At 45.3% G+C, this 142,213-nt stretch overlaps 4 protein-coding genes across 15 annotated transcripts; 3 read left to right on the top strand and 1 right to left on the bottom strand.

Annotated features, from left to right (window-relative positions):
• Positions 1–25,473: 25,473 nt before the first annotated feature.
• Positions 25,474–26,880, top strand: LOC129323620 (MAGUK p55 subfamily member 4-like). Its single transcript, XM_054970142.1, has 2 exons — positions 25,474–25,593; positions 26,568–26,880. Exons 1-2 carry the CDS (start codon positions 25,531–25,533, stop codon positions 26,757–26,759), a joined length of 255 nt encoding a protein of 84 aa, XP_054826117.1. The 5' UTR covers positions 25,474–25,530; the 3' UTR covers positions 26,760–26,880.
• A 1,627-nt stretch (positions 26,881–28,507) lies between these two features.
• On the top strand, positions 28,508–66,776 carry C2CD6 (C2 calcium dependent domain containing 6). Its single transcript, XM_054970145.1, has 16 exons — positions 28,508–28,798; positions 30,944–31,030; positions 32,274–32,325; positions 33,838–33,989; positions 34,873–34,995; positions 36,138–36,182; positions 38,097–38,165; positions 40,531–40,622; positions 41,951–42,103; positions 44,398–44,512; positions 46,909–46,984; positions 52,838–52,875; positions 54,865–55,281; positions 57,059–57,125; positions 58,775–58,821; positions 61,682–66,776. Exons 1-16 carry the CDS (start codon positions 28,508–28,510, stop codon positions 64,664–64,666), a joined length of 4,809 nt encoding a protein of 1,602 aa, XP_054826120.1. The 3' UTR covers positions 64,667–66,776.
• Positions 66,777–69,842: 3,066 nt separating this feature from the next.
• Positions 69,843–87,374, bottom strand: STRADB (STE20 related adaptor beta). Of its 5 annotated transcripts, none has more exons than XM_054970640.1 (12): positions 87,063–87,374; positions 85,035–85,091; positions 83,901–83,981; positions 78,985–79,087; positions 78,022–78,143; positions 77,059–77,167; positions 76,400–76,523; positions 75,118–75,289; positions 74,613–74,717; positions 73,482–73,708; positions 72,531–72,573; positions 69,843–72,026 (listed from the first exon to the last, which is right to left on the bottom strand). In XM_054970640.1, exons 2-12 carry the CDS (start codon positions 85,074–85,076, stop codon positions 71,874–71,876), a joined length of 1,281 nt encoding a protein of 426 aa, XP_054826615.1. In that variant the 5' UTR covers positions 85,077–85,091; positions 87,063–87,374; the 3' UTR covers positions 69,843–71,873. The 5 variants fall into 5 exon arrangements, with proteins under 5 accessions (XP_054826615.1, XP_054826616.1, XP_054826617.1 ...); XM_054970641.1 differs by having other exon boundaries at positions 87,094–87,374; XM_054970642.1 differs by having other exon boundaries at positions 87,243–87,374.
• Positions 87,375–87,509: 135 nt separating this feature from the next.
• TRAK2 (trafficking kinesin protein 2) lies at positions 87,510–139,365 on the top strand. Of its 8 annotated transcripts, none has more exons than XR_008596498.1 (20): positions 87,510–87,641; positions 89,437–89,525; positions 103,803–103,858; positions 104,249–104,372; positions 105,186–105,371; positions 113,843–113,896; positions 114,275–114,351; positions 116,167–116,283; positions 117,430–117,639; positions 120,742–120,820; positions 122,340–122,470; positions 122,606–122,680; positions 123,730–123,867; positions 128,111–128,187; positions 130,023–130,214; positions 131,343–131,644; positions 132,577–132,852; positions 135,137–135,236; positions 136,435–137,417; positions 139,028–139,365. XR_008596498.1 is itself a non-coding variant. In XM_054970712.1 (20 exons), exons 5-20 carry the CDS (start codon positions 104,336–104,338, stop codon positions 137,105–137,107), a joined length of 2,724 nt encoding a protein of 907 aa, XP_054826687.1. In that variant the 5' UTR covers positions 87,510–87,641; positions 89,437–89,525; positions 103,803–103,858; positions 104,113–104,160; positions 104,249–104,335; the 3' UTR covers positions 137,108–139,365. The 8 variants fall into 8 exon arrangements, 7 of the variants coding, with proteins under 7 accessions (XP_054826687.1, XP_054826686.1, XP_054826688.1 ...); XM_054970712.1 differs by adding an exon at positions 104,113–104,160 and having other exon boundaries at positions 136,435–139,365; XM_054970711.1 differs by having other exon boundaries at positions 136,435–139,365.
• Positions 139,366–142,213: the final 2,848 nt, after the last annotated feature.

The following is a 142,213-nucleotide window of genomic DNA, read 5'->3' as shown; positions in this document are numbered from 1 at the left end:
TGCACTGCCAAGTTTGCAGTTTATATGACATCGTGATGTCTTTTTGGGGTCGCTGTTGCTTTTGCTGAGAACGAGACCTCCCCACCCAATAGAAAAGGTGGAGATCAAAGGATTAGCCACATCAGTATGGAAACCAAGGCGTACTCTGCTTATTTCCACCCTCTGCATCCACAGTGTACCTTAAGCTTCAAAGCCCTCTCTCACTGGGGGCAGCCAGGGCAGCAGGGATGGATTCTGGTGCCTCCTCCTAAGCAATGACACATCGTGTGTTTTTGCACTATAATGTGGCAGAAAGTTTTCTGGTGCACCATCAAATGTAAGCTACCGCCCTATGACTCCCTTTGCTTATAGAAAGCCCCAGCCTCCCCCCCTTTCATCTCCAGTTAAAAGGTCTCAGGCAGCCGGTATGGAGAACTGAGCCAGGGCTGCCAGCTCTGGGCTGGGAAATTCCTGGAGAAGCCTGGGGAGGGTGGGGTATGGGGAGGGGAGAGATGTCAGTGAGGTATAAGGTCATAGAGCCCACCTTCCAAAGCAGCCATTTTCTCCAGGGTGGAAAAAAGGGGGGCAGAACCCTACAGGATACAAAAATTGATTCTTTATATAATATTTTCAAAATTTCAAAAGTGCAATGTGCTCATAACGCTTCATACAGTGTCTTCAAAGTTTCAAAAATGCAACGTGCTCATAACACTCCATACAAGATTCAGTACATATTACATAAGCAATCTTACAAGGTACGATGAATAAGAGATGATACCATTTGAAAAACCAATTCATGAAATATTTTCCGGGAGATAATAGCCCGCATAGGCTTAAGTCTTTGTTTGAAGTCAGTTTATCCTTCTATGTTATTATGACTTAAGGTGGAAATATCTTAGTTGTTATTTCATTCCAGCACGGTGCAGAGGTAATTGCTAGTGAGGAAACAAACGCTGGGGAGTGCTTCCTCCTGGGATAATACACCATAGAACGCTCTCCCCTGGAATGCTCTCAATCACTCAATCTGAGGCCGGCTGCGAACAGATTTCACGCCTGCTTCTTCAGGAGCTTCTGTTTCTAAACCAAACATAGGGCTTATCAGCTATGCAGCGAGCAACATTCTTCAAGTTTGTTAAACAGAGGAAGTTATACTCACTTAACCACCAAGTAAAAGTAAGCATCAGCCATACATTCATTCATCCCGGTGTGGGCGGCAGTGTCCTTTACACGCACGTCCTTTCCTTCAAACCATCCTCTTAAAAAACCAGCAGTCCCCTCCTTTTCTTTGTGTCTTAAAGTTACAGCACAGTCCAAAAATCCATTACATATATCTCATAGATAACAATTCATCAACAATTCATTGTTAAGGCTATAAGGTTTGATGGAATTGAGCCTGAATATCCAAAACGCTTCTCTTTGTAACAGCCGAGTTTGTGTTAAATCCTGGTTACGTTCCCTACAGACTTCCAAGATAGAGACCTTAATGTCATTTTCTGAATGTCCCATTTCATTGAAATGGGAAGTAAGAGGAGCCTCCACTACATTGTTCCGAACACGTGAGACGTGTTCCAGAATGCGTACCTTAGTAGGTCTCAATGTACACCCTATGTACAATAATCCACAGGGGCATTCTATGGCATAGATTGTCCCTTTAGTGTTACAATTAGCAAAATGTCGAATGGTATGTTTTATGTCTTTGTAGGTGAAGACCTTCTCTTCTTGAAAAAACTTACAGATTTGGCAATGACCACACTTAAAATTACCCATCGGTAGTTGTTGTGTCATTTTTTCCTGGTGGATATCTGCCCTGATCAGGCTGCCGCCCACACCGGGATGAATGAATGTATGGCTGATGCTTACTTTTACTTGGTGGTTAAGTGAGTATAACTTCCTCTGTTTAAGAAACTTGAAGAATGTTGCTCGCTGCATAGCTGATAAGCCCTATGTTTGGTTTAGAAACAGAAGCTCCTGAAGAAGCAGGCGTGAAATCTGTTCGCAGCCAGCCTCAGATTGAGTGATTGAGAGCATTCCAGGGGAGAGCGTTCTATGGTGTATTATCCCAGGAGGAAGCACTCCCCAGCGTTTGTTTCCTCACTAGCAATTACCTCTGCACCGTGCTGGAATGAAATAACAACTAAGATATTTCCACCTTAAGTCATAATAACATAGAAGGATAAACTGACTTCAAACAAAGACTTAAGCCTATGCGGGCTATTATCTCCCGGAAAATATTTCATGAATTGGTTTTTCAAATGGTATCATCTCTTATTCATCGTACCTTGTAAGATTGCTTATGTAATATGTACTGAATCTTGTATGGAGTGTTATGAGCACGTTGCATTTTTGAAACTTTGAAGACACTGTATGAAGCGTTATGAGCACATTGCACTTTTGAAATTTTGAAAATATTATATAAAGAATCAATTTTTGTATCCTGTAGGGTTCTGCCCCCCTTTTTTCCTTCCAGTTTATTACAGGTACAGCCACCTATTTTGTAATTTTCTCCAGGGGAACTGATCTCTATGGCCTGGAGATCAGCTGTACTTTTGAGAGATCCCCAGACCCCACCTGGAGATTGGCAACCTTAAAGTGAGCTGCTGTCCGTCAGCACACACAATACGAGCCAGGGGGATCTGAGGGCTGGGGTTTACTGTGGCCGGCAGAGAGGAGGGCCGGCCAGCCTCACTAGGGGGCCCTTGAGTGCTGCAGCCAGGCGGCTTTCCTCCCCAAACTGGACAGGGCCTTTCCCCCCTTTAGGCACACGCTCCAGGCCCAGTGTGCGGATGTCACTTCTGCGACATCCTCACTGGAGTGCCATGTCTAACTGCTGATCCAAGAGCAAAAAAAGAAACTCAGCGACTCCGTTCTTGTCCCATATCAGCCAGCAACAGGGTCGGACTATAAGAGCCTCTCAGGGCCTGTGAGCATGATCCTTTGCAGCTGAACCACACACACAAGTCAGAGCGATTAGCCACAACCTGTGCTCTGGTAGCTTCTCACAACAGAAGGCACGGGACGTCCCTCTCTCTGGCCACTGGGTCTTGGCACTCCCACGACCTCCCTTGTTCCTGGGTTCTGCAAAACATGTCCAGGCTTCTCTCTCGGGGAACCACTTTCTCTCAGTTTCCCAGACTAGTCCTTTGAGGCCTAACTAGACAAGTTTGCCTTAACATAAAGCTGACCAAGAAACAGGTAAAGATTGGGTCACCGGTTGCCTGCCACTAGAAGGCAATCTCTTGGGGATCTGCTAGGTTAACTGCTGATTGCCTCCAATCAGGGCGAGGTGGCAAACCCTCTGGGGATCACCCACCATCAGGGCCGGCGCCACCATTGAGGCCGTGAGGTGGGGGCCACAGGCGACCTGGGGCCGGAGGGGGCTCTGGAGGGGGTGCTGGGGGTGGAACTGTGGTTCTCGAAAGTTTATGCTACAATAGTTGGTTAGTCTTAAAGGTGCGACTGGACTCTTTACTATTTTGCGACTGCAGACTAACTCCTCTGGATCCCTATCCATAAAGAACAGTGCCAAGAGATTTGAAACATAAAGGGAGCTTTACTTGACACGTCATAAGAGCAGCAGTGGAGAAAACTATTTTGGGATGATGTAGGGAGCCAGTTTGGTGTAGTGGTTAAGAGCAGCGGGACTCTAATCTGCAGAACCGGGTTTGATTCCCCACTCCTCTGTCTGAAACCAGCTGGGTGACCTTGGGTCAGTCACAGCTCTTCCAGAGCTCTCTCAGCCCCACCCACCTCACTGAGGATAATACTAACACACTTTGTAAACCGCTTTGAGTGGGCATTACGTTGTCTTTTTTTTTAAATTTTTATTGGAATTAGAAATATTTTGTCATTTATAACAATCAAATTACTTTAATATTCCAGTTCTAACCCCCTCCCTTTCCCCTCCCCGTTTGTTGACTTCCAACAGTTTTCCAACCCTTTGTCTATTCTTCCCCTACTCATTTCAACTTATTTTGTCAATTAAACGTATACTTTCACACTCTTCTAAGCTAGTCTATTATAACACAGTACTAAGTCAATTTCCCTTCACTTATCAACTAACTAATACATTCCTGGCGTGTTATTCAATAGTAATAATACTGGTAATATTCTCAATATCCTGTACTCTAACTTATTCATTCTAATGTCATCAATATGGGACAAACAATTTATCCCTCCCTATACATAACTTGAGTACTCATAAGTGATGAATACATTTATAAGTCAACCAATTTAACTTATACTCTATATGTTACTCTTTACTTCCTCTTATATCTCTTATATCTCTTATCTTTATAACATAAAGTCAATCAATTTGACTCATATTCTACACATTTCTAAATATACCTATAAACACAATATACATTTGACATAAGTCAATCAATTTGACCCATGTTCTGCACGTTTCTAAATATCGCTATAACCAAAAATACCTTCAGCATAAGTCAATCAATTTAACCTATATTCTATATGCTACTTCTCATTCCCCCCCTTCTTGTATTCATGAATTTTAATTCTGTTAATTCTCAATTACACCCCTATCTGCCAGCAACATAATTAATTAATTAATTTCTATTCTTATATATCACATAATAACTATTACTTAATACTGTATAGAATAATCAAATAGAATAATTGCTTAGTAATTTTTCTTTAACTCTCCTCCCCCCGGTATAGTCACTTCTCTCTTCTTTTGTTTTTCTTCAATAATTTTCAAACTGCCACAGTTCTCCTCCCACCTCCCATTTTTTCACCAAATATTGTTTCAGCTTCTCCCAATCTGTGTTAAACTGTCCTGGATAAGGTCTCTTAGTTTTCTTGTCAGTTTATCCATCTCCGCCATGTACAGCAATTTGTGAATCCAGTCCTCGATAGTTGGCACTTCTTGTACTTTCCACTTTTGCGCATACAAAAGTCTAGCCGCTGCTGTCATGTTGTGCTGGAATATCTTCTATTCCCAAGTTCAGTAGCAGGAGTTCTGGGTTCTTATTAACTTGAAACTGTAAAATCTCACTTATTACTCTTATTATTTCCCCCCAGTACTGCCTGACTACCTCACAAGTCCACCACATATGGTACAAAGATCCTTCATGCTTTTTACATTTCCAGCATTTATTAGACGTGTTCACATTCCCTAGCGCAATTTTCTTTGGTGTCAGGTACCAACGATAGATCATTTTATAGACATTCTCTTTAATGTTAGTGCATGTCGTAATCTTCAAAGTATTTTTCCACAAATATTCCCACGCCTCCATTGTTATTTCTTTATTAAAATTTATAGCCCACTTCACCATTTGCACCTTAACTACCTCTTCTTCAGTATACCATTTTAACAACACTTTATAGACCTTTGAAATTTCCTTTTTGTCTTCTTGTAAAATTACTTCCTCCAAGTCCGAGTTCTCCATTCTTATCCCTCCCTTGGCACAATCCGATTTATAAAGGTCTCTGAGCTGTCTATATTGAAACCAGTCATAGTTTGGAGACAACTCTTCTTGCGTCTTTATTCTTAATTTAGAAAATTCTATTCGTGTTATCTCCTTATACGTTAAACACTGTTGTTCATTATCAACAGTTCTCGGATCTATCGCTTCATAAGGAACCACCCAGGAGGGAATTCCTTCTTGTAGGTAATCTCTGTACTTTTTCCATATTGTGAAGAGGCTTCTCCGAATGTAATGGTGTAAAAACATAGAGTCCGCTTTTACTTTATCATACCATAAGTATGCATGCCATCCAAATATTTTTTTGTATCCCTCTAAGGCCAGCAATTTGCGATTTTTAAGCATCATCCAGTCCTTCAGCCAAACCAAGCAGATTGCCTCATAGTAAAGTCTTAGGTTGGGCAGTTGCATTCCGCCTCTCTCTTTCGCGTCCTGTAACACTTTCATTTTCACTCGAGGCTTTTTGCCTGCCCAAACAAAGTCCGATATCTTTCTCTGCCATTTCTCAAACTGCTTGGAATCCCGAATAACTGGTATTGTCTGTAACAAAAACATCACTCTTGGCAGCACATTCATCTTGACTGCTGCAATTCTTCCCAACCATGACAAATTCAATCTATTCCATTTAATCAAGTCTCGCTCTATTTGAGTCCACAATTTCTCATAATTATTCTTGAATAGATCTATATTCTTTGCAGTCAGTTCAATTCCCAAATATTTCACCTTATTTGTTACTTCACAGTCTGTTATTTCCATAAGTTGCTGTTGTTTTTGTTTAGTCCTATTTTCACACAGTATCTTTGACTTCTTTTTGTTTACAAAAAAACCTGCCAAATCTCCAAATTCTGTGATTTTTTCTATTACCCTTGGCATGTTTTCAATTGGATCTTCCACAATTAACATTATATCGTCTGCAAATGCTCTGACCTTATAGGAAAAGTCTTTTATCTTTATTCCACGGATTGCATTATCTTCTCGGATCTGTATCATCAAAATTTCCAAAACCATTATAAGGCATTACGTTGTCTTGAAGGGCGGTATATAAATCAAATGTTGTTGTTGTTGTTGTTGTTGTTGTTGTTAGGATGTTATTTTTCAGATGCTGTCTCAAGAGATCTGTCTAGGGATCCTAGAGGACAGGGAATCCTTCTGTAGGTTTGAGTAAGTGTTGCAAAATATGCCAATCTCCTTGATCAGTTTGCCATTCCTCCAGCAGCCGTGAACGGTCTTAGCTATGAAACTATTCATGGCGAAGAAGACAAACAACATCCTTACGTTAGGGCTTGAGAAGGCCGTGGGTTTTCACGCACATTTATGATACACTCTCAGCACAAACCTCCGCTCCCACATGCCTTTGGGCACCGTCACAAACACTCCCACGCACCCACCCATGCTCACAGCCCTGCGGCCACCCACACACACATGTCATGTTTGTTCCACCTCATGTGGAAAGCAGCTCTGGCGCTGGGAAGCGGTTCATCTTGTGTGATGCAACCTGTAAACACCCTTCTGAGGCCTTTTATCTTTCTACTTCTTGCTATGAGTAATATGAGAACCAGCAGCAATGGCTTAATTTCCATTCTTTGGGATAGTCCAGAAAGAACTCAAAAGGTGGGAATGCTTCTGGCTTTTCCAACTAATTAAAACCTTTTTGCTCAAACGTATGTTATGTTATGTTAGGGTTCTGAAACGTCTATCAAGAGAAGTCTGTGTGTTTCATTTTCAAGAGACCTCCAGCGAAGACCAGGGTTGCAGAGGCAGGCAATGGCAAACCACCTCTCTTAGCCTCTTGCCATGAAAACCCCACCAGGGTTTTCCGTAAGTCAGCTAGGACTTTAGGGCACTTTCCACCACTGAATTGTGGGTTTTTTCTTCTGGTGTTTTTTCCCCCACAGGCTGCCCTTCTGCCCACCTCTTCTCTCAACCGCCTGAAGAGTTACGCTTAACAGGCACAGAGATATTTTTGGCAATTCCACCTTCTGGATGCAGCTGGTGCCTGCCACACAGCTCCTAAGAATCCCCCAAACACCAGGAGTTTTTTTTAGGGGGTGGCAAATTTGCAAAAGTCTATTTCATGGCCATGCTCCATTTGCAGTTCTTTGGGATCCAACCCACTATATATCTAATATTTATTGCATATTGCATACAAGTACGGGGGGGGGGGGGAAGTATACTTCTCTTCCGAATGCAGTACACTTGGGTGACTCGCTGATGCCCTCCAAAACCAATTCCCACTCGCTGGCGTCCACTTCCTGACCAGGGGTCTTCGGCAGTTTCACCGAAACTAACTGGTATGACCCTAGTATAAGAAAGACTTTCGTTAATAAAATGATGCTGTGTGTTTTATTTACATAATATTAGAAACACAAACACAGTAAACAGTGGTTGTATTCGAACAACAGGGAAGTGGGTTTCTAGCTTCTCCTGGAAGTACCCTAATCCTACAACATTATCATTCTGCCTGACACACTGGCTGGTTTACTGAGTGTTAAGAACTGTGACTGCTGTTATGAGATCAATGTCAGAAACCATCTTTCCCCAGTAGTGTGACACAGATGGTCCATTCCCACACCTTGTTAGTAGTGCCAAGTTTCAGATTTCTGGGTAGCGTTCAGAATGCGCATCACTCCATGAAACACTCACAGGTTCTCACAGCTGTCTTTTAAATGCAAGAGGATACAGGTCATATATCCAAACATGACCTATTAGCTGTGCTTCATCTGATATAGCATCTAATAGATGTCAATAGATGCTATATAATCTGATATGGCATCTAAATAGAATCATAAAATCATAGGGGAGGAAATTCAGGAAATTTACAACTACCTCCCCCCCCCGCACCCCAATAGTTAGATGACAGCCCTCAATGTATCCAAAGAGGCACCTCGGCATTATTTTTTACTTTTGCCTCAATCAATCAACAGGGCACAGCTAAAACTATACATTAGGGGCACTTACAGCAAAAGATCTTCCCCTACAGGAAAGTTCTCCCCCCCTTTCTCCCATCTGTTCTTGGCCTTTCCAGTATGACATACCCAGGGCACCTTCATTTTATTCTCATGAAAAGTGAGCAAGATAAGATTAATCTTGGAGACTTACCCAGGGGGCCATTCACTGTGTTAAAAAAAGGTAAGGTAAAGGTGCAAGCATTGAGCAATTACTGACCCATGGGGGGATGTCGCATCACGACATTTTCTTGGCAGACTTTTTGTTACGGGGTGGTTTGCCATGGCCTTCCCCAGTCATCTACACTTTACCCCCAGGAAACTGGGTACTCATTTTACCGACCTCGGAAGGATGGAAGGCTGAGTCATCCTCGAGCCGGGTACCTGAACTTGGCTTCCGCAAGGATCGAACTCAGATCGTGAGCAGAGCTTGGGCTGCAGTACTGCAGCTTACCACTCTGCACTACGGGGCTCTTAACATATATCATTTAGACATCGTTCACTGTGTATGATGTCTAAACAATATATGCCAATTTAAAGCACTGCGAAAATTGTAATTTCTTTAAATGCAAGTAACAGCTGCAGTACAAACTGGAAGTTATGGACAGAAGCCTGTTTATGGGCCAAACAAATGTTTCTGCTTAAGAACAACTGCCGTACCTATTGAGACTAAGTTTGCACTGTAGAGGCATTGCGTACGTTCATTTCTACAGCAGTGCTTCTTGAGTTATGGTGCCCCGACCCCCTAAAATGTCAGCTATGTTACAGTGACATATTTGAAGCAGTATCCCAAGATACGCAGAGCAGCAGAGTAAATTTGCTGGTTATGAAGAATTCATTAAGCAAGGTAGAAAAAAACTGCACGGAAGGTTTAACTCCCAAACCTTTACCATTTAATGTGGACCACTCTTTCTTTGCACAGTGGTTTCAGTGTGATTGGGCTTGGTTGGGTAAATCTAAGCTTTTGCCCTTGTGTGACATTTTGGACTGGTTTTCTAGAGTCCAAATGCTGTCACTGTACTGCTCCCTTAATACTCTTCGGTCAGGGCAGCATTTCACAGGGCAGGACTTTGGGTTTAAAACAGCAAAAAGTGACATGCCTGCCTGCACATACTATGCATTTTTCACCTGTAGAAATACTTAGCTTGACTTATTTCATTTATGACCACCTTTCTTCCTAAAGGGAACTCAAAGCAGCTTACACAATGTTCTCCTCCCTTCTGTTTTATCCTCACAACAACCTTGTGAGGTAGGTTAGGTGGAAAGTATGGGACTGGCTCAGGGTCACCCACCAAGCATCTACAGCACAGCACAGATATGAACCTGAATCTCCCATATCGTAGTCCAAAACTCTAACTGCTATATTACACTGCCTCACAAGTTTCCTATGGCAAAAGACTATCTTGTGTTAAAATATGTTACACAACGTAAATTATTTCTGCTATCACACAATCCTCTTCACCTCCCTTTTCTTGCAAGGGGAAAAGAGAGGAACTATCATCAGATCATTTTTTTTAAAGGGAAAGCGACCTTAACAGCACAAAATAGAAGAAGGCCTTATACCCAGTCTTTCATCATTATCCTTCGGAATAATAACGAATGCCGAACCCTCAAAACTTGCAACTGCATAGAACGCAAAGAGTTTGGGCCCAACCACAAATGTCTGAGAGAGAACATACACACGTAACATCTCTCAAGAGTAAACGTAAAATAAGGCTGAATGCCAGCAAGCCAACTCTGCTGGGAAAAAACCTTCAGGTTTATTTAAAAAAAAAAAAACTAACAGAGAATCAGTACCTGGGGCATTGGGATTTTATTGAGCAATCTTGCTAATTTATTTAGTTAGGGCCTGCTTTATCAGTGATCAGGGCTTTTTTTCTGGGAAAAAAGGTGGTGGAACTCAGTGGGTTGCCCTCAGAGAGAATGGTCACATGGCTGGTGGCCCCGCCCCCTGATCTCCAGACAGAGGGCAGCCTAGATTGCCCTCCACGCCGCTGAGCGGCACGGAGGGCAATCTCAACTCCCCTCCGTCTGGAGATCAGGGGGCGGGGCCACCAGCCATGTGACCATTTTCAAGAGGTTCTGGAACTCCGTTCCCCTGCATTCCCCCTAAAAAAAGCCCTGTCAGTGATTATGTAAAACGTGCAGCTAAACTCAACTATGAAACCCTGACAAGAAGTGCCAACCATTTTCAGCCTGATGCAGCATGTTACAGGCAGCTGGGAAAAGAAAAAGGGACCCAAATGAGTCTTGGCAACAAATTAAACATTTGAAGACCAAACCAAAATGTAATGACAGCATATATTAAGCATCAAAAAGGGCCAATTCAGCCTTCTGTGCCCCCGTTGAATGCTGCAGCTCACATGTGCAAGAGCTGAAGATTTACCCATAGATTTACCCACAGAAAATTAGCCTTTATTTACAGTGTCCCCCCTCCCCCGCATCTTGCCATTATTATCCTTTATTGCAAACTGAAGGTTCTGAATTATGAATTATATGGGAAGAACCTATTGCTAACTGCAAGACCACTGAGATTGCATTAACTCCGCGTAACTTTTCCAGTCGTTAACTAACCTTGATGAGAATCCTATCCAAAAAATCCCAGAGTTTAATGGCGTCATCTAGACACCAAGAATAGAGCTGAGAAGGGGAATAAAGAAAACGCGTAAAGCAAGGCAAAAACTTCTATTTTGGGATTCAGAAAGCATTTTGATTCTCAGCATCGCTTATCACTATTGCGCCTGATAAACTTAGTAACAAACACACATTATAGATCTTTAATAACAGAACTGGCTCTTTTTTGCAATGGTTTATACACAGCACTTCCTGTGCAAAATAAAAAGAGCTTAAAGCATTTAAAAAACTCATTACAACAAAAATCGGTAAAATAAAAATAAAACCCAACAAGTGGAAAAATACAACCCCAAAGATTTCAAAAGGTCTCAACTCAGAGATACCACCTCCAGCTGACAGTAAAGAGCAAGAAATACTTTCTGGAAAAGTCACATTTTTACTTAAGTGTCAAAATGGTACTGGAAGAACAGAATTCCACAACGGGATCACCATCTCAGAGAAAGTGAAACTCTGAAACTTTACAGTTTTTGTTTCTGCAGTAGAAAGACAGAGGGCAGCACTCACCAGAGAATCTGAGGATCTATTTGGAAATGATTCTCTTAAAGCTTGTATGCTTTAAAGGTTATCACCAGAACTTTGAGCTGAGCATGAAAACTCACAGTAATTCAGTGCGGCAGAGCCAAAATGGAAGCAACATTTGTGCTATGATCATACTTGGAAGAAGTCACTTAATCTAGGCTTAAAGACAGTCAATCTAGGTAGCTAATCAGTTGTCCCACAAGATGAGAACAATTACTCCTATTTCCGACTCACTCTTTCCCCACAATTAGCCCTGAACTGTGCTGACAGGTGACATTTAAAACTTCTAAATTAAAACAAAAGTAAAAATCTGATGTATAGAGGAGTATGACAACCATTATTGAATGAATGAATGTATTTGCGGTCAGAGACCATTACAATGGCAATACATCCTAACAGTCAACAGTATAATCAATTCCAGCATACAAGTGTAAAAGGACATAGAAAAATACATTTAGCATTTAAAATCTTAGAAGACACATTAAAATGTATATACTTCTCTAGCAACAGAAGTGATCCTAATATTTAAAATACTGACATTAACATAGTTAAAATCATAAAAAGAGCAGGATGACAATCATTATAGAAATTGTACATCAGTCTCCTGGAAATAGATGGTTACTATAAAAATTAGTTACTTACCTGATGGTTTTGGTGCTTCAGCTTCATCTGGGACTTTCACAAAAGCTTCAGACCTAAAATGCGATTCCTTGGACATTTCAGAGGCAATATACCAGGTAGTAAAGTACCATGGAGAAAAACAGGTAAGAGTGAGTATCTTAAAATCTTTTGAATGCACAAAAGTAATGAATTTAAACTAACAAACTGACAAACAGAAAAAAATGTGCAAAGGGAAGAACAGAACATATCATACAATCCATTTTTATGAACCTTCTATTTTTTAGTTTTAACATATAGTATTAGTTGTTTTTAATTGTTTTTAATTGTTTAACTGTTCTTAATGGTTGAAAAACATTTTGGGCACAGTTCAAGGAAGAAGCAGTATAAAAATCAAATAAATAAATAAACCCCTGGGTTACATGTTCCAAAAGCACTGTGCAAATGGTGAGCCAGGGCCACTACTAAGAATGCTTGTGTACAGGCAGCTGTTGGTTTTGCCCTTTTGCGGGATGGTATCTGCAGGACGCCCTGCAGATTTATTAAAAGAAAGCATAAAAGACTACAAGGAAGCATTAGAAGTACATCTAGTGGTGGAGAGATGAACTGCATATATTGGAGCAAAAAAAAAATAGCAACAGAAAAGCAAATGTTTATCTGCTGGCAAAGGAGCAGGGCTTTTTTTCAGGGGGAACGCAGGGGAACAGAGTTCCCGAACCTCTTGAAAATGGTCACATGGCTGGTGGCCCCGCCCCCTGATCTCCAGACGGAGGGGAGTTGAGATTGCCCTCCGCACCGCCGAGCGGCGCGCCGAGTGGCGCGGAGGGCCATCTCAACTCCCCTCTGTCTGGAGATCAGGGGGCGGGGCCACCAGCCATGTGACCATTTTCTCTGAGGGCAACCCACCATCTCCTTTCCCAGAAAAAAAGCCCTGCAAAGGAGTAAGTGTAAACGGTGGCACAGAAATGAAGTTGAATCGGATCTGAAGTCCGGCTGCTGCCTCCATAAACATTCTCCCGCCCGTTCTAATTTTATATTGCGCTGCCCATTTTTTTCTAGGCCTGTAAAGCATGGATAACTGTAGTTACCTTAAGCTTCATGCTTCCTCCCCAGGAAAGGAAAAAATTTCTCTGCAGTGATGAAATATCCTGGTGGAAGACATTTCTTGCTGATGAGCGTAGGAGCCTGAAGCCAAACAGCCATTTGGCACTAATTCAACAGCTGCAGCAGCATGAGCAACAACAACAACAATAGATTTATATACTGTCCTTCAGGACAACTTAATGCCCACTCAGAGCAGTTTACAAAGTATGCTATTATTAGCCCCACAACAATCACCCTGTGAGGTGGGTGGGGCTGAGAGAGCTCTGAGAGAGCTGTGACTAGCCTAAAGTCACCCAGCTGGCTTCAAGCAGAGGAGTGGGGAATCAAACCCGGTTCTCCAGATTAGAGTCCCGTGCTCTTAACCAGGTGATTGCTGGTGTTTCCTTCTGTTTGCATTTTTATTTTATATTGAGATTTCTGTTTTGAAACTATAATAAAAATAAATATTTATTTATTTACATGGCTCATATTCTGATTTTCTCTGCAGTGGGGACCCAAAGGGGATTACGGCACTCTTCTCTCCTCCATTCTATCCTCACAACAGCCCTGTGGGGTAGGTTAGGCTCAGAATGCAAGACTGTCCCAAAGCCACCCAGCTGTGGCAGAAGGGGGGTTTGAACCGACGTCTCCTGGATCCAAAACTGTCGTTCCGAGCACCGTACCATGCCGGGTCTCAACAAAAGCATTTTTCCATTATGAACGTAGGTGACCTTGAATACCTGATGGAAAATCAGGGTACAGTTTTCTTAAGTAAATAAAAACACAATATATTTTAATTCTCCATGAAATCTGATGGACAAAGGAAAGAGTGCGGCATATGTTTTTGGAATGGCTCCAAAACAGAAATGAAAATCCTTTGGGGTGCATTGAATATCAGCATGGAGAATTAACTGCAATATTGTACACGGCATTTTGAGACTACTCCAGCCCTAGGGGAGCAAATCTGTGTTGCTGATCGTTCATTTTTTGGTGGTACTCTGCTGCCACAAAATGGTAGAAAATAAAATTCTCCTCTGCTTCTGCTTCCATTCTTTTTCATCCACGTGTTGTATAGCGGATAAATAATATACAAGTAGGATTAACAGCTGGCGGGGGGAGCGAAGCCCAACCCGTCGCCCTCTGTTCTCAGCCAGGAGAAGGAGTTTGTTCTATCGTCTCAGTAGGCCAACACTGGACTTGGAAGGAAGACACAGACCCTTAAAGTCCAACTGAAATGAATTAAGGGATTACATCCATCCATCCATTCACTTATAGACTTTCTCTTTAGCCCTCCATTCCTACTGAGACCCAGAGATGGATTACATAAGTCAATGTGATCAACAACTGGGAAATTCAATTAATAATACAATCGGTATGCATAGCAGAAATTTGAAAAGAAGCATAAAATTCAAATGCAGCCATTATGGTGGTCAAAGGGACTCCCTGCCACCTCATCACCGGCCCCAGCAGGTTGAATCCAATCCAGTATCTTCTTGTTTGCGCTGCACTGTTTTCAAATGTGTGTAGTCCAGTTGCTGTTTAGTTTCCTTCTCTTTTATTGCATTATTGCCAGCGTTTTGTAGTACACTTTGAGAGTCAGCAAGAATGATGGGCTACAATAAATAAATAGACAGCATCCCAGGAGACCCATTTACAAGGCCCTGACCAATATCCTTATATGGATATTCCAGCTGGGGACAATATTTACGTTAATGGCATTATCTCATCTTCTTGAAAGCAAAATAATCTTCTTATTTACAGAAAATGGTGCCTAGATAGGACTGTTTCAAGTGGATAGCCATGTTGGTCTGCAGCAGAACAGCAAGATCTGGGTCCAGTAGCACCTTAAAGACCAACGAGATTTCCACGGTATACGGTCTCCAGAATCAAAGCGCGTCAGATGGGTAGGATTGGTTTCCCAATGCAATACATCTTCCTTGCCTCTCAGAAGAATTTTCACAAACCCATGTTATTCCATTGTCTAAAATCTATCTTCAAGATGGATTCCATCTAAACTTGCACACTTCAGATTTCTTGAGGAAAGGCCACTCTGTTCGCAAGGCTACATTACCAAGCAGAGCTCCCATCCCTTTATCCTGCTCACTCGCTCGCTTGCTCTTTCATTCATTCGGGGGGTGAAGGGGGGCCTTTGGGGGGGCAAAATGTCAGGTCTGTTGCCCACAGTCCCTCCATCTTTGTGAGTTTTGCAATCATCTTCTGTGTGTGTGTCTAGTTTGTCACATAAACTGTCCCACTCCTGGGAAGACTGCACTCTTATCTGAGATGGCTCACCACCGCGGCCTTGGGACAGTTCCTTCCTACTCTCCCACTGACTATACCCAGCTGGTTGGGCACCGAGGGTGAGGGGGCTTACAGAGAGGGACTGAAACTTTGTAGCAAGCATTCCATACGTCATTCTCAACAAGAGCCCTGTGTACAGCCGGAGGCTTTTAATTGCCTCTGTGTAACCTATGGACATATATATGCTGAAGCTATGATATCTCATTAAAAAACCTTGACTCAAGAGAGCTTGGATTTCTTGTTGCAAGGGGTTGGAGTCAGCTCCAACGTATCCTGTTCTCCATAGACTGACAGTTAGTCCTAAAGGTGCCACTGGACTCTTTTTGATTTTGCTACTACAGACTAACACGGCTAACTCCCCTGGATCTACAATGCAGTTGTTGCTGGTTTTAAAGTCCCTGGATATAAGCGATGCTGCATGGCTGCTGCATAGTTTTATCGTCATCACTGAATACAAAGATCTTGGATAAAGGTTTTTTAAACCCACTTTGAATCATTAGCCTGTTCTGTGGACTGCAACACTGTTAATTCTCACCTAGCTAGGATAATGTGAGGATGTTGTCAGGCCTTGCGTTCAGCAGTAGGGGTGTGCAAGGAAAAAACTTTCGGCTAAAGCCGAAAGCCGAAAGAAGAATCTCTTTCGAATAAGCCGAAAGCCGAAACAAGAATCTCTTTCGGCTTTCGGCTTTCTTTCGGCTTTTTCTATGGGAAAATGCCTCCGTCTTCCAGGACGCCTGGAGGAGGCATTTTCCCACCGAATAAGCCCAAAATTGGTGGGGATCTTCCTCTAACCCTTCTCTAACAACCACCCAAGTTTCAGACAGATTGGACTTTGGGGGGCCATGTTATGGCCCCCCAAAGCAGGTCCCCCAATCCTCCCATAAGAAAGCGAAGGAGCAGCATATTGTTAGCATGCTGCTGCTAATCTTTCTTCATTATTTCCTATGGGGAAAAAATGAAGAGGCAGGCTTCCTTTGCCAGCGGTGGCATTTTGCATGCAAAATGCCCCCCAGCCCTCAGGGGCCCTTCTCCCACCCCCCACCAAGGCTCAGCCTGCTCCCACTTGGGGGGGGGCATTTCATGGCCTCCCCAAGTAGGTGCTCTGCTCTCATCTCTACCACTGACAGCTGGGGGAGGCTTGTCTTGCCAGGGGTGGCATTTTGCATGCAAAATGCCCCCCAACCCTCTGGGGCCCTTCTCCCACCCCTCCTCCCACCCCCCACCAAGGCTCAGCCTGCTCCCACTTGGGGGGGCCATTTCATGGCCTCCCCAAGTAGGTGTTCTAATCTCTACCACTGACAGCTGGGGGAGGCTTGTCTTGCCAGGGGTGGCATTTTGCATGCAAAATGCCCCCCAGCCCTCTGGGGCCCTTCTCCCACCCCTCCTCCCACCCCCCACCAAGGCTCAGCCTGCTCCCACTTGGGGGGGGGCATTTCATGGCCTCCCCAAGTAGGTGCTCTGCTCTCATCTCTACCACTGACAGCTGGGGGAGGCTTGTCTTGCCAGGGGTGGCATTTTGCATGCAAAATGCCCCCCAGCCCTCAGGGGCCCTTCTCCCACCCCTCCTCCCACCCCCCACCAAGGCTCAGCCTGCTCCCACTTGGGGGGGCCATTTCATGGCCTCCCCAAGTAGGTGTTCTAATCTCTACCACTGACAGCTGGGGGAGGCTTGTCTTGCCAGGGGTGGCATTTTGCATGCAAAATGCCCCCCAGCCCTCTGGGGCCCTTCTCCCACCCTTCCTCCCACCCCCCACCAAGGCTCAGCCTGCTCCCACTTGGGGGGGCCATTTCATGGCCTCCCCAAGTAGGTCCCCTCAGCCCCCAAAGTCCACCCCTCACAGCCCCACACAAACCCAATTCCCCCCAGCTGCCACACACAGACCCAAATCCCCCCAGTAGCCCCTCACAGACCCAAATCAACCCCCACCTGCCCCACACCCACCATAACCCCAGGAACAGGCTGGCCTGCCCTCCCCTTTTGGGAACCCCTAAACTCTCTTTCCCAGGGCAATTCCGCACAGACCAGGGGTGCCACAATGGTGGCAGTGCCAAATCGTCCCTGGGAAAGAGCACCTGCCCTGGCACACAGACAACCACCCCCCTGACCCCCCCCACCACCTGCAGAGAAGGCTGGCCAGCCTGCCCCATTGTTCCCTATGCTGGGAACCAACCTCCCATCAAAGAAGGGAACACACACACAATGATTAAGTTTAAAAAACCTTTATTTCATCATTTTCAAATTACAAGTGGTCAACAAATCACAACATATTACACTTATTGTCCCTCACAGCACAACACAACACAACACAATTAACTACACATCAGAGAATCGTAAAAACAATTTTTCTTTTGAAATGGACAATCTGTAAAGTTTTGAACATTTCCACAGGTTACATAGTAAGCGGGCACAACAGGGCATGGAAACAGAAGCCCACACTAGACAAGATGATCATAATAACTACCAGCCTAATACAACTCTCCCTCCATAACATGACTTAATGGGGGGGAACCACTGCAACAAAATCCCCCCCCAACCCTCTGGGGCCCTTCTCCCACCCTTCCTCCCACCCCCCAACAAGGCTCAGCCTGCTCCCACTTGGGAAGCCTTGGAAGCAGGGGACCAGACACAGGAAAAAAGCCCACACCATTCCAGTTTGTGAAGCAAAACTGTGAGTGCCAGGCCAGCAACCAAAAAGGGTTACCAAAGCCAGAGCAGCAGGCCTGTGTGTGGGCCACAGGCTGGCACAGTTGTTCAGAGTCAGGAGCCTGTTGGGAAGCCTTGGAAGCAGGCAACCAGACACAGAAAAACAAGCCACACCATTCCAGATTGTGAAGCATAACTGTGAGAGCCAGCCAGAAGAAAGGCACCAAAGACACCCAGCAGAGCTTCTTGCCTGTGTAGGCCCAAAGCTGGCACACTCTTGTTTTAAACTGCAACACCTTTTTGCAGAGGCAGGCCACAGCAGCACATTGCCCAGCATCAAAAAAATTTACAAAAATTTTAAAAAGGCCTACCAGGTCTCCTCTCAGGACGTCCAGCACAGATGATCCTCCAGGCAGATGTCCTCCAGATGCAGTCTCTCTCCTCCTCTCTCAGGCAGCAGCAGCAACAGAAGTGTTCCAGACCAGTCTTGCTCCAAATTTAAATCCCCTGCTGCAGCCTCAGCCAAAGATTTAAATCTATTGGCTGGCATTAGGTGACTCCTAAAGTCCCCCCTCCCCTGCCTTTCCCCACCCACACTCCAAGAGTCACCCTCCTCCTGCTCCCCCTCCCCTACCTGTTAATTTTGGCAGGAATCTCTGCTGCTTTGCAAATGCAAAGTGCAATGCAATGCTTGCACCTTGCATTTGCAAGGCAAAGCAGGATTCCCTATCCTCCTTTGCAAGAGGGGTGGGGGGTGACAGAAGGAGTGAGTGATTCACTCCTTCTCCCCCCCTCCCCTCTTCTAAGAGCCTGCAGGAAGCCTTTGCTTCCAGCAGGATTTTGCTAGCCGCTTGCTAAGGCAAACGGCTAGCAAAAACAAAATGGCGATTCTCGAATGCCGAAAGAAGCCGAAACGTTTTGGCTTTTTTTCTTTCAGCTAAGCCGAAACGTTTCGGCTTTCCCCGAAACGTTTCGGCTTATCCGAAAGAAGCCGAAACACTTTTGTTTCGGCTTTCTTTCGGCATTCGGAATGCCGAAACGCACATCCCTATTCAGCAGTCTTTGGTGTATATCTAATCATCTGTAGGCTTCGTGGAGTGGAACGGCCCAACTTCTCCCTTCTGCTACTGACAGGTGAGCCCCTTGACATTTTGTTGCAAGTGTCGATGGACCCTCAAGAAAAACATAGGCGGTGAAGTGGGAGTCTACAGGGTAGCATCCTGAAGTTCACTCTCTGAAGCTGCCATTTCCTCCAGAGAAACTGACCAGCTTTAATCCTGGGAGGGCTCTGAGGCACCACGTCCCTGCTGAGCTCTCTCCCCAAATTCTGCCTTTCCCCCAACCTCCAGGAATTCCTCAAGCTAGAGTTGGCAACCCAACTACAGCAGGAAGAGAGGCTCACAGAAATCACTGCCCTCTGTCCCACAAAGGGAAGTCAGAAGAATGGCATGATTGGATACATGACATTATTGCTAATAGTTTAAAGTTGGCAATTACCATGTTTGGACATTGGAGAGGTATATGAGTTGAAGAAACCAATGTGTCCTGACCTGGATAGCCCAGATGAGGCCGATCTTGTCAGATCTCAGATGCTAAGCAGGGTCGGCCTTGGTGATTAATTAGATGGGAGACCTCCAACGAAGACCAGGGTTGCAGAGGCAGGCAATGGCAAACCACCTCAGTTAGTCTCTTCCCATGAAAACCCCACCAGGGGTTGCCATAAGTCAGCGATGACTTGAGGGCACTCTCCAGCACCACCATTACTAAAATAAATCTGTTCCAAACAGAATAATTGTGCGAGGCATAAGTTTTCTAAAAGCAAAAGCCAAATGCCCTAAAGACTGGGCTGTCCGTTCTCATTTTCCAACATTTAGAATTACTACAGCCTAGAATAGCAAAATAGTAAAGAGTCCAGTAGCACCTTTAAGACTAACCAACTTTATTGTAGCATAAGCTTTTGAAAATCACAGTTCTCTTCATCAGATTACAGACTAACACGGCTAACTCCTCTGGATCTACAGCCTAGAGTGTTTCCTTAGGCTAAGAAGGAATTATAACACTGTTTGTATTCAAATTTACAAATATTGAGGTACAGGTTCCTACCTTCATTTATCTAAAAGTGTTTAAACCCTTGTCACGTAGCATGCACAAGCTAAGATGCAGAATGTTATCTGAAGTTGGACCTCTTCCTTTACTCCTGTCTCTGTTGATCCTATTTGCAGAATGTTGGAGTATGGAGAGTATAAAGGAAATCTCTACGGCACGAGCATTGATGCAGTACGGGCAGTGCATGATGAAGGGAAGATCTGTATCATGGATTTGGAGCCTCAGGTGAGTGAGAAGCAGAAGGATTAGAATGGCTACAATTCAATACTTAAAACTGTTCTGCTCTTGAAGACTAGAGAAATAACAAGTAGACATGGGCACGAATTGAAATATGAATCAAATTTTGTGACGAATCAGGTCGATTTGTGTTTTGCAAAACACATTTTGTGGGGCCACGTTTTTCACGAAATTCATGACTTTTGGGGCCGATCCATTCGATTCATGAACAATTTGTGATGCCAGACTGGCTGGTGTGGATCCATTGATTCCCTAAGGTAACATAGGCCCGGAGTGTCTGCAGATCTTTTGTTGCCATTGGAAACCCCAATCTTAGCCCACATAACCTTGATAGGCAGCTCTCCTTGCCAACTGGAGAGCTTCCATTCTGTCCTATACAGCACAGAGCAGGGGGGTTAATCCCCTAGGCAATTGAGGAGATGGGCCTCCTGTTGCCATGGGAACACCAATCTCATCTGTCCAAACCCAGTTAGGCAGGTCTGTCTGCCAACCACAGACCTCCTGTTCTGCTCTATGCGAGCGTTTGTTATATGAAGCACCTCTCTCTGCCTCGTGCTTTTAGTTCCGGTAGACAGAGAGAGGGGGAGGATCTGTTGCTGGGATTTGGAGTGAGAGAGAGAGGAGTTGGGAGCTTTGGGCTGGATTTGCTGCTGCTTCAAAAGAAACTGAAAAGCCTCTTTTTTTATTTTCCTCCCTTGTCCTTGCTGGGAAGGTCTTTGGGAAGGTCTTCGGGTGAGGGTGCCTTTTTTCCTCCACCCTGCCCCACCCTAGTCTCAGGCCTTTGTCTGGCTCTGGGGCCTAGCTTGACTGAGGCCTCTCTTATTTTTTCTCTGCTCTTTTGAGGGCTCACACTCTTGTTGTGTCCTTTGATTTTATTTTGCGCACTTCTGGGCAGGTGTCTGTGTGGTGGTTTTGGGGCCCTCCCCCCAAGCCCAGTCTCAGGGCCACTGCCTGGCTCTGGGGCCCAGCTTTGTGGGTTCCAGTCAACATTTTGCAATCTTGGCCAAACTGGGAGAGTGGGTGGAAGACAGCCTGCCGAAGTCTGCTTGCAAGTTTGGCATCTCTGGATATGAAGGGGGCTGTTGACGTGTCCCAGGTTCTGACGAATCACGAAACTAACAAATCATATCACGAAATGGGACAATTTCATGGAAGTTCGTGTTTAATGATTCATGGAATGTGACAAAATACAAAACTCTCATTTCGTTTTTTTCCCATTTCACGCCCATCTCTAGTAATGAGTAGTGTTCAAGAACTGGTGGCTGTAATAAGTATGCAAATACGCCCAGGCTGGTGGTGAATAATATCTTTTTTTAAATTTTATTTTATTACCACAAATGACAAGCAAAGGAATAATTATCCTGTAAAGATTGTTGGTGTTAATAGCATAGATCTCACCAAATTTGTAATATTGTTAAATATGACACAGCAAGATTCAGGTCTAGTAGCACCTTAAAGACCAACTAGTGTAAGGATCTGCCAGGTGACCCTCAAAAAGACTTCACTGCATGAGTTAAAGAACTTTGTTGATAGGCTACTAGTTTCAGCTCTTACTCCATCTTTGACAGGAATGGCCTTTCTCTACAGGCATAAAGCGTATGTAGGATTCTCAGCGTGGGGGTCAGCTAAGTTCAAGAGGAAGCCTCTAGGCAGGAATGAGCAGAGCTGATGTAGGAGAAGCCTCAAGGTCGTGGGGGTGTGCGTGCAAGCGCCTCTTCCCAGGCTCAGGCAAGAGGCGTGTAGGAGAACAGACAGATAACAGTAGAGACGGCCCCTCCCTTGCGTACTTTCACCTCCCCGTCAAGAAATAGCTTCAGCCTTTAGTGATACCCAGAGCATCAGAGCACAAACAAACACATTTCACAGGGTTTTGTTGGGTATGACAGGTGAAACACCTGGCAACTAGATTTCCAGAAGATGAGTTTTCAAGAGTCAGAGCTCTCTCTCTTTGTCGGATATTGTTATTCTCTAGTGAAAGTATCTCCTGTCCAGGATTGTCTTCAGTCCCACTAAACTCCATGGGCTGAGAGCCCAGCTAGACAGTCAATGCCAGTGTGGTCTGATGGACAAAATGGAAGGGGGGGGTTAGCACACACCCCTTCCCAATGTCTTGGCCCCAGTCATGGTTGAGCCTCGGGACTTGCTTTTTTTTTTAAACTAAAGTAAATGCAATTATGAATTGCCTGTTTTCTCATCTACTCTGGCCCTCAAATATACACTTTTAAATATAGGATTATACCCTGTTGCCAGGACTCAAAGAACCACACAGCTGCTTTCATGTGCACTGGGGATTCTTTTGTGTGTGTTTCTTCAACATGCCACATAGCGATTTGCTTTTGGAACGAGGAGTGTTAAAGAATTTTCAGGCCCCATTTTATAAAATCTTCAATGAGTTTTACACAGTTAATACCTGAGTTGTGGTCAGTGGCCCTAAATTGGATTTTAATCAGAACACCTAGAAGGTGTTTGTGTAGATGACGTGGTTTTCATTTAAAGGGCATGCAAACTCTTCTGCCCTCTGTGTGTGTGTGTTCAATCTGGTCGATGACTCTCTCTTTGGCTTTTCGACTAACCAATTTTATTGTGTGGATCAGTTAGCTTCAAAGGAGTTTGCCCTGTTAGTTTGTAGCAGCCAAACAGCTAGACCATCCAATTCCAATGCAGTATGCGCCTTCGATAATCACAGCTCTCCTTGCCAGATGCTTGGCGTGGGCTTTCGGGGACCACAGATCTCTTTGTCAGATGCATCTGGCAAGGAGAGCTGTGGTTATCGAAGGCTCATACTGCATTGGAATTGGATGGTCTAGCTGTTTGGCTGCTACAAACGAACAGGGCAAACTCCTTTGAAGCCAAATGATCCACACACCAAAAGGAGATGTTTACATATACTAGCAAAGGAATGTTTTGGTTGCACCCTCCCCTTCCCCCCCCCAATTGCCTCTTCTCTCTCCTCCCCTTCTCCTCCCTCCTCTTCTATATTTGAGCAGTCTCTGTATCATGCATCTGACGAAGAGAACTGTGATTCTCGAAAGCTTATGCTACAATAAAATTGGTTAGTCTTAAAGGTGCTACTGGACTCTTTTTGATTTTGCTACCACAGACTAACACGGCTAACTCCTCTGCATCTTTGGCTTTTGATAGCATCAGAAAGGGATGGAGAGGGTGCATCCACTCTTGTTGATTTAACTTACCCACAAGGTGCCGTGAGTTTGCCCAAGAAAATATTGTCAGGTTTGCCTTAATTTGGAAAAAAATACATGGATGGCCCCTGGCTTGTACTCTTTGTGTCCTTTGTATTTGACGCTGCCAAAGATGCTGAGATGAGCACATTTTAGACCTTTTTAAGCCATATTTAAAGATCATCATATTAATACAGCCTTAGCTCTGACGGTTTTGTCATTTGAGCAGAGTTTTTATAATTGGACTAATGGTATTATAAAATTGGTTTGCACTGGACACTGATTACATCAGCCAGGTTGTAGTAGCACACATCAGATATATAGTTGTCATTGTACATTCAGACAACCTACATGATTGTGTACTCTATCTGGTAGAGAACTTGTGCAATTCCCTAAAAGGATCTGGGATTTAGTCCTCTCTCTTGTTTTCAGGCAGATGTCTCAGATATACTGCTTTGGATGTAGGATGAGCTACGCAACCATGTGCAATTATAGTGACAGCTTTATGGCTTGTGGAGCCCTTGCCCAAATTTTGGAAAGATATTATTACCTGGCCTGACTGTATCTACCTAGTCAGATGGTGCCTGAGTTGCCACAATTATTGCCTCAGCACTATGCGACTGCCTGGTAGGATGCAGACCTGCCTGCTTTAATATGGAACAAAAAATATATATGAATTCACTTTGGCCAATGAGTTTTTATTCCCTGTGCAGAAATAACAAAATTGTTGGTAAACAGCTATTTTAAGGCGCCAAGCTATGTTTGAAATTGTGACAAATGATACAGCTCTTGCTCTTACAGCCATATTCTCAGAACAGTCTCCCATGAGGCCAAGGGTGACGCAAAACCGTTTTGCTCTAGATTTTATTCTAGCTGAAAATTGGGGGGGGGGGTTGTGCGACTGTTAAATCTGAATGCTGTGTTTATGTTCGAGATGCTAGTGGGTTGGTGACATTTTTTACCAAATACACGGTTTCCACAGCTCATTCTGGCAGTGGAAAAAAGCCAACCTGGGATGATCTCTTTTGGTCTTGGATTCCTAATATTCCTAGATGGGCTCAGGAATGCCTTACAGGTGTTCTTTTCACAGGCAAAGGCCTGTTGGTTTTACTTATGGCATTTTGGTGTTGTATCAGTTGTACATCAGTGCTGTGTAGAGAATTCCAGAGATGTTTTCAACTGTCTCTGGAGGTTCCACAAAATAATACTAGTGACTTGTGTGCTTTTGAGCTAGAATGAGGGAATCTGTTGAAGAATTTTTAGGCCCCCGTTTATAAAATCTTGTTCTGAGCATACATTCAAAGCTAACAGCACACAAAGTATGTAAACTAGCAAGAAAGCGATATATTGTCGAAGAAAGCCTTGCTCCAAGAGTTAAAATTCCTTTTTCTGAGATACCCTGCGGGTCACATAAGTCTTCAGGCCACTGAGCAATAAACCCATTTTTCTTCTGTAATCTCTGTGTTTGGTGTCTTGAAATATACGTCGGCAAGTGGCAATAGGGGGCTTATGAATTGGCAGCAGGCTACTATTACAAAATTTCCCCTATCAAGGGGTTACTTGAAAGCTGTGGGTGAAATGACTCTGATGTTGAAAAGGAAAAAATCCTCAAAAATTCCACTGAGGAGCTTTGGATGATGTCCTAAATTTTTGTTTTTGTTGTTGTTGAATGAAAAAATGTTTGTTTTTAAAAGTAATATAACTGGGACTGGATAAGAGCGTTGTTGATTCAATATAGTAAATTTAAATTGGTTTTTTTTGTTTTGTGGTCTTGTATTCAACTGGTTCGCACTCATGAACTGAAACCCTACATTATATTTATTAAGCCATCGAGTGTGAGTTGTATGAGGCAGTCTCGGAAAAATGCCCGGATTATCACAGACTATTATGTGAACATGAAGTTTAAGGTGAGCATCGTGCCACAGCCAGCGTGTTATTTGCTTTTTGACTTCTAATGTGTTGTATCGCTTTGTATTATTCAGCCTCGGAACATCCCTGAAGAAGATCAATGCTTCAATTTCATCAACGTGTTGGTGGGTCTGAAATAGTGACTTGTGTTATCTTATCTGGCTGGGTAATATTAGTGCTAAGAGTTGAACTCAGTTTTATCAGAATTGCTGCTATGTACCCTGATCTTCTTTACAGATCTTTTTTTTTTACTTTTGATTTTTGTCCGTATAAAAACCAACAAGGGCCTCTCTACTTAATTCTGGCAACGAAAGAGCCGTATAGATCCCTAAAAATGGTCTTCTCTGAGAGTAAGAGCTTCTTTTGTTATGATTTAATGTGTAGAAAAAATGGAATCTGCAGCCCTTCTCTCCCCGTGTGACAATTTTAATTCCAGCTCCACTTGTCAAAATTCAGTTCTCTCCTTTTTATCCAATTCAAACTAGATATTGGTCCCCTTGAAAGTGCATGGATCTGCTATCGATTTCAGTGCCGTAAAACACATGAAAACACTGTTTGTGAAAACCAGCACCTCTCTAACGGGGCATGTTCACACCACTGCTGTAACTGTGGCTACAGAGTGATTGAAAAAGGCTGTTACAGGGCAGCCATGTTAGTTGTAAGTAACAGCCTCCCACTGTGAAGGCACCTGTTCTCATACACTACATCAGTGTGAGTGGGGTTGGTCATTATGCATTTTCCTAATTGTTACATAAAAATGTATTATTAACACATTTGAAAAATGGGTGAGGGGCAAAGAGCTTAAAAATGGCACCTGTTTGAACTTGCAGTTCATGAATAATACAGGAAAGCGGATGTAAAGTCAGCCCGTGACTGATATTGAATTTAAACTTGCAATATGAAGTATGATTGACATCAAACTTGTTAGGGATGCAAGTTATGACTTCATTATTGTTATACTCTCTCCAATCAGGAAGAAGATCTGCAGGAAATGGAAGAGTTGGCTAAAAAAATGGAGACTCAGTTTGGGCAGTTCTTTGACCACGTGATTGTGAATGACAACCTAGAGGAGGCCTGCATGCAGCTGCTGTCTGCCATCCGCCGAGCACAAGATGAACCTCAGTGGGTTCCTGCAACATGGATATGCTCAGACACTCAGCCATAATTCTTAAGACTAGCCATCTGCAGAAAGATGATCGTTTCTCTTTCCTTATAGCAGTAATCGTAACGCTAGGGTTGCAAGAGAAAATGTATCTTTGCGGGGAATTTGGAGAGGAAAAGGCAAAACGCTGTGACAAGATGTAATCATATTGTCTTCTGTGGCGTTCTTAAGCATTGCATGTTCAGTCGTCATGACTTTTGTACAAAATGATGGTTGCACCGTAGTGTCTCAGAACATTTAATTGTAAAAGAGAATAAAATCTATTTTGCTGAATCTGCACCTGTTGCACTAACCCAATCAAAATCTTTTCTGTGGTTTTTAATTGTATAGTTCTTTGGCTGCTGCCTCTTTTCTAAGCATAAGTAGAATCAGGAATCCTCTCAAAAAAGAGTTTCTTTCTGAAAGGAAGATCGCTAAGCATGTATAGTATTTCCTAAGGAACCTATTGTAAATATTTACAAGCTTAGAGGGGAATGTATAAAGCTTACTGCGAGTTTAAAAAGGGAAGGGCTACAAACCCGAACGAAGGTTGCAGCATCCACTCATTTTTAATGTTTTAAATACAGTACTAACCAAGAGCACGTCCTTTTAATGGCTAGTTCTTTTGCTCACAATGGGAATTAAAGTCTTCAACTAAATCTTCTCAACATGGATTGTGGCTTGCCAGAACATGCACTCAAGGAAAATGGGTTTTTTAAATCTTTTTAAATAGCAAGTCCGACACATTTTTGCTTATTTCTCACAATTACACTAGTCTTGTGAAGGAGCAAAGCATTATGCAGGGCCCTGAAACCTCAGCCTCCTTTGACTCCGGAGACTTCTCTCCAGGCTTTCAAGCCTGTCTTCCAAGTTGTAAGATCTTGAAAGCTGCTTGCCCATCTCAGTCACCAAATGAAAGCTGAGATTCTCAAGATGCTGAATTCTCTGTCTAGGCCTGAGTTCTGTGTGTTTGGGAGGGCTGTTGGAGCTATCGCAGATCAAGGTACATGCTCTAGCCAGTTTGGTGTAGTGTTTAAGAGCGCGGGACTCTAATCTGGAGAACTGGGTTTGATTCCCCAGTCCTCTGCTTGAAGCCAGCTGGGTGACCTTGGGTCGGTCACAGCTCTTTCAGAGCTCTCTCTGCACCTTCCACCTCACAGGGTGATTGTTGTGGGGATAAACATATAACCACTTTGTAAACTGCTCTGAGTGGGCATCAAGTTATCCTGAAGGGTGGTATATAATTCGGATGTTGTTGTTATGTATACACGTAGGGTCTGTTTGGAGATGTCAGTGCAGTATACCAGTTAGAGTGCTGATCTAGAATCTGGAAGAGCCAGATTCGAATCCTGTCCCTCCATGAAGCTTGCTGGGCTGCTTAAGCGGCTCCTCCTGTATCAGGCCTGTCCCTCTAGCTTAGCCTCTTGGGTCACACCATAATGTTGCCTCCTGGCACTGGTATTTGGGGGTTTACTGCCTCTGGATGTGGAGGTTCCCTTTGGCCGTGATCCCGCCTAGCAGCCACTGGGGGGGCCTATGCTCCGTTTCAAGCCGTCTCGGACTGCCTCCTGCGGCAGTGAGTTCCACAAGCGGCCTGGCTCCTTGAAGGATGAAGGCGGCCCCCTCTGGTCCGCCCGGGAGCCTCGGAGCCCCCCTCTCACGCGGCTGCCGGCGCTCTCCCTCAGAGCTCGGCCGCCGGGGCGCGGCGCATTGTGACGCCCGGGCCGGGCGAGGGGCGAGGCCGCCGCGCCGCGCCGCTCCCTCGCCGGGCCATGGCGGGCGCCGCCGCGGCCCACAAGGAGTCGCTGGAGCTGCCGGCGGGCGAGGCGCGGGGCCGGCGGAGCAGCTGGCGGGAGTCCATCTGCCGGGCCGTGGGCGGGCGCGGCGCCTCGCAGAGCCTCACGAGCCGCTCGTCGGAGCTGAGCTCCGGGCCGGAGTCGTCGGCCGCCTCGGCCTTCTCGCGCCTCTCCGTGGCGACGCTGCTGGGCCTCTCCGGCCTGGGCCCCAGCGCCAGCGGCACCACCGACCAGCCCAAGACCGAGAAGGCCCGCTCCCTCCTGCGGGTAGGCCCCGGCCGCCGCCGCCGCCTCGCCGCCCCGAGTTCCCCTCAGCCGCCGCAGCAGCCGCCGCCGCCGCCGCCGAGCGCCTGGCCTGCCCGCTAACTACGGAGGGTCCCCGGATAGGAGCATAAGCTTTCGAGAGCCACCGCTCCCTTCCGCAGATGCGTCCTTGGAGGAGAGCGGAGACTCTCGAACGCCGCCTCAGGTGCACCTGACGAAGAGAGCGGAGGCTCTCGAAAGCTTACGCTACAATAAAGTTGGTTAGTCTTAAAGGCGCTACTGGACTCTTTACTATTCCGCTACTACAGACTGACACGCTAACTCCTCTGGGCCCACATAGGAGGGAATAGGGCTGCCAACCACCAGGTGGTGGCTGGAAATCTCCCGGAATTGCCACTCATTGCCAGGCCACAGAATTCCGGTACACCAGCCATCTTCCAGGGGGACAGACGCTCAAGGGACTTCCTTCCTGGGTGGTAGCCACGAAGGGAGAACAAGTGTGAGAGCTTGCACTTGCGCATCCCCGTGTAAGATGTCCTGAGTAGAGAGACTCAGGGATCAGTGCCCCTGGATAAAATGGCTGCTTTGGCTGGTAAACCCTATGCCATTATACAGTACACCCCACTGAGGTTGCCAAGTCCAGGTTGGGAAATTCCTGGAGATTTAGGGGGTGGAGCTTGGAGAAGGCAGGGTTTGGAGAGAGGAGAGGCCTCAGTGGGGTGTAAGGCCATAGAGTCCACCCTCCGAAGCAGCCATTTGCTCCAGGGGAACTGAATGCTGTCACCTGGAGATATATTGTGACTCCAGGTGCTCTCCAACTACCCACCTGAAGGCTGGCATCCCTAGAGCTCCCCCTCCAGGTTTCATACCCCAAATCTCCCAAGAATTTCCCAACCTGGAGCTGACAGTCCTAGAGGGAGGATGCAGGGCTTCAAAAGCAGAGGATGTGTATTTCCAGATAGATGTGAACTCCTGTGTCGCTGCTCCTAAAATGTTAAGCCAAGTTAACATTTTTAAGTCAAATTTCACGGCTGTGTCACTGGGATGTCTGCAGGCCGGGGAGCAAAACGGGCCCCGTTGCAAGCCCGAACGAGGGCCCCGTTGCTGTGCAAGGCAGTGCTGCCCGTGGGCTGCTGAGGCCTCCCTGCTCACACCTGGTCCATGGTGCCAAACAACAGATGGTCTAATTAAAACTAATTCACATCCCTGTTACTAATGCATAAATGTGTTCCTACCAAACCCAAAAGAGTCAATAAGGTGAAGGGTTGACACACGGCCCTCTTCCTTGCCTGCATCTCTCCTGTCAAGGGGACGCTCCAGAGTTACTGCTGATTTTAAATGCAGTTGTGTCCTTTAAGAGGACAACAACAAGATCATCCCCTTGGCACATTTGAGGTGTATGATAGCCGGCACTGGACAAGTAAGGCTCAGATGAAGGCAATTTAAGCAGACAGGTTTAAATTGGACCAATGGAGTGACAAGGTAGAGACTGACATAATTATGCATAGCGTGGGGGGGAAATTCAAAAAGCAAAGGAAGGAATTGGAATCATCCAAGTGACAACGGATTGGCAGTAGTTGCGTGATCAGCAATAGTAGTACATAATTTATTTTGTAAAGTATTACAGTGGCCAATAGCATAGATAATTATTTAAAAGGTTAGGGCAAATAGGTGCAGGGCGTTTTTTCAGCTGGAACATGGGGGGACGGAGTTCTGGAACCTCTTGAAAATGGTCACATGGCTGGTGGCCCCGCCCCCTGATCTCCAGAAAGAGGGGAGTTGAGATGGCCCTCCACACCACGCTGCGGCACGGGGGGGGGCAATCTCAACCCCCCTCTGTCTGGAGGTCAGGGGGCGGGGCCACCAGCCATGTGACCATTTTCTCCGAGGGCAACCCACTGAGTCCCACCACCTCTTTTCCCAGAAAAAAAGCCCTGAATAGGTGAATCAGTGACTATGAGCTAAGGAGTCTCTGATTCGACATGTTCCTGACTGAGTGTTGGATGAGTTTGGTCCAATCCAGCAAGGCAATTCGTATTTTTGTATATTTTTGACCCCGTTGTACTATTCTTCAGCAACGATTAAGTTGTTACTAATTGCAGTGTAAATACTTTGTAGTTAACTGCAGAATCTCATTTTATTTTATAGCTGTTGTTGAGAAATCAGAAGAGTCCTGAAAATTCAGGATCTGAACTGAACACTGATATCCATAATTTAATTCCTTGTGGTGATGTGGTATGTATGTATTTAAAAAAAAAATTCTGAATGAATACTTTTATGATCAGTGGTGCTATTATCAGAGATTGTTGTGTGAAATTAATCAGTAGTCTTTAGGATCGATTCCATTTGCTACTTTACTTGTCAACCAGATACTATTGGATATACAAATAAATTTTGTTGACGAATGAAGGTGTGATTGTCCCTGAGGCATATTTATTTCTTCTGTTTGAATCGCTTCAATTTCTTAGAACTAGTTAAGTTAAATCATAGTAGGACACTGTTAAAATTCTACAGACATTCAGATATTTAAATCAGAAAGAGTCCAGTAGCACCTTTAAGACTAACCAATTTTATTGTAGCATAAGCTTTCGAGAATCAAGTTCTCTTCATGCATCTGATGAAGAGAATTTGATTCTCGAAAGCTTATGCTGCAATAAAATTGGTTAGTCTTAAAGGTGCTACTGGACTCTTTCTGATTTTGCTACAACAGACTAACACGGCTAACTCCTCTGGATCAGATATTTAAATGTACTGTGGTCACACATGTGCCCATAATAAGATAGAGAGGAAGTACAGTGTCGGAGTAGGATAGTAGTTTGGAATATTCTGGCACAGCAATCGCTGTCGCAAGTATTCATTAGCTGGTCTCCAGATTCTGCACTGTGCCAGCTTTATCTTCTTATGATGCTGTTATAACAAGCTGATGATCTCAGCATGCTGATAGTTAAATAGTTAAGAAGGCACCATTTGCTCTCTGAAATGCTGCTGCTTCCTATTTGGGGATGTGGGGGCGGGGGTGGGGGCAGGGGGCGGAAGTCACATTCCGTGGACAAAAATCCTTCCATCTGTGAAAACGTTCCGGTAGATCCATGCAAAAGAACATCCTCTTGAGTGGGTGAGCCTGGATTGTGTATGGTGGCCATATATCAATGAATATAGAGATTAATATAAATAAAAGAAGTCTGCTTGTACTGTAATAAAACATAGTAATGAGGTATGGATCATCCTAAACAAAGGTAATAATTAATAAACGTGAATTACTTCCTCATCCTTTTTTGAACATGGATTATTATGCTTGGTTTTTTAAGCAAATAGTGACCTCTATGCACAAAGTATCAAAGGATTTTCAGAAAAACTGAGAATTCAGTTTTATTGCATAACATCTCATACAGAACTACAGTGTGGTTTTAGTAAGTCATGGCTTCAACATAGTTGTAAGAAAAAGTGAGTTGTAATTTGATATTTTATGTTCGAATAGGTTGGCTTGCTGGCTGTTAGTGTGAAGCAGTTAAAAGATTTCACTCCCAAATGTATCCTTTTACCCAGTTCTTCAAGAATACTCTTCAACAGAATGCCAACAACGTATGAATAAAACCACTTTGCCTGCCTGCACGGCTGACTACAACAAGTAACTGTTCTGGAAAGCTGTAGTGAATGGAATGATTGAAGTTGTCTTGGGGTTTTTTTAGCTGCTGTAAATGATTAACCTAAATGTATCTCGGTATCCAGGGGGGGGGGGGGGGTAAAAAATTAGTAGCATCTGTGGCTTCATCTGCAGCACTGGTGTACAGAAACTGTAGATAGTGAGATATAAACATATGTGCACTTTATGCCTGGAACTTGAATGAGAATTGTGTGGTGTAAAACAGGGCTGCACCTACCTGTAACTGTTGTTCATCGAGTGTTCTTCTGTGCAGGGGCATGTGCAGTTCCCAAGTTGGACTGCACAGAAGACGTGGTGATGAACGACCTGTTCCAGATACATTTTTTAAACCACGGTTCCAATGAGAGGCTAGATCGTGGGTTATAAGTCCATTTTCCCACATACAAGCTGGAGCTGCAATTTCAAAACAAGATTTTTATGTGGGAAGCATGATAATATCTTCGAGGTTTTGGTTTCTTTATACTGGGAAAAACAAAATAGTGATACAAAGGATAAAATATTAGCACAAAACACCAAACCACTTCCCAAAGTCAAGGCATGACAGTGTCTCTGGACTCTACTCCCAGTGCTATGTGCTGTCTTGCTGGGACTACTCCAGTGCCTGGAGGAGTGGAAGCGCACCACAGGACGGAATGAACAACAGAACAACCTTATTCCAACATATGGCGTGAGGGTCACACGCTGTCAGTTGTCTGTTCTGAGCCACCTTTAACTGAGTCCTCTCTCCAGAACCCAGCCTCCAGCGTCGGAAAGGGCCCCATACTAGACAGTTGGCTAATACTACACACCGCAAGTCGAATTGCTGTTGATGCGATGTGCACATACAGGGCTGTCTCCTTTACAGCCTTTTCCAGCGATTCTGTGTTTCAGTGACATCCAAGAAAAGCCCCCCCCCCCAAAATATTGATGGCCCTCAGGTGTATTCTCAGCAATTCACATACTCCTCAGCCAGCCAGCCTTCAAGCTTGGGTAGAAAAGCACTTCCTCAGAGGAGGTTTCCTCCCCCCCTCCCAATCCTCTTACCTCTCCAGGAAAGGGAGACAGCTAGATTTGCTACACCCCTGCTCAAAGTGACACTGAGAAAGTCTTCTCCTGTTCCACCCTTTCACACAACAGTCTTCAGCTTTAATGGCTGTTGGCACAATGATCTTGACCAAACATCTGTCCCACCCAACATCTGTCCCACCCAGTTTCTAACCTCCCTCTTACTCCACTTGGTATAAATGAGGTTTGTCCCCACAGTAGGCCAATGAGATTTTATAATACGTTGCTCACAGTTTTCATGAGAAGGTTCCTCCATGTTCATCACGCCGCTTTATTTTTTTAGCCCGCTCACTTGGAAAGGCTTATGCTACCTTGACACAGAGTTCTTTTTCAGTCAATGTTAAGCGAGATACCAGCTTGCTGATTCGCATTAGTATTGACAAAATAATGAAATGCACAAATCCTCAAGTGTACAGAGCAAACCAAAAATCCAGCAAGAAGATCACTACAATTTATTTCGGAGATGTGAGATACTTTTCTGTAAAGGTATCAATAAGCTTTTCTTATATCATGATCTTAAAGAAGTCTAAAACATGTCCATTAACTATTACCTGCCTGAGAACCTTGCTGGCGGTTGGCTAAGTTGCTGTGTTTTACCAGAGGTCAGAAGGGCCTGGGAGGCAGAAAAGCTGCATAGCTCCTGGATGCTAGCACCCTATTCGCCGCTGAACTCAGTCCATGAGACGATGCAAAGATTACTGTGGAGTGAAAGGGGGTAGAGGAAATGCACACAGGGTTGGATCCAAGCAGATTTTTCTCTCAACCTGACATAATTACCATGTTCCACATGGCTGTTGTCCATGCGGGTTCCATAATCCCCAGCATAGCCCTTTTAGGTGGTCCAAGGAGACTCCCTCTTTGCTTTTTCATCCTCACAAAATCTGGCTGGATCCAACCCGTTATTTATTAACCAGTATTGGGGTGGTGTCACCACTTGATGATAGCCACATATCGATGGACGATCCGAGCCAGCAGAAGGGGCTGTGGTGCCCTAGGGGAACTATAAATTTGGTGCCCGCCCCCCCTTCAACATACATACACAAACAGCAGTTGGCTTATTCCAAGGGCTGCATTCCTGATCATGCTTACTTGGGAGTAAATTCCATTCAACATAGTGGGCGTGACAGTATGCATAGGAGCAGCATTGGTTAGGCTTCTTCCTTTGCCCCCAGGACCCCTTGGTTGCCTGAGGCCCTCAACCCCCCCCACCTCCGCCCCAGCACTCTGGTGCCCTAAGCAGTTGCCTGGGTTTGCCTCGTGGCTAGGCCAGCCCTGCATACAGTAACCTTCCCGTGATATCTGTGGGTGACTGCTGCTTGACATAATTGCTGCTCCAGCCAATGTGTTTGACTCCTGTTTCAATCTTCAGGTTCCGAACCAGAAAAGTGATTGTAGGAATAGAATCGTTCTAGAGTTGGTCGGCTTTGAAGGTCCAAAAGACTTCCCAAGGCTGTTTGGGACTGTAACTATGCACCTTTACGAAGTCATTCAGGTCAGTATAATGAAAAGATACTCCCTTGTGGGCAGATTATACTGATTGGAAATACAGAGGATCACAAATAGGGATGTAATGTTACTTTTCTCTCTAAAAAAAGTAATTCGTAGTATTTTATATTTAATAAAGGATGTTTAAAGTTACCTGTTTGGGCTTTTAGATAACTGGCAGAACCGTAATCCTAACATCTGCATTCTGGCACGTAATCAATGCACGAACAACAAAAAGGGCTAATTACGGGTAATCAGCACAACAATACAGACCAAAGTCCTCGCAATACACCAGTCGTTCTACAATACACAGGAACAAATTCCAATGTAATTTTTATACTTTTAATAATTCAATGTTAAAGTGCTCAGTGCATGAATATATAACTTAAATAACTGGCATTATATAAATTACAGCCACCGGCATCAACCAGTAATCCTATGCGCCAGAGAAGATTAGTCAAGTAACAATGAATGAACCATACAATAAATCACATTCTCAAAACCCATTGACTGTCAATATCAAGACACCGTTTACAATAAATATAAGAATAAATAGTACAATAAATACAATTCCAATATCCTAAAACAGTGTTACAAAAATAGTGTTACAAAAATAGATATCTATGGCACAAGTTAAGTTATATATTCATTGATATTCATGCACTGAGCACTTTAACATAAAATTATAAAAAGTATAAAAATTACATTGGAATTTGTTACTATGTATTATAGAACGACCGGTGTATTACATAATCAGTGTGAGCATGGTACTGGTATAGCTAGTCAGTTTCCTGTGCGCTCTCAGCAGAGCAAAGGTTTTTACAAAAAAGACCCATCTCCAGAGAGCCAAGAAGCATTCTCCGTAATGTTTTAAAGTCAAGACTAGCAATTATTCCCCACTTCTTCTGCCCAAATCCATGACAACTGCACTGGTGATTGTAACAACTCTGCCCACGCCCAGCAATTGCAAAGAACCAAGCTGACAGTGCCCTCGTGTCAGCCGTTTGTGGAAACAGAGCCCACCCATACATGGTAATGCCCGTATATCTTCATGACATCCATCATTCATTTACATGCAGAACACAACAAGGAAAGGAGCAAAGGAGCGCTTTAAATTTTTCAGCTTTTCTCTCTCTTACCCCCTTTCAGAGGCAGTCCTTTACTGAAATATGTGCGGTGAGAATTCGAAATATGGTAAGTTTTTTTTTTAAAGATGCATATTGTAGAATACACTCTAAAGGAGTCCATTGTAATTGGCATTGCATATGTAACTTGAAGTGCCATATGTCATACAAAAGGAACTGGTTTTGGTGTGGATAGGCAAGGTGGAGAGAAAACGGCATAGAAACAGTTCTAATTATGAAGCCTAAAGTGACACAGCTTTATATCAGACAAAGAAGAGAGTTGTGACTAGAGATGGGCACGATCCGCATTACGATCGGAAAAAACCCACGATAATGGTGATCGTGTGATTGTGACCCGGCGGATCGTTATTGTCCACAGCCAGCGATCCAGCGAATGGGAGGGGCCTGGATTGGGGCGATCAGGCTTGGATCGGGGATCCAGATACTCAGGCGCCAGCAATCTATTCTCCTGGCAACGGAGCCAGGGGAATGCCTGAGCTCTGTTTGCCCTCCTTCTGTCGCCCTAGAAACCCAAATGGAAGCCCAGCTTTCATTGATCAGCAGGGCTTCCTTCCAACCACAGAGCAGCAAAGCAGTCACCAGTTGGGAGAAGACACCCAGGGGAGGGAGGGGGAAGGGGGTGTTCTGTGGCCATGGGCACTCCAATCTCATCCCTGCAAACCCTGATAGGCAGCTCTGACGGCCAAACACAGACGGCCAAACAAACACAGATGCTGCCAGCATCACCCACCGTTCCTGTATCGCTGGGAACAGCGGGGCGCCCCTCCGCTTTTGCCTCCACGATTCACGGATCGGGAACTGGAGATGCTCGGTGCGGGTCGTTAGATCGGGATCGTCACCAGCGCCAATCCACGATCAGCTTGATCATTAATTTTTTTTGGATCGTGCCTACCTCTAGTTGTGACGTTCCTGCAAATTCTCTTTTAACCAGTTCCTGGGAAGCAGCCTCTGGGTCTAATCAGTTTCACTGCCTCCTTAAGGCCTGTTTTCCGCTCCAGGAGCTAGAAAGTTCCTGCTTTACAATGTATAACCTGGGACAACTGGCTGGCTGGGCGCTCACTAGTCATGAATTCTGGTTCTGATCTTTATGTGCCTGACCTGCAAATGTGTTGGAAGAAATCAGGAATGCTGCTATGAACATACCATTATTTTTATTACATCTCTTTTTAAAAAGGAGTCAAATTGCTCCATATTTTTAAAACTGCATTGCTGAAGATCTCTCCATTTTCTTCGGTTTGCAGCTAAATAGCACCAGCGTATCTAAAGTGATATGAATAATTTTTAATGAACAGAGTTTAAAGGATTAGATTAAAAGGATAAAGTAGTATGTGATGAGAAAGACCCCGCAGAGCTGATACCAGTCAGAGCAGAAAGTACTGACCTTAAGGAACCAGTGGTTTGGCTCAGTAGAAGGTATCTTCATGCGGTCAGGTGGATTTTAGTACCACACAGCCACTGTAAGAGGCATATATTTTAATGACCTTAATTCATTTAAATTATTATACCTTACTTTTCAATATTGCACCCAAGTATACAGATATAATGACAGAAGAAGCAAATATTTTTCTTCCTAAGTAAGAGTCTTCTCAGCTGATGGCCAAGTTGCATCCAGTTCATTGCCTCTGTGATAGAGAATGACTGCTTCCTGGAACACGCCGTCCACTAGACAACTGTGGCCAGCAATGTATTTTGTAAACATGCCAATTACAGTAAAGCTGGTATTATCTAGCCCTAAGGGCTCTACAGTTACAAAGTACATGTGAATCTGTGCGGGGTTTTTGAACTTGATGCTTGTAAAAACTATATTAATTAGGAGATAGGTAGATAAAACTAATTTGTCTCTAAGAATATGTTATATATGTTAACATTATTTTAATTTAACTTGTAATATAAATTATAGGTGTTTTGCATTAGAAGATGGAGGTTTTATACTTTACTTTTTATAATTTACTTATACTTTCAGGTTTTCTGCATGGCAGAGGTGGAGTTTATGTTCTGCTATGGATGTTTTGGATACGGATATTCACATCAGGTCTCTTTTATTTATTTATTTACTTTACTAAATTAGACTGTTTGAAATTGAGTCAGAGGCCTGAAGGGACAAGAATTAGCATGCAGCCAGCACCCTGGCCATGCTCTACAAACCACCACCGATCCTGTAGGTAAACTCATAATGTGGATTATAGTTCTTTATCAGCACTGTGCTAAAAATGGCTGCATATGAAACAGCTCCAGATAATGCAGGGGAGACTTTGGTTAAGAGACACTCTAGCCCAGGGGAGATTCTTTCTCAATCCTGTATCAGTGAAAGAATTAAGTGAGCGAGCATCAAATTCCCTAGTGAAAAAAAATTATTTGCCAGCCTTCACTCTCCTTGTACACTCATAAAAATGTGAAGGATAATGCTGCAGGGATCCCTTAACTGCCCTGGCTGGGGCTTCATACGTACTGATATCGCTACATGTCAGTTTTTCCTCCAGAATAAGCAGTGGCTCCCAGGGCCCTTTCAGGTCAGGAAGATGGCACAGAGCTGCACACACCATGTGCCACAGTCCTGATCTGAATTAGGCCCACGTGGGGACTACGTGACGCTGCCTCATCTCATGCCTGGAACGGCCCATAGAAGGAGTTGCCATGAGTCGTTTGTGATTCAACAGCACCTTCTTCAAGAGTTATGTCAAGACTTTTCCTGCAAGATTTTTCATCTTGATTTGGCATGTGAATTATGTCAGAACAATCCACTCTTAATTTTAAATGAATGCCATTTTTTCTGTATTAAAGGGAGTAAAGTTCCTATTCTAGCTCATTCTTCGACTGTCCTTAGCACCTCAGTTCTAGCTCTGCCTGTCTTCCTATTAAAGGAATCCATTATGAATACTTGCTTCAAGCAAACTCTCAGGGCCAGGCTACAAGTGACGAAGGACACTTGCCTGGCAAGTGAACAGACTCGCGTGTATTCCTCCCTGTTCACTTGCCATTCACTTGCTCTCCACTTGATCGAGTGGAGCGCAAGTGAACAGGGAGGAATGCACGTGCGTCTGTTCACTTGCCGGGCAAGTGTCCTTCGTCACTTGTAGCCTGGCCCTCAGTGAACCCTGGCACAGGCCAGCACGCCCCTTCCCAGGAGTATGAACCTGCTCTTCACAATGTGCTGTCTGAGCCGAGGCTTTCATTTCTTTTTCATTTCTCCACACTGAATGTGTATTGCAGTATCTTCTTCCCCATTTACCATTCATGTTTTCTCCCCTACAGTAGATGGCCAGGCTATAGCTAGTGAATACCATCTGCTGTTTAGGCACAGCTCCCAATAAACAGGGAGAACAAGAGCTAAACTACGTGTTATGTTTTTTGATTAGTTGGATCTGTGTTCCCTGAAGTCACAACTTGCTTTCCCTGAAGTCACACAGCAGCGTCAAGGAAAGGTATTTTTAAAATGCACAGGATCCCAACTGGGCGAGGGACAAGGGCACCGAGGAAGGAGGAGCTCCTGCCCCTGCGTGCCATTTCCCCAAGCTGAAATGGTGTGTGTGTGTTGGGGGAAGTAAAATGCTCATCTTTGGAGCGGCACATGGCGTGTTTTGTGCATGTACAGCTCTAATGATGGGCCAATTACTCCCCTCCCCCAGCTCAGGAAAACAGCATGAGGGGGGGGGGATTGGAGTGTCTTGCCTGCGCACTTTAAAAATCCCCACAGCTGCTGTGTGACTGTGGGGCAAGTGTGACCCTGCTTGTGAAAAAACAACATGCATTTGGACCTGTTCAGCTTCAGACCATGCCAGCTACTTTGCTTGATGGCCGTTATTCCCCCAAACCACTTGTGCAAGATATTGTGTATATGCAGCGCTTTTGAAGGGCTTGAACTCTTCCTCGGAAGCAAAGAAGATGGTTTTCCTTCTCTTGGATGCCAGCCCGTTCATATCATACAGAGGGTCATTTGCTTTGGCAACTATGAAAATACATGCAAAAGCCACATCCAGAGGGTGACATGTTTTAACATGAAAATTTTAAAAAAATTAGACTTGGTTATTTTAGGTGTTGATATCTACGATATACGCTTTCCTTTTTCTTTTTATTCACTGTGCTTGACTGAAATGGCCTTTGCCTGTACACAATAAATGTGGGATGGATCCAAGGAGGCAGTTTTTTGGAGGAACGCTCCTTATGCCCACAGAAGGCTTTGCTGTAGTGAAATAGATTCATATGGATCTATATGGCTTCTAACCCTGTCGAACTGTCTCAGCTCTGCTTCTTCTCCCACATGAACTGTGGGACAGAAAAATCAAAGGAGAAGGAGGCACATCATCAGCTGAGCGACGTGATGCCCTGTGATATAGAGTAGTGACGAGTCCTTCCTTGCTACATCCTCATTCACTTTCGTATTCTGTTTTCTGTTGCAGCTGAAACTGCCGGGTGCGGATCCTGCCAAGGCTGTGGCCTGTTCCATGTTCATGCGGGTTCCACCACCAAAAGACAGGAAAGATCAAGCAAGGCAATTGTTGATTTCAGTAGACAGTGGACTCCTGTAGTATATTGTACGAATAGTCACAAAATAATTTGGAATTAGCATACAGTTTACTGTATGGAAATTCCAGTTTCAGACAGGGAATTCCAGTGGATCCTTTTTCATCTCATTAGGTTTCCACCCACTTGGGAGGGGGCTGTTTTTGGATATCACCCTAGTTACTTCTTGATGGTCTCTGTACAGAGCCAAACTACATATTAGGCCTTTTGATGTTGCAACTCGATTTCCTGCAGCCACACAGCAGCTGTAGCGAAAGTCCCCAGGAGCGGGATTGGGCTTGGGAAAATGGGGGGAAGGCAGGAGCTACACCTCCCCCATACTGTTGTCCCAAATCCGTTGGGCCCTTGGGGACTTTAACCATGCCCTTTCCCACAGCTGCTGTATGGTTGCAGGAAAGCAACCCAGCCTGGACCCAACCCATCCAAAAAGTAACATATTTGTTGGTCCTGTGCCCCAAACAAATGGGATTTGCACCTAAACAGAACTTCAGTTTGGAAATGCATAGAGCTAGCTTTTAAGCACAAAAATCCTGTCCCCTTCACAGTATAGTAGTAATAACAATATTAAATACATTTATTAGTTGAAAAAGTACAAAATTGTCAGCCTAAAGTATTTGTCAGTCCTTGGCAGGTAGAATCCCCAAGTTCTCCACAGCAAACACGTAGGTGTATTGGTTGAAGTAACTTCATTAGAGATCCATCAAGTTCAAGGTGCTCAGACAACTGAATTGGCAGAAGTGACGTAGATGGGGTTGGTGATGTTAGTTATAGGGAAGGTTCCCGCCATCAGGATAGGGACTGTTAAAGCTTTGGGCGCGAAGAAGCTGGGGGGGGGGGGTGAAAGGGAGAAGGTAGGTTTAGGCTAGACTGAACAAAGAATGAAATCATTTCAGTTCCCAAGAAAGATACATTTTGCGCTGGCCACAGCCAGCCTTCAAGGACCCTTGCTAGAGGCAGCGGGGAAAGAGAAAGTAAATACTTGCAAGATAACCTACTACCTTAACATCAATAAGAAACTTCTCATGCCCTCAGAGGACCAGCACAGAACACAGAATACATTCATGGCAGATATGCAGGCAGGCAGATATGACAGCATTGGTTTTAAGGGTAAGGTAGGAGCTAACCCAAGAATGTCTTCTCTGAATGGCCTTGTTTTATTTTGAACATTTCTAGAAAAATTCACATGGAAACAATGCAGATGCTTTGGCCTTGAAAAACGGGGGTGTTTTTCACCCCTGTGAACAGAAGCAGGGGAAACACCTTTTTTTGAATGTCTTCATTTTTCTTGCTTTGCAGCAACGTCATCAAACCGCAGCTCATGGATTATCCTGCATTCTTGTCCCCAGACTTAAATGTCACAGTGGGGAATGTTGAGCTGGAGGCGCCGATAAAAGATTCCGAAGACTACCAAACACTTCAGAACGCTCTGAAAGAACCACCTCGAGAAAGGCAAGAAAGTCGATAATACCCAGGGCTTTTTTTCTGGGAAAAGAGGTGGTGGAACTCAGTGGTGGAACTCAGGACCGTGCAATGACGTCACTTTGGGTCAGCTGGAACAAGGGGGGAGTTTTTTAAAGTTTAAATCGCCCTCGGCAAAAATGGTCACATGGCCGGTGGCCCCGCCCCCTGATCTCCAGACAGAGGGGAGCTTAGATTGCCCTCCGTGCCAGCGGCGCAGAGGGCAATCTAAGCTCCCCTCTGTCTGGAGATCAGGGGGCGGGGCCACTGGCCATGTGACCATTTTCAAGAGGTGCCAGAACTCTGTTCCACCGAGTTCCAGCTGAAAAAAAAGCCCTGATAATACCTATTAAAGATTGTAGCAGATTTGTGAAACCTCCTGTAGATGTTTAAGAAGCTGTACACTACTTAAGTAGTGACTCTGCAGCTGAAGCAGGGACAGAGCCAACGGTCCTTGTCCCGTTTCCCAGGGACACTCTGTGCTTTGATCAGTTGGATTTCCCATTCATAAAGAACACCTGATCTGTCTCTCAGCCTCAGAACAGCGGCCCGCAGAACCCTCACCGTTAATGGTGTCACTGTGCCAAATGTAGACTTTCACGAATGGTTTCAACTGGCTCACAGTTATACGGCCCTGACCGGGATAGCCCAGGCAAGCCCGGCCTCCTTAGATCTCAGAAGCGAAGCAGGGAGCAGGGCCTGCCTTGGTTAGTAGTCGGATGGGAGACCTCCAAAGAAGACCAGGGTCGCTATGCAGAGGCAGGCAATGGCAGACCGTCTCTGCTGGTCTCTCGCCTTGAAAACCACTGCGGGAGTCACCGTAAGTTGGGTATGACTTGATGGCACTATCCACCATCACCAGTTATACTGTGCTAGGATAGTTAGCCTAAGTTATCAGCAGCTTCCAACATGGTTAAACAGAATTCGGGTCCAGTAGCGCCTTAAAGACCAACTAGATTTTCCATGTATGAACTTTTGAGAGTCGGAGCACCCTTTGTCAGATATGAGGAGTGGAAAAGGGAAGGAGTCCTTATAATCCAGGCAGAGGTTGGGAGGGGTATTGTGAAGTAGAGTAAATTAGAGTGTCAGGAAGCGAGTGACAATACATTTTGCAGTTAGCTGGACAGAGGGTAAGAGCTCAGATCCTGGAAATCTAGTTGGTCTTTAAGGTGCGACTTGCCTCGAATCTTGCTCTTCTGCTACAGACCAACACAGCTACCCAGCTGGAACTATAGTAAAACATTTGTCCCATTTACTGTAGTGGGATGAAATGAGCTCAGATCTAGATAATTTTTATAAAATGCGGGGATTGGTGTGGTAGTTCCAGGGGAAGTAGGAGAGCTAAATTCCAAGTGTTTCACTTTAACAAGCATGGTGACCCATAACAGCTAGGGGTAAAGAAAAACAGGACTTCCCCTTCCTCACATTGCCACTGGCTCTTGCTTCTGGCTCAGGCTTCCCTGCATTAGGTGTGTGCGATCCAGGATCAGCAACCAGCTAAAATAGCCACGTTTATGTGGATCCAGCAAAATCCAGTTAAGCTGGATCATGTTTAAAGGACCCCGATCAGATCCAGGCAGCCGCAAGAGAGGTGGAGCAGCAGCGAATGAGAGGGCAGCACCACAAATGGAGGCAGAGGAGAGCAGAGGAGACGGCAGCCGGCCAAGTGGAGTCCCCTCCCTCCCCTTTTAAACTCACACCCCCTCCTGTTTCAGTGAAGGGAATCTCCGTTGGGTTTCTCCGGTTGGACGCTGAGTTCCCTTTCGTTCTGTTGGGCTTTGTGGCTTCAGCTTACACTGGGAGTGGGAGTTGCATTGGGACTGGCTTTTGGCCCGGGGTTGTCTTTGCTAAAGGTCCCCCTTTGCCTGGAAAGCCTTGGAAATGTTCCTCCCATAGAAAACCACGGAGAGCGGCTGAGGGCAGCGTGTTCAGGGCCCGTAGAATTGGGCCCTGGTTTCAGTCCAGCCTCCCCTTTCCTTTGCTGCTGTCCTGCCTCTCTCCCTTGTATTTTTCTGCAGCTACCTTCCTCGTCCCGCTCCTAGCTACCACCACCGTTCATACACCATTTGGGTTTTGGGTAGTTTGCCAACATCTGCCTCATGCAGATATCACTCTTAACTTTGGAGGGGATTTTGGTTTTTTGCGAATCCATTGGTTTCTCAGATTCACAAACCCTAAAAAGAAAAAAGAAAATAAACCCAAACGGAAAATAGCCCCAATGGGGTGGTCCTGGCGGTCTGCATGGAGGCTCCCTTATTAAATGCAGTGATCCCCCTCCTTTTTAGACTGGTGAAAATGAAACAAGAATATCGGAGTCTGAAAACGTGGCGTGAAAAGGCTGAATATTTAGACCAACTTATCTTGAAAAGGGGACCAAAGACAAAGCCTGGCCTAACCAAGGTAATTAGTGTTGAAAAGCTCTAGCTGGGCCACTAGAAACAGACTACATGGGGTAGATAGGCTGTTCCATAATTATTTTACCAGTTTAAAAAAAAAATAAGAAACAGCTTGTCAAAAACAGGACCAGCTTTACCTCCCCCCCACCCCCCACCCCGCCCTCCCTTGCCCCTTCAGAACTGCCCCGTCGATGAAGGACCATCCAAGTTCTCGTTCCATTGCGTTGGGACCCCAGCTGCAGTTCAGCACCACACATAATGAACTTGTGAATGCAACTGGCACGAAATAATAGAGAGCTTTTATGGTTTGCAAGGGGGCTCTTATCCCAGGCCCCTGAGTATGTGGGCCCACTGTGGCAATGCCTTTTGTGCGTAAAAGAACTTGCACCCTCCGTGACTGGGATTCCTCAGAGGGCGGAGTTCAGTCTCGGGATGCTGTCGGAATGCAGTCCGGTCCTAGTTGCATCGATGACTTTCAGCTGGGGAGGCCTGACAAAGTGGACAAGTTGCTTAAGAGTGTGCAGCCTACCCAATTTAGACTCTCTTAGAAGGTTTACAACTGGTCCTCCATAAACTACTAGGAGGAGGGTAGCAAAATAGCATCAACTGCAGAGAACAACGTGATGGGTGTTTGGAGCCTGCTGGCTGGTGTGACTGTCAGAGAGAAACTAATAAACTTACACTTGGTTTAGATTTAGAAGAGAAATAAGAGTTCTTTATTGTAGGAACTCCATACTTGGATAGGAAAACAGAGAGATAGATTCCTATCTACTTATTTACTCTAACGATGTGCATGGATTGCAGGACAAGTCCTGCATCCATGGTGCAAGATGGAGAGAAGAGACAGTTGTGTGACAAAGGGAGGAAGAGAAGGGTGTCGGGAGGAGGAGGTCTTGGGATTAGCAGTCTACACCTCAAAGGATAGTTCAGGGCACTAAGGAGTAAACAGATGCCCTGACCTCTCTAACTTTCTGGTTTGTCCCCCTCTTGAACTTGAGGGAAAGACAGTGTCAAGTCTTCCTCGTCTAACAGACTCACAGCCAAGCTACAAGTGACGCCTGACACAGGTTGGACACTTGTCAGCTTCCCTCAAGTTTTGATGGGAAACGTAGGTATCCTGGTTTTACAGCTTGGCCTCTCCATTACAGCTGCAAGACCAGGATGCCTACGTTTCCCATCAAAACTTGAGGGAAGCTGACAAGTGTCCAACCTGTGTCAGGCGTCACTTGTAGCTTGGCTCTCAACCCTTCATTGCTGTTAGAGTCAGGCTGGTCTGGGTAGGTTGAGTTGACCTGGAAGGTAATAAATGTGGAAGAGTGTAGTTCCAATCGCCTTGAAAGAGGCAGTTGCAAAACCCCTCCTAAGAAGGCATCCCCTGGAAACGTTCCTTTTCTGGGAAAGGTGCTTGAGTGAATGGGAGCTTCACGCGTTCAGGCAGTCTTGGAGGCCCTTGTATCATTTTAAAACCACTTGAAAATGGCTGAGGCATCCCTGTGGCAGACGTGAGGGTGCTGTCATGTCTAGTTTGGCCCTAAGTAGAACCTCTATGTCCAGAGGCAGTATACCTCTGCACATCCATTGCTAGTGAGAACAACAGCGGAAGGCCGTTGCCTTGACAGCCTCCTTACAGGCTTTAAGAAGCATTCCCGGAAAACAGGATGTTTTACTAGAGGGAACTTTGGCGTAATTCAGCAGGTCTCATTTAATGTTAGAGTTTTTTGTAGTTGTTGCTCCAGACCTACAGAATAAAGTTCTCCAGGATGTGGGTCCGTGAACTTCTCTCTTTGTTTTCAGCAATATGAGGCCGGCTTTTGCCATCTGAATTCCACCACCCCCCGCCCCGCCCCCCAGCAACACATATTCTTGCCTGGATCAGTTTTGGAAGTGAATTTGCAGTTTTTCCAAAATACACAAATGTTTACTGACCTCTCTCTCCCAAGCAATTCATTATCATGTTCTCTGTTCCCCTAGGAAACAAACTAGACTAGAAGCTGCGTGCCAGCTGGAATAGCCAATTTAATCACTCCATTTAGGTTTATGGCAATTGGAGGGGAAGGGAGAGGCCGTGAGCAGCGCCAGTTGGATGGGGAGCCAGGTGCTCCTCTGCACATAACAAAGCCGCCTTCCTGCCCCCCCCCGCCCCTTACATTTGAGCGGCTGTCAGGCTGCTGGAGCACGGCAAAGAAGCTTACATTGAACTTCGGAAATCAGCACCTGACCTGCAGAGAACATGGCATTCAGAATTTTAATTCACTGTTGAGGTAGCAATCCCAGATATGATATACAAGATTGAACAAAACATCAACAGTATTTGTTACTGTACTGATGATCACAATAAGAAGGATTGTTTATACTGGCAAGCATCGTTTAATTTTTTTTTAAATTTTCCTCCTCCCCCAGGTGTCTCGATTCAAACAAATGGTTGGGAAGGTACAGCACCCTGTTATTAAAGAAAGTGCTTCAGATAGCGCACCAGGTACACAGGACATCCATGTTTTTTCAGAAATTACGTTAACAGAGGATGGGGCAGCATGTAAACGATGGTTTTCTAACTTTTGCAATGGAAGTATATACCGGCATTTGTAGTTCTCATTTTTAAGTTTACCATGTTTGCAAATAGGAAAAGAAATGGATCTGAATTAAACTAACTATAGACTTTTTTAAATTATAAGAATAATTTTAGACGGGGAATGTATAATTCAAACTATGGAGAGTTATTTGAATTTCAGGTGCCTCCTTATAAACTGCTCAAATTGGTCCGTCCACACAACAATATTCATTGTGGAACAACTTCTTTGTGACGTCACATTGCTGGGCTTTTCATCTCTACTGAACGACGATTGGGAAACCTCGAGAGCTAAGCTGGCAGGCACAAAATATTTTCCCCTCCCTCAGAAATACATCCTTTGAGCATGCCCAAAGGGGAGTCGTTGCTTTTTGCCAATCTGTTCCTTTTGCCCAGCAGAACAGCAGCATCTAAGGATTTATCTAAGAGAATATCTCAAGAGCTAGTTTTTTCTCCCTTAAAAGAATTTATATCTTTATACAGTCATTGTTCTGCCTCTCCAGCTTTGACTTCTTCATCTTCTGTCTTTAGCTCTGAGCAGGGCTTTTTCTCAGCTGGAACGCGGGGAAACGAAGTTCCGGAACCTCTTGAAAATGGTCACATGGCTGGTGGCCCCGCCCCCTGATCTCCAGACAGAGGGGAGTTGAGATTGCCCTCCGCGCCGCTGAGCGGTGCGGAGGGCAATCTCAATTCCCCTCTGTCTGGAGATCAGGGGGCGGGGCCACCAGCCATGTGACCATTTTCTCCGAGGGCAACCCACTGAGTTCCACCACCTCTTTGTCCACAAAAAAAGCCCTGGCTCTGAGAATCTCTCTACACGATGCTTCTTACACGAGGACGCCCAAGTGTAGGGAGATGCAATTTTAGTTGGGAAGCGTAGTTTAAAAAGACAGAGCCAAAGACACTGTCAATTTCACCTCTCTACACCAGGTACTTTAAAAAGATACAGCCTGTGAAGATCACTCCTCAGAGGGTTGGTTAATTCTATCTTCGCCTCTCCAAAGGGGAGGTGAAATTGACTCAGCCTTCGGGGAGGCTAACATTGCGTCTCCCTACTCTGTAAAATGTCTTGTGTAGGGAGACTCTTAGGCTGAATCCACATTCACCTCTCACCCCTTTTTTCCCGGTATTTTTGCGTTTGTCTTCAATCTGCAAATTTCTCCCCTCCGTTCACATTCCATCCTCAAATGTGTTGTTCTCGCGCGCTCCTACGGTCACACAGCGACTGGAATAGCCGCTTTTTAAAAAAAATTTTGAACTGACTTTTCCATTATTTCGATCTCGCCTTATAAGGAAACATCAATGAAGCGACAATCCTGTTCCTGATATCTGTCTCTCATGCACCACATTTCTGACCTTCTCTCTTTTTTTCCTTGCTGCAGCCCCCTCCACTGTCCATGAACTAATAACATATGCCATAATAAACCAACGGTCTAGTCATCAGTATCAGAAATGGTTTTCTCTGTGTTTTCTTAAATTCGAATGATTGATTCACCGTAATTTCGATATCACAGTAATCCAGAGAAAAATAAAAAACAGGTAAAAAGGATGTTTCGTGAGTCCGTTCTGAGGGATTCACCCCAAAATGATTTTTCAAACGACCAGATTTGATTTAGAAACAACATGATCAATAAATCCAACGCTATGAAGTCAAAAACAGTCTTTTGCAGACTACGGAGCACTTGAAAGTTGAATCAGCCAATAGGAACTCTCGGAATGGCCGGAGAGACAGGAAGGGGGGTGGTTTTTTAAAAAAAACGCGTAAATTGCGCATTTACCCGTTCATGTCCACCGTGAAACTCCTGATGAAAACCTGTTACCACATATTCGGGAGAAATGTGAATGAAATGTGTCTGTTTAATGAGGTAATGTGACCGGCACTCGGGATTGCATGGAGAATGCAGGGAACATGCGACTTAGATTGAGTAATGTGGATTTGACCTTAGTCTTACAGTACAATCCTAAGAAAAGTTACTCCAGTCGAAGCCCACAATGGGCTTCGACTGAAGTAACTCTTCATAGGATTGCACTGTTTGTGTATGTAGTTCTACATCTGTATGTGGTAGATGTAATTCTATGCCCATGAGTTGCTGGCACCTAGGGCACAGCCAACCAAGTTGAAACAGTGTAGGCTGTAGATTCTGTGGAGGGAAAATGACCTTGATGGATAATCACAACTGACTATTGCCTATTATGCCTTGATGGGCATCACGAAGTAGACACTCGCCGTACTGCCTGAAGTTCCCCAAAGGAGGAACCATGAGTCCAGAATGCAAGCTTCGTTGTGCTTTATCTTTCTTTGATCCCACAGCTCAATCTTTTAGCTCAGTTTCCTATTTTCTTGCAAAGTCTGTCTCTAGGCTGTCAGTTTCCATTCCCTCAGCCTCAGCACCAGTGTTTCACTCTTGTTCTGAAAGGGAAGGAAAGTCTAGAGCCAGTGAAGGTGAAGAAGCAGCAGATGCAGTAGAGAGAGACCATTCCTCATGAAACTTTGACTGTCCTCACTGAAGCTACCTTGGTTCCAGATTCTGAGGTCCATGAACTGATTCTAGAGCTGGAACTGATACTGGAGGTCTTGCACCGGGTGGTTCCATGATTCCAAGGATGCTGTCGCTTCGCCTTTTCTGAGTCTCATAGAACATCTGTGCACAGGTCCGATTGAGGATCTCCTGGGATGCTTCCCTGACACTCCTATCCATTAACTTTGGAACCTTCCCCTCCGCATGATCACCTCATCATGAAAGATCAATGTACCTTTTACTCCTGTAACTCTCATTTCCTGATTGAGGTACTGTGGGTCATTTGACAGGGCCTTATTGATTCTTATGAAGCATCTGTCCAAGTACCCTCTTGCCGCTCCATCTTGCCTAGCTGCTTGGCCTGCTGTTCGGAGGCTGCATCAGTCTTGGAGACATCGACCCTTGGAAGGATGCTCCTCCAAGGTCAATGTCTAGTTCTGGTAGATACAGCCTTCCTGCCTCCCTGGGAACACAGCTGGTTCTCTGTGAATCTGTGGACAAATAACACTGGAAAACTACAACATGAGAAAGCATCAGAAAACAATATGGCGTTACTGTGGATAGCAGGCCTGGCACTTGTTGCAGGGGAGGACAACACCCCTGCAAATACCCCCATCAATGTGGTTCCATCACTCATGAGTGGAAGCTCACCAGTGAATGCCTGGATCTGATTTTTCCCTCCAGTAGGAATTCCCACAGATTGAACACACATGAACACATTATGATACCGAGTAAAGCCCTTGGCCCATCAAGGTCAGTCTTATGTACTCAGACTGGCCATGGTTCTCCCAGATCTCCAGCAGAGGTCTTTCTCATCACCTGCTTCCTGATCCTTTTCACTGGAGATGCCGGGGATTGAACCTGGGACCTTCCACATGCCAAACAGATGCTCTGTCGCTGAGTCACAGTAGTGCCTCTCCTTGACCACTTCATGACTCCATGTAGCACCAAGTGTCACCAGTTCTGCTCCAGAACAGTTACAGAACTCCTGTCCCTGAAAGAGAGCTTTCTTTAGACATGGTTGGGATGCTTCTTTTGGGCTTTTTCTCAGTCCCCCTTTGTAATCATGGTCATACGGAAGATCTTAAGAGATAACACAGACTGCATATCTTGACTGCCCCATGCTGAAGACGCCAACTTTGGTTCTCCAGGGTCCTGCTGTTGTCCCCAATTCAGCATCATGGCAGGATTCTGAATTTAGACAGCTGTGCCCAGTAGCCCGGATATGTCAGCTGACCAGTTGATCCTGCAGGCATTGAGAGAAGTCCTGATCAGTGCCAGGAAACTATCCGCCAAAGGATCCTATGAGTGTAGTGGATCTCTTCACCACTTTTGCTCTCCAGCTTGGTGGGATCCATCTGCCTGTCATGGATGAGAGCAGATGGAGGTGAATTTATGGAAATTAAGTAGTGCTTGTGGCAACAAAGTCTTACTCTACTGTTTTAGGAAGAATTGTTCAGGAAGACATGACTCCTCTCCTTTTAGGAATGCACAATCCAGGGCTGCTATGACAGACTGCCCCCCCCTTCACTCTCCCCACTATGAGGCAGATTTTCCCGCCAAAATTCAGTGTCCCTGCTTTGCCCTCTTCCTTTGTACATGGAAATGGCACTAGAGACTGTATAACGTTAAAAAAGAAATAACTTTATTTAACAGGCAGGGATTGAGTAAGTGTAGTCAGGGGATGGAAGTGCTGAGGTAAAAATTTGTTGGTATTACAGAATACACCTTGAGTAACAGGCAAAATAGTATCCTTGAAGCTTATTTTCATATATTCTTGGTTCTTAACAGTGAAAGGTGTTTTACTTAGTGACTTAGTTACAGCAACATTTCTTCAGAAAGTTTCCTATGACAGTTCAGGTTTCCTGGAGTTAGTCTAAAACAGTTTTCCCTTCACAACAGACCCGGGATCCTCGTCAGAGCCAAAACCCCTTTAGAAACTAGGTAGGGATTAATCTTCTTCTCCTCAGAAGATATAACCCTTCTAATTTTGACTTGAAAGGGAGTTTCAACCCACTACTCAGTCACTCTCACCAAAACACACTCCTGGTTCTCTGGTGTCTGTGTACGGGTACTTCAGCTTATGCTGACATTTAGACTTTGCATTCTTAGGACAGTAATACTACAGTTAAGGCAAAAGAATCCTTTCTCCTCACTCCAAAGGGGAACCTGTCTGACCTCTCCTGTCAGACTCCCTCACACTAAAATCCTGTCAGAAATCAACTGACTGCCATCAGACTGGTTCTAACTCACCAATCAGAGAAGAAGGAGCAGCTTGTGACTCAAAGTCTTCATTCCTGGGAATAGTTAACCCTTCCCCTCTCACCTCTCTGATTTTGCTGCACTTGGAAACCTGCTGTAAAGTGCAGCCCATCATAGCTGTGTTTCTGAAGGTGAAGTGCTTTGCACCTAAAAGCTATCTCCAAATCACAGTTCTGTACAATAGTAAAGACCCATTACTGTGAACACATGGATGACCACTCACAGAAAAACAGTTACAGGTGAGCAACCTGTTTTTATTAGAAGATTTAAAAAGAGAGAGCCTCAAAAGTGACAAGTGCATTTTGAGAGCAAGCTTTTGAGTTTCCTTCAATATGTTGGTTATTAAGCAAACTGGGGAAAAGAGGGGGGAGGAGATGACGAACTTGGTGGAGAAGCCCTTGAAATTTCAACTGTCTCCATGTGGAAGGTGTTACCTGTCGACAGAGGGAGGTCTTCTGTCGCAATCCACATTTCTCTATCCCATCTTACCCCTTTTTTTGTTTTGCTTTGAAAATTTGCCCACCAATTTATGCAATTTTAGTTGACTGTAATAAAAAGTGTAAAGCTATTATGTATGTGTTTTTAAAATGTTTTCAACCAGCATGGAAACCTACAATTTTTACCTCTTATAGTCTCTGTTGAGGAGAAGTTGCTAGGCACTGTATTTCCTCTCTGTGTCGTGTGGGAAAGGGAACAGTTTGGTTTGCTTCCATTTTGTTGGAGTTTTATTTTATCTGGTATCAGCCTGGGAAGATCATGGAAGAATCAACTAAATAAAAAAGGTTGTTAGGACAGCACTTACAGGAAATAACACCCAGAGACTGTAAATTTTGAGAGGGACATCCTGTTGAAGGCTAAAGTAATCTCGTGAATCAAGTAGTATACCTTGTGGAACCTAAGCATGATATACAGAATAAGCTAGCATTTTCTTTTTGCTTTGTTAAATATAACCATGTCTTAACTATTTTTTCCACATCTGCAGAGACAGTATTACATGAAGAAAAACAACCTGAATTTATGGTAGGAATATGCACTATCGGTATATTGTATTGTGAAACAAAACTTCTGTGATGTCGATGTAACTAAAAAAGGTTATTTGGATCAGATTTTAAAGGGTTTTAGGAACTAGGAAGATTTCAGTAGCCATAATGGATAAAGTCATTTTAAAAAGACCCCTTTGGTCATTTTCACACTAGGATACTCCTGTATTGCTATAGTGCTGTAGAATTGTCACAAGTTTCCTACAGCACTTAATATCACCTATGATGGCCCATGCTGAGTCTCACTTGTAAGATCCCAGATCTTTTAATTCAGAAATAAGTACTATTAAGTTCCCTAGAAAAGGGGCTCAAAAGGAAGTTTAATGGCACCTGCACTCAGGGTGCATCTAAACAACAGGTACAATACAAGCCATGTTGGTGCGTTCCCTGCCCCATCTCACAATGACACAAACTGTCAGGGACTTTCCTTTAAAACATGCTTGGCCGCTTGGTGTAGCTCAGAGCACTGCTGGGGGGAGGAGGGGCTGAGGGCACAGGAGACACAGGGCGGGGGGGAGCAAGCAATCCCTCCGCAGCTCTTTCCACCAGGAAATACAGTGCAGGAGGGAAAGTGGAAACCCCTCCTTCCAGTGCTCCAAGCCATGTGACCAATCAGGCATTTAAAAAAGATGAGTCCCCCAGAGAACGTGTGGTTGTGAGATGGGGGAACCCCAAGCCAGATCGTAAGATTGTGTGTGTGTGTGTGTGTGTGTGTGTGTGGTTTAGATGCGCCTTCTGCCAGTGGCCCCACCGTTGAAACGGAGCCTTCCATCGTTTCCTGAATCAGCTTCTTCCCATTCTTCCGAACTCGTTTGCTTGCAAGAAACTTGCCCTTTAAAAGGTCTTTTTTAAAAACATCATTTTATGAGACTGAGAAAGAAAGACATTAATGGGGCTGTTGGGAGAGTAATTTGGGGTGGGTGGGTGTGTTTGATTTTTTCCTGTTGGTTTCAGCATTGTATATTGTAATTGCACATTGAGTGGATGTTATGTTTTGTTAATTTGTAAGTCATTTCATGCAGAGAAGAAGCAGGATAAAAAGACTTAACTGAAATAAGCCTTCACATAAGTAGCATGAGAATCAGAGGATCAAGCCAGCCTCCTGGGGACAGAGACCTAACGGCTGGGCCATCCGGCACAGGGAGAAGGACCAAGTAGAAATCTGGAAGGAAAGTGAAGCCACCAGGGACTTATCCTGCCATTCCAGCCACCCCATGTACTCCCATTTCCACATGGCTGCCAATAGGGCACTGGGTATGAATATGAATAGCAGAGGGAGAGAGAAACAGCAGCCAGACGCCATGCCTGATTTTTCAGGAGAGATGAAGGGGGAAAAGGAAGGGCTTGAAATGAGGGCCAGGAGCCATTGCTGCAGCAAACACTGGTTCACTCAAAAGTCATTCCCCCAGAGTCAGATTGGAGCCAGCTGGAAGCTTGCAGGGGGGAAGGTGGTTGCCACGGGCCTTACTGCTGCTGCTGGGTGGCCCTGTTGAGCCACGGGGGTGGGTTGCAGGCAGGCACCACCATCCTCTTGCCTGAGGTGCTGCGAGGACGAAGACCCCTTCTCCACGAGGGAAGTGAGTCCAACATGCCCAGTGGTTAATCCAGCCCAGAATCTCTGCTGTGAGATTTTACTCAATGTGAAGATGAGACATGAATTGTTGCAATGTTGTTTTAATTCCACCCCCCTCCTTTAGTGCACCGCAAGGGACCGCGTAACGTTCTGTCGTATTGCTTTGAAAATCTGGGAAACCTCCCAAGTTCCCTAAAAGGTGTCAAGGCCATTGACGTGATCTGGGTGTGGTTTTTCACAACAGTGAAATGCTGGACTGGCCATAAGGTTGCTTCTTGACACAGATGTATAGTTCTTGTTTGATTACTCCAAAAATGTTTATTGGGAAATGGTTTGTATTCATTCCAGGCTACCTTTTAAGCAAGGCTGGTGATTCTGTCTTTGTTATAAAAACAGGCGGATCTTCTCAGTGCAGCCAGGATTCCTGTCATGCCAAGCACCATATCCGAAATTCCTGTATCGTCGAGGCAAAGAAAAACCTATTCAGACACAGACTCAGAAAGAGAATGTGGCCTTCCGCCATCGGCTGACACCTTGCCTTCTGTGCCAGCCCTGACTGTAACGTCGAGTGGTTCTGCTGCTTCTCATGTACCTTCAGATATTATGGGGAGCTTTGAAAGTAAAATCAGAAGAACAGAAATTTCCCGCGAGTCAGAAACCTCTCTGTCCAGTTCTGGTGGAGTCCCAGCAGAATTTTCAGACGGCCCGGCTGAGGCAGGAGACTCGGAAAGCACGGCTGTGGGAAGCCTTGGGAGCAGAGCTGCGGAGGAGGAACCGCCTCCCCCGGCAAAGCAGTCCCCACGACTAATGCAGGTAACTGTAGTGCGGACAATACGCAGCACGTCGTTTCTTGTTACTTCTTCAGCAATTGATTTATTCGTACTTGTCTGGTGGAGAAGCTTGCTTGACGTTTTGAGGTTTCCATTTTCAGTCACCTCAATCACTGGCATTGGGTTAATAAGCGCAGCGCCCTCGGGTGGAGTGGGGAACGGCCTGGCGATGGTGGTGCAGATGGCTGTAGCACAGCAGACTTTAGCCGCCCTCAGGGCATATCTACACTAAAGACTCAAATGCTTCCGCGTTGGCCTTTAGCTCCCCATGCACCCACCCACAGCGGGTGTTTATTTTAGGTTCTGTACAGCATCACCATGCAATAGTTTTCCTCTAGGTTTCCCCCTGCCTCACAACATTTCCCCCAAACCTGCTTTGTTACAATCATTGCAGAAAAATAATACTTAAAGCAAGTTTGGCCACTGTGTGGGAAGGAAGGTGTAGCTTTTTGGACCTGCCACACCTACATGGTGTTCTTTGTCCCCGTCCCACACCTGGCACCAGTGGACTTTTTGATGGCTTTTTTCAGTTGTAGGTCTGCTGCTATAGCAGTATTACACATTATAGCAGTAGACCTATTACCGTTTTTTTTAAAGCTGGTAAAAAGTACTCCAGAAATGAAGGGCGTGGAAGGCAAGGACAAGGGCGCACCACAGAAAATGTCGCTGGGTGCTTCCTTCATCGCCTCTGCATTTGCGGTAGCAATAAGAGCTTAACGAGGAGGCATCGCCCCCATGCGGCAGGAGCCTTGAACTGGTTAACAGTCAGTCACCTCTGGAATGGGGGGAGGGAACTGCTTCCATGGACGTGTAATTCTCAGGGTTCTCTAGAGAAGATACAACAGCTAAAGTGATATACAGCAGATGTGTCTGTAGTATAGACGCTTTCAGCAAACATTTTCTGTACACTAAACAATCTCTCCACAGTGTATCAGAAATATTTTGCTTACATTCCTTCGTTTTGTCATCCTTTCATGATAACATTTTAAAGATGGCATTTCACCCACATATTGCCAGCCACATGATATTCCAAAATTTGTATGTAATATTCCTGTAGGGTAAGTTCATGAAATGAACAACCGACTGCATGTTTTTGTAAAATATTTGCGCTTTACCACAAAATACTGTACTGTGGTACACAGCTACCAAGAAGCCCATGTAGACTTAACGTTTGCCATTCAGTTAAGCAGAATGAATGCAGGGAACTGCAAACAGTAGTAATTCCCTGTGGCTTTCTGTCCCCCTCGTCTTAATGGCCAACTGGGTGGGACGGACCCCTTGCTAGCCAGCTGGTGCCTCCCTCCCCCTCTCAGATCCTTGGACCTCTGTAAATAATTGCATCAACTACAAACATTAAGGCCATTAGACCATATGATCAACTTAGAAATGTTTTCCTTAGGTAGGTTATAAATAAGTGTATAAATGAATAATACCAGTATGTGTGTGCAGCGTGTGCCTGGGTCTATACAGTATACAGGGCATTGGGCCACCCTTTTGTTTGTACTTTATTAATATCTTCCAGTATAAACTGGGGTGTGCATATGGTAGCCAGCTCTCAAGCCAGAATTATACAAATATAAGGTTCATAAAAATGGATTGTATATGTTCTGTTCTTCCCTTTGCACATTTTTTTCTGTTTGTCAGTTTGTTAGTTTAAATTCATTACTTTTGTGCATTCAAAAGATTTTAAGATACTCACTCTTACCTGTTTTTCTCCATGGTACTTTACTACCTGGTATATTGCCTCTGAAATGTCCAAGGAATCGCATTTTAGGTCTGAAGCTTTTGTGGAAGTCCCAGATGAAGCTGAAGCACCAAAACCACCAGGTAAGTAACTAATTTTTATAGAAACCATCTATTTCCAGGAGACTGATGTACATGTATGTCAAGGAGCAGAAAGCATGTCCTTTCATAGGTGAATGTTGGGAGCTGCATGCCGTTAGTGCCCATCCATGTATTTATTTACTTACTTACTTACTTCACTTAAGTAAAGATAAAGGTAGTCCCCTGTGCAAGCGCTGAGTCATTACTGACCCATGGGGGGACGTTGCATCACGACGTTTTCTTGGCAGACTTTTTGTCACTGGGTGGTTTGCCGTTGCCTTCCCCAGTCACCTACACTTTACCCCCAGGAAACTGAGTACTCATTTTACCGACCCCAGAAGGATGGAAAGCTGCGTCAGTGGTAATTTTGAACCGGCTACCTGAACCCGCCTTCCGCCAGGATCGAACTCAGGTCATGAGCAGAGCTTGGGCTACAGTTCTGCCGCTTACCACTCTGTGCCACGGGGCTCTTCACTTACTTCACTTATACCCCACTATTCTCCCCAGTGGGGACCCAAACATTCATTCTACGTGTTACTCCTTTTACGAGCTCTCCAGGGAGCCAACCTGTCCTCTGCACAGGCACGTGTCGCTTGGGGATTGGCTTTTATTAAAAAAAGGAGAGTGTGAACGGGCTCGGGAAGTTGCCACTGGCGGAGGGAGGGTTTCTGCCTTTCTCTCAAGCCCCCCACCCCACCCCGTGCAAAAACTGTGCAGGGAAGGAGAGGCTTTCCTCTCTCTGCTACCACATATGCACAAAATACCTCCACATGGAGCCGCAGAAATGTGAAAATATCTTCTCACCGCAGCGTTTTTGCACGTGGGAAAAGGCTTGGGGGAAAAGCAGGAGCTCCCCCTCCCCCAGCAGTAGCTTCCTGAGGCCATTTGCATGCTCATTTTGGGGGGGGGGTAGAAGCCACTCCCCAAGGTGATGGGTGCCTGTGAGGAGCACCGGTTGGCTCCCTGGAGAACTCGCAAAAGAAGTAACGTGTAGAGTGGTGGGGCTTACAACTCCTCCTCCTCACCACGATGTTTTAAAGGTAGGTAAGGCTGAGAGTATGGAACTGCCGCAAGGCTACTAGTGGCGATTCAAACCTGGGCCTCCAGACTGTAGTTTGATCGTCTAACCACCACGACACCATTCCGATTCTCTCTCAGATTGGGAAAACAGCAGGGGTGTGTGTGAGTGGTGTGTGTATGGTGTGTGTGTGTGTGTGATTCTAAGCCCTCTCTCTCCACGCGCTGTGGTCCAGATGCCGATCAGGCCCCCTGCCCTTGTGGAAACCACCAGACTTCAGAACTCCCCCCTCAACCTGACCCAGGGACATCCTAGCGATTCGAACGCGCCCGGTCACTGCGAAAGGGGTGTTGACTGAATGGCAGCTGCTGAGGGCAGTGCGTTCTGTTTAAGGACGGACTAAAAGCGTTTTATATAAGGGGCAGTACATGGTTACAAATGTCATTCTAATGTTTTGGGCTATGGTATCACAGAATATATTTTAGGTTTTATAAAAATTTAGAATAACTAATTGTAAAGAAATTAACAGATCGAAGAGCTAAAATAAAATACCTTATGAATGTCTAAATATAAGAAGTATATATTGTTTATTGTTGGATGTTTTAAAACTTCTGTTCTGGTTAATTGTTTCTAGAGTCAGCTAATGAAATTCTACCACAATGGCCTTGGAAAGAAATTGAGGTAAGTAATGACATAATAGATTCAATACTGTCCTAACCTGGATAGTCCAGAAAAGCCTGAACTTGTCTAAATCTTGGAAGCTAAGCAGGGTCAGCCTTGGTTAGAATTTGGGTGGGAGACCTCCCAAAAAAATCAGCCCCCCTATGCAGAGGCAGGCAATGGCAAACCACCTCTGTTAGCCTCTTGCCTTGAAAACTCCAGCAGGGGTCGCCATAGGTCAGCTATGACTTGAGGGCACTTCCCAGCACCTCCAAGGAAAGTACTATTAAAATTCCATAAACTGTATTTAAATAAAAGAGGGTGAGGGGATGAGGATGCTTACAGTATTTTCTATTAAAATAATTTGTGCATGAACCCTCTCTGCGATCCGTTTGGAGAAAAATGCCTTGTGACGCCCTTTATCCTTGCCACTGTCTTGCCTTCCTCCTTCTGCATCAGAGCCGGTCTGTCTAGCTGAGGGCACTGGCATTTAGCTGGTGTGGGGGTGGGGGGTGGGGATATCGGGGCTGGTTCTGATCAGGCACCGCTCCGCTTCCTTGGCAACACGGCAGACACCCTCTTATGGTCTTGCTTCCTACCCCTTTCCTGCCTTCGTCTTGCAAAGATGCCTTGGTTTAAATTTAACAGAATAGTAGAAGAAAACAACTTGGAATAATCTTTTAATAAAAACTCTTATTAAAAAAGGAAATAACCCAAGTCTACAATCTCAAGATCTCAAGAGGTGTATGCATGTGTGCAGACTAGCAATGAATGATTATTACTAGGATAAGAAGGGGTAGCTGAAATTACAGTAAATGCAACAGGGAGTATAGGAGCAGATGTACCTTCCTCTGTATTGTTCTCTGAAACTTCTCTTGTGAATGTTTGTGCTCTGTTGTAGGATAAGCATTCTTATTTCAGTGTAGAATCGTGTCACACACACACACACACAAAATAAGAACCTAGCACATGAACAACCAGGCTTTATGTACCATTTTGGTTGAGGGGGCAGCCGATCGAACATCCCCACAGTATGCAGCACAACTTTCCATCCCATTGCTGAAGTTCTTATCCACTTGTTTGCCTCTTTCCCATCCTTCTGGGTCCTCCCCCTCCCCACACCCTTCATGGGAGGTTAACCCCGTTAGGTTGGAAGGCGAGTGGACTCAGTTGGCCGGCTCTCACACTGTGATGGGAGTAGGAGTGGGGTTGAGGAGCCCCCCCCTCAAAGTTGACGTGGTCCTAGCCCTAAGAGCCCCCACCCCACCAATGGGATGATGAGCTGTCTCCACCCCAGCTGCCTAGGTTCTTCTCAGATGGGCAAGCCATCCTAAACCCATTGCTTTCCTTTCGCTGGACCCGGAGGCGCCCACCCACCACCCAAGCCAGGTAGCCCTTGGTTCAGTAACAGCGGCTGCGTGAGGAGTGTAACCACGCGCACCCCGACCTGCACTGCACACGCTCCCAAAATCAGACTGTGGAAGCACATGGAAGCAGAGGGATACAAGCTCCAGGCCATCTTTAGGCATTACAGATTTCCAGTGCTCTTTCTTAGTGCTGCTGTGTCTACCGCTTGTCTTATTTAGTGCCAGCAGTCTTCCTCCATGCTGAGAAAAGGCCCTCCACGACTGCTGCTTTGGCTGGAGGAAGGCAGTGAATGCCTGGCTCCCCTCCAGCTTCTTTAATTTCTATGCTCAGGATGGACTGGAGGGAAGAAGTCTTCCTGGTTGGCCCCATGCCCTGGGCTGTGTCAATACCAGACAGCTGGCCAACGGGGTGAGAGTGCAGGTGGCAGCACAGCCCCTCCCCTAGGCAAGAGCAAGCCTATGCTAGGATGCATCAGCCCCTCATCTATCACCCTTTCCCTGATGGCTCATGGCGGACAGCCCGATTTACAGTCTTAAGTAGCAGAGTTTTTTAAAATGGGCCATGGTCGTGGTTGGATGTCAGTTGAAAAGCAGTTCTTAAACTCCCCCTGACTCTCCAGTCATTATTCCTGCTCAGTTGACAAGAACTGAGAACTGATGATTGATTCAGGAATTCCACAAGAGGCCTGTGCAGCCGAGAGAAAACAGGACATAAACGATCATGCTGAAGACAAAGAAATAAAAGGAAATTGTAGGGAGAAGTGGAGCCTTTGCCAAATCAGAGTGATGTGCAAGTGGCCATGTAATAGTTGACGGATTTTTAGGGGGAGTCTAGTGCTACATTCAGCTCCATTTAAACTCCATTTCCCTCGATTATGGATGACTGATCTTTCCGCAGCTCAAAACCCTCACGGGGATAACCCTGCAGGGGCAGTGTAATTGTGCCCTTCCCTGCAGAAATCACTGGACTTTATTTGGGTGTATACTTATTAATAGATGGGTCTGCCAGTGGCTGTCCAGTTGAAATTGGGAAATGTACCTTTCCTTTTCGTTTTATTCCCTAACTTCCTAAATAATACCTTGGTAGAATTTATGAATTCCTTTATTATGAAGACCTTTAAGTCTTATTTGTGTGCAATGTTTCCTACTTTTCTTAGCGTCTCTCTACACAAGACATCGTACAGGGGGACACTCCTGTGTGGTCTTATATTCAAATGTACGCTGTCTCCCATCAGCGCATGTATATCCACAATGGGAGAACAAGGGCAGGATCTTTCACTTGAGCGTCCCTGTGTAGGATGTCTTGTGCAGAGACTCTTAGTCACCTTGTATTGTCTCCAAAATTGGCTAAGAAAATTATTGTAAGCCTTATGAATGTATGGGCACAACGTCTGTGTGTTCAATATGATTCCCATATTTCTTGTCTTCCATATTATTATTGAAGCCTTGAAAATATCATGGTTTTGTTCTCCCCCCCCCCCCTCTCTCTCTCTCTCTTTCCTCTCCCTTTCCAGTTCCAGGAAGCAGTTTTCAGTGGAGACAAGTTTGAACCTTTCTTGAGACATATCAGAGGAGTACAACCCCCAGTACTTCCTGAGGGCAAAGTAGATGAAACATCCATTTTCGGTCATTTAGAAAACACACGCCCGTACGTCGAAATCAAAGAACAAGAAGACCAAGACCCGCCTCGTCCGATGCCTCCAACAAAGGCTGTCAGTAGTTCAGGCCCCAAGTTAGTTCAGAGTGGTGAGCAGCTTTCTATACTAAGACTAATCGAAAAAAAGATTGAACTGGAAGAGGAAGAGCCACAGCTTGCCATACAGAAGGATGAAGAACCAAACCCTTGGACAGTCGAACCAGATCTCCCTCAAAAGCCACTTGAAAAGTTTGTTTCAGAACCAGAAGTAAAGCAAGTCCATATTTCTTTTAAGAGGTCTGTTGAAGACTTCCTTGTCAACAGACTTATAAATGTAATAGCGTTGAAATCACTTTTAAGCAAAAATGTTGAAAACCTTGTTGAAGAGAGGCTCTTGGAAGCTGAAGTATCTGAAGAACTAGAGGACAGCATGGATACTGTGGAGAGCTTGCCGGATGAGAAGAGAAAACATTTACTTGGCGGAAGACAACCCCGTTCTGGAGAGAGGCTTTCAGAAGTGGACATAAGGAATTTGAAAACGGTTGCAAGTCAAAACTTGCAAGCCAACCTCATAGGAAAACTTTCTGCACATGGGATAATCTCAGGCATGGAGCTAGCTGAGAATAACCAAAAGGTTTCTACCTCAAGTTCTCTAGAGGAAGATTTGCTCCAGAGCAAGAAACATTTGTCCAAGGAAACAATTTCACAAACGGACATCATAACCTTAAAATCACTAAGTGACCTTCTGTTAGGAGACAGTTCCAAAATGGAATCCGCCCAAAGTAGCCAAGAGGACCAGCGGGGGGTCGGAGAGCCTGGTCCGTCTGAAAGCAAAATGGACGACGGAGAATCTGCTTTAGGTGTTCAAAGCCAAAGTTGTTCAGTAGAAGGAACCAACACAGAGGCTGGCTTAGGCAAGGAATGCCTCCCCAAATCGCTGGAAATCATTAGAGTAAGATTACCAATGAGCACAGAAACAGAGTTAACTAAGAAGTCACTTTCGGAACCAGAAGTAGGTCTCAAATCTGATCCAAACAAAACTGTTAATGACACTGTTATTGAAAAACTTTTAAAAGCAGAACTAGTCAGTCTAAAGTCATTTTTAAGCAAAGGACTCCAAGATCACTTTAAAGATAAACTTTCAGAAACCGGATTGAGTACAAAAGAAGACTTTGAAAAGGTGTGCCAGAAGTTGTCCTTGAATGTGAAAGACGAACTCACAACGGCACTGGAGAAAGCTTTACCTGGAGGAGGCCAGGTTTCCTCTAAGGAGAGTCTTCCTGAACTATGTGCAGTGAAAGGGCAGCCTGTGTTCAATGAAAGTATTCGGAACTTTCTCTTAGAAACACTTTCCGAAAGTGAGATTGCCAATCTAAAGTCTGTATTAAACAAAAAGATCCAAGACCATCTTTTAGAAAGACTTTCAGAAATAGGCTTGATTACAGAAGAAGAATTAATAAAAGTACTTGAAAACTTCTTTCCAGTAGTAGCCCAAGAAGCACTGCCAGGAGGAGTTAATGAAAAAATCTCCTTCGAAAAAGAGAAAATTGCACGTTCAGTGTCCTCCTTAACGCAAAGCCTGCAAGACAGATTTTCAGAAGAAGAATTAAAAAATCTCAAGTCTCTTTTAAACAGACTTTTGAAAGAAGACCACAGAGACAGACTTTCAGAATCAGACATAAAAGGTTTAACATCTGTTTTACAGAAGAACTTCAAGGACCTTCCCATTCAAAGCAGCTCTGAAACAGGGATAAGCAGAGAGGTAGAAATAAAGGATGGCCATAGCAGATCTTTGCTAACTATTGAAGAAAGTTCACCTGAAGATACTACTGTGGGTGTAGCTGAGAAAGAAAAATGTTATTCAAAGGACAGTCTTAGCAAAATGATTTCTGATGAAAAACTTGGCTTAGGAGAAAAACCAGACCTTTCTGTCAATGGTGTTTTTGACACAGAAGCAATGAACAAAGAAACTCAAACCAACGGTTTCATTTCCCCTCCCAAAAAACTTGCCATGCAAGGAGAAAAGCCTGATCCTTCTATAGACAGTGTTTGGGGCACAGAAAAGCACAGTGAGACTCAGACCACCGATTTCATAGTCCCTCCCAAAAAAGTAAAACAAAGTTCTAAAAAAGAAAGCGACAGGTTGCAGAGTTCTGATAAACCAGACATGCCAAATCCAAAGAAAAGGTATGAAACAATATTTAAAAACAAACTATCTGATGATTCTTTAAAAAGAACACCTGAACCCTTCACCTCTTCATCTTTTTTGAGTGCCCATGATATTGGCGTCCAAACTGAAATTAAAAATTACCTCTCCAGGCCTCCAGGTTATCTCCCCAAGCCCACTTTTCCAGTCAACCCTCAGACATTTCTCTTCCTGCATTCAGAATCTGAGGAAGAAGCAAGGCCGGCAAGCAAACTTCCTCACAAATCCAGACGCAGCAAGAGGCCAGACCAGCTCTCTAAAAAAGATGCCATGCCACACTATCTGCAACAAGTAGTGGTCAATACGCCAGTTAAGAAGGAAAAGACAACGGGCAGAATTATGCCTAAGGATGTGTTGAAAGAAAAAGGCAGGAAGCATTGCGAACCACCTTTTCCAAAACTAACCGCGACAGAAAGCAAGAGGGACATGAAGACAACAGCAGCCCCTGGCGTGGCGAGAAAGGAAAGCTTGAAGCAAAAATCTGAAAAGAAACGAGATGAGATCAGGCCCAGAAAATCCTTTAGCAAGATTGCCGTCCTGTCTGACCCCCAGCCTCAGAATGTGGGAGGAACTCCTCCGGACAAACCGTCTGCAACACAATTCCCGGGTCCTTGGCGCACAAAAGGAAATGCCCCGGTAAGGACAGGGATTGTCTGAATCTTGTGCGTGAACAAGACAATGTGACACCTGGAGGCAGCATATATATATATATATATAGGACCGTGTCTGTAATGCGTTTGTGTTTCCCTAACTGGTAGCTCAGGGCCATGTAGACTCTACTGTTCAGCATAAATGTTGAAGCTGAGTATACTGAAGAAACATGACAGACTTTCAAGTAAAGGTTCCCTTCCGGCCTAAAAAGTTTAATACCAGCTGGTTAAACTGCACCCAACAAACCCAGCGCTTACAGGTTGCTTGGATTATGAACCAGCAGATTTCACTGGACAATGTTGCTTTTGAAGTGTACTGATAAGAGTTTTTCAGAGACCTGAAAGGGGTGCTGTAGAGCTCTTAATCTCGGCTATATTCATATTCCGTTTTTATGCCCTGCTGAGGACTCTAGTCAGGCTGGGTTCTGGTTGCACGGCCAGCGTGTGTGTGTAATGTTTGCTGTGTGAGGCTCTTGCCAGTGGCTTTTGCACAGCAACTCTGAATAACACCTTTCCTTCCCCATGTGTGCATGAACATACACGCTCACCTCTGTGTCCACAGCTTTTGTGGATCTGGATTATTTTCAGACTTGTGGATTGTAGCCCTTTTAAATTGGGGGGGGGGTTTCCCCCCCCATGGCTGCTCTGTCCCTCAGCAATACCACACCATTCAACATTTTGTCAGTTCAATGACTAGAACACAAGTTAGTCATCTTGTGATTTCTTCAAGCCCTGTGTTGCTTAAAATGTCTAATGTTAGAGAAGTTAAGTCTGCCCTCAAGGAAAGCTTCGGTGCTTTTAGCCCTTTCTGCCCTGACTTTGCTACTCAACTTACTACTTGACTCCGTGTTTCCCTGTTCCTTCACTATTTTGCCTATCAACAGCACACCCCATCCGTGAACCATATTTGAGAATTTTCTCTAGTGGTTCTTTATCCCTTTTTATCTAGATTTATGGCATACCTCATTTCTAAGATTCAGGGAAAGTAAGAAAAACAAATTTCTACAAATTTCCCGCTTTTCAATCCTAGCCGGGATCAAGAATTTTCTTTAATGCTTCTGAAAACTGGTAATGGGAGGAGCTCCCATGAGTGGGAGGAGCTGCTGCAGTCGTGCACCCTTGCTGCTGACACCCAACTCCAAGAAAGAACACGCGTGATCTCCTTGGCTGGCCTTTCCCTCAACCACAGGGAAACTGTAATTGCAACCTTGTATGTTATTTCTTACCCCTTACTTGCTTAAGGTTTTCCTAGGCATACTGACTGTTCCTTTCTCTCATAGACTGTGTATTATTTGCGACTGTTCATTACTCTCTGAATAGCTGGTATTTTTGTGAGCAGTCCATGACATCACAGCAGCTCAGCCAGTGGAGGAGAGCTCACAGATAACAGCTAGTGTTGTGCCTATTAGATACAAGATTTCATTCTTTTTGGAATTAGTCTAATGTATAGATGTTAGCTATTATATGAGTGGGACAAATGACATAGGTATACCAAATGATGCAACACAGTGTATATATGATTCCACAATGAGTCGACAGTTGAGATCTGAAAAAATTTGTAAGAGATTCACTGATATGAAGAAGTTTGTCATCGTCATGATTACTATTATTATACACCTGAATGCTTAAACAACTTTTATCTGGTTTTATTTCATATTTAGAACATTCCAGGCACACTTGATTTAGACATGGAAACTTTTAAGCATCTTGAGAAAGCCATAGAAAGGGCTCTTATAGATTTAGGGAATGCCCCAGAAGGCGGCCCTAGCCAGGCTCCGCATTCTGCAAGACCAGGCTCTGCTCCAGGGGTTGCTGCCACCGCTAAAGAGTTGCTCAGGTTACTTTCTGCAAATGCATCTGCCGTTGAAAGTCCAAGGATTTCTACAAGCTCGTTATCAGAGATGCTGGACAATCAAGAACACATACTAAAAGTGAGCCCGGAACAACTGGAGGTTGTACTCTGGACTCTTCGAAATGTATTACGGCAGACCACAAGACCCCCCCCCCAAATAGGAGTTAGATGGAAACCATCAGTGCCTAAACCAACTGCGTATGTGTACTTCATGTGTTACTATTTTCCACACCTGTAGTGAGAAATAAAACATACTTCGTAAGTGCTTATTGTGTACTGGGATATCTGTAAATTTTCACCAAAAGGGCTGATTTTTTAAAAATATAGCTGAGTGTTCTATGTCAAATGTGTGAAATATGCCTTGGTAACTTCTGTAGGTCAGAAAACTGGCTGACTTTACAGATATTTTAAAAAAGATTTGTCACTGATACCCAGCATGAAGTAGTGGTTAGAGTATCAGTCTAGGATCTGGGAGACCCGGGTTTGAATCCCCGATCGTGCCATGGAAGCCAGCCCTTGGGCCAATCACAGCCTCTCTTACACTGCAGAGATATCGGGGGGGGGGAGGGATAAAATGGAGGAGAACGATACAAATCGCTTCGAGTCCTCACTGGGGAGAAAAGCCCCGTATAACTCAAAGAAAAATCAGACGTCACGCAGGCCCCTGCTTGTCATACTATGAGGCTGCCCAGATCCCCCGTGCTGGCCTTCAGCCAGGGGTCAGGCAGGGCTGTTCCTGAGTGCTGTCCCTGCTGAGGGCAGGAAGAAGAGCAATGAGCACGGAGAGGTGGGGGGGTGGGGTGGGGGGCTAATGGCAGCACTTTTGTTTTTCCCCACTGCAAATGCTTCACGCCATCAAATGCCACCCCGCCCCCATCTTCCTGCATTGCAGCAGGTTGATAGGAGACATTCAGACATGGTCAATACTAGTAATCAAGTCCACCTGGCTGCTTGATAGTAATTAGATTTTGTGCTCAGGAAGACTCGTCTTTGCTGACGAGAGTGCCTTGATAGATCTAGGGCAGGCATGCAGATGTCCCATCAGTTAATTTGTCTCCAGCCCAAAGTTATGGGCACCTGTTAGCATAGCCTGAGGAAAGCTTTACCTTCTCCAAAGTAGGGCATTGCTAGCTCCTAAAATGGCTGCCAAAATGAATTTAGCCAAGATGGAGTCAGAGCAGACAACACACACCTGGGAAGGGGGTCCCACCCCAGGCAACAACACCTTGAAGGGTAGAAGTTCTTCATCTCTGTTGACACTGACAGCCCCTTCAGTATTAGCCACCATCTCACGCCTGGGACCGTTACGGATAATATCCATTGGATACTGGTATTCGAATTCTCTGAATGGAAGCTGGGATCCCTGTTCATCTACCCCGGTACCTGCCATGCTTGTTCCCAATGACGGATACAAGCTTGCCTCCTACCTCTCTGCTCAGCCAAGCTGCAAGCCTTCCTCCAGATTAAGGAGCCTCCCTCTGACGGGAGTGGTGGTTCTAGCAGAGGAAGAGCTCCTTCTGTTGGAGGAAGCGTCCTTAGCTCAGCCCTAGAAGGTCCTAAATTTTACTCTGCACCCGTGCATTGTTCCAACAGCATGGCCACAGCATTGCCATCGGGACATCAGTTACAGGTAAGCAACTGCCATGAGGAGACATACTGCCTTGCTAATTAATATAAGAATATATTTAAAAGATGTCCCAGATTCTCCTTACAGAGCAGCTGTAAATAATGAGTCGTTTCAGACTGCCATGCTGCTTTGAGACCAGGTGCCTCTAAAATGCAGCCAGAGGAGTAGTTCAGCTACACCAGTCAGTCACTCCTGGGGGTTATCACACTTGCACTACCAGGTCCATTATATGGCCGGTCGCTCCAGATGACCGGCATCTTGCTGGAGTATCTGCCAGGTGGCCTCGCCACAGTGTCTTGCTTGATTCTATCCACAGTAATACTCTGTATGCGGCAAGTGGAACAGGTCTGTCCCGCTAGTCTGTGCGCCAGTTACAGCCCAGTTACTTCACTACCTAATAACTGGGACGCAGGCTTGCACGGGAAACACAGCGGGCTCCGGGGTGGCTGAATAGCAGAGAGCCAAATACCACGTCCTGCATCTGCCTCATCACATTCGAGTATTGCTGCATTTAGGGATGGTGGCTCTTTCACAAAGATCGGCACAGGCCCACGTTGCTCCTCGCCAGCTGAGCCCTTTCTGTAACTAAGTACCAAATGTACTACTTGCATTAAAGACGGCAACTTAGAACCATTTACAGTATTTCTGCAGATTAGTTACTCGTTGCATTTAACGTTCTAGTCTCTCTCATCATTGAAAATAATCAGTCCTATTGATTTAGAATTACGAGTTTCTGTACAAAGTGTTACTTTCCCCATCATTTTGTCACGGTGCTGTAGTAAGATAAGCTGTAATTCCCATTTTCCTGACGTTGAACAGAAACTCCTAACTTGTAACAGGAACTATAATGACACGATGCAATTGCATATAATGCTATAAAGCCGTAGATGAGCGGCAGGACAGTTGCAGAGGAAGAACACGGCTAGAAGTTGCTTGACGGAAGGATCTGATGAGAGCACTAAACATTCCTCAGAGGCGGCAACAGGGCTGAATGCGGACAGCTGAAGACGGCTGCCGGGAAGGGGGGAAGGCCGGCAGGGTTCCCAGCAGGAAAAGGAACGTTGTCCTGGCTAGAGGTAGCTTCGCAGTGGGTAGGATTGTCAGAACTTGGAACTTTCTCTGAAAGACAACTGGGCTGCAGTTTGAAATTAGGTATTGGCATGTTGTGTACAAAAACAGATTGCTAAGTAGTCATGATCACAATTAGGTAAATTGTATTCTTAAATACATTTATAGAGATTCAGTGGCAAGAATTCCTTCAGGTCTAATAACAGTATTTTATTTCTGATGGATCCACTCACACACACACACACCCCCGTCCAAATCCCAGCACACAATAAGGAAGCAGCTTTGCCCAGACACTGCGTTTGGCCTTTGCCTGGGCGAGAGCACATGCTAGTTAGGAACCTTGTGTGCGTATTTAAACAGATCAATATGCACGAGCACACATGACAAATGAGAGAAGACTGCCAAGATAAAGGGACAGACAATAAGCATTTGGGAGCCCCCTGCACATTTTTAAAGATTTCATTTCACGTGGTGGTGAATTTGTCGACTCAGTTCACAAGTTCTAATGCTGGACATATGCAAAAGCCCTGAATTGCTCCGAAGGAATCAATGTAGCAACTGGGAGTGAGGCCTCGAATTGATCCTAGTCCACATTAAACAAGAATGCTATCAGAAAAGGACAAGGCAGAAAACCACTTTAAATAAGGGGTGCGTTTTATTCCAGTTACACGTGTAGGAGTGAGATTGGTAATGCACAACTTTATTTCAGTAGTTTCCTAGTCAAAATAATGCGATATTTATTGCATCACATATCTGATATAATTCGTAAGATTACACTCTGAACGGCTACACAAAATAAAATCAAGCTAACGATCTTTTCAATGATTAAATAGAATATACAATAATAAAATATAATTGTAAATACCTCGTGGTATTAAAAGCCTCTCCTCTGAATCCCTATGCCATACCGAGAGCAATAAATTTTGGTTACAGCCATTTTATTCAGTCACTCACAGTACTAAAATAAGAACAACAGAGAGCAATCCACTGCCTTGCACTGTGGCTGCTTATTTGTTCTTGAGGCTCGTCTTCTCAACAAAAGGGACATCAAAAAAGTCAGAGGCAGAAAGGCGAAGCTCCTCCTTCCGTATGGACCTCCTGCCTTCTCGGACGTGTGTGGAGCAGGGTGCGTCTAACAGCCACGTGCTGTTGCGCGTTTTAGAGGATGGCCTGTTTGTGTGGCTCAAGAGGCATTCTTGCATCTTTATTCAGTTTCCTTTCCATACACACAAGTCCTACAGACTCTGCAGTTCAACATACTCCCTACTTCAAGACCAGCTAGGTGTGAGTTTTGACCAGTAAAGTTTTAAAGAATATAATCAAGTAATTTCAGGTTCTTGTTTTTGCAACTGTGTAACAAATGAAATTATTTTGCCTTGGTTAGATTTTGTGAAGAGGGCTAATACCTTGCATTAAAACAAATCACAGCTATTTTCAGGGCACAGTGATAGCTACTTCAGCAACTGTTAGAATACAGATGGCAAAAAAGCCTTCAAAACTGACAGATGCTCTCACATTACCACTTTTTGTAAATAAGAAGAGGCATGAAAGAAAATAGTTGTGTATATGGTGACTTGACTATGGATATTACTGTATGAGAAAAAAATCTGACTAAGACTCAAAGCACGATTAAGGCCAGCAGTTTCCGAACCTACGTGAGCTCCCCACACCTCGCACAAGCTGGGCTTTTTAAAGAATAAAATTAACTTTCTGATTCTTAGCGGTGAAATTTAAGCTCTCAAAGAGCTGGGAACACACGGTTCACCCAGTGATGTCCTAGAGGACCAAGAGGTTCTAGGCACCCCTTCCATATTGTGATGGGGAATAACAGGACAGCAAGATGGAGCAGCACAGAGGACAGGAAATATTTGCAACATCTGCATCCCCCTCCCCACCCCCATCTCCAGTTTTAGGAACTGTAGTTCTGAGAATACTTGCTGTTAACAAGCAGGTATTCTAGGAACCATGTTGCCAGAGTGACTCGGAGGCACTTCCTTTGCCTCCTCCCCAAGTATGATCTGGGAACCTGGCATTAACAACCAGGCGTTCTAGGCTATCCCAGAATACATGGTGTGGGGTAGAGACAGAAGGGGGGGGGGAACATATATTGGAAGTATTTTCATTCCTTTCTGCTGGCTCTCATCATGATGGGATTGCTCTACATCAATGGGTCAGATATGGTAGCATGGGGCAGAAGAGAGAAGGGAGAATCCTTCTCCAGCTCCGATTTACCATCCAAGCCAAAGAAGAATGCAACAGCTGTGAGGCTCACCTCAACGGGCTTTTTGAGCTCCCGGAGCTTGTACTCAGAGCTTAAGGAATGAAGATTTGTCAGCATCTCTGGAAATAATGCAGACATGTTCTCAGTACTATAGTAAGCTAAGGTCCAGCATGAAGGATGCGTCATTGCGCTGGAGTCCACAAGAGGGAAAAGGCAACGGTTGGGAGCGCAGGCACTTCTGCCCACTAAACAATGAAAGAAATTGCACTCTCACAGTACCACTTTGGAAGAATAATCCAATTTATCCTTATAGTACGACGTGTACATTTTTTTAGAATGTTTTCAAGTATACTGCTGATATTTATATTTTAACCTTTAAAAAGAAAAGCAGCAAAGAAATCACATTTTTCCAGGAGATATATGCCAGAAGTGGGACTTAAACCATTCTAGAATTCCCAGTATCTCTCTCTCTCATCAGTCAAAATACATTTAGACTTACTCCAGATGGCTGACGAATGTACGGCTGGTATTTGTGACTGGGTGTGCTGGATAGCAGGAGACAACAGTGAAAGCAACGAACCTTTGCTTTGTTCTTTGACCTGAAACAGAGGAATGCGTTGGAAAGAAGAGGGAATTCAGTCCCATGAAACTACTCAAAACAAGTCTGAGCTCCTCCAGATAACGTCATCCCAAAGCTGTTGACCGATTCAGATTCTGCAGCTCCAGCTTATTCCAGAAAGGGATGCCTTAACGTCTCCTGCCCTGCTAATGACCAAGCTTACTAGTGATATCCTGAAATGCCCTATTCTACTGAAATGCTGCCTGGGCTAACAAGCCACTACTGCAAGCTGCTCCCTTTACGATCTCGGCAGCAGGCCTGCTGGTTAGGAGGAGGCTGCAGCCGACACGTGGCCTTTCAGCCAGTCTAGCTCTCAGCCACACAAGCACAGCCGAGCTTCTTCCGCCCTCAGTCATGAACCGCCGCTAACCAGAGTTCAGGGCTTATCATGCTCAACAGGGGAAGGCAGTCTATGGGAAGACCTATGTGGTTGCTTTAGCTGCAGTTAACACCTCTAATAAAAACCATAACAAGCGTAGCTTACCTGCTTGAAAAAAGCGTGTGACAGAAGACCTCTTGCTGAAGGCCTAGATCCCAGGAAGAAAACATAAGCTTAAGAGTTTAACATTTTGTAAAGAGAGTTCACTGACGATCAGAAGCTTTCCATTTTAATAAGAATCCCCACTTGGTGAAGTAGCTTAATATTTTCAAATCCCTATTAACTCAGCTAAAGGTATCAACAGGACTAACAATTAAAAATGGTTAGTTGATGAACCAAATAAAAGGCAGATGACCTGAAATGAGTTTGCATATTGCCAAAACTAAATATGGATACTGAAGGAACAGTAATATAGGATGGGGGTTTTGTTATCGTTGTTAAATAACAAGATTATCGGTCACAGAAGAAAAAGATGACTTAATATTTTCTCATTCCTAAATCAAAATGCCCTTCTTTCTCCCCAAATCAACTAAAGATTCCGCCGCAGACTTACTGTGCAAGAACTCTGAAGGGAATTGTTCACTTGCATTATGGGCACTGCACCCATCCCCACAGCGGTCTCAAGAGGGCCCTGTTTTTGCCTTTGCCCTGTTACTATACACATACAACTGCACGTACACAGAGCTCATGGGGTGGGGGGGAAGGACTGGAGGTCTGAGCTATCCAGCTTGCGTTTATTGCAGGTGGCCAAACTGTATACATGCAAAACTCTCCTAAAGGACGTAGCAGCTAGCTTTCTATCTTGGCATTCAATATATATATGTATGTTTGTGTGTTAGTTTTAAACAGCTGCTGTTCGTCTAGAGAGGCTACGAGTCTCCCCCCGCCCCCCGCCCCTCATTGCTAAGCTAAAGGCATCCCTTTTCATAAGAATGAGACGGGGGTAGTTTCAGACTCACAGAAAGGACCAGGCTTCCAGCTCTTGAGAAGTAGTTTGAACTCCACACAATTTTAACCACACTTTATGGGGACTCTGCCCTGTTGCAGAGAAATTACCTTTTCTCAGGGTCCTGCTGCAAGCAAAGCTCTACCAAGTGATGGAAAGCAGGGGAAAGGGCTCTGGGCGGCGCCTGCAGCCTCTCGCCGGTCGCTGGGTGGGTCACGCTCTCACCAATTCCAGAGTCAATCCCCGACCGGGAATTTTTTATTCTGGATTCACCACGTGGAAAAGAATTTAGACCCCACGGACAGTAAGGTGGACCTTTAAGTTTCTGCAGCAGCATCTGGTAGAAAAGTTTAAGGCAATACAAAAATTGTCCAGTGACTCTCTTTGCTTACATAAGATAAATAATAATTAGGGCTATGCTACGTCCATTTTGATTTTCTGATTGAAAGAGAAGTGGGTTGGGGGAAGCAAAAATATTACTTAAAAAAACTTCTGTGTGAATGTTCACCACCTCCCCCGCCCCGCCCCGCCCCGCCCCGCCCAGCAGTTGGGGTCCCTGTTTCTGCCAGCCAGTCAGGGATCAGGTGATGATGTCACAGGCTACACAGTCAATCAGACAGGCAACACGATTCCACCGTGAAAGGCAAAGAAAGGCGAGTGAGACAGAGAGCTGCACTTCCTGGACTGACCCCACAGACGATGCTAACCAGTCAGGGAACAGAGAGTGAAAGCAGAGCCATCGCTGAAGGCAGGCAAGGGGACGGTGCTTCGTGTACAGGCTAAGGCCTGCATCTCCTTTTGCGGCCATCCAAAGTGTTGGAGAAGGGGGTGGGAGAGTGGAGTGTTTTTGATACGGTGCTGACAAACATGCTCACAGCCATCACACTGCCCTCTTTTCTACCTCAGCCCTGAGAACACTGTTTCAGAAATGTCACAATCACTTTTCTCTTCATAACCATAATACAGACCCAGAGGAGTTAGCCGTGTTAGTCTGTAGTAGCAAAATCAAGAAGAGTCCAGTAGCACCTTTAAGACTAACCAACTTTACTGTAGCATAAGCTTTCGAGAATCACAGTTCTCTTCGTCTGATGCACATCTGACGAAGAGAACTGTGATTCTCGAAAGCGTATGCTGCAGTAAAGTTGGTTAGTCTTAAAGGTGCTACTGGACTCTTTTCGATAATATAGACCAGCTCTTTAAAATGGGCGTGATAAACCAACAAACTGAAGAAACGCATGTACCTGTGTGCGAGGCATATCCTGAAAGGGTACGCGCCCATTAGCTAGTTCACATGCTGTAATCCCCACACTATATATGTCTGACTTCACATTATATCCATATATATCCTATGGAAGAAAAACAAAGCATCAACAAACTCAGCAGAGGAATATCTATGGCATGAATAAACTGGTGCTTCTACATGCCAGAAACGGAATAATGTTGTTGGAATGTTATTGTTTGCCCGAGAATTACCTGGGCCGCTACGACGGAGTGGCCTATAAATCTAAAGTTACTAACTTTCATCCCTGAAGTATAAAATTCTGAAGTCGCAAGGTTATGCAATACTGGGGCTTCTGTGTGTCATTGTAATGTTAAGGACCGGGAAACAAATGGACTGGGAGTCTGTTACGCTTCCAGTCTGCACTGGGTAGCATGAGCCAGAGGTCGAAACATTTGCTATGTCTCTCTTCACAGGCTACACATGCATATGCCGCAAGACGCCACGCAGCAGAGCACATCACTCACCTGCCTCAGCAGTTCAGGACTCAGCCAAGGTAGCACTGAAGCACTCAACTGGGGGAAGTCATATACGGCTTTTAACCTTTGTCCACTGTTGACTAAACTGTAAAGGTGGTTTAAGCCAGACAGATAAACTAGGCCATCCCCTGAAATCAGTATGTGGCTAGCTTTAATACTTCTGAAACACACATAATCAAGTTTTAATTAGAATAATGATTCAGAGAAGTACAACTTGAGATAGCAGGTGGCACAGACTGTAAACTACTTTATCCATAACCTGACAGCCATAACCCTACAACACACCCGACACGGAGAATGTTTAAACGGAGATCTGCAGCTTGTATAAGCCTTGGTTGATCACAAGGAAGAAATATTACTGGATACGGTATGTACCAAAAATGGTGCAAATTAACCCACCCCTTTAAATAACATGCCCTATGTCGGTAGGCTCCGGCCTGAGAACTATCAAAACCGAGGGCCAAGCTGCACGTGATGCCAGGCGCGTGTTTTCCAGTGGGCCGGGGACTCACTTTTACCTGGGAACTGCAGCTTCCAAAGACAGTTTTCAACTACAGAGCCACATGGGGCTGCTGCGGGAGAGGAACTCTGCGACTGTTTTCTTTAGCAATCTCAACAGAGAGAGGAACTGCCAGCTCCTCCCCTCCCCTGCCCCCCCACGGCAGGGACAGTGCTGAGCTCGGGGCTCAAACAGGAAAGTGACGGAGGAGGAGAGATCTTTAAAGCAACCATAGGGGGAAGGGGCTGCTAATCGGATCGCAGAGGCGGTGCCTTTCCTCCTGTACTCTTTTTCCAAACTAAATTTCCCTTCCCAGGTCCTGGTGTTAGTTCTGTAAGGGAAAGTTTGACAGCACGCACGCACACACCAGCACGGGACCCTACCTTGCTTACCTTCGTAAGAAATTTAAACTGGGGGGGGGGGGCGTGCGGGGAAGCTGGTTGTTCCTCTCCCCATTGAGACTGATAAAGAAAACAACGGCTAAGTTTCCTCACTGTCCCGGCAAGAACAGCAGCCAGAGCAGGGGGGGGAGGGGGCTGAGTAGCCAGCAGAGGCGATGGAGGGCAGCAAGAGAATCCTTCCTTTCCCCAAGGATCTCAAGCAGCTCTGACTTTTAAAACTACAGTTCCCGGGTAAAACTGCGTCACTCGACGTGTCAAAGAACACCTGCCCGGCATCACGTTTCGCTTGGCCCTGAGAAAGCGACAGCTGGAGCTTAAGGGCATCCACACTGCCATCATCTGAAACTGCCCTCCATGCTCTTTACAGTACCTGTGAATATAGCCATGCTGGTGCATGTAGTTTAATCCACTAATGGCCCCAAACAGGATGTTTCCTATCAGGGCTTCGCTCATGCCGTCAGGGAAATAAGTCCTCAGCAGATGACTGGCTGAACCTAGGAAAGTGGCATGAAACTTGCGAGTAAGTCAGAGTTATGTATTTACATGAGCAAACACTTTGCTGCCACCACTAGAGAAATTAGACCCACAAACTTGATCCCTTTTGGTGTTGTAGGACCCCCCCCCCCCCGCAAAAAAAACCCCTCAAGAGTCACGTGCAACTGTGCACGAGCCAATAATAGCTGAGCATATGACAACGGAGTCTGGAAGAGCGCTTCTTGTAGTGCACACAGTTCAGTGGTACACCCAGCAAGAGAGCCACTCCAACGGCTTGGTGGTTTGGGGCATTCAGGCCAACCCTACAGGGAACAACGTTTTCCTTGGCAGTGATCAGCACCTCTGTCTTCTTCCTTCATGTAAACAGATGCCTGGCTTTCCCAAGGAAGGGACTAAACAAAAGGAAGCCATTCACTTCATTATATTTCTTTGGAGTCTAATAACTCCATCCCTCCTACTGATTATGCTAAACACTCAATTAGCCTGTGCAGAGGCAATGAAATCAATACATTCTCTTGCAAATGGGATACTTACTATAGGCCATGAAAGGAGAAATGACCCAAAGCCAACTTCCAGCCGTGAACACCGCCCACAGAGCCATGATATTGGGATGCCGAAAGGCATGGGATAACAGGACCTCATTCTAGAGGAAAGAGTACATGTTTTGGTCATTTACAAGACAACAATTAAGGTTCCAAGCATAGGCCCACTACTCATCTGAAAAAACCTCTGCCCGAGTGGCTTGTGAATTCTTGCAGCATCAGAAATATAAGCTCAAGCAACTTGATAAAACCATAATTTAATGTGATCATTATTTTCTAAACATCCCATAATAATACAACATCTGTGGCATTCGTTAGCATTCGCAAACGACCCAGCAAGGCAGTGGTTCTCAATCTTCCATCTCTTACGTCCCCCCAATCACTCTGTCAAAGAACCCGAGTCCCACCCCAACAGAAAGAAAAAGCCCCTTTTTTTCTGAGGACCGAATACCTATTGCCGTGTCCATCATTTACAGGAGAGTTAAAGATATAAAAAACTGCAGAAGCACAACAGCGAATCCCTCGCAGGGAGGGGTGGCAGGAAGCAGCACATCAAAGGCGCTTCCCGGTGGGCAGGGAGAACGAAACACCAACCGTGCCACCCTAAGAAGAGTTAAGCCAAAGGCTAAGCCAAAGTAACTCTTCCTAGGATTGCACGGCCAGTGTCCCAGGTTACCACTAGAATGCCAACAGGCCACCAACGGATCATCGGTGGCAGGCCGCGCCGGCAGGAGGAGGGGCATCCCGTTTTGAGGTGGGCATGGGGACTGAGGGAGAGTGAATTCTTCGCCCCTGTTAGGAAGCCCTGCATCCCGCCCAGACCACCTCTGCTTCCCACCAGTGGCTGAAACCCTACGAGGGCTTGTTCCTAAGACCCTTATGGCACTTTAAAACCCACTACTGGCTTTACAATTCAGTTCCACTATTACTTCAAACGTGAAACATCTGCTTTTACTTGCAAAGCTTTCAAGTGCTCTTCAGAACATCTTTCCAGGTCTGTAATCCTTACGGCCACCAGTGTCCCTGTAGGGAGGTGACGGGCGAGGAAGATCGAAGTCAAGTTGTTGCATCCCCTTCCTGGTAGCAAAACAAAAGTCGACACTTTTAACAACTTGCAGTTTCTTTTAACTATTGTTTCGTCACCCAGCACTCAAGCGATCCGGAAGTTCTAGAAAGAGATCAACAAGTTGCAGAAAAACGGCCATTCTGAGACTGGATACAGCCAATTAGCTAATTTTAAGACAACCTGGTTTAGCTCAATACAGTCTCAAGATTTCAGCAGAAGCTAATTTAGTAGAAGTCAAACCAAGTATCTTGCCACGCCCGGCTGACTGCTAAGTGACAAAGACTCACCTGGCGTGGTTTCTGAAAGGGCAGAGCACAATAATGGACAATACACAGTGCCAGCGATGCACACCAAGGCAGCAATTACAAAACTGGGTATTGGAGGGGGCCCAGATTACTGATCCTTTGAAGGCAGTTTTAAGCATCACAGTGCCTGCACAAATCCACAACCCGCAGTTCTAAACATTGTGCAGCAATAAGACGCAAGGACACTTGGTGTTGCTCGGGCGCAAGTTTACTGGGGTTGTACAGCACAGCACAATCTTGCGCTCAGCAGAGACTCTCTGGCCAGAATCAGATGAAAGCTGTAGCAGCTTTGGGAGCACAAGCGGCAGCTCTCAGGGACGCAGCCGCCGGGGATTAGTATTATCCCACCAGCATTAAATTCACAATGGAAACAGTCAACAGCAACTACAGAGCAAAAGAAACAGGCAAACACGCTGGCAGGTCAGAGAGAAGCACTGCAACGTGCAGATCCATTAGCAGGGAGCGGGAGTCCAGAGTTTTGTCCCCACGGAACTATACCATCCCATTAAACCATGCTGAATGTCTCGTTTTTCAGATTACAAGTCACCTATTTCCACCTGGAGATCGTAATGGGATACATCAGCAGACCATGATATTCGTTCATCTCCTCTCTGAGATGACGGGCTCCAGAATACAGCCGATTCATCAGTCTAAATAAGAAACAATTTTAAACACTTTTTAATGTTGGAAAATGCAGCGCGCAGCATAGCAACACAAAAGGCTTGTACATCAACCAACACCCAAACCTATGCATCTTCCGGAAAATAACCGTAAGGTCTTTTCACTCTGTCTACTTTTATGGTGAGATTTTTACATCCATTTTTCTTAAACCACTGGATTGGGCAAACTAGCCGATCCAGTACAAAGGCAAAGCATTCTCTTTCAGGGAACAGAAAGACGACGGCAAGAGCAAGTCAAGCAAAAATAAGAAAACAAAGATGAGACTCTGGGGAGAAATGGGGGAAAGAGAGGGTGAGAGGTGAAAAGGAAAACAGAGATATGGACAAGTGAATCGTAAGTGAGGGGCTAGAGACGGAGTTGGCGGACAGAAGACAGGAAAAGGAAACTTATGTACCCTGTATGGCAAGCACATGCATCCCGGCTGCAGCAACAAGCGTGTTATTGAGAAGAGAAGGGATACATGGGACACACGGAGAAAAGGAAAAGACAAAGGAAGGTGAAAACTTAATTCACGGCAGAACTAACAGTGGGCTTGCCAGCTGCTGTTGTTCCTGCCAAAGCTCTAGGAAGCCTTGATGGCAGGGAAGGAAATCCTACCATGAGCTGGACTTTAGGCCATGCCGGCTGTTCCTGGTTCAAGCTGGCTAGTCATCCTGCCTGTAGGCTTACGGAAGATACATTCAGAGGTCACAATAAACTAAGGTTGAGTTCAACACCAGTTTATTGAGATATCCCAATGCCCACTGCTCAGCCCATTGGCTTGTTTGTCGGTGCTAAGTTAGGATCTTAAACTACAGACGGGCCATCGCTTGTTAACTTAGCATTACCTGCGGCTTCTGCACACTGAGAAAGCCCAGCTGGTTCACGAACACGGCTCCTCCCAGCCTCCTACACACACAAAAGGCCACACAGAGCAACTAGAAAATCTAGTCACTCCAGCTGGGTTTAACTGTCCTTCTTTCCCCACTTCTCTTTACTCGTGGTCCCCCCACCCCTCCCCACCCCACCCCACCAAGACTAGTAATGACTCACCAAGCAGAAATACGTTGCTTCAGCCTCTCCAGTGGGAAAATTTAAGACAGTGGAACAAAAGATCTCACTTAATCATTTACTTTTATTCAGTTTGCTAACATGCATAGTATCAATTGCTCTTCACAAAGTGGAGTGACAGTCAAAAGCCATTCACAACCCACCGACCCGCAATACCTTATTCCCTGCAAAGAGAGCCCCTCATCAAACCCCCTTTTATATCCCACGAGAGGCTCAGCGAGCACGCAACCTGCCCGGGATCCTCTTTTGCTTCTGAAGATTATTTCGGAGAAAACACAACGTTAGGGAACACAGCCAAATGGCAAGAAGGCTGCAAAAGAGCTTTGTTGTTTCAGAGTTGGTAAGATGTTTAGGGACTGCACTGAGCAGCTAGGCAGAGAGGAGAGGTTAAGGGAAGCCAAGGAGGGGGCGTGCCTGCCTGAGGCTTCTCTGAACTGTCCCTACTTCATTCTCGTATAAAGGGACTGCAAAGGGGGTGAGGCGTCGACTAGCAGCTGGGCAACGCAGGGAGCTCAGGAAAGCAACCAGGCATGCTGCTTGGAGGCAGGGAAGCCACAGACTAAATGGGACTCACAAACAAACTGTGATCCACTATGTATGTTCAACAGACTAACTAGGGTTGTGCAACAAACTGCGGTTTAACTAAACCAGAGGGTACTTGTAATGATTTTAAGTAAATGTGTGTGTGTGTGTGTGTGTGTGTGTGTGTGTGTGTGTGTGTGTGTGTGTGTGTGTGTGTGTGTGTGTGTGTCTTTAAATGCTTGGTGTGGTATAGGAGAAGAGTGGAGGTGAAAGAGAGGGATGGGTGAGGGAGATGATTGGATGATGATGGAGAGGGTGGGCGGAGTTAAGGCAGTTTTAGACTGAGAGCGGAGAGAAAAGAGTCAGTCTGGGCACGAGAGGCCAGCTGTGGGCAGCCAGAGCAAGTCTAAGCGGTTCTGAGAGAAATATGACCCGTGTGGAAGCCTGAACTGTGTGTCTGTGAAAGACCATCCAGTCAGGAGAGAGCAGGCAAACTCTGTGCGCGCGCCTGAGAAAAGGTCTTACTTATAATTGAGAGAGAAATCAATATCAAAAGCAGGCAAGCTGTGTGTGAAGCCTGAGAGAAGATCTGTGTGACTGGGTTTAAGTAAAGTAACTTTAAGAATTGAGAACTACTCTTTGGAAACCATCACATTTTAGAAATAATATGAAACCGATACGCTTCCTATAAAAATAAAAGTTTACTTTGGTTTTTTTTTTATATCCCAGAGTATCTGTCATTCCTATATCCCATTCCTTTCCTCAGGGCCACGTAGTACCACGAAAAAGCCTGACCCTTGGGCAAGGAGAAATTTAAGTTATTCTGGAATTTAATATTCCTGGTGGCACAATGTACCCAGAAGGTGTAAGAGAAAGATTAAAGGCAAAATCTGCCCAAGAGAAAGAAGGGGGTCGCAACAGCACTGTTACATTGCAACGGAGCTGAAGCTCTGCAAAGCACGGGCCAGAGGAGCAGACGCCAGGGGCCCTTCCATTTGCCATCCCACCACTGCTGCCCTGCCTCTGATTGTCCTTATTTGACTTCATTTATACACCACCTTTCTTCCCAACGGGGACCCAAAGTAACTTCTATTGCTCTCCTCTCCTCCACTTTATTCTCACAACAACCTTGTGAGGTGTGTTAGGCTGAGAGTTTGTGACTGGCCCAAGGTCACTCTGCAAACTTCCATCACCAAGTGGAGATTCGAACCCAGGTCTCCCACATCCTAGTCCAACACTCTTACCCACTACACCAGACTGGCTCCCAATGGGGTAGTACAGAAGTGCACAAAAATACAAGCTGAGTTACAACAGATAAGGTGGAGAGGGGACAAGGCTTTATCAATAGTTCCATGTTATATCCATTCTAAAGAAGAAACCTAGTATTGGCTCTATTCGCCTAGCCTCAACCAGCCTGGCAGAACTCTCTCTCCGTTGAGACCAGGGCCCTGTGGGACTTGTTACAGCTCCGCCAGGCCTGTAAGACGGAGCTGTTCCGCCAGGCTTACAGTGATGGCAGAGGCCTGAGCGAACTGCCCGTTTGGCCTCTCTGCCGTGGCCTCTGGTCCACCTGCCTGCCCTGCTTCCAGGATACTGGCCTGAGTGCCGTATTATGGTGAACCGTCACAGGCTGCATCTTAGACTGTGGTTTTAACTTTTGTACTGGAATTATGAAAATGTGTATTCTGTATTTCATTGTGTATTACTGTTTTAATTTATTGTACCGCTATATAATGTTGTAACCTGCCCTGAGCCTGTTCATGGGGAGGGCAGGCAAGAAATCTAATGAATTAAATTAATGAATGTACAGGTGGACTGTCCGAGGTGCATCATTTAATGTTAAATTAAATACCAGCTAATACTATATGATAAAGTGGGAAAAGATAGTAGAGCAAGAAATTCCTTCGAGGGGTGTTGGATATGGGACGTTGTTCCTAAAAACTGGTCTCAGCTTTTTGATTAGCAACTCCTTACACATAAGAGCATGCAGAGAGAGAGAACTGAGCCAGCTGCCCTCTTCAGGTCGTTCCTAGGGCTACTCTACAAAGGTCATTTGGACGGATCAGTGGTGGGCGCCTGTGGAAACTTGGCTCTTCCTGGTCCCCCGTTATCAAGCCATAATGGAAGGACACGATCTATTGTGCTACATGATGGATGGTATTCCTCCAACCTTATCTCTTTACAAAGAAAAACTGCTGAAGACTGCTTTTAAGAGATTATACGTTTGCATTAAGCTCTGCTCTCATATTAAACAAGCCTATTTAAAAGAGAAATCTATAGCTAAACCTTTATTTTAAAATTCATAAATTTTTATCCATCTTGTTAAAACTACAATCTCCATTCTCACCCCTGCTCCAAATATACCTTTTAAAAATGTTGTTAGACTCTCAGACTTGCTAAAATAGCTACAATATTAATGGGATCTTATGCTAAGCAGCCAAGTGGAAAACTGAAATAAGGAGATAAAAGTGAAGTTTCCAACAGTAAAAGCTATGCATGCTCCCTTTCAACTGTATCCTCAGTTTTTGTTTGTTTAAGTTCAGGAACTGGGTTATGTCGCAATGCCATGTACAGTCGAATTGGGTGTCTCTCAAATGTAAGATTAATAATCCAGTTGGTTAAGAATCACTATATTCACTTGCAGTAAAAGAATGCCCAGCATATTTTATTTTTAAAACAAGTAAGTCACTTAAGTAAAATATCCAAAACGGGAAACAATAAACCTCTCTAAAACAAGCTGAAAAAAGAAATTAACAGAACTAGAAAAATTAGAAGACCCTCAGCAAAGAAAATTAATTCAATACTGAATCTGATTAATAACTCCACGGAGATTCTACGCTGTGACTGTGGAAAAACGCGCCATGCTGCATTCACCCATCTCCACCAGTCAGAGCCAAGAGCAGGAACAGTGGATGGATGGATGGATGGATGGATGGATGGATGGACGGACGGACGGACGTAGGGCCACTGTCAGAAATGATTCAGATGCAGCTGCAACATACAGCGTATGCCCAAAACCTCTAAGGAAACGTGCCTTAAACTTCGCGGCACTAAAGAAACGCCTTGCCAAGGCTAAATGCGGTGGGCCTTTCGGCTTGGGCACCCAGTAGCCAAGGCCAGCTGGAAATAACAATGCCTGTCTTTTAGGGCAGGACTGCCAGTGGCCCAAAGCTGTTAGTGCTGGCCAAGGGGCCATTTGCTTCCTCTTACCAAGCCTTGACTGCTGCTGTCCTCCGAGTGCTTTTCTGCTCCGATGGATTCAACTCGTGTCCGTAGAATACAGGAACAGTCCTTGAAACGCAGAACGCGACAGCGTACATCAAAGGTGACCTCTTATACAGTTTTGCTCCTACTCATAGTTTTACTGTGCAAGCCTAAGGACACTTTCCTGGGAGTAAGCACCATTGAATAAAATGGGATTTGCTTCTGAGGAGGCATGCTTAGGCATGCCCTCTTATTGGCTGATCGATAATGGTGTGGAGCTGGAAACTTCACCAAACAGTCAAAGAACCCATCCAAGAAACAACATGGCCATGCCTGCTGAACCAGATGAAGATTGCGACGAATTTCTACAAAGGTCTCTTGATCTGGACACACTGGACAATTAACTGTTGGATATATTGTCGAAGGCTTTCACGGCTGGAGAACAATGGTTGTTGTGGATTTTCCGGGCTGTATCGTGGTGGTCTTGGCATTGTAGTTCCTGACGTTTGGCCAGCATCTGTGGCTGGCATCTTCAGAGGTGTAGCACCAAAAGACAGAGATCTCTCAGTGTCACAGATACACCTCTGAAGATGCCAGTCGCAGCTTTTGCACCTTTTGGTGCTACACCTCTGAAGATGCCAGCCACAGATGCTGGCGAAACGTCAGGAACTACAATGCCAAGACCACGGCTATACAGCCCGGAAAATCCACAACAACCATCAATTAACTGTTGGATGTTTACCCAAAATGCTGTACGGCCAAAGCAACTTAAATCAGATTTGTGTCTGCATAAAATGGTGCTCAACTGCTATGCACTTCTGAGCCAGACCAACCGTGGACCAGGCTATTGAGCCTCACTTTCTGAGCTGTAGCTCCTTCTTACAATTCAAAGAAAAACCCACACACAAAAGTGGAGGAGAGCAGGCCTGGGCTGTGGAACTCAACAGGCAATGTCCTCGAAGAACCCAACTTTCCCATTCTGTTTTGTTGTTTTAAAAAAATCTAGTAACTTTAGCTTAAAGACAAGAGCACCAACGGTAGAAAACAGAAAGTTATGCTGATGGTTTTTAAACACAGAAGGCAAGGTAAATTTCTACCCAAAAACAAATGAAAACAAGGGTAAATGAAACATATGCTTACCAAGCAAGACATGGAACTGCCTGAGTTTGTGGGAAATGTCATGCAAACCCATTTACTCTGAAACAAAATACGAAAATTAAAGTGACATTCAGCAGCATTCCAATACAAACCAAACACAGGTGCCATCAAAGGATCTCTTCCCGCACAAACACTTGCAAGTTACAGACATGAGAACGACACGTGACTGTCTTGGATGGAAACGATTTTTCTGGGCACATTGACTCAGAAGGGATCTCTGACCCTTGAAAGCTTACACTCAGAAAAGCTAGTGGGTCTCTAAGGTGCCACTAGACCCAAATCCTGCAAATCAAATTCAAGTATCCATAAACCACAGGAGGTGTCCCAGAGACTTAGCGCTGAAGACTGAGCCAACGTGCACAGGGTCGGGCAGTTCACCTCACAGCAGCTCCGCCATATGATGCTTCATCTCCAGTAAAGAGGCGTACAGGAGAGGTTGAGCTGCTGCAGAAGCACCGTATTATATTCTATGCAGGCGCAGAATTCCCTGATCGGAATAATGCTCAAGAAAACGGATTCTGCCCAGTTTGCAGGAGATTCCAGCTGTACGCAGTACTGACTGGCTGGTGCTTTGAATGTCTTACACCTCCTTTACCAACCTATTCCGGGGATGCTTTGCAGCTCCTTTTGAATGGGCTTTCTTTTTCTTTTTTTTAAAGCAACATGCAAGTGTTTAAATGAATACATATTTAAGCAGTATTAAAAGTGAAGAAGGGAACAGCCAGGCTGAAACATTGCCGCAGTGGAACAAAATGGACTGCTGTGACAGGTACTCGAATCATCAATATATGCGTCTGTTGAATGTGTTGTGAAGGCAGGAAGAAACAAAAGAGAAGTCCGACAGCAGGCCAGAGACAGCGCTTTCAGCGGAAGGGGATCATGTCCCTCTTAAAACAGGCATAGAACACAGCAACGTTTACTTCTGCAGGGGGCAAGCAGCACATGGGATTAAGCAGCACATGGGCTTTCCCTGTGTCTTAAAAAAGTGGAGTATAAAGTAAATAAAATGAATAACCTTTCTCTACTCCAGAGAATGCATGCTCTGAAAGAGCAGACACTAAATGAGCTAGCTTCATGCACTTCCCCCCAACCCGGGAGGGAATCCCACTGCCAGGGCGTGGCTGTGAATGGAAAAGAGGCTTGGGGAGGGTGGGCACCATGCATCCTGCCCCCAGCTCCTCCACTCGGGATCAGATTTAAACGACTGCAGCCAAGAGGCCAAGGTGCTTGCAGCTCAGTCCTAAGAAGAGTTACTCCAGTCTAAGCTCACAGAAATCAACTCTTCTTAGGACAGTTGCAGGGGAGCACCCGGCTCTTGCTCTTGGGCTGCAGACCAACATGGCCATCCATCTGAAAATGTCTTCATGCACGACACCCGTTCAGCTGCCGGGAGCAGAAATCCATCTGCCTTGCAAGAAAACGTGCACAGGCACAGACCGATAGCGCTTTTCTTACCAAATGCAAAAGACTGAATATTACACCGAAGGGACTGAGAATTAAGCATCCCCTGCAAATCTCCTCGGTCTTTAAAGCCCTACTGGGCCCGATCTTGCTCTTCTTCTGAGGGACTGCGCTGGTGGTCAACCAGACGGGCATGGCAGGTGGCGGGACCCACCGCCTCAGCAGAGCAAGTGACACATTGGCATACGCTGCCGTCTATTTTTTCCTCTTGTGGCGACAGGGCAGCAGCTAACCCTCCTCCCGCTTACCCTCACACACACACACACACACACGCCCCCAAAATAACCCACAGGGACTTCCAAGTAGGGTTGCCAACTTCCAGGAGCTGGCTGGAGATATCCAGGAATTGCTACTGATCTTCAGGTCACAGAGATCCGTTCCCCTGGAGAAAATGGCAACTTTGGAGGGCAACCTGCAGGTGGTGGCTGGAGATCTCCCGAAATGCCAGCTGCTAGCCAGACCACAGAGGCCAGTTGGAGAAAATGGCAGCTTTTGGGGGAGGGGGCTGTATGGCGTTGCAGCCTGCTGAGCCCCCCCCCCTCCACAAACCTGACACCTAAACCTCCAGGAATTCCCCGACCTGGAGCTGGCAACCCTGCTTCCAAGCCCCGCCGTCGAAAGGGCCGAGGAGTTCCTGGCGGCTGCGTCGGCCCAGCCCAAACTTCTGCGGACGGGACGGGACGGGGCGAGGGGCTCCCCTCAGGCCCGCCGGCCCCTCTTGCTCCTCACCGGGGCGGCCGCGGGCGGGCGGGCGGGCGGGCGGAGAGGCGGGCCGGGGCGGCGTCTTCCTCCGGCGGCGGCCACGAAGCGGCTCCGGCCCCGCAGCCTGAGGCGCCTCCCCTCACGGGCGCCAGCCGAGCCCCGCAGGCCAGCCGCGCCTCAGAGCGGGAAACTACGAGCCCCAGGGTGCCCCGCGGCCCGCCTCCAGCCCGGCCGCCCGCCCTCCGCGCCGCGGCATGATGGGAGCTGTAGTCCCAAGGCCGGCCGCGCTCTCCGGGAGCCATCTTGTGCCCGGGCGCCCTGCCGTCCCGCGGCCGCCGGAGGAGGGAGCTGAGGAGGCCGCTGCCCGCCGCAGCCGGAGCCGCAGCCGGGGGAGCTGGAGCGGGAGGCGGCCTGCGCCCGGAGCGGGTAAGGGCTGCCGGCGGGGAGGGGCGCGAAGGCCTGCTGCCTCTCCTGCCAGACGCGTGGGTCCAGGCAGGGCGGAGGGGCGCCGTAACGTGTGAAGGGGGCGAGCGGGCGCGTACCCGGGTCGCGGCCGCCGCTCGAGGCTGCTCCCGCGCCTTTGCCTCCAGGGGCCGCGGCGCGCCCGTCTTCCTCCGGGCCTTCGCGGCCGCCCTCCCCGCCCAGGCTCGGGCGGCAAGAGAGGCTTTCCCGGGCGCCCCCGCGGAGACCCGCCTCTTGGCCCCGGGAGGCGCGGCGCGGCGCGCTTTCCCCTTCCGCGCGGCCCCCGAGCCCGCCGGGTCCCGCCGCGGAGCTGCCTGCAGCGGCGCCGAGAGGGGATCGTGGCAGGCCGCGGGGCGGCCCCCCCCCCCCAATGCCGGCGGCGCAGCCTTCGGGGGAAGCGGCTGGGGAAGGAACCGGCGAGTAAAACGACCGCGAGGGGGGAAGGGCGCCGCGGGACCCTCCCGGCAGCGGACCCCGCAGTTCGCCCGGGCCGAGCCCGCGGGTGGCTGCGGGGAAGGCGGCTCTTGGCCGGCCCCCGAGGGCGCCCGCCCCCCCCCCCGACTCCCGCCCTGCCTCCTCAGGCGGCTCGTCGGTGCCAGGCGGGGGCGGGGGCCGTATTCGCGGGTGAGAAGCGGCAGGGGCGCCGCGGAGGCGTCGGGGACCGCAGACTTCACCCCTAGGTTGCCTTTCGTATATTAGCTGCTGCTTTCGATATGCACTCCTCTGCACCCCCGTGTTGTCTCATGTCAGCCCTAGAACTGCTTATGTTCTGCTTCAGTATTTCTTCTACTCTGTATTGGATTCTTGCTGATGCTTTGTCTTTTAAACTTGTATCTATTTACCCTATGGCATTGTTTATGGAAATGTCCTTGATACCGTATGGAAAAGTTCTTGATACTGATTGTACTAATCTCATACTGTGTAATCCGCCTTGAGTCTGAGAGAGAAAAGCGGACTATAAATGAATGAATGAATGAATGAATGAATGAATGAATGAATCACATATTTATTTATTAAAATTTATTTATAGTCTGGCTTTCTTACGGAGATTCAAACCAGATTACACGCTGTGAGTCCGTACTATCAGATTTCAGAGACGTTTCTATAAACGATGTTATAGGGTACAGCAACAGGTAAGATTAGGCTCTCAGTAGCACACAGAGTGTTTTATTGATGGTATTTCATTATGCTCACAAGACGCCGTGAACTGCAGGAGGAAAAGGTACCAGGAGGAGGAAGACATAAAGACTCCAGTTATATCAGAGGAAGTTATAACTCGGGACTCTGTACCTCCCCCTCCCCCTCCTACTTTTTCCTTCGGCAATATCTAACTCTGATCTAACCCGTCCGTTGCAGTTCATGGTAAAGATGCGAGTGCCCAGTGAGCCCCCAGCCATTAAGGGGGTCTAATCCACGTAGGGTGCGGCCTGTCAGACCATTTGCTTCATACCTGTTCCCTCTGGGTCAGCGGAGCAGCCCGAGGGTAGGTGATAAGCCATTGCGCGTATGTTGAACCGCAGGGTTTGAGCGCAGTGGCACTCTAGAGACCAAGAGGATTTTCAGAGTGTGTAAGTTTTCAAGAGTCAGAGCTCCCTTCTTCAGACACCTGAAGATGTTGAAAGTGTGCTCTTTGCTACACTATTGTGGTGTAGTGGTTAGAGTGTGAGACCAGGATCGGGGGGAGGCCCAGGTTCAAGTCCCCGCTCGGCCACAGAAGCTCGCTGGGTGACTGGTGTCTCCCTCTCTCTCTCTCTCTCAGCCTAACAGGGCTGTGGCGACGATAAAAGGAAGGAGAAGAGAAAAATGGAAGCCACTTTGGCAGCCACTTTATGCGGGGGCATAAATGAAGTAAGCAAACAAAATAAAAATAAGTAAGATATTGCACGTAGAAATGCTTGAAACAATAGAAGTAAAGGATATTTTTATTGCTTAATGAAACAGTAGTAGTTGATGTATTGTCGAAGGCTTTCACAGCTGGAGAACGATTGTTGTTGTGGGTTTTCCGGGCTGTATTGCTGTGGTCTTGGCATTGTAGTTCCTTACGTTTCGCCAGCAGCTGTAACTGGCATCTTCAGAGGTGTAGCACCAAAAGACAGGGATCTCTCAGTGTCACAGTGTGGAAAAGAAGTTGGCGGGTAATTTATATCTACTCAGGAAGGTAGGGTTGGGCTGAGTCATCCTGTAAGAGTTTTCCAGGGTGTGGAATGCTAATGGGGGGAGGCTTTACTGTATCCTGAAGAGGTTCTTTTGCATATGGATTGGTGTTTGATATGCTAATCTTCTCTGCAGGGCTATTGTCGGGTATAGAGTATTTTGTTAGCCTGGTATTTTTCAGGACTGGAAACCATGCTCTATTCATTCCTAAGGTCTCTTCTTTCCTGTTGAAATTGTGCTTATGCACAATTGCACTCTCAAAGCAAGAAAGTGGCCCAGGTGCAGTTAATCAGCAGAGGCTGTGCCTGTCTCAGCAAACAGGCCTGGTCAAATATCTTACAGGCATGAAGCCTGAACCAAAGTTTTACTCTGTACTTGGTGGAACAAGGCCTGCTCCTTACGGTGAGTCACAACAAGGATAAAACAGTAGGTATAAATATAAATACATTTACAGCAATAAAACCACTTCAAACCACAGTACCACAAAAGTTGCGGCTCATTCTGTTCGTCCCTGCCAAAAACCACACAGAGGAGGGGGTTTCAGCTGTTCTGGTCAGATCTTCTCACGAGAGAGGGTGTGTAAGGTAACTACGCAACTCCCCATCCCCTTAGTAGGAGACCGGTGGGGAAGTTTATCAGATGGATACCAGACCAGCCTCAACCATAAGCCTGGTGAAACATCTTAGTCTTGCAGGCCCACCAAAAGGATAAAAGATCTTGGCGGGTCCGAGTATCGACAGACTGAGCGTTCCACCAGGTTGGGGCCAGGACCGAAAAGGCCCTGTCCCTGGTCGAGGGCAGTTGAGACTCCCTGGGGTCAGGAACCACCAGTCAATGTTTATCTGCTGATCTGAGTCCTCTCCAGGGTACATATGATGCCCCACAGGTCCCACAAATATGCTGATCCCAGTCTGTTAAGGGCTTTATAGGTCAAAACCGTAACCCTGATCTGGGACTCCATGGGAAAGAATTAAACGTATTAAACTGATTAAACTGAATTAAACTGATCTGTATAGTAGCAGAGGGAGAGAGAATGTAAATGCGACGATCGTGGTTGGCGCAAGAGTTTGTTCATCCCAGCAGCATCGTTTTTGTCTTGGGCAGCCTGTCCTGTGGATGCTGCTTGGGGGGGTCCTTTTGATTTCAGTGGTCCATGTTGGCAGAGAAGATTGCTTACCTTACAGCACTGCTTCTTAGACCTGATGAAGTCTAAACTTAGTGTAGTTTTGGGGACCTACTTGCATATTATTTCATGCTACTTTTCCCCTCTCAAACCACTGTTAACTCTGGGCAAGTTCTTATTTTTTCATCTGTATTTCTAAATATATAGCCTTACTGAGAGTTAGACTGTATTTAATGGACATTTGTCCCTTAGCTTACTCTCTTGCTGTTTCTCCCCAGCAAGAGATCCACCTACAAGAGAGCTGTGATCTCTTCTAGGTCCCAACCCACCGTTTGAGAGCCATTGCCTTAATTTAATCCTATGTCGATTGACTGTACTCTTAGTCCATGGGTTTCAGAGGGTTGAATCTGGAGAAACTCTGCATAGGATTGTACAGTTGAATTATCAGTTTGTGGCTCTTCCAAATCCGAGGATGTTTTTTCGCCAAACCGGATTCTGTTTGCTTGTTTTTGAGAAATAGCACATGCGTGTTTGCTTCTGCCACTGGGGTGATATCAGTTCCTGGTGAAGGCACAAGGCTTAGAGCCAGGCAGGCTGTGGTGGGGTGGTGGTGGTGGTCAGTGTTACTACTTCAGAATTAATAAATATTGAAGGGTTCGATAGAGGATGTTATACCATAGTGAGAACCAAACGTCTGTGGTTCCGGGTAGAAACGTAACTCTTTTGGTATGCTGGGAACTGTTTTCAAGCCTTCTAAAATGAGTGCATTTAGCCAAATGTTAACAGTTTGAAACTGTAAACAAGGGGTGCTTATTTGGTAATTAAATGCTGTCCCATCCTAAGAACTTTTGGGCTGTTAATTGTATAGTTATAGTAATATTATATTGATAGTCTTTGGTAGTAGGAACTGATTAATACGCAGTTTTTTTCCAGATACAGTGCAGGGAAAATACCTAGGCACAAATCCTCGGACCCGTTTGCTCTTTTTATTGTGACCACTCCTTTCAGGGGGAGGGGCTGTGCTCAGTCGTAGTAGAGCATCTCCTTGGCATGCGGGAAGTCCGTCTCTTCAGGCTCCGGCATCTCCAGCTAAAACAACGACAAGGATGGGTCTTGCAGGGGCTGTGAACGAATTCTCCCTGGGACCCTGGAGGGCTGCTGCCGGTCAGGAATGACTGGCCGTGATAGAGAGAGCATAAGGCAGGCCCTGCGCTCAGCAGTCTCGGGCCAGTGGCCATCTGTCGGTTTGACCTGCTTCACCGGCTGTTGTGAGGATAAAACAGGGTTGGGGTGAGAGACCCCCGGGTACGTCATCCCCCCTCCCCCAGTGTCTGTGGTGGAGGGGTGGGATACGTGTGCAAGGAAACCAACGGCTGGGGAGCTAGAATTGCACGGACCCTCGTTTGACCCTGAGAGAGACGCTTTCCAGCATGAAGTTCTTACTGTAAACACTCCTTTTTCTTGAACTGTGCTATAGGCTGTGTCATGAAGACTTGACAAATGGTTTAATATTTTTAAATATTCTAGAATTGCGCTCTAGAATAGATAGTGAATAAAGCGTTTAGGAGATAGCACTGTGCAGGTTCCTTGCAGATGGACTGCTGTTTTGAAGAGTTGAATTTTGGCAGCCAGTAAAAATAGGCTTGGCTCACTCAGCACAGAGAGCCTGAAAATAACTCTGGCGCGTGACATGCAGTCAAGTATTTCCTCTGAGCCGCGGGAGCATCCCCTCATCGCTTGGTCTTCTTTGTCTGCTGCGTTGTGTTTGTTTCCCTGTCCTCACACTAAACATTTCTTTGCAAATGTTTCCTTCCACTTCAGTCTGGATGCTAGTTATATATTCATATTACCCTGATAAGTCAGTGAACTGTAGAAGTGCTGGAAAGCAGGTTGAAATGGAAGTTTTCTGGGCTATTGGCTGCCTTTGACTTCCCAAACACATGTTGCCTGGACAGGTGTTTGTTTTATTTATTTATTTGTTTGCTATTGTATTTCTAGTCCATCTTTTTCACTGACTCAAAGCAGATTGATTATACAGTGTAAGTCAGAGTGGCTGTCTGAAGCCCCTGAATGAAGCAGCCTTGAAAAATTTGCTGCTCAGCATACAACTGATGTTTAGAATCCGAAGTATAATGCTTGGATTTTCCCCCTAGCTTTTAAATTTAATTCTTTTTATTAATATATTGATACCCCACGTTTCTTCTTGGCTGAAGGCAGCACCTGGAGTCTTGTATTACTAGAAAGGAACTAACTTAAAGCTTTTCCTTCAGTTAAAGTAGTCTTGTGAAAATTCATATAAAATTTATTACTCTGTTCCTGTTCCTCCTATTAGTTTTGTTTCCCCCAAAATGAAACCTTTTGTAAATCTTGCCTGAACATCTCTATGACGGTGCCTTAGCCTACCACATTGCTGCTTCGGATCGTGGCCCTTTCCTGCCAAGCACTCATGTTTGTATTCAGAATTCTGTATTTTGTTAAAGATACTGCAGCAGTCTGCTTGGTTAGCCTGTCCAAAGAAATGCTTGTTGTAACTAGAGAATTGCGAGAGAGTCGAGGTTATTGTATGCGAAAGGAAAACTAAGGTCCTTGATAATTAAATTAGTAGTGTGCTGCTAAATAGAGTTCTAGAATGGCTCTTAGAAGCTTCCTGAATTTTCCCTCTGCATTCATTGATGTTTTATCCTGAAGACACTGCCCGTTTCTGCTTCATTTTACTGATGAGTTCTTTTGCCTTGTATTTATAGCTCTGCAAAAATTCTTAGAATTGGAACAATTAATTTGGAAAGACTCTTAATATTTGTTTAGAGTGGGATTGAAGCTCCTTCATAAAACGTGTGCCGTTTTATGTGCTATTCTATAACTCTGATGGCGGAAGAAATTTTGCAAAATCTTTTTCATCAGTTCCCTTGAGAAATCACGTCTCACTAGGTTTGTCCTATAGTTCTTGAAATGGAAGGGGATCTCTCTCCTATGGGAACCTGGGATGCTCTTAGGCACAGTAATTTATATACTAAGAAACCAAATTAAAGAGAAACTAAACATTTTGTACAAGTGGTCTGTATAAATCAGAGTTCAGTCTACAAAGGGGCTTGCACACCAGTGTTAACAACAAAACCATGGAGTCAAGACTGACTTCTATAAGAAAAAATAATGTGACGAAACTTCACAAATTAAAATATTCACAGTTAACAGTTGGAAAGTGCATATATACGAGGCGTGTTTGTGGCAGCTGTTCAGTCACATAGCTGTGAAAAAGTCAGAGGCAGTGGTGAATCTGTTATGACAGCTGTCTAGAAGTAGGATTGTCGGAGAACCAGATGGTGGTGGAGAAGAAATAGCATTATGCCTAACTTCCGGGTTTTCTAATTTTAACGAACAGATGAGAAGGTAAACCAAAGTGAAAAAACCTATAACTCAAACTCTTTTGTTGTTGTTTTGAGATGCCAGTATAAACAAAAGCTTTTGATGCTCCAGTATTATCTTACACATGTTTCAATTTATTTATTTTTTATAATTATTTATTGATGTCATTTATAGTTTGCTTTTCTCACTGAGACTCAAGGAGGATTACATTGTGTGAGATTAGTACAATCAGTATCAAGGACATTTCCATACAGTGTCAAGGACATTTCCGTAAACAATGCCATAGGGTAAATGAATACAAGTTTACAAAGATACAGCATTAGCAAGGATCCAATATGGGGTTGAAGAATTGCTGAAACAGAACATAATCAATTCTAGGACTGACATTAGACAATATGAAGCACTGGTAGTATATAGGAGTCCATGTTTCAAGCAACAGATATATGTAAGGCAACATAATGGTGAAGTCTATGGTCCCTAACTCCTTAGCGAAGCATCTGAGACCCCCTCCCTACAATACCGTCCTCCTATCTGAGTAAAAAGTCTATTTGAATAATTAAGTTTTGCATCATTTGTGGAAAGCCAAGAGGGTGGGGGCTCTCCTGACTTCCTCAGACAGGCTATTCCACAGGATAGGGGCCAACACGGAGAAAGCCCCTGTATAGGCTGCTCCTGACTTCACCCGTGTGTAGCCTGGCACCTGCAAGGGACCTTGTTCAGATGAGCGAAGCTGCTGTGGAGGGACACAGGGAGGGAGGCGGTCCCATAGGTATGCTGGACCAAGGCCGTGAAGAGCCTTGTATTTGATAGCTAACACCTTAAACTGAGCACTGTAACTGATGGGTAGCCAATGGAGTGACTGCCAGATGGGAGTGATGTTCATGCTCCCGCTCACTCCTAACAGTTGAGCTGCAGCATTTTGCACTAATTGGAGCCTCCTAGTTAACTTAGATGGTAGACCAATGTATAGTGCATTACAGTAGTCAAGTTTTGATGTTACCATAGCATGGATCTAGGCGGCCAGGTTGGCCGTGTCAAGATAAGAAGTCATCTTCCAGCCTAGACTGGGGTTGTAGAAAGCATTTTTTGCGGCTGCCTTAACTTGTTTTTCTAGTAGTAGCACTGGATCCAGTATTACCCCTAGTCTCTTAACCGAGTCTGCAAGGGTCAGATGAACTCCATCCAAAGTGGGGAGTACAATGTCTTTCAAGATCTCTGACTTCCCAACAAGCATCACTTCAGTCTTGTCTGGGTTCAATTTCAGTTTGTTATTTTTCAGCCATTTCACCATGGCTATCAGGGCAGCGATCTAAGATTTCTACTGCATCCTGCAGGGACGTGGATAGCAAGACATAGAGTTGGGTGTTGTCCGCATATTGATGACATCCAGCTCCATAGCTGTGAATGAGTTCTCCTAAAGGTTGCACATAGATGTTGAATAACATGGGAGATAAGATTGCACCCTGTGGAACCTCACAAGATAATTCCCATTCTGGGGATAGCCGATCTCCAACGGCAACCCTTTGAGTCCGTTCCATGAGAAACTATTTAAAACAGTCCAGGGCACATCCTTTGATGCCCACTTCTGTCTCTAGATGCCCCAACCGGATGGCCTGGTCTGCTGTGTCAAAGGCTGCAGACAGATCCAGGAGGAGCGATAAGGAGGCGTGGCCTTTGTCCATATTCAGACGGAGATCATCCACTAATACACAGTATATCAGGGGGAGGTCTGTATGTAAATGCCAAAGGAAGGGGACAACTCCCAAACAGACCCAATTCCTGCAAAACCTCTTGTACCACAGGCAAGGATTATCCGGATCAATGTACACTCAAAGAATCCACATCTTCATTCTTTCCATTTCATCTTTATTCTTCTTATTTTCAGGGTAACCATTCAACCCACAATACGTTATGCAGTGAAATCATCCTGCCGTGCCGCCCCGAAGGGAGCTCCCGGCGGGAGATTGGCAACGGGCTCGCCAGCCTCAGGTTTTCCCGTTTCGCCACAACCGCTTCTTCACGGCCTTTCCAGCTGCCTAAGAAGTATAATTACATAACAAATAAACTTTTAAATTCCATAACCACCTGTCTGTGCTTGTTTTAAACTCATAATACTAACTGGTAATATACACAAATAAATACACTTGTCATAAACATTTGTAATTTCTATAGATACAATATTGTTATAACAAACAACGAGCCCGTTGGCTTGCCCGTTGCCAATCTCCCGCCGGGAGCTCCCTTCGGGGCGGCACGGCAGGATGATTTCACTGCATAATGTATTGTGGGTTGAATGGTTACCCTGAAAATAAGAAGAATAAAGATGAAATGGAAAGAATGAAGATGTGGATTCTTTGAGTGTACATTGATCCGAATACTTGCCTGTGGTACAAGAGGTTTTGCAGGAATTGGGTCTGTTTGGGAGTTGTCCCCTTCCTTTTCATCATCTACTAATGCTACTAGTGCTGTCTCTGTTCCATGCCCTGGTCTGAATCCAGACTGGAAAGGGTCCAGAGCGCTAGAGTTTCCCAAGAAGATCTGGAGTTGGTCAGCTACTGCTCTGTCAATTAATTTTCCCAGAAAGGGCAGATTAGAGACTGGGCGATAATTAGCCACATCAGTTTTGTCTAGGGATGTTTTTTTAATTAGCGGACAGATAACTGCCTGTTTGAGTGGCCGGGGGAAGGTGCCCTGAGTTAGCAATTGATTTATAATAGATCTCAGTGGTTCACTTATGTGATCTTTACTTGATTTTAACAACCAAGATGGGCAAGGATCAAGCGCACAACTAGTGGCTTTCATAGATGCCAGGATCCTGTTAAGGTCTGTCATTGTAGTTGGTTCAAAGCAGTCCAGATGTAGGTCAGATGGTGTATTAAGCATTTCTTCTATCTTGCTCGCATTGCGGCTAGCATCTAGATCAGAGTGTATTTGTGCTATTTTATCAGCAAAAAACTTAGCAAAGGCGTCGCAGCTAATTGTCTGTTCTTGGAACTGTGAAGGTTCAGATTTTGGGATTAGAAGGTGTCTGGATACCCTGAACAACAGGGACGGTCGTGAACTAGCCAACGCAATGGTTGCCAAGAAGTAACGTTTCTTTGCCGCTTTCATTTCTGCTTCATAGGTCCTCCAGTGTGTTCTGTAGCAAGTTCTATCAGCTTCCGTGCGAGTTTTATGTCAGTGTCCTTCTTCCCCCCCCCTTTTTTCTTTTTTAATAATTTTTATTGGATGGGTCAATACAATCAGATTAAAATACATGTACAATTCATTTAATTTCCCACAGCTATATTTCCCCACCCCCTCCCCTCCCCCTTTTCCATATTGACTTCCAGCAGCACTCCAACCCCCCATTATTATTATCACATTATTTCTATACTATAGTTGTTCTTGTCTCGTTATTGGTAAAGATCTTAACTATATCTTATCTTACTTAATATCTTTAAAACCCTTCAAAAGACCATAATTGTCCCTTAACATCCCATCTCTTTTCCATATATTTTTTTAGTTTTTTCCAATCTTCCAAAAATCTTTTCGTATCTTGATCTTCCAAATTTCTTGTTATGCCAGTGTCTTTGTAGACGTCTTCCGGCCCTCTTCAGGTCAGCCAGCTCTGTGGTAAACCACGGTGCCTACTTCCGTCCCAAGGGCCACAGGGGGTTGACAAGGAGCAATGGTGTCAATAGCTTCAAGGAACTTTGCGTTCCACACGCCTACAGCAGCTTCTGTGGAGCGTGCGTCTGGAATGCATCTGGAATTCTAAAATCCCCCAAGGCCTAGGTCAATGAGCCTTTGTGGGTGAATCATTTTAACCGGGCCCCCTATTTTTCAGGGTGTTGGGGCCATAGTCACTTTTGTCTTCAGCAGATGATGATCTGACTGTGGTTCAGGCCAAGTTTCTAATGTTGAAATAAGACTTTCCCTCAGAGGCTCAGTGCAAAGTATTAAGTCTAGTGTGTGGCCTCTTTCATGTGTAGGGCCTGACACTACTTGTGAGGGGCCCAGGTTTGCCAGGGAAGCTATAAATTCCTGAGCCGGGCCTGACTTTGAACACTCAGCATGGATGTTGAAGTCTCCCAGAACAGTAAGTCCAGGTGTCTCCAACGCCATGTCTGCCAGCAGCTCTGCCAGCTCCGAAAGGGGGCTTATGGGGGAGCTGGGTGGTCTGTGAACGAGCAGGACTCCCAGTCTGTCTTTCGTTCCCAGAGACAGGGACACGCAGTCGGTACTAGCTATAGCTTGTACTGGAGCTCTGCGGAAGTTGAAGGGCTTGCGAAGAATAATAGTCGCAACTCCTCCGCCCCGGCTGCCATAGCGAGGTTGGTGTAGGACTGCATAGCCAGGGGGAGTCAGTAGGGAAAGACACACCTTGTCATGTTCCTGCACCCAAGTCTCTGTCAGGCAAGCCACATCAATTTTCTCACCCTGCAATATCCCAGCAGCAACGCATGAAACCTTGTTCCTAACAGATCTGGCATTGCATAGTATTAGTGTAGCAGGGGAGATGGAAGTGGCCCCATTGTCAGTAGGGGGAATACTAGAAAGGTTGGATAAGCAGCGAGCGTTACTGCTTGATGTTGGGTGCCTTTGGTAAGTCCTACTCCCATATTTACCAGCTCCCAACTGAATAGTAAATTTGCCAGACATTTTCACCAAGCAAGTAAGTAGTAAGGATTGGACACCACAACCGCGTGCTGGAGTATTAAACATACCAGTGGTCTTGACTCAGACAACTGACTAGGGCTACAATCATGGTATAGTTAAGCAAACAGTCTCAAATTGGTGTTGCAGCCATCCCAGGAACAGTTCATGACATAGAGATGTTCTTCCTGTCCTCTTGCGTCCTTCACAGAATCATAGAGTTGGAAGGGGCCATACGGACCATCTAGTCCAACCCCCTGCCCAGTGCAGGATCAGCCTGAAGCATCTCTGAAGCATCTCTTCACGAAGGTGAAGCGCCTTCACCTCGTGTAGTCGATGGTTGCTCCCTGGCTGCGTGCCCCAGGCTAAGAGCCCACGAGCCACGTGCCCTTATGCTCTCGCTCCTCGGCTCGCACATGGTAGTCACAATGTGCAACTACAAGCTTTGTTTGGCAAAACCTATAATAATAATCGTAGCGTGTTGATGTGCTGCTCCAGACAGATGTACAGCTCAGAGCAGTGGGCAAGGTCAGTGTTGTTGTTGTTATCCTCATAATATAGCTGGGGCTGAGAAGAGTGGGGCTTACCTAAGGCCACTTGCTGAGCTCAGGGCAGGAGTGGGATTCAAAGCCACAGAGAGCGCCAACATCAGTCACAAACGAGTAAAAAGGCAAGCTGGAATAGATACTTCTTAAGATAATGGGACTGTGAGGTTGATTGCTATTGCTGGGATGTAAGAATTTTGTTTAAATGGACGTGTGCCGTGAGAACATACAACACACGCACCCTTTTCTGGAATACGGAGGGTTTGGGGCAATTTCATCACTTGAAGCTTCAGTGATACCTGGGGGGGGGGGTATGAAATGTCAGAAAAACTCCATCGAACGAAACAAGAGGTCTGTAGATGGGAGTGAGCAAGTAAGTGGAGATGCTCATATTCACTGTAAAGCTTAATGGAAAGAGGAAGGGCAGCAAATATGGGAGGGGGTTGGCTGGACAATAGCCAGGCGGATGGTGTATCGCACAAAAGTCAGTGCCTGTTTAACTGCTGGCTTTACATAAAAAGACAGAAGTGAAGTGCTAGTTAATGCCAGATGCAGGATGAGTTAAGGACAGTGCAAGATATTTGTGGTACGTTTAGCTACAAATAACATGCAAAACAGCTGATGTAAACATTGCTTTACTGTGATGTGGGGTGAGGAGCACAACCTTGCAGAAGCAAAGAGTAAATTTCAAAAATTATTAAAGGATTTTTAGATCAAAGGAGATGTAACAGCTATGGAAAAATCTCAGGATATAAAATAAATGAAAACGAATTTTTGATATCTTTATGGTTTGTTTTGCTTGTTTCGCTGATTTTTGTTAGAACTTTTTGTATGATAGATGTATTACATTTTATTTATATTCTTTACTCACTATAATAAAAATATTTTAAAATCTTATCTATTCTTTCCGTATAAATATCTGCAGATTGCTCGCAATAGGATAAATAACAGTAGAACAACACAGTAAAATGACAATAGCAGCAAAACCAGATAAAAAAGGAATTAAAGAAAAAGGAACATCCAATTAAAAATGGTAGTCAAGACCTTGAAATACCATGGTATGAAAAGAAAGAAGAGTTTTTTTAAAGCCGTGGTAGCCAAAAATTCAAAATGGCTGATCAAACTTTGTAAGGGGAGAAGAGTGTCTGAAGGGAATTGTTTCTAAGTATCTTTGCTTTGTATCTAGAAGGTTGGATACCAGGCGAGCTTAAAATTGGGAGAAAGTGCCCCAGCTGCTATGGGAAGGGCCTTGGTGCTCAGCTGCCTGACTCCTGACAGTGGAGGTGTGGACCACAGGGCCTCCGGAGGTCTTGCTTTCCAGGCCAGAGCCCTCACAGGGGTGCCCTGTTTCCAAAGATGTGGAGAGTGTTGTAAGTAATAAACTTTTGTCCTGAAGCAAACTGGCCACCAATGCATTTTTTTAAAACTAGCAACATACATTTCTGTAATTCACACCTGCTAGCTGCGTAGCCATCAGATTTAGGATCAGTTGAAGCTTCCAAACAGTCTTTAAGAAACAATTCCACTCACAGTACAGCGTGGATGTAAACGGCGCATGGAGGACAGTGGCCAAACTCCCCTTCAACTTTTTGTCACGTAAAGTTTGTAACAATTGAGAAATGAAGTGGGTTCTCAAACAATCCTGTTGTCGTTCTTGGGGCTAGGGCTGGTGCCACGAATCAGATACAGCGTTTCTTGTTCTCATTAACATGATGAAGAAAAGTGGGAGTACCTCATATGGTGGAGGCTCATTTTAGCTCACGTTGCCGAGCCTTCCACCGGTCTCCTTCTACAAGGGGTACGGAGAGTCCACTCACGCTGGTTGCCCCATAAGGGGTTCAGTATTTTATCGTTTGCTGTTTTATGATCGATTTTAAGTTGTATTTTAATCAATGTTGTACCTTGCCCTGAGCCCGCTTGCGGGGAGGGTGGGTTAAAAATAAATAAATAAATAGATTTGCATAATCTCTCCCCAGTCCTGGGGATTCTGTTTCCCCGTTTCAGCATAGCGAGTGAACCCCTCAGTGAGCAGGAACTGAAGCTGGATTTCCTGGATCCAAGGCCAAATTCTGCCCAGTACGCTCTGCCAACCCAGCTCAGGCTTACTGGGTGCTCTCTGCTTCCCGCACACATGTCCCCTCCCTCTAACGTGGTATTTTCAGGTGGGTGGCTGTGTTGATCTGCGGTAGTAGAACAGCAAGATTCCAGTCCAGTAGTACCTTAGACCCCAACACCATTTTAGTGTAATTTTATCTCTCTGCCAGGCAAACTAACCATGATTAGCTCTCTAAATCTTGTCTACAGGTTCTGGATAGAGTTTTGGACTGAGACGGAGGAAATCCAAGTTCAGACTCCCTGTTGGCTGTGAAGTTGTGGGTGGGGGTAGGTGATCGCAGCCTAGTTTAGCTCTGTTCTTAAAATATGAGTCCCCGAGTCCCTTGGAGGAACAGCAGTCCAAGTGACAGGTAAAATTAAGAAATGATATCTAGAATTAGGTTTGTAGTGCTCTTGGTAACTTTGTACATTTAAAAAATTATTAAAATATTAGTCTTGGATAAATTTGACATCAATTTAAAGTAGATATTTAAGTTTTAAAAAATTAGACTGTTTACTTTGGGAAGCTATAAGTGATGACAGACTCACACGCAAACTGTGCAGTGTATATTTAAAGGGGTCTTGTTTTGCTTGGGTTTTGTTTTTGCTGCTGGAGATTAAAAGCTTTCTTGGGTAACAATCCTAAGCTCTCAAGTAAAGGTAGAGCCTTATGTATAAATAATCTAGATGGACCTGCTATAAACATTTAGAGTAATTGCTCGTGTCCTTGAAAATGCATCACTTGCTTAGATTTTAATTTGTAAAGGAAAATCTTCTAACCAAGGGAGGAAACCATTTTTCTTTACTGTGGCAAATTGTAATAAGCCTGATACAGTGTGAGCTTGGTTTTCATACAAAGTAGCTTAAGACACCCAAGGGCTAAATTTAAGATATTGCAGGATGCAAAGGAAAGAGGAGGATTGGGCTTACCTGATTTGAAATTGTATTTTGCTGCCAGCCGTTTTGTATGGATAAAAGAATGGATCTTGCTAAAAAAAACCAGATTATTGGATATAGAAGGACATGAATTAAGATTTGGTTGGCATGGTTATTTGTGGTATGATAAAGCCAATGCAGAATTTAACAACCATTATGTTAGGCGTGCCATTTTGAGAGTATGGAATAAATATAAACTGAGGATTTGCCAGAAATCTGCCTTGTGGCTATCTCCGCAAGAAGCCCACTTCAGAAGGGAAATAGTGAGTACATTTCAACGGTTAACGTATCGAGAGATGCTGGCTCTGGACCAATCCTGCAGCTGACGGCACGAATCATTTTGAGCACGTTGTCATAAATAAAGGCTGCACAAATTACTTTAGACATTTCTGTGAAGTCCTTAAGCAGGAAAGTCTGTTTTACATGTAACGTTTTCCTAAACTGAGATGGCACACATTAGGAGAATGTGTACACAGTTGTATATACCTCACTGTGTTTACTTTGCTGCTGAGCAGGCAGTGTACTCAGTAGCGCCCAGCAGTATTCAGTAGCAAAGTCAACCCTTGCACAGTACTTCATATGTGATGATGTATGCACTTTTCTTTACATGGAGATTATCTGTCTTGTGCGTGAAACACCCTCAAACGGGTATCTAGCTATGTTGGGGGGAGCCATATGCGTTCTTCCGTGGGGAGCCTGAGCCATTTTGTGGATTAGCAGTTTTTTTCTGAAGTCCAACCTGCTGTTGTCTTTATAACTTATTGTGCCTCTTGTTGTAGTTTGTTAGAAATTTATAGAACCAAATTCCCCAGTGGGGTGTATTGGTTAGAATGTTGGGCTAGGATCTGGGAGATGCGAGTTCTAATTCCCACTCTGCCCCGGAAACTTTCTGGGTGACCTCAGGCCAGTCACGCGTCGCCCGGCCCGGCCCGGCCCGGCCTACCTCGCCTGGTGGTTGTGAGGATAAAATGGAAGGAGGAAGCACCATGTAAGCTGCTTTGGGTGCCCGTTGGAGAGACAGGTGGGCTGTAAATGAAGCAAATAAATAAAATGCCTGCACTATTAAACCCTCTTTCAGTTGTGACAGTTACAGTGATGCAAGAGGAACAGAGGGCAGGACTTTCTCTGGAGCTCTGGAGTATACAAGTGTCTTGTATACTGACAACAATGTATATATAATGTGTAAGCATCTGTACAGAAGGAAGGAAAAGTAGAAATCTCAGAACGTCATGATAAAAGATCATAAGTTTGTTCTTTTTCCTTTTTTTGCAGGGGGGTGAAAATAAGTAAATCGATAAGGGATATTTCGTTGGATTCTTTTGCAAGAGGTAACATTCATTGCTTGCTTATGCATGTAATTACATGTAAACAATTTGCTCATTAATTAACTCAGACTATTAGTTTTGTCAGGTGATTATTAGTTAATTATTGTTATCTGGCTAGTTATTAATTTGTGACATTATGATAACGATTCCGGCAAGACCCCTGTTTTCGTGTGTTCAGCCGTCCGTTGGATTCAGTTCTCCTTTTACGTCCAGAATGTGAGTTTCAGCAGCCCTTCACTGGCTTGTGCCTGTTTCAGGGTTCCCGCTGGTCCAGAAAGAGCCTGTGGATGAGGGGCATGTTTCAGGTATGTCCTCCTTGAATCCAGCCTACGCAAGTGGTGTAAGGAAGCCATGCATGGTGTAAGTTGATGGCTCTCTTGTTTTAAACCACAGCTATCTTTCAACAAACATGAGAAGGAGGAACGCACAACATAAATACAGGATGTGGTTTCCAGACAACTGAAGTGTGAAGCAAACCTCATGAATATCAACCACAGAGACCCAGAGAACATCACTGGTAAGCTGCTGGCGACAGCTTTCAGAGTCCTCCAGTTGATTATTCGAGGCTCAGTCTTCAAAATCATTTCCTTTAAATCTGAGATAATCGACAAATTAGGTTTTAGGATTAAACTCGAGTTCACGGGCTGTCGTGGTGGGGTTGCTTTGGAAGGGGACAGCAACTGAAGCTTCCCTGAAGGTATAGAAGATGAAAGAAGAGTAATTACAGAGTGAGAGAAAGGAAGGAGACGGCCTAAAATCAGAACTAGAGATAAAAATCCACAGGGGTGCTTGGGTGGTTGCAAATTCGCAAGGACTGCAGAAAAGCACATTCTGCCTCCTGACCTGTGTAGATAATTAGTGAGAGGGCAGGTGCCTCCCTACAGAGACTCGTTACACATCATGAAATGTACTAGACTAAACTATTCAACCTGTTGTAAACCACTTTGAGGGTTTGGGTTGAAAGATTCAGTCCTTTTTAAAAATCAATTGCAGATACAGCTGACCTGATTTTTTTTTTAATTGGAGTTGTGAAGACAAGCACACACACTAGTTTGTAATTTACCTAGCTGGAAGAACTCTGCGGCAGATGAGTTCCGTGTTCTGCAGATTGAACGTAAAAGCATGCCCAGAAGTATTAAATTAATTTCACACATCCGGTGAAATATGGCTAGACCAGTAAATTAATCCCATGTAGAGGATCTTTAGTCAGTGCTGCATCTGACAAAGAGAACGACCTTGTTTCCAACTTACTTCTCACATCAGGTTGGCTGCTTCAGCTTGCATTCGGCACATCTGTGTCATGAGGCCTGCTTATATCTGTATCTTTCAGGTGTCTGCCCTGAAGATGACCTTCCTGAAGCTGAGCTGGTGAGCATGCTAGAAGAGCAGCTACCTCGGTACAAGTTACGAGTGGACTCTTTATACCTCTCTGAAAATGAAGACTGGATCCAGTCTCCAAGTCGCCTCCCTGAAATCACATCTCCAGTCCTTGCCGAGGAGACCTTCCGTTACATGAGTAGGTATTTCTGGTTCCAACTATGGCTGTCTTTTCCTGGAAGGAAGCAATTAAATGAATTGATATAAAGTAAGAATGGGCTCCTGGATAGATTGCAGGACTTGGCCCTGGGATAAGGAGATTCAAGTACCTGGTGAGCCACGTTTGTGCTGGGTGATGTGGAACAAAATAGGGGTTACAGTAACGTGTAAAGATTTTATTCAGTGTAAATGCTGTTTATGTGTAGACAACTTGGTTAAATAACCACCGTGCTCCTACCATTAATTACACAGTCTAGCTTCTCTTCTTTTGTATGAGTCCGTAACTCTAAGAAATAAGGCCTGGAGGAAATGGGGGGAGAAGAAAGTATGCCCAGGAAGAGCAGTGTGAAGTTTTCAGGGGGCGGGACTTCTGTTTCGTTTCCTCTCTCTGGTCCTATCCATGCTGCCTCTGCCTACAGCCTACCCGTATCTGAGGGTATCAGACTTTCTCCTGCATACTCTGTGGTTATCATTATTTGAAATACTGATTTTTAATACCTCAAATGCCAGTTGGGCACATTTGTGTGGTTGGGAGCATCTGCATAACTTTTCTCACAGGGAATTTCAAAAAAATTGGCCTTGGATTTCTGGTAACATGAAGTTCTTATATGAATTTATGAAGAAGAATTTTTCTTTATTTAAGCTATAAAACAGTGTCATAAAAGCTATAAATAATAAACATAAAAGATAAAGAGACACAATATTCTAAAAAAACACTAACAATACATATAAATGTATTGTCGAAGGCTTTCACGGCCGGAGAACGATGGTTGTTGTGGGTTTTCCGGGCTGTATTGCCGTGGTCTTGGCAAGACCACGGCAATACAGCCCGGAAAACCCACAACAACCATCAATACATATAAACAAAATAACAAACAAGAAAAAGAAAAAAAATTAAAACTGATTTACAGAGTTCTGTTTTTCTCCACAACAAATATACATCATTTTCAAATGATTATTCATTTGAATAATTATTCTGTGCTAAGAGCCCTCTTTTTTCTGTTGTTCATGATACTTAATCCATAAATCCAGATGTCATCAAGTCATTATTATCTATTTCATGTAAAAACACTATAAACGGTTTCTATTCAGTCAATGTAACTAATGTCTTTTCTCTGATCAGTGAAGTTTTGCCATTGACGCAAACTCCCAAACTTTTATCCACCATTGTAGTCAACGTTGAAGTATTCCATTTTTGTTCATAGAGTACTCTTGCTGCCTTGATCAAATATAAAAACAAAGTTCTAAAACTTCTTTCCAACTGGCTGTCCGTCATTCCCAACAAAAAAGGCTCTGGTTTCAACCACGCCTTAAATGGAATGGCTGATGATGGTGTTGGAACATAATGGAAAAAATTTTTGAAGCTCTCGATTATCTTTGTACTTGATTATTACTACATTAATAACTGCCAGGATGAAGATTTGAAACGGGTGAATTTGCTGGCTTCCCGTTGCAGTTATTACCCTTTACATGGAATTTTTCTTCATCCTATGAAGAATTTTGAACTTTGGTATATATTGCACCATTCAGAAAGATAGTATTTGAATTATAAAATCGGTTACTCGTTTATACATTTTTTTTCATCTATAGGCACAAGCACTTTATATAAGAAAATTGTTATATGCTTAGCACTTGGCACTTTGTTTGCCTATTGCAAAAGTGATTTTGATGTGTTGCCTTTCACACATGTAACCATAACGGAATATATGCTTTTAAACATTACATATAAAGAGACTTTTTGTAAATTGTATAAAATTACTTCTATTGTGGCATAAAATATTCTATATTGTAAGCATATCACGGCAACGGTTGTTTTTTGTATTTTGATCAAATTTAAAAACAAAGTTCTAAAACTTCTTTCCAACTGGCTATCCATCATTCCCAACAAAAAAGTCTCTGGTTTCAACTGAATTTTAATCTTCAAAAACTTCTGGATCAATGATTGCATCTGCAACCAGAAACTCTTTGCTTACTTACATGTCCACCACATATGATAAAATGTCCCTTCTTGTTTAGCACATTTCCAACATAGGTTTGAAGCATCCTTGTACATTCTAGCCAATTTTTCAGGAGTCGTATACCAGCAGTTCATCCTCTTATAAAAATTTTCCTTGATACTAGAGCTTAATGTAAATTTCAGCCCCCTTGTCCACATATTTTCCCATTGCTCCATTCATATGTTACATCCAGAAGTTCTTATATGAATTTTAAAAATGCTAGTGGGAGTTGTAATATTCTGTGCAAAAGTCACAAATGGCTTTTATTGGGGAAATACGTTTATTGAGGAAATCAGCTTCTGTGAGCTGAGCTGTAAAAGAACACCTTCTGTTGTAGCCATATCCATCTGGTACTCTGGGCTGGGCAGATGCTTTGCTGAGAGGTGGACACACGGTCCAAGGCCAGCAGCAGCCCATCCCTTGGATTACGCTGGCTGTCGTGGCCTGCGTGGTCTGCAATAAAAGCGTTTGGCTGTTCCAAGCAAAAGAGTACACAAGTTGTTCACATGCTTGCAGCGTGACTGTATTTCTGGATGGCTGTTGATTCTTGAATGTGACAGTGCACATAAAAGAAAGATATAACACTAGTGATAATCCACCCATTATAATTATTTACAGAAGTACATACAAAGCCATAAACTCGAGTTGTATAAAAAGAAGTATTGCTGTCAACTCAAGGACTACAAAATTGTTTTTGTTTCAAGGAAACATTGGTCACTCAGAGTTTAGATTTAACCTGCAAGGAATCCAAAGTTCTTCCAGCTTGTGGGGTTGTATATTGCCCACCACTGGTGAAAACAGAAAGGATGACAGTCCGGGTGTCAGACTGGATTATAAAAAGGGTGTCAGTTTGGGTGTCAGACTGGATTATAAATTCAAATCAAAGGAATGTTAAACTGGAGACAATCAATATTGAAGAAGGAACACATAACTATACGGATTAAGAAATCACTACAAACCATTCAAAAACATGGTTTCAGTGCAGAAATGGAGTAAGTCTGCCCACCTCACCACTGCCCTCCCCCGGAAGATGATTGTTGTGATAATAGCACAAGAAGGAAATCCAGCCATGTTATTCCTGAGTATATGATGTCAAAAAGTATAAGATGCAAAATTTTGGAGAAAACATACATGGGAGTCAATGGGAAAATTTATGGACTAAAGAAGTTAAGTTTACTGAATAAATATTAAGGGAGAACTGGTATAAAATGTTTTAGATGGTATATTACCCCTAAAGGTATAGCAAAAACAAATGACGACTATAATGAGAAATGTTGGAAATGTCAGGATACAGACGCAACATTTTATCACATGTGGTGGACATGCAAGGAAGTCACAAAACATTGGATAGAGATACATGAGTAAATGCAAAAGATATTAAAATTTAAGTTCCCAGTGGATCCGAAAAACATGTTATTAAATATTTTACTAAGTAAGATTAGGCAATACATGCTTACAACAAAAATGGTATTTGTTGATAAAAATGTTACTAGATATGAAGACAGATGGTAAACGTCGAATAAAGATATTTAAATAGAAGTGAAATACTAAAAGTAAGTTTAAATAAGTTCCATATAAATGTATGTAGATCTTATTTTAGGTTTATATGATCATAGTTGATTATTTTATGTTAGTGTTGGGGGAAAACTGAGCAGCCAATTTAGATTTCCCCCTTATCAGGCCTGAGAAACTTTCCAAGTCAACAAACCATGGTGATTATAAAAGAATAAAGTTCATTTAGAGAAATAAACTTGATGCATGCATTATTACAGCGCTGAGTGCATAACAATAAGTTGTCAGCGTCTGCATTTATAGCTTTCCAGCAATCCAAGACAATATTGTTTACAGTACAGAGAATTTCAGACAGTTCTATAAACGGTCAGTTCTTCACATAATTCAAAGTTACATGATTTCCTCAAAATGATGGATTGACAAGTCATGGCTAGCGTTTAGAAAGGTCACTGTAATAAAAACATTCTGTGTGGCACCAAGAGTTTCGTAACATAACATGGGAAAGAACATGCCCAAGGCCGGGGCTAAAAGTTGTGGACATAAACAATTATAATCTGTGGTGTGTAATGAAAATCAGTTTGGAGTGCTTACTCTGCTTTTCAAGGCCTTTACATTGTTACTGTTAACAAGAATGTTGAACAGAAAGGGGGCAGAAAGGACTCGTTCACCGCATTGAGTAATCTAGATCAGTGGATTTTAACTGGTATACAGGGAGCACCCCCAAATTCCCTAACAGTTAGAATGTTGTATGCTTGTAAATCCTATACATGAGCTAGGCCCTGAAATGTCCTATTTTATTGTCGCCATCTGAAGAAAAGCTCTATTGTATTTATTGTATAAAGTTGTTTTAATGTTATTTGTATAATGCTTCATCTGTTTTTAACTGTTATTTATGTAAATTGAAATGTTGTACTCCACCCTGAGCCCGCCTGGCCGGGAGGGCAGACTAAAAATCTAATAAAATAAATAAATAAATAAATAAATAAATAAATAGTTGTTGTGGGTTTTCCGGGCTGTATTGCCATGGTCTTGGCATTGTAGTTCCTGACGAAAAACACCAGGCTAACAAAACATTCTATCCCCGACAATAGCCCTGCAGAGAAGATTAGCACATCAAGCACCAATCCATATGCAAAAGAACCTCCTCAGGATACAGTGAAGCCTCCCGCCATTAGCATTCCACACCCTGGGAAACTCTTACAGGATGACTCAGCTCAACCCCACCCCTCCTGAGTAGATACAAATGACCTGCCAACATCTTTTCCACACTGTGACACTGAGAGATCTCTGTCTTTTGGTGCTACACCTCTGAAGATGCCAGCCACAGCTGCTGCCGAAACGTCAGGAACTACAATGCCAAGACCACGGCAATACAGCCCGGAAAACCCACAACAACCATCGTTCTCCGGCCGTGAAAGCCTTTGACAATACAAATAGATAGATAGATAGATAGATAGATAGATAGATAGATAGATAGATAGATAGATAGATAGATAGATAGATAGATAGATAGATAGATAGATAGATAGATGATACATTGAAATAAAATATATTTACATTTTAAAAAGAGGGGAGGTGTGTGTGGTTCATAACATCTCTACCAAGAAACCCTCTCTCTGCAGACCCACACTTGTGCAAACAAGTCACAGGTGAACGTGGGGAAAAACAGCAATGCACACAAGCTAAACAGAAATGGGAACGTGTTTGCTTGGTTGCATCTGAGTAAGGTGTGCACCTTAAGGTGTGCACAAGACCCAGCCAATAAATAGAGCCTTGGAATCTTTGGGGTGTGTGAGAGTGAACTATTTCAGTTTATAGTTCAGTAATGATGTTGGTACTGGTTAAATATTGACTCTCAACTATTTATGCCCTCCCTTTGATGGCACAGCTTTAACCTGCAGTGCCTTCACCAAATGATCACAGATCCAGAGGAGTTAGCCATGTTAGTCTGTAGTAGCAAAATCGAAAAGAGTCCAGGAGCACCTTTAAGACTAACCAACTTTACTGTAGCATAAGCTTTCGAGAATCACAGTTCTCTTCGTCAGATGCATGCAGAGAAGAGAAGAGAGCTGTGGTTCTTGAAAGCTTATGCTACAGTAAAGTTGGTTAGTCTTAAAGGTGCTCCTGGACTCTTTTCGATTTCACCAAATGAATTGCTGTGTTTTTGCTTTTAATTCTTTGCAAGATAAGTGCTCCCACCCATCCTGTGCCAGAGTTTGCCATATGAATGGCTTGCACATTTCCTACAGAACTAAGTGCCTTGGGGCCTCTGCTCAACAGTCAGGCTTAAGGGGAAAAAGGGGGGGGGGAGACAGAGTAACAGGAGTCAAGCTTGACAAAGGGTATCTGACTGTGGGAGCTTGACTCTTGAAAGCTTATACCCTGAAAATACTGTTGGTCTTTAAGATATCAGTGGACTCGAATCTACTGCCAGTATACGTGGTGACATCCATGACCGTAGGTGTCTTCAAAAGAGGACTGGACAGATGGATGGAGGAGGGGCACATCAGTGGCATCAGGGGAGCCTCCATATCCAGAGGCAGCAAACCTCTTAATACCAGTTCTAGGAAGCAGCCTCAGGAGAGGGCCTTGACCTCAGTGCCCCGTTTGCTGGTTTTCCACGGCAACTGGATGCTGAATTAGGTGGATCGCTAGTCTGATCCAGTTCTGATTTCCACAGTTCATTGAATGAAATTAGCAGAAAGAGGACTTGATCCGTCTTAAACTGAAAGAGTCCTTTATGAAAACTTACGATAGGAAGCCCTGCTGCTAGGCGTGCCGTTTAGAAGCACGTTAAATTGCAGCCCTGCATATTGTTATGGGTGATCCCTAGTTCTGAAATGCAGGGAACTGGCGCAGCACATTTCTTTTGTATCCGGGTCTGTTCTTACTGCCAGTATTGCAATGTGACTCCTCCTGTTTTTATGGCACTGTTGCTTCCAAGAATGCTTGTTTGATTGGCGGCTGGGCAAGGACCAGAGCGCTTTTATTGTGGCACAGCCGTGTTGTGTGCTGCAGAACTAAAAAACATACTGAGGAAGCACAACTGCTTCTGAATTGATCCGCACACATACCTGAGCTGGCGTTGAAACATGGCACTAGGTAGCAGGGAAAAGAATCGAAATGAAGAGCTGCTTTCGATGTTCTCTCTGCAAGGTGAGGAGGCTTTTAGATATTGCTCTAGAAAATGGGTGTCCTGGTTGTTGACCTTCCAGAAACGCTCAAGGGGAGTGGGAAACCAAAGGCACCGTTAACTTTGTCAGGTTGTAGCTTAGAGAGCAATCCTAAGCAGTCTACTCTGAAGTAAGTCCAGTATGATTCAATGGGACACGATCCCCAAGAAAATGTCCTTAGGGTTGCAGTCCTAATGGTGGATCTTGGACAAAGCTCCTCTTGACCCATCTGTGAAGTTCAGCCCGATACAGGAAATCCTGCGGACCGGCAAATGGTCTTTTCACTGCAAATGTTAAACAAATGGAACTGCTGCTTTTGTTGCCCCTTTTTTCTAAATGAGCCATAAATGACCCATGATGTTTGTTTTTGTCCTGCCGCTCAGGGCTGCATGCAGGGTTCTCCCCTCCATCATTGGCCCGACGGTCACCAGGGAGCTTCAGGGCCGCAGCATAGTGGGTGAGGGGTTGGGTGGCAAAGCAGCACTGCGCTCGTTCAGTTCCCGCGAGTGCCCTGAGCTCAGCAGGCGGCCTTGGGCCAGCCCTTCCTCTCAGCCCCAGCTCCCCAACTTCATAGTGTGGGGATAATAATAACACTGCCTTTGTTCACCACCCTGTCCATATAAGCATGTCGTCTTTGTTGTCGTTGTTGTCGTTGTTGTTGTTGAAGGCAGATTTGAACTTGGCTCCCCAGTCCTGCCCTCTAACCCATTATGCCACACTGGGTCAGCTTATAAATACACCTGAGGAAAAGAGCGGAGAGTGGCATTCGCTGCATTGCTGTGCAATGGGTCGGATTCTTCCACAGTTACGTTTGAAGCCTTTGCCTAAAGTTCTTCCAAGTCCAAGGCAGCAAGTGGGGAGAGGTGGAGGGGGGGGGCGAGAAGTGTGCGCGCCTGCTCTCCCCCTGTTCTCTCTGTCCAGCAAGATGGCGAACTCTGGCAAAGGAAGGTTGGGACTCGGCACTCACCCTTCAACAAATTAAAAACGAAAACAAAATACACCAAAATAGTCACGTGCAATGGAGGTTCTGTGGGAGAAAAGGAGTGCCGTGCCTTTTGCCTACTCCTGTGTTGGAGCTGTGCCATTTGTTAAGTGGTGTAGGCATGTGGAGTCAGTGTGAGAGAGAGCATTCCCTGGTTGGTTTGGTTTTAAGACCTCGTGTGCCCGTGTCTCCAAAGCTATTTTCTGACTCACTTGGGTGTTTTAGCTCTTCCTCTCTCCCTATTTTTCACATATTGTACTTGCTTGTTAGGCCTGTGCTCAGGATGGACTACTTCTCCCTGGAACGTTTGTAAGGGGGGAGTGCTGGGCCGTCATACAGAAGGTACCGGGGCTTTTACACTCTCTTGTACAAGATCAAAGTAGCTGGTGTACCATTTGTCTTTACTCCAAAGAGGCTTGGTGTGGTTGTATCCTCTGTGACGGCTGCCGTGTGCAAAGGTTTTCCAGACCCTGAGACATGTCTACCCCTGCTGGCGTTCACTGAGCAAGCCGTTTATTGCACAGACCGTCCGTCAAGGACTCAGAGACGGAGGCATGGTTTTTATCCCACATGGCGGTGGTCTGCAAAAATGGACGGTTTCTTATTTCGTCCCACTGTGCAAATCGCCCTTGCAGAATCAGGACCTGTTGAGTGTGCAAGGCTTTGTATGGCAAGGGCACGTTGCTAAAATGAGAAGACGAATCACAAAAGGACTAGCATACAGTTGTGTAACACTTGATATTTTCTTCTTCCTCTTTTGCTTTTCTGTCTTGTCCTTCCCTACTAGCTCTTCTTGAACTTCCTCCTTCTTCCTTGGCTGGATCTCCCAAATATCCACAAGGTAACTCAAGTTTCATCCTTTTCACATTGCAAGAGATAGAAATTATTCGTTTATCGTTACTCCTGATGCTTGCTTGTTTATCGTGCTTTCAAGGTACTCCTCCGTTTCAGCTGATTCCACAAACATGCCTAGGAACGAACGCCTAAAGATCCTTGTCATTCTTTTTGCTCCAAATCCTATATATCATCTCATGCTTAAAAGCCCATCTGCATTTTCAAGAAATGCCATGACTGAAGCCGTGTTTAACCTGTGTTTTTAATATGCTGTTCCGTGAAACCTTGCCAGTTTTCTGTGAAGTTCCCAAGTGTGTCACACCCATAAGGGCTGCGTATTACTGTTGTGTGTAAACCACCTTAAGGAAGCTCTTTTGATTTTCAGTTCTTGGCACAGACAGCCGAGAGCAGGTGGTGAAGAACTGCAGCGATGCTGAACTGGTCACTCATCTGCTGGCTGAGGTACAATTGTTTGCTATTCTCTAGTAGTATTTGTTTTTGTAGTAGATTTATTCTTTAGTACTAGATCCCCTTAAATGTTTTTAGAAAGTGCAAGTGTTTAAAAAATTCAGTTTCTAGGGAGCTAAATTGCAATGGCCTTGATCCTGAGCATTATTTATATATTTATTAATCCTGCCACTGCATACAGTTACTTGTGAGGCAGCTAACCATCTTAAAAGCTCAAAAAACAAAAGGATAATAGACAAGCAGCAGCCCCATAACTAGGAAGCTGGCCCACTGGTTGTGCTCTCAAGCATTGCACCTGCAGGTAGCAGATCCAAGCAAGAGTTCGGAAAGGGAGGCACCACGTGGCAGAGAAGTGGCAGGGAGTTGGGAAGGGCAGGCATGGCCAGCACACCTTGCGACTCGCGGGGCCCTGATCCCCTTAGAAGCTCCCTGAGCAAGAAGCAGCACCACCCTTTTAATTTCCACTCAGCTGGTGGCCTGGCTCAGCCCAAGGCATCCAGTCTCCGGCCACCCGCAGAGTGATGCGCCTGCGCCGGGACCGTGTGGCAGGGGGCCTTCGTTCCTGGGCTCTTCTGCTTCTTCCAGCAGACATTTATGAGGCCCTTTGCGGTCACGTTTCTCAAGAACCCTCCGGATAGGCTTCTGTTTTGAAAGCTCCCAGAGTATGGATTGGATCCACGTGAACGTTTCCATGGACTCAAGGAGTTCTGCCTGTGAGGGCACCCCCCCCCCCCAAAAAATCCTGTTCCGGGAATCCCCCTCTCCTCCAAGAGCAGAATTCCGGAGGGGGGGGGGGTTAGGCTACTCCACCTGTCTTGATTTAAACCCCAGAGATGGGTTGTGAAATCATTTCCTGTCAGTCAGTGAAATATTGAAAGTTGCGTGCAAATAATCAACACCTTGTATTAATTATCCATGTGCAAAGTCAACAGAGCATGCCTCTCTTTTGTGCACACATATTAATATAGACGAGTGTGTATTTCTTGCTTATTTGTTCCTATCTTGCCCTTCTCCCCAGTGGAGGACCCAAAGCACTCCAAATATAAAGTGCAATACATAAGAAAGAAATGAACAGGAGAAAGGAAGGAGGACGGGCTTCTAAATACAGAGTAGATCTTCTCCTCGGTCTCTGCCAAGACATCTGCCTGCTGGTTCTGGGCTCCAGCCCTCCAGCTAAGATGGCCCCACACTGTATGGGGTTCAGTGCCATAAACTGTGACAGTGGCCGCTGGCCGGAGTGGCTGTTAGAAGGAGACTGGCCAAGTTCACAGATGAGATGTCCATCAATGGCTGTTAGCCCCCCGGATGCCAGATGGGCTTTCCCCGTGCAGAGACAGTGGAGCTCTCAATGGCCAGTCGATGGCGGGACAGGCCAAAGCCAGGCTGAGGCTAAGCATTGGTGGGGAGTGCTCTTCGTTTTTGCTTGCAGCTACTTTCAGTGTTGCTTTTCCCTTTCCCTTTCCCTGAGAAGATCCACACACCCCTTATACACCTGCCATTTCAAAGCTAATGAAGGCATGCATTGTACCTCTTCCCCTGCTCTCTTTCGTGTCTTTTTGAACACAGTTGCGGGGGTGGGGGATTGAGTCACGTTCGACAGATGTTGAAAGAAGTATAATGTAAGCAAAGTGGATGTGTTTGATTGTTCAAATGGGATGTGAATAGATTCCTTATTCTCTGACCCTCTCTTCCTGTCGCATGGCTTTCTGCCACATGTTTGCTGCTCGGCGGAGCTTGGGTTTGGGAAGGCCGAAGGCTGCAGCCTCCGCAGAGAGAGGAACTAAGTTCTGTCTGAATGTTTCCGAGCAGAGAGATCGGGACCTGGAGTTGGCAGCACGAATCGGACAAGCCCTCCTTAAGCGGAACCGTATCCTAATGGAGCAAAATGAAGCTCTTGAAGAGCAGTTGGGCCAAACTTTTGACAAGGTGCGTGGCAGGCAGCTGCAACCAAACGTGGGGAAAGCGGCAGTGCTTGATCAGGGCTAGAGGTGGCAGGGCTAGAGGTGGCTGAGCGTCTCCAGAAAGGAAAACACGGCACCTGCCTTCTCAAGGCTGTTGTGGGAGAGGACAGAACCGGGCATTTGCTCAGGCACCAGGAAGGAGCCTCTTGTGTTGGGCAGTCGGCGGAACAGAAGAGGGAGCAGGTGGGACCCTGCTGGGGCGGTGCTGACTGGGCAGTCTGTGTGCGTGTTACTGTCTGGCCAGGCGACCCACACCAGGGTGCAGGCCCCCCCCCTTGCTCTCCTCTTCAAGCGCTGCTCTGACTGTCCTTCCCGCACAGGGATTGAAATAGGCATCTGATTGAGGTGCCCTTCTGCTCACATCCAGGAAGTAACAGTTGAGTAGGAGGCGAAGCCGCGTAGGTGTATGCTCAACACTCCCCGTTTCCGAACTGAAGGGTTGAGGAAACCAGGGTGGATTCCATATATGGGCATGCAGGCAGTTAAATATTGTTTCTTGCGTGGAGTAGCAGGGGGGGCGGGGGGGCCCCCATATGCCTCCTGAGGAGCAGCAAAACGCTTCACTGAGAAACGTGAAACAGACCTTCATGGTTAAACAACAAGCACGTATATGATGTGCTTACATCTGTGGCACAGCAGTTACGCAGGCAGAATAGCACTTCCATTGGCAGAGGAGGGGAGGGCACTTTTTGTCCCCTCCCCACAGAACTGGGGCTGAGCCCCCCTCCACAGTCCGTTGGCCGTCCTTGGGATTCAGCTCGCTCACTCTTAAGCCTGCCCATCTTGCAAAGAACTCCCTCTTTTCTGTCTTTAAGGTGTGTTCATAGGGAAGGCCATCTCCACTCCTCATAACTGCCATGTTTGGTTTATAATTGCATCATTTATTGGAAGATGGGGTTAATGTCATTATTTAAATAATAGACTAAACACTGTCTTTGAGAGCCATCTTTGACTGTGCCATAATGTCAAAAAACGTGGTAACCATAGGCTGCTCAAAGGGAAAATGGGGCACGAGCGGTTAACAGTGGAGGGCGGGGGACAAGGATGGGGGCAGAACCTGATTCCCGGTCTCCCTGTAGGGTGCCATGCTATGCTGGTTCTTTCCCGTCAGGTTCACCAGCTGCAGCATGAGCTGACCAAGAAAGACGAACTGCTCCGGGTCGTGTCCATTGCTTCTGAAGAGAGCGAGACTGACTCCAGCTGCTCCACCCCCCTTCGCTTCAATGAATCCTTCCACTTGTCTCAGGGGCTCTGGCAGCTGGACGTGTTGCAGGACAGACTCAGGGAAATGGAGGAGGAGAACCTGGCTCTTCGAACCAAGGTCAGTAACATCCACGCGCTTGTTAAACATCGGGAACGGACAAAACCAAAGGCAGGCCCTGAAGGTTCACGTGATGGCGGTGGTGGTTAGAGAGGGGGGAGCAGGCAGAGCCTGCATTACTCTCCCTGGCTGGCTGGCTGATCGCTCTCCAGACCTGAGGGTGATCTGTTCGAAATTCCACCAAGGCATTTAGCAGCAAGCGTGGTCTTGATTTCCAGTGGGCCCCGTGGAGCACTGGCCACCACCGTGGTAAGGGCGGCTGATGAAGCTGCATACGATAGTTCCTGTCGGCACGATTGACTGTTTTATCCCACTGGCATATTGGTGAGACATTTCTCCTTCGTCACCCTCGCTCAGATCCTTTTGGATGCTCAGTGTGGTCATGGTCGTTGTGCTCTGGATTGCGCAACCCTCCTCCCCAGCCGTGCATTTCTCAGCTGGGGTCCCCCGTGTGACTCCCGCCGGGGCCACAGTGCCTGCTGACACCTTTCCTGGTGCCCACCAAGCATTTTCAGGAAGCGGGTGGGGCCAGGTGGGGCTCTTGCTGCTTGGCCACTGGAAATTCAGTTGCAGATGAAAAGAATGTTGTTTCAGCAGCAGCTGCCCCCACAGTCCTGGTTTTATTCTCTCTCCTCTTTCCCAGTGTATTTTTAAAATTATCCCTCTTCTTCTTGCACTTGGGCTTCCTCTGTGTTCCTCTTCACCTTCTGCTGCAGCCATTTTGGGAGTTGCACTCACCACCATGTGTCAGAATTTCAGAGGTGCCCGCAGGCTCAAAAAGGTTGTGGATCCCTGTTCTAAACTATGAGTGAGTTAAGATCTGGATTAGCTTCCACAACTGAATATACCTGTCTGTCTGTTTACTTCCTAAAATGTACTCCGCACCTTTCTGTCGTTGTCTAACAGAATTGCAGTTGTGGCTTAAATATTGCCAGTGTCAATGGTGCTATCATAGTAAGAACTCTTTTTATAATTTTAGTGCTTTCTGCTATATAATCTTAAACTTTAACCATGTGTATGACTTTGACTTGTTAATTTTTACTCCAAGGCATGCCAACATGAATTATGGTTCTTGCAGTATTGCATGTAATTGCCTCTGCATTTAGCTCACTTTGTAAACTGAACTTTATGTGTATGCTGGCAGTCACAGAATCCCAGAGTTGGAAGGGGCCATACAGGCCTTCTAGTCCAACTCCCTGCTCAATGCAGGATGAGCCTAAAGCCTGACCCTGACCAATATTCATCCAGCCTCTTCTTGAAAACTGCAACAGTCACCAACAGGGGAACAGTCTCCAATTAAAGAAGAAAACAAAGGCAAAGCCACACAGACTGTTGTACTGCAAAATATAATCTTTTTTACTTGATGTCTTTTTCCTTTTTCAGGCACAATCACAAGAAACCGCAGTTGTAAACATGCTGGAACCAATTACATGGGTCAAGGAGCGCCCAAACCGTTTGGGACTGCTCCCGACGGGAGAATGGCAACGGGTTTGCCAGGCTAGGTGCCCCGTTTCGCTGTACACACGGTTCTTCAAAAGCCTTCGCGAGTTTGCCGGTGAATTTGTAATAACCGCTGAACAGGAACGAACTAAATCCTTTCTTTCATTCAGTTAGTGCATATGCTTCAATACAGGAGGAAAACAGGAGGAATTATTCGAGGAGGAATTATTCGAGGATATTGAAGCATATGCACTAATTGAATGAAAGAAAGGATTTAGTTCGTTCCTGTTCAGCGGTTATTACAAATTCACCGGCAAACTCGCGAAGGCTTTTGAAGAACCGTGTGTACAGCGAAACGAGGCACCTAGCCTGGCAAACCCGTTGCCATTCTCCCGTCGGGAGCAGTCCCAAATGGTTTGGGCGCTCCTTGACCCATGTAATTGGTCCCAGCATGTTTACAACTGCGGTTTCTTGTGATTGTGCCTGAAAAAGGAAAAAGACCAAGTAAAAAAGATTATATTTTGCAGTACATCAGTCTGTGTGGCTTTGCCTTTGTTTTCTTCTTCTTGAAAACTGCCAGTGAGGGGGAGCTCACCACCTCCCTAGGCAGCTGAGTCCTCCTTTGAACTACTCTGACTGTGAAAAAGTTTCCCTAATATCCAGCCGGTACCTTTGTGCATGTAATTTAAGCCCATTGCTTCAGGTCCTAGCCTCTGCTGCCGACTGGAACAGCTCCTTGCCCTCCTCCAAATGACAGCCTTTCAGATACTTAAAGAGAGCAATCATGTCCCCCCTCAACCTCCTCTTCTCCAGACTAAACATTCCCAAGGCCCTCAGCCTTTCCTCGTAGGGCTCAATCTCCAGACCCCTGATCATCCTCGTCACTCTCCTCTGCACCCCCTCGATTTTCTCCGCATCCTTTTTGTAGTGAGGCCTCCAGAACTGCACACAATACTCCAGGTGCGGCCTGACCAAGGCAGTCTAGAGAGGGGCTATGGTGACCTCCTGCGATTTCGACGCCATGGCCCCTTTGATACCGTTCAAAATAAGAGGGTCGTTGTCATAGTTGCAGTGCAGTTCTCCATGGGTACTGACTGTGCAGAAGGTCCTGCTGTGGAACATACTTTTTTTTTTTTTTGCTTTTTGCATTATTGATTGCTGGGTTCTTACGTAGAATCCTACTTACAGTTATTTGTGGAGTTGGCAATCCAGACCAATTTTACGACTAAACTAAAGAATGGGCAGTCCAGTTCCCTGCCCCCTTGTCCCCTCCTGTCAGTCAGTGCACAGACGTCTCCTCCTCTGACCTTCCCACCCCAGTCGGCAGCTGTCTTGCATGTGGGAAGCTGTGTATGCAGGGCAGCTGGATATACCCAGGGGGGTGTCTTGATGAGTGCAGTTGAGTTCATACGTCTTCCTCTGTTACGACCAAAGCGCCCTATCCTCGAGTATGGGCAGCTGAGCCTTGTAATCTTCCTATTACATACGTGTTGATAACAAGTGGAGTTAGGGGACTTTGGCTTAGATGAAAACAAATTGCAATACTGTCTAATTCACAAGTTCAGTTACATTCAACTTAATTCTGATCTGGAGGTGGGAAGAATATGTCTACGTGTAGAACCAGCTTGACAATTAATGGGAGATCTTTGAATGTCCTTGAAGGCCTGCCATTTGAAGACTGAAACCATGAGCTATGAAGAGAAGGAACAGCAGTTGGTCAGTGACTGTGTCAAAGAGATCCGTAAGTATCCGAATGAGTACACAAGAAACATGTTTTTGTCTTTAGATACAAATTTATCAGCCACTCTCTCATACCTCCATATCAGTTCTGTACAAGCAGTTAGCCATGCCAGCATCAACTAGTTTGAAGATTTTAAACTTCTCCTATCAGTATAACCGTGTCATTACTTTAAACACGATCCCATCTACCTTCTTTGACATAAATAAAATTAATATAGGCAACAATAACATATTATCCCTGTTTAAACTTATAAAAATATAAATGTACCAGCAAAAGGGGGAACAATTCCATTTTGCAGAATGGAAAGTCCCTTACAAAGAAGATTTGCACTGGTGTAGACCTTTTTTGTAACTTTAATTCAATGTGGTTCTGTTCAGATGGTTGTTGAGATTTTTTCCTTCCCCAGCAGTCCTTTCTAACCCTGAGAAAGTTGATTTCTGGGCTCACAAAACCCATGTGGAGTGGCGGAGGGTTGCTCTCCTCCCTCCGTAAGCATAGAATTACAGCTTCGGAAGGGGTCTCCAGGGTCATCTAGTCCAACCCCCCGCACAGTGCAGGAAATTCTTAACTACACCCACCCACCCACCCCAGAAACACACACAGTGACCCCTGTTCCATGCCCAAAAAATGGCAAAACAGCATCAGGCTCCCTAGCCAAAGTGGCGATCAGCTTTACCTGGGCGTATAAGAAGGGGCCACAAGAACTAAGCACCGATGTAGCCTTTTCTGCCCTTCCTCTCATGATCTGCCCACGTTCACAGAATCAGCATTGCTGTCAGACGGCCATGTAGCTTCTGCTTAAAAACCTCCAGAGAAGGAGCGCCCACCACCTCCCAAGGAAGCCTGTTCCACTGAGGGACTGCCCTAACTGTCAGGAAGTTCTTCCTAATGTTTAGCCAAAAACTCTTTTGATTTAATTTCAAACCATTCGTTCTGGTCTGACGTTCTGGGGCAGCGGAAAACAACTCTGTGCCATCCTCTATATGACAGCCCTTCAAGTACTTGAAGATGTGAACAGAGCTACACTTACATAAGATGGAGCAGTGGGCAATTTCATCCCCTCCTTGCCCCCCCCCCAGCAAAACACTGGGTGGTGTGGGCAAGGGAACATAGCCGAGGTTGCTGTCATGGGTCCACAATACCAGGGTGCAGTGCCTTGAGCCACTGAAGTTCTAGAGCACTGCAGAATAGCTTGCAGATTTTTAAAAAAAAACTTAAGATGGAACTGCCACAATACTGAATCACAATGAAGCTTTTAAAAACATCTCCATGATTGTGAACTTTATCTGCAGCAGGTAACTGACTTTTAGTTTTGGTGAATTTAAAACCTGAGTTCCTTGGTAACCCCCATCTCCACTGGGTCTTGGCGTGGCTTGTCACCTTCATGAGAGTGTCTGGCTTTTGCTGTTGTGTTATTAATACTGTTCCTTTTTATTCTATGAAAGTCCAGCAGTGACTTTTTAAGATAGATTCTGGACCACTGTTTGTGAATTTAATGTTCCCTACTTGCACATTTCAGGGGAAACAAATGCTCAGATTGTCAGAATGAGCGAGGAGCTGACGGGAAAGAACGAGGAGCTGCTTCATTACCAGGAGGAGATCTCCTCCCTCTTGGCCCAAATTGTGGATCTTCAGCATAAGATCAAAGAGGTCTGTGGGCAGGGAGCCCAGGAAACGGAGGGGTCCCGTTCCAGGCAGTTGGTTGCCGGAGGAGGGTGACTGGCTGCCGCCGCCAAGACTGTTCCTGAGAGGGGGGTGTGATGATAACTCTCTTTGCCCCGTCAGCACGTCATTGAAAAGGAAGAGCTGAAGCTTCACCTGCAGGCCTCCAAAGAGGCACAGAGGCAGCTGACCGCAGAGGTAGTAGCGCTCCTTTTTTAATTGCACCTTTGAAATGGGAGGCCGGATCAGCAGAAAAAGGGGGGAAAGGACTGTAGATTTTCAAAAGGGGAAAAAAGAAGATTGTAGGGTTTTCTCTTAAATATGTGGAAAGAATTCCTTTTTCTTTACAATGCGGGCAAAAGTTTAATGGTCAGCTGAAAAACTGGCTGGGAAGGGGAGGCGGGAGATTTCTTGAAAACAGCATCTTGAAACTTTGGGTTCTCAGCTAAAAGAAATCTTCTGCCAATTTTTTTGAGCCTGAGAAGAAAATTAAGAAAATTCAAGTGGGAGACCCACAAGGTCTTATGGAGGTCATCTCATTTTCCTCTATGTCCCTCCCCCCCCCCCCACTATTTCCTCTTTTCTTTCCATGAAAGCTCTCATGGCCTCTCTCTTTCCAGCTTCCTCCTCTCCTTCCCACTCCGTAGCCAACCTATCTGTATCTTTTCCCCTTGCCCTCAGCTGCCCCCCCTCCTCTCCCCATGGCAGTCACTCCCTGGGAGAAGTTGGGCCCCGTTGTGTGGTGGTTGCTGGCACTGGGCCTGGTGGTACAAGTAATGCATCTTTGGTGGTTGCTGCTGGGCCTGTCCCTGGTGAGAAGTCCTCTATCAAGGGACATGACAAGTAGGGGACAGGACCCTTCCAGAGATGTTTGGTTTCCAGGCCCACCCCTGCTCACCCCGCCTTCGCTCTACAGAAACCAAGGCTTGGGAGGCTCAGTAATATTATTGTGGTTGCCTAGCAAACTCCAGAATGACCTCAGAGAGCTCAGTTGGCATTTTTTTTAAAGCTACAGGCACTGTTTCTATTATATTGGGGAGTTTTAATCCCCCCCTCATTTTTTTTTCTTTAAGGTTTTCAGTTTTTTCTGCAAACCAAGAATTTCCTTCAGATTTGGAAAAAAATCTCCCCTGACTGTCTGTAGCTCCATTTTCTGGCTCTGTTGACAATATCCTCTATGGTGTGGTTCAGAATTAGAAGTATAATACATATGGTTGGATAAAGCGTGACTGCCTATATTCCTACAGCTGCATGAGTTACAGGAGCGGAACACAGAGTGTCTGGGGATATTGCACGAATCGCAAGAAGAAGTGAAGAGACTGCGCAGCAGATCCAGCCCTGCTGTTCTTCTCTGCCACCCACAGTCATGCGGAGCATTTCCTGGGGTAATATAACTAGTTCTTTCAGTAAACATAGCAAATCCCACTCACTGAGTGGAATCTTTGATACTGCCAACTGGTTTAAGTAACAAGAAGCCCCAAGGTCACAGTTAGAGGTGGCTGCCCTTGTCTTCCAAAGGAAATGAGCTGGTTGTTGGCTACAGGATGTAATCATCGCCACCTGCGACTCTCTCTTAAGCCTTTAGTTTGTTTTGGAAAAGAGTAACTTCAGGAGTCTCACACTCTCATGTGTATTTATGGCTCAGAGGAAGAAGAGGGCAGTGCTGTGCGGGAAGGGTGGCTTTGGAATTATTTTTCACCCTGCCCCGTTGTGCTCTTAGCAGGAAGATTAAGAGCTGTGACGGTTCCAGGAGGACACTTGATGTCTCACTTCACAGTTTAATTCTTTGCCCTGATTTTAATATTATTCCAGTGGGCCCCTCTGCGGACCTCTTACCCACTGAGTGGTGATCTTGCTGCCTGCCTCCTCCCTCTGCAGCAGCCAAAGGAGAGGCAGGACCAGAACGTGTAAGGCTCTGCCAAGCAGCTCTCCAAAGACTTCGCTGCAGGCAGTTAAAGAGCTTTATTGAAAAGGTGCTGGTATCAGGAGCTTGCTCCGTCTTTGCCAGGAATAACGTTCCCATGCAAGCAACAAGCATATATAAGATTTAAAAGCATGGGCAAATCCTAAAATCCGCCCCCCCCCCCCCCGAGTCTAACAGTCGGCTAGGCTCAGCGGGAAACATCTAAGCGGGAAAACAGCAGAACTGATGTGTGGGATTTTCAAGGTCGTGGTGTCTGGGGACTACTGGGTGCAGTTCAGGGGAGCATGCAGATAACGGCCAGAACAAACGCCTCCCTTGCATAGTTTCACATCGCGGGTCTGAAAGGCAAGGTAATTAACAGTTGCAGTCCGGTCAAAGAATGGCCGCAGCATTTAGCCATAACCATGACATCAAGCAGTAGGCGAACAGCAGGGAACAGCAGGGGGTTGCTGGGTATGGCAGGTGATGCTAAGCGCCCGACAGAAACCTCCGGCAAATATTTAGCCATCTGTTAAATGTGTGGATTTTGAGGGAAACAACCAAGAGTCTGGGCTTGGGGCACCTGAAAGATCAATACATTTATTGTGACAATGTTACCCAAATAGGAGGTCTCCTTAATTTGTTGGGGGAATTAGCATTAAGAAAGAAAGCGAGAGGGGGTAACTAGGTATCTCCACCAATGTTTACGGGGATTATTCCTTTAGAGAACTCTCTAATAAGTCAGGCAGATGTTCAATCTTTTTTTTATTAAAGAGAAAGAAAAGAAAGACACACACCGCATGCATACAAGGCTAGCTAGTGAAAATGGAGGGAAGTTGGAGAAAGCAGTTCAGGGAAGGCGATCATTACCAGTCTCGAGATAGTAGGAGGGGTCCGTGGAGGCAGCAGCAAAAACAACCTGCTTTTCACAGTTAGGAGAGTCTTAAGCGAACGTGTGGGTGGATGTATGGATCCAGAACTCACATACAGAGCACACAGCTGGAAAGCCCAATTATATGGCAAAACGTACCCTGGGGCAAAACGGGCATCTTGCTCCCCAAAACAATAACTTAATGGTTTGTCTGGAGGTGAAACAGTTAAGTTGGGAGAGGCTTGATGTGATTGTCTGGGATGGACTATAGGTGAAAGTAATGCTTGATGACCTGATAGGTACCATATGGGAGGGCTGTCCGGTGTGGCGAATAGCTTTGATGAGGATAAATGGGTGAGGGGAAGTAAAGGAAGGCGTTAATGAGATTAGGCAGGGAGTTTTCTCAGGAAGCCTCTTTATCTCTGTGGAGTGTGGAGGGATAGTCGGGTCAGTCACCCACCTCTGACTCGCGTCCTGGTAACTTTCCAGTCTTCCGGCCCAGCTGGCATCCCCTCTGGGTCAGGCAGTGCCTTGGACTTACGGCATATGAGGAAGGGGTTTATGATATTCCATTCATAAACTGCCCTATCAGCATGTCTAACTGCTAAACCAGGGTGTCTAACTGCTAAACCTGCTAAACCAGGGTGTCTAACTGCTAACCGCAAAGGTTTCCATGGGCCAAATCCCTCTTTGTCAGATGCATGAAATTGGGAGAGATACACACACAGATGCAAACTGCAGAAGGGGTGATGGATTGGTTATTACCCAGGGAAGCCAGAAGGCCTGGATTCCCAGGACATAGGTGTGTAATGTAATCTTGTGGTGCTCAGATGAAAATCCAGTCCGTTCCAAAGAAGAAACAGTCCTGTCTCTGTGGAGATGGACTTCTTCTCCCAGGAGTTATTAGGAAAGTTGGGAGGATCTGAGTCACACACGTAAACCTGTCTGGAAGAACAAAAGCTCTTCACTCCAGTCTGGCTGTGCCAAACCCGCAAACTAATTGCAGCTCAGCAGCTTCTTTGAAACGCCTTTCCTGAAGTCCTGCAGCCTTGAGGTTCCTTGTCATTTTGGTTGTGACGCTGAAGCATTGGGAGTTGCTCAAAAATCATATAAATGGGTGTTCCTGAGCTGGGAGAAATGTGAACTGTGAAGAAATATATAAAGAAATACACTGAGAACTGTCCCATCTTTTGGGTCAGTGTCAGATAGATAGATAGATAGATAGATAGATAGATAGATAGATAGATAGATAGATAGATAGATAGATAGATAGATAGATAGATAGATAGATAGATAGATAGATAGATAGATAGATAGATAGATAGATAGATAGATAGATAGATAGATAGATAGATAGATAGATAGATAGATAGATAGATAGATAGATAGATAGATAGATAGATAGATAGATAGATAGATAGATAGATGTGTGTGTGTGTGTGTGTGTGTGTGTGTGTGTATTCGCCATTTGTATATATATTTGTATATTTGTATATACATTTGTATATTTGTGTGTGTGTGTGTGTGTGTGTGTGCAGGGCTTTTTTTTTCAGGGGGAACATGGGGGAACGGAGTTTCGGAACCTTTTGAAAATGGTCACATGGCTGGTGGCCCCGCCCCCTGACCTCCAGATAGAGGGGAGTTTAGCGGCGTAGAGGTCAATCTCAACTCCCCTCTGTCTGGAGATCAGGGGGCGGGGCCACCAGCCATGTGACCATTTTCTCTGAGGGCAACCCACTGAGTTCCACCATCTCTTTTCCCAGAAAAAAAGCCCTGTATATATGTATTCGCCCCATGTGTGTGTGTGTGTGTATTTGCCATTTGTCTGCCTAGTCAGGATTCTGTTTTATCTCTTATACATGATTTGAGCTTCACAATTAAAAATGCAGTTTAAAATGGATTCTTATTATTTGGGTACATTAAACCAATAGTGGATTTTATTGTGAGGAAAAGCTGCATTTAAACGGAAGATTTCAGGGAGCCACAGGTCGCAGAGAGCTCTTTTGCTGTGCACAGGTTTCCTCCACCTCGTAATTGTGATTGGAATTCAGTGGTTCTCTGATGTGAGGAATACCAGTTTTGCTGAAACCGCCCACTTTAGCAGACAGTGTCCTCGCAGACCAAGTGGTGTGACCATTCTGGTCAGCTTCCAGTATACCACGTTGTTTTGTGTTACTGAATTCATTGCTAGGATGAATGTTGATCTCTTCGGCTCAAGTAAAGCTGAACCTGATAGTTCTGATTTTAGTTGGGTTTCTGTTTGCTTCCCCGATCTGGGTGGCAGCTTCAGATTGTTTTATAATGACTCATCTGGAACCGTTGGTACGAATGGCTTTGTTCTTCCGCAGTGATGTAATAGTTCTGGTTCCTGCAGGGGCTTTTGATACAAAGAACAGCAAAACCAGAGCCCAGTAACACCTTAAAGACGAAGAGCTTTTGAGAGCTAAAGCTCCCTTCTTCAGAGACACCTTCAGCTTTTGATTTGGAAGAATTTTTCCAGTGCTTTTCTAGACGGAATTCTCTCCGTTAACGTTTAACCAAACTGTGTCCATTTCTAAGCTGCCGATGAGCAGCATTTCTTACGTTGTACTAAAAGTGTCGAAGCAAATAGTAGAGGGTGCGTTTGAAAACACTGGCCAAGTATCCAGGCTTTGAGGTGGGTTGGGGGGTCATAATGTCATTTAACTTAGAGAAGGAATTGGGCGAGCAAAACTATCATATGTGAAGAGCACTTTGAGCTTCAGACATAAACTTATTTTCTCAGTTAGGCCGAGCAAAAAATAGGCACACTATCAAGTTTATCTGTGTGTGTTTTAAGGAATATGTTGAATCTTATTCTGTTCTCCGCTTTAAGGAATCTTTGGCAGCAGAGATCGAAGGCACGATGCGGAAAGAGCTGAGTCTGGATGAGGAATCAGTCTCAGAACAGAAGTAAGCTCTGCTGCTGGCGTTCCACCATTCCCAGCTGCCGCCTGGGAGAACTTGGTGACGGCTCATCTGTCTTGCTGTTTTTGTGGTTTTGCTTTTCTGTCTGAGCTGCCCTGGGCAGGTCTCTGGAGGCACAGTATCCATTCCTTAAGCGGGTTGAGGGGATTGGATTAGAAAAGCCATCTGACTTGTCCTGATGCACGCAGTGGACCCAGGCCCAGGTGCAGGGAGTATCTGAGAATGGCAGGTCTGCCTAACTTCAGAGAGGCTGGCAATGTAGATGTATGGGTGGAGGACCAAAAGAAAGTCAGGTTGTTGGGGTTGTTTTCCTCCCCCCCCCCTTTTTTTTTTTTTGCTTTGATCAAATAAAGGAAGTAACTCTCAAAAGACTTCGCTGCATGAGTCCAGGAACTGCCTGAGTTAAAGAAAATTATTGACCAGCTACTAGAATCAAGATCCTTCTGCATCCTTGCCAGGAATGGCGTTTCTCTACAAGCACCTAACATATATAGATCCAGAGGAGTTAGCCGTGTTAGTCTGTAGTAGCAAAATCAAAAAGAGTCCAGTAGCACCTTTAAGACTAACCAATTTTATTGTAGCATAAGCTTTCGAGAATCAAGTTCTCTTCATCAGATGCCTGATCAAAACAGTTTTGATCAGGCATCTGATGAAGAGAACTTGATTCTCGAAAGCTTATGCTACAATAAAATTGGTTAGTCTTAAAGGTGCTACTGGACTCTTTTTGATTTTGCTAACATATATAGGATTCTAAGCAGAGCCTAATTCCCAGAGTCCCCCCCGCCCGCCCTTTCAGGAAACAGTTCAGGAGGAAGACTCTGAGCGGGCAAAAGCAGAGCCGGTGTGTCAGACGCTTCGCGGTCGTGAGTGTCCAATCAAGCACTGCTTCCCAGGCTAAGGAGAGAACACCCCGATAACAGCAGAAGGAGCCCCCCCCCTCCCTCGCAGGCGTTCTCTGACGTTCCGGTCAGAGAACAGCTTCAGCCCATCTCATCCGAGGCCAAACAGCACACAGGACCTTGCAGAATACGAGCAGCAGGCAGGACCTTGGCAGAGCACGACTGGGGACATCCTGACATCTCCCAAGCCTAGGCTGTGAGGACGTCGCTTCTGATGTCACGCACAAGTGCAGTGCTGGCATGCCCAGCCGTCCCCAGGTTTATCCGGCTGCCTAACAGGAATTGCTGGGTGACGGGAAAGCCTCCAGAGCGGTTGGTGCCGGATTTAGAGAGGACAGGATGGGAAGAGCTGCTGCCAGACTCAGCGGAGGAGCTGAAGGAGTCTGAAACAGTGAAAACAAAGACTGGAGGAGGAAAAGAGACAGAGAAGCGTCTGTGCAGATACGTGGCGGAAGGAAAAAGGGATAATGGGTTACAAAATGGAGGCAGCGATACAGAGGGAAAAAGGAGGATCACGCTGGGTGCAGGGGGAGCTCTTGCGTGGGAAGATATGGGAACAGTTGAAGCACGGAGGTGCGAGAGATGGACCCCTGATGTCCGAAGAGGAGGGATGAGACCCCAGTGGGGTACCAAGAGAATGAGGAAGGGGGCTGGGAAAGGGGGAAACGCGAACCTGTGGGTGGGGGGAGCGAGAGAGGAGGCCGGTGGCTGACTCGCGAGAGCGCTAGCCGTGCTGGTTCAGAGGCAGTATGAAGAGACCATGCGCTGCCAGGTGTGTTTGGCGGGAAATCCATAGCGCTAAAGGCCTGGAAGCGACTGCAGTATCCCAGATTTGAATACTGCACTTGCACATTGCTTCCAAAAGCATCTTTGCAGTATATTTTTTTTAAATACCCATTTTCTGTTTCTTTTTCTCTTCAGGGTTCAGCAGCAACGTGTGTTTGATACCGTCAGAGTCGCTAACGATACACGTGGCCGTCCTGCCCCGCTACCCATTCCAGGATCAAACCGTTCCAGTGTTGTCATGACATCGAAGCCCTTCCACTCTGGCTTGCAGCATGCAGAAGGAAAGGCAGGCCCCACTCAGAGGAGCAACCCGGAGAGCGTTTCCAAGTAGGAAATGTACCTAAGTCGAGAGCTTCCCGTGGTCTTGCATTTCTGGGCATGGGTGGAGGGCTCGCTGTTCCTAGTGAAAATTGAAAGTTCCGATTTTCTGCATTGTTTTCTGTTTAGCATGTTTCTGTATTTTATCTTTATGAACATCTCAGCATCCCCTCTGCTCCTCTCGATACTTTACTCGGTGCTAAACTTTGTATTTTTGGATCTCCTGTTTTTTTCCCTTTCCAAGGCAGCCTCTAGTGGGCAGGGTTGCGTTAGGCCACAGCGCTGGGAGAGAAGTTGAATACAGGTGCAGACATCATTTCTTGATGCACATTAGCCAGGAGCGGCAGGCGGAGCAGTGCCGGCGGGAGGGCTAAAGTCCTCTTCGTCCAACATCCCGTCTCTGATCCAAATAACTCCCCCTCCCCCACTACTGCATTTAAATGGACAAAAAAACTGCACCTCTCCCATATAATATGCGTGCTGTCTCCGCTGAGTAAGATATTTTGGCATAGTTAGACCACTACAGAAAACACAACTTTCTTGGTGAGCCGCATGAAGGGCTGCTTTATTTGTGTAGCCCAGATTTTCTTGGTGACACCTGCCGTGTGCTCAAAACTTCTTCCACTGTGAATAACAATTCAGTTACCTGCAGTGTTTTAAGGTAGGTTGAACAGTGCGTGGAGTTTCCAGCAGCTCATCAAATGCTCTGCCCACAGTAATACTCAAGCCACACTGTGGCAGTTTGGATTGAACATAAACTAGGGTTTGCCCAAACCAGGGAGGGAATTTGAGCATGTCCAGGTGTGTGCATGAGAGCCACGCGCATGAGAGCCACGTGACGTTGCCTTGCACTGAACCAGACCCCAGGTCTGTAGAGTTCTTTCTTGTCCACATGTCAAGCAGATGCTCTCCTGGTGAGCCACGGACCCTCCCCAGACTCAGGCGATGGCTTGGTTGTGGTATCCATCTTGGGTCATTTTTAAAAAAATCTCATACATGCGCTACAGAAGTAAGATCGGCAAACTGTATCTTGCCCAGTTTATTGCCTGGGAAAGCTCTTTTTTAAAAAATAGAAAGGCCTGTATGCACGTTAGCAGTGTTGAGTATCGATATTATTCTAGAACTTTCTATTTCCAGTATGGATGATCCACAGCCGCACCAGCCTGGTATCCCTGGAGACGGTGACGTAGCCACTGCTCTGCACAGGCTCACCCTCCGTCGGCAGAACTACTTCAGCGAAAAGCAGTTCTTTGAAGAGGAATGGGCGCGAAGGATGCGTCTGCTGGCTGACCAGAAGGAGGAGGTTGCCTGCTGCAGCAGGCCGGCGGAGAGCTGCCTCTTGTTGGGCAGCAGTCCGGAACTCCCTGACTTCTACGGCTCCTCCTGCTGCATTCGCAGCCTCCTCCCGGAGAAACTGCAGATTGTCAAACCGCTAGAAGGTAAGGCTAGAGCAGTCCGTTCACGCTTTCTCGATCCCCAGTTTATTCTAAGATGGAGTTGGGCCTGGGTAGAAATCTCTGATCAAGCCTTCTCTGGTAGAATAGGCCTGGGTTGATCACCGTCTCTCACGCAATAAACTGGCAACGTACAGCCTGCCAGCTTGCCTTCTGTAGCCTGGGCTGGTCAGAGTTTCCCAGGCTCTTTCTGGTTAGAGGGTTTTTTTGCTTTCAGGCAGGCTTAAGCATACTGAACAAAACCCCCACCAATCTTGGGTCACGCCATGCACAGACCTAGCTAATGGTTGCAGTCATGAACGTCTTCTCTGCCCTTGAGAACGTAGTGTGGTTAAAGGCGCTTGCCTTCTCTGGGAGGTCTTTGATCCAGCTCCATTTTGGTCTTTGTGATGACTGAATGCAGGTGCCTGGAGAAATTGGAGGCTCTTTCGCACTAAGAGGAATTCTAAAAATTCTTGTGGGGAAGAAACAAACTCCGATTTTTTTCAAGTGCCCATGTTTAGATCTCATGACAGACCAGGAGGCCTCTCGTCATTCTCTGCTCTTGGAGAGGAGGGAGTCCCTGAGCGCCACCCTTGCCAGCTTTGTGCTGGCCACAAACAAAGAATTTTGGTTGTAGGGAAAACAAGCCCCGTGGCAGCTACTGTAGGGGTGAGGTTCCCTGATGGTAACACAGAAACCATAAACTTTTACCTCAATGGGGTTTGCAGAGCTGTAGTGAGTTTTTCACAATACAATTTTTCCAATAATTTTTTTTTAAAAAAAGAATAGGGTTTGCAGAGATGAGCAATGAGTCACATAAAGTTATTACTAAAAGCAACAAGAGCTTTTGTCCATCTTTCTGTCCCTGCGATCGGCTGCCTGAGTGAGGACCCCGTGCCTGTGGGATGTTTATGCTGCTTTCCCCCCCCCCCCAGGCTCTCAGACCCTCTTCCACTGGCAGCAGCTGGCCCAGCCCAACCTGGGCACCATTCTTGACCCTCGGCCTGGCGTTGTCACAAAAGGCTTCACGCCATTGTCTCGAGACGATTTCTGTCACCTGTCCGACTTGGAGGAAGATGAGGAAGAACGGGATGAAGGCATCACCTTCCAAGTCCAGCAGTCTCCCTTGGAGGAAAGGAAGCCCGCAGAGCCAGAATCAGTGGCAGGAATCTTCCTGCCAACTGTTAAGTTAGCAACGGCACCCCCTGCAGGTAAGGACTGAAGCCCCTTGTTGATTTATTTTTAATCGCTAGACGTAACTCCTTCCCCTCTAAAGTGCTTTCTGGTCGTTTCTCGGGACTCCCTTATTCTGAACGAGTTTGTGAGACTGTGGACAAGGAAAGTTAGAGACCTTGGATCATATAATAGTTTTTTGCCCTAAGTGGAGTAAGGAAAGAGAGAGATTTATTATTCCTATTATGTTAAAAGAAAAGCGTCCCTTCCTTCCTTGGGCAATCTCAGTGTTATTGTCTGATAACTTTCCTGACAATCAAACCTCTGCTATAGTGGCTTCCTTTTTAGCCACAGTGATAAAGAAACAAGATTTTCATGAGTTTAGATAGTTTAAAGTGATAATGACGAGTTATGTCTATGTGAATTGGGTATGTTCAAGTGTACAGTTCATATTTTGTTGGTGTTTGTATGGCTTATGGCTTCAGCCGGAAAAGCAATAAACATTATTATTATTATTTTTAATCGGTCTGTGTGACACTGTCACAAACCCTCGTCTCAGGCTTGGGCTGACCGTCCCCTACCTTGAGATGGAACTTCTCCTCTCTACGCCTATGAAGCTGGATCCTGGGCTGGGAAGCCTCTGGTAGCGTGGCTGAGATTTAGCTTCGACTTCCTTTCTTGTCCCACCCTTCAGGAACATATAAGTGGCATGGTTCCCCAGCCAAATCCAAGTAGGGGACACGTCAGGGGTTGCGATTCCCTTAAACAGAAACTGGCACACAAGGCTTGTGGAAATTCAGACAGAGACAGAAGGTTTATTTACAAGTAGGTAAAATAAATAGGTAGGCAGGTGTTTGAAACCGAAATAACGGAGAGGTTTTTGTACAGACACTTCACTGGTGTGAGGCACAAAACACTTGGTATAACTCTACGTTGCTGGCTTCTGTCAGAGGTTGGCACTGCTTTACAAATACTCTGCTTCTAAAGCACAGACACAGCACGACTTTCCCTCCTCTCCAGACCTGAGGGTGCGCCACTGAGTCAAACCCGCACTAGATACTGGGCAGGCGTTACAGTTATGAGCTGTAACCCTGTACCTGGAACGGAAGGGGAGACTCCTTTCTACCCACTTCCTTGGCCCACTATAATTTCCCAGATCTCTCAAGTCTAAGCAGGAGTTCGTACTGGTTTTTCCCACTTTAGTCCAAGGACTAAAAGCGCGTCATGAATGTACTGATTTCACTTCAAGGGTACGCCTCCCCTTCCTTCCTCACACAAAGGACTCGCTGGCTGACCCTCTCTGGTCAGAAGCCAGGCTCTCACTCCCTCTTGCTCTGCAGTCTCCCCCAACTGCCAGCCCCCTCAACGTTCCCTCCCCAACTGCCGTTTCAGGGTAGCCACATGGAGGGGGGGGGGGCATGTCAATCATCCTCTTTACTGTCCTGCAATCTCAGCATCTGAAGCTGAGTCCGTCACGGACATCTATTCTCTCCCTGGAATTAATCATACTTTGGGGCAGCTTCGGTTTCGGTTATAGGAAAATTTGACGTGGTCTGTTCAGTTCTTTATACAGAACAATATACTCTTCAGGGAACATGTGAAAGCTGTGGCTCTTATTTTCCTTCAGCCTTGTATATAATCAGAGAGCAGAAGCTGACAAAAGACTGAAACAGGCTTAATAATGAGGCCTGCTTTCCTTGGGACTCTGTTCAGAGATGACATTTCCTATGTGCGTTTTATGGAAAATGGAAGCCAAACTTCTCCTGGGCTTTGGACATCGGACCCAGCCCCTGCTGTTTTGCCTCTGGGGACATAAATGTTCTTGAGCAGGATCCAGTCCTGAAATTGTGCGCTCTCTCTTGGTGCGACTGTTTCCCCTTCCCTATCCAGGGTTCAGTGCTTGTTTCAAAACCCTGGTTTACATGAACCACGGTTAGCATTAACCGTGCTTAAAACGGTTGAACCTAACCCAGGGTGATGTGCCTGCAGAGGTAGCTGCCGTGCGGGGCTGAGTGCTCCTGCCCCCCGCTCCCAACCCTTTTACCTCTGGCTAAGGAACCGGGAAAGCAGCATCTCCCCCTTTCCTGCCTACGGGCGTTCAGCAGAGGTCAGTCTACAGCTGTGAAACGCAGGGTCCAGCGGGCGCAGTTTGGTTTACGCTGAGCGGCTTTTGATGGTGACGACTTGAAAGTAATCTGTTGCGTTCAGGAGAACGTGCTTGCCTTGAAATTGCCAGGGTTTTATACACTTCCTCGTTCAGTATTTTAAACATTCTTGCCGACTTGTAATCTCATCTTGATTAGACTTTTTTTTATATTGTAGCTTCCAATCCAGGGAAGTGTCTCTCATCTACAAACTCTACGTTTACTTTTACTACCTGTAGAATCCTCCACCCATCTGATATCACACAAGTCACTCCTAGGTAAGAAAGTTACTGGCATTCTCAGAACTGGGAGTACAAACAACTGGACGGTTGTGATTTCTCTTGAGATACAGACAACTGCTTTAGAGTGTCTTTGTTTATTAGAGAAGACAATATCTCTGTTTTTGCTTGAATGGAAACCTTTTATAGCCTTTTTATATGAAATAGATAATGATTTGATGGTATGTGGATTTATGGATTAAGGAATACGAACTTTAGAAAAAAGAAGGCTTTTATTCTTAACATAGAGCAAGTGGAAATTTGAAAATGATACATATTTGTTGTGGAGAAAATCAGAACCCCACTTGTAGTTTATTTAGTTTTTCCTTTATTTTCTTTCTCTATTTCATTATTCTCCCTTTCCTTTTTTTCTTTTTTATGTTTATATGTATTGTTAGTTTGGTTTGTTTGTGAGATGATTTTATTTTTATCTTTTATGTATTGTGTATTTATTGCTCAAATAAATAAAAAAGAATTGGGCATACAATCAAATACACAGTTGGCTCTTGAGATACAGACAGCTGCTTTAGAGTATGTTTCTAAGGAACCAAAGCAGACGACAGTTTATAAATGTAACTAGTTGTGGTTAAATTTTTCAAGATAACTATTAATTTACCCATTTTGTCATATTTGTAGGGGATTTAAAGGAGGTGGGAAGACGTGGGCAGCTGGCAGGCAGGGCAGGGCAGGGCGCGAGCCTTGATATCAGGGGAGAGGCCCTTCCTTTGAGACCTTTGCCTGAGATGACGTTGGCAGGGACTTGTGGGAAGTTTTTTGCTTTGGAATCCCCTCCTGTAGGAAATGAGCCATCCTCTCATCCCTTTTTGAATCGAGATGCTTTTATTCTCTAAGGCTTTGGAAGGTGCTCTGTGATTGTTTCTGTTGTTTCCAAGTTACAACAATTGACTTTTCTACTTGAAGGATTTTTGCTGTCGGTTGATTTTTGCTTTACTGTTGCCTTTCTTTTTGACACTCTTCTTTTACTGATTTTTTTTACTGCTTCCATTAAAAAATTGGTCTGGGGGGAGGTTAAATGTAGTTATGAACCTCCGCGGGGCTTCCTTACCCCTGATCAGAAAGGCAACAATACAACATGTCCCTAATTCCTAGAAACATTCTCCTCCTTCCCCAGCCCTTTCCATGGAGAGAGGCTTTTAATGGTGATATTTCACATGCATACTTTTGATTTGTTTCTTAGTGCTTCGTATGGCCCCCAGTGCTCTGGAAGTAACTGCAGTACGAGCAGTACCGTTTCCGGCTCCCCATCCATGTCATACCAGCTCAGTATTGGAGAATTCCTCACCAACAGAGGAGACTCAACCACCACTTTCAGCAGCACCACCAGTTTGGCTAAGCTTCTGCAAGAACAAGGCATCTCAGCCAAGGCCTACAACAGCCCAGTCGTGGAGAAACTGCCTCTCCTTCAGTCCTTCAAGACGCTCGCTGTTCCCACCACGCCGCCAAATTCTCCTTTGCACTCGCCTGGTCCTTCCCCTTTGCCATTTGAGTCTCGAACAAACATTTCTGAAAACTTTTTAGCCTCTCGGCCTGCTGAAACGTTACTGCAGGAGACGTACGGGCAGAAATCCTCCAATCCTCTCGACGTGGGGCAACTGAAGATGAACCTGGTGGAGAGGCTGAAGAAGTTGGGTATTGCCAGAGCTGTCAAACACCCTGAGGCAGGAGACAATAGAAAGAGTCAAGGGGCAAAAACTGGCCTGCAAAGGCAGGACTCGCTTGTGTACCTCAGTGCAGGCAGCAATCTAATGGGCGGCCTAAGAAAAAACCACAGCCTTCCAGTCTTGATCGGAGCCCTTGGAGGCCCTTTGGGCGTGTCCTCGTCTAAAATGGGGGTCCTGGACGAGGACTGAGTCAGAGGTTTGGCGTGAGGGACTTTTCTCTGGAGAAGTGATGCATGAACTTTGAGATGCAAGCCACGATGGTTAAAGGGATGTAGATGAAGAGTTGCTGTGGGATGACAGTGAATTTTTAAAAGAGGAAAGGGTGGGTGGGAAACGCAGAGAGTCTTCAGGGAGTATGGAAAAGAAGAGGACAAAGAGCAAACCGAAGGTCCAGCCTTGAGACCACTGAAATCTCTCCTGCCCTTCTGTCTTGAACAAGAGGAGACAGCAGAAGTCCATTCCACACTGTAGTAAACAGCTGCACAAGTTCATTGGCTAAGTACGTGTGTTCAGGTTTTATTGGAGAGGTCCTACCACTTAAATGTAATTTGAAAGAGAGGAACCAAAATAGTCTTGTCAAATACTGGATCAGAATGAGAGTGGCAAACCACTTTTCCGAGGGAGCAAATCAGGATTGTCATCTTCAATTTCTAAATAATCTGGACCTTCCTCTTAAAAAGCAAGGCGTTTCCAGTGTTGTGGAGAAATTCTATCCTAGAATTCGGGATTATAGGGACAGCTCTCTTGTACGCACGGAACACTCAGGCAAATATTAACAATGCAAAAGGGAATAAAATCCAGGTGCTTTATTCAGGGTTTATATTTGACTTAAACAGGGAGTGCAGATGTAGCGGACAAAGATAGTGAGTGAGACATTTGAGATCCAGCTGTGTTTGGGAAATGCTTGAATTCATAAATTACTTATGGTAAAATAGTCCTGCAGTAATCCCAGAGATTTACAACACAACCTCAAGGTTAGTTCTGTGGAGTGAATGACTAGTTGGGAACTAAGGTCTGGGAAGATCTGCTTTATAAAAAAAATTGCCTGATAAATCGGGATGTATCTGTGTGTCCTCCCCCCCCCCCAATTCCCAGAAAGCTTCAATTGCGCGGCTTTCACAGAGGAGATGCTTCAAGGGATGTGTCTCTTCAGGCAGTACAGAGGAGAACTTCAGTTTACAGGGCAAAACGGCAGCTGTCTTGGAAGCTGCAGTAGCCGCAAGTACTGACAAGGCTATAAGAGAAGTTTTCCTTGCCTGGAAAGAGGGTGGTCTGGAGCTCCTGAATAAATCGGCTAGAGGGCCTCAGAGCCTGTGCAGATATTTCGCAGAGGGGGAGTGGGTGGCGATTTCGTCTCTCCAGAGGGCTTTGGGTGTGACATGGAAGCCGGAGAGAGTGACGGGAAGCCCAAGTGATTTCCGTCTTCTGTTTTCACACTTACCTTTCTGCTTGAAGTGGGAATTTGCAAAGCATAGACCCTACGCACATCTGAGAATGGCGTCTCTCGCTGGTGGATGTGAATACTTGAATATCATGACCTGTTTGCAATGAGTATTGTGATGGCTTTTGGGTTCGTGCTGATGGTTATCTAACGCGCACAGTCCATTTGCCGTGGGCAAATTCCAACCTATGCAGGAGGGGAAATTCTATAGGGTTTGAAAATTAAGCACAAACAGTAGTTGTGAGGCTTAGCAAGGGACCATTCCATGTATGAGCTCCAGTTATGGCAAGATGTATCCGAAAGATGTAACTAGATTACTCAGTAACATGCAGTTACTCTGCACGTGGCTGCGCATTGGCAACGTGACTTCACCACCAGTCCTCTTGGCATTCTAGCTGGGGACTTAAACGGTTTTTGGAAAGCGTAAGATTCTAAACCTGCCACACAGTTGCACAAATAAATGATACAAATATATTTATTATAAATTACTATATACGGGTTAATTCTATTTTAAATTATAAGGATAATTTAGAAATTTTGAAAGCTTCCATTGTGTCTCTGTATTGTATAAAACCTTGCCACCTTCAAGAAAATTAACTACGGGGAATTTTGTTTACTTTTTTCTCCATTAAACTTGGAATCCAACACGTCCTGCTTTCCTTTTGCAGTACGAGGGAAAGGTCAGGTGGGGAAACACCAGCATCTGCCCACGGCAGCCAGGAATATCTAGAGGAAGTGGGGGAAGCCCAGCGTTTCATTCAACCCGCGTGAAACGGGCGTGTGCCGGATTTTGCCATGATCAAATGTCTGCTGCGTTCTTTTTAAAAAAAACACCCTGAATGTTGGTTTCTAACCTGGGTTTGTTGTAGTTTCATCTGCTTTTTAATTATCTGTATTTATCATCAGCAATCAGAAATTGTAAAACAGACTTATTTCTGCATATTCATATTCATGTTAAAATTCATTTTATAAGTATACTCAGTAAATGCATGTTCATATGTTTGAAGAGAGCTTTCTTCCTTTCTTCTAAGAAGTCATTGGAAGGTATCAAAAAGGCAGCCAAACAAAATAAAAAACAAAACATACCAACCCCAGCTGACTAATGAATTGTCATCTGACCAGAGTTCAGCCTGTATGGGTGGACATCTATTTTGCGTAGCAAAGAAGACTGGCCAACCAGCAAAAAGTTCTACAATTGGTAAAATACCCAATTAGAAATTAAACAGAAAAGGAAAAGTTTCAATACCTACAAAAAAGTCAGCTAGCTGATAAAGGAGTTATTGCTAACAGAATGTCAGGTTCTGACAGGTAGATCTCAGTGACTTCACTGCATGAGTCCAGAACTGCATGAGTTAAAGCTTTATTGATAATCCACAAGTTCAGCAATCCAGTACAGCTACTTTGCCAGGAAAGAAAACCTACGCCAAGCCCAGTCTGCACCCCCTTAACTGCCTGCGTTCTAAGATCCCACTTCCCACCCCTGTGTAAAGCAACGAGCAAAGCAACTAGGAAGGAAGATGTTGTAGAAAGTTCAGGAGCTCCAAGGTTAAGTATCCATGACAACAGCAACCAGTCCGATATGCTTTCCTGGGACAGGGAGAGAGTACAGTATTTGGTATATAATGCTGCCCACCCCGTGGCATTCTTAGATTCCTGGAATATTTGATTATTAATAATAGGCGGCCAGTTGACTGACTGACAGTATTGGGCAGGTCAAATAATTGAGGTGGCCCATCTTCAGCAAGTCAAGTACATTTTGTACAATAGACCTAAAGTCCTTTCTCTCAAGAAAATTAGCTGGGAGGGAGCATAGCAGAACTTTTTTGCCAAAAATCTCTAAGGCTTCTCTCTTAATGGAAGACTTTGAAAGTACAGGTTACTAACAAATATATCTTTATACAGGAAATGCAAGAGACACTGGAATGGCCCAGATTTGTCCCGGCTGTGTTTGTGGCACAGTTGGGGCTGGCAAAGTTGGCTGTCTTCTTCTTTGCAAACTTACTTAAGAATTGATACTGTATTTGAGTGCCAAAACAGCACCATAACATACATACATACATTTATCTTTTCTGCATCCTCGGCTTATTTCTGATTTTCTTAGCAGCTGCCCCCGAGCATTGGAATGGGCTTGAGTGCAGGTCCTCCGCACATCTGCGCTCCCTTTGCATTTTTACAGTTGTGAAGTCAGTTTATTTTTTTCTGCATCTGCCTTAAATAATCAGGATTTTCCTTTAAGGTTGCTGTTGTCATTGGTGACATCACTGGTGACATCATAGCACACACCCTTTTTTCACATACTTACATTTTAATATTGATACAAGGGCTGGGTTTTTTTAAAAAATGGAAAGTGAACACATGGAGAAGTCTTGGTATGGGAAAATCTGAAAGGGCAGTAGCTCTACCACCCCTACCTAAGTCCCCTCTTGTGCAGGCCAAACCAGAGAGCCCTGCCCAGGTCAACCTCTAGCCAGGAGGCAGAAGCCAGCACTGGTGGAGCAAAGCAACCTCTGTTGGAAGGGAGCCCGAGACGGCAGTGGCCACGTGCTGCTGTCTCTCTGGTGCCAGAAGTGGCCACCCCCTTCCCCTGGGCCCCCGGGGCTTCTGCAGTATTTTAATAAAAATTGTCATTTTTATATTGCTGTATCAACCTGCCCTTGTAATAATAGACATGTAAACTAATGGGATAATAATCTCCCATGGATAAACAGTTAATAGAATATTAGCAGTTTCTGTATAATAGACAGTTTATCATTTATAAAGTGCAAAGTGCTTTAATGTGAATTTCATACAATATATACTCACAATAACAATAAATATACCTAAAGTCAATATCCACTAATATAATGACAATAAATATACATGATCGGTTGGCAGCACACAATAAATAAACGCATGATGATACTATAAATACATCATTTACATACAAGCCAATGCGACGAATACAGAAACTGCTTATATTCTATTGACTGTTTATCCATGGGGGATTACTATCCCATTAGTTGTCATGTCTACACCCAAGGTCACTTCTTGTTGAGACGTTGTAATAATAGATGCAACAGGTTCTAATTCCCAGCTCTCATTTTTTTTAGAACGCTAACAGCGTAATCCTAAATAGTGTTACTCCAGTTTAAGGCTATAGGTTAATATAGCAATATGAAAATGATTTTTAAAAAACAGGAAAGGGGGGCTAGAGGAGTGCTTCAACAATAACGTTTATTTGTTTATTTAAATTTCTGTTCCACTTTCCCCTCAAGCAGGCTCAGAGCGGATCACAACATATGAAATGTACATTAATAAAATCGGTAGCTTAAAATATAAAATCAGCAAATAACACTACAATACAACAAAACAATACAAATATCCAATTATTGAAAAGTGTGGGTGGGAATATGCATGAGGAAAAATTGAGTCAAAATCAGCTTCCAGAAAAGGATCGTGGTAAAAGTGGCCGTCAGAAGAACTGGAAAACAACCCGGGGAAATCGAAAAACCTGAACCAAAAACAAAAGGCAAAAAAAATGTGGAAATCGGGATAAATTGAAGCAGGATGGGGCCGAATTGACAGGAAGAACCTGGTCCAGTAAACCCGTCTGCTACGTGATCCAGAAGGCTGCAGAGTATTCATTTCAGCGCGAGCAGAAAGGTAAAATATACTTAATTATTTACGTCACTTATAGTCCACCTTTCTCACGGAGACTCAAGGCGGATTACATAGTGGGAGATTAGTACAATCAGTAGCAAGGACAAGGGCAGGCGTTTCCATACAGTGTCTAGAACATTTTCATAAACAGTGCCACAGGGCAAATGAATACACGTTTAACAAAGATACAGCATTAGCAAGGATCCAATATGGGG

Source organism: Eublepharis macularius, chromosome 2 (assembly GCF_028583425.1).
Source record: "Eublepharis macularius isolate TG4126 chromosome 2, MPM_Emac_v1.0, whole genome shotgun sequence".
NCBI classification, from domain to species: Eukaryota; Metazoa; Chordata; class Lepidosauria; order Squamata; family Eublepharidae; genus Eublepharis; species Eublepharis macularius.
This window is presented reverse-complemented; position numbering and strand designations above follow the sequence as displayed.

Excerpts from the sequence above, each read along its gene's own strand:
- LOC129323620 (XM_054970142.1), top strand. The coding sequence starts at position 25,531 with ATGAGGCAGTCTCGGAAAAATGCCCGGATTATCACAGACTATTATGTG. Across the intron at positions 25,594-26,567 it reads ATGTGAACATGAAGTTTAAG|GAAGAAGATCTGCAGGAAAT; the intron begins GTGAGCATCGTG and ends CTCTCCAATCAG.
- C2CD6 (XM_054970145.1), top strand. The coding sequence starts at position 28,508 with ATGGCGGGCGCCGCCGCGGCCCACAAGGAGTCGCTGGAGCTGCCGGCG. Across the intron at positions 40,623-41,950 it reads GACAGGAAAGATCAAGCAAG|CAACGTCATCAAACCGCAGC; the intron begins GCAATTGTTGAT and ends CTTGCTTTGCAG. Across the intron at positions 42,104-44,397 it reads AAAGAACCACCTCGAGAAAG|ACTGGTGAAAATGAAACAAG; the intron begins GCAAGAAAGTCG and ends CCTCCTTTTTAG.
- STRADB (XM_054970639.1), bottom strand. The coding sequence starts at position 86,648 with ATGCCCGTCTGGTTGACCACCAGCGCAGTCCCTCAGAAGAAGAGCAAG. Across the intron at positions 83,982-85,034 it reads GCAGTTCCATGTCTTGCTTG|GACTGTTCCTGTATTCTACG; the intron begins GTAAGCATATGT and ends CTGCGTTTCAAG. Across the intron at positions 72,027-72,530 it reads CACACGCTTTTTTCAAGCAG|GTCAAAGAACAAAGCAAAGG; the intron begins GTAAGCTACGCT and ends CCTCTGTTTCAG.
- TRAK2 (XM_054970713.1), top strand. The coding sequence starts at position 104,336 with ATGAATATCAACCACAGAGACCCAGAGAACATCACTG. Across the intron at positions 128,188-130,022 it reads GAATCAGTCTCAGAACAGAA|GGTTCAGCAGCAACGTGTGT; the intron begins GTAAGCTCTGCT and ends TTTTCTCTTCAG. Across the intron at positions 130,215-131,342 it reads AACCCGGAGAGCGTTTCCAA|TATGGATGATCCACAGCCGC; the intron begins GTAGGAAATGTA and ends TTCTATTTCCAG.